Below are 120,254 nucleotides of genomic sequence, written 5' to 3' on the forward strand. Positions count from 1 at the left end.
TTGCCAGGAGAATCCCATGGACAGAGAAGCCCTGCAAACTAAAATCCACAGGGTCACAAAGAGTAGGACACAACCAAGTTACTAAGCGTGCACACACACACGTTTAGCACACTATTCCAAAACATGACATTTGACTTCTAAACAATCCCAAGAACATTCTAAGAATGACTTGGGAAAGCATTATAACCAATACAACAATTTAACTTGAACCTTCTCCATTTTACTAACCCTTACACCAACTGAGCTAAGATTTCCAGGCCATGAAAAGTAATTTGAAAGAACTGCGACATTTTCAGAACACAGGAAAACCCGTGCTCTGGAGATCACACTCTACAAGTTGGTTCAAGCAAATTTCAATATGCAAATGCATGTTTTTAAATTAAGCTTCATTAAAATGCACTTACTAGTTTAAGTGGAGGCTGATTTTGTAACCACATTTGGAATTTAGATTCTTACTACTTTAAAACAAATGCTATGTAAACATGAAAATTAGATAAATGATTCTTTGCCCTCCTTCTACAACACTTTTCACTTGAAATGTTTGATGTACTTTAAGATACAAATCCTCAAAATATCCCAGTGAGGAAATGGAGTCCCTAGGCTTTGGAAATAAACTTAAACCAAGTCACAAGCAGACTGAGGTCATGTAGAGTCATGGAGACCATTGGTGCAGGGTTTGCTTGAAGCTACTGACTTTGGGGGCAGGTTATGACAGCAATAGGTAACTGATAGAGATACCTCAAACTTACTATGTTTAAAACTAAACTCAAAAAAAAAAAAAAAACTAAACTCAAAGCTGATAATTATGCAATGTGATAGAAGTGCTAATGATCACTACAATGGCAATCACATTGCAATATTAATATTTAATGTATCAGATAAACATGTTGTATACCTTAAATTTATACAATGTTTTATGTCAAATATATTTCAATTTTCAAAAATGAGCATGACTATAGTCCAATAAAACTGTATCTAAAAAAACCAACTAAACTCATAGTGTTCTCCTCAATTTAAGCCTCCTCCAATATTCTGTCTTGATAAATAGTAATACCATCCAACCAGTTATTCATGCCAAAGACCTGGGAGTCAGCCTTGATGCTTCCCTCATCTTTGACCTCACCAAATTTCATTAATTCTACTTCCTAAATATTTCTGGAATTCACTCATTTCTAACATTTTCTCTCTGTCCACTTAGTTTAGAAACTAAACTACAGGGGAAAAAAATACTTGATTGGTCTTCTCATATCCATTCTTGTCCCTTCTATATCCATTCTCCAGACAATAAAGTGTTCTTTAAAAAAGAAACAGAAGACAAGAAAAATTCTGAAACAGAGCCTATTAAGAGGATGATAAGACAAACTACAGGGTGGGAGAAAATACCAGCAAACAACATATCCAACAAAGACTGGAATACATAAACTTTCAAAACACAGTAATAAATATGCAAATAATCCAACTGGGCAAAAGACATGAAGAAACATTTCACAGAAAAAGAAAAGATATACATTTGACAAATAAGCACATTAAAAGATGCCCAACATCATTATCTATTAGAGGAATGGGAATTAAAGCCACATGAGATACCATCACACACCTATCAGAATTGCTAAAATAAAAAACAGTGGCACTACCAAATGGTCATGAGTAGGTGGAGAAACTAGATTCATACAGTGCTGGTGAGAATATGAAATGGTACAGCCACTCTGTTCAACAATTCGGCAGTGTATTAATTTGTCAGGGCCACCATAACCAAGAACCAGAGATTGGTTATACATTCCAGTCTTTGTTGGATATGTTATTTGCAGATATTTTCTCCCACCGTGTAGCTTGTCTTATCACCCTCTTAACAGGCTCTGTTGCAGAGTTTTTCTTGTCTTCTCTTTCTTTTTTAAAGAACACTTTAAACAACAGGCATTTGTTTTCTTATAATTCTAGAGGCTAGGAATCGCAGATCAAAGTGTCAGTAGTGTCAGCTGCTTCTTTTTTCATTCCAGGTTTCTTGAGCTATATTTCACATATAACATTGTGTAATTTAAGATATACAATTTCATTTGATACACTTGCATACTGCAAAATGATTATCACTCTGCTTTTGCTAACATCTCCAACAGAGGGTTGATTTCTTCTGCGGCCTCTCCCCTTGGCTTATAGAGGGCTGTCTTCATCCTGTGTCTTCACATGGTCTTCCCTCTGTGTGTGTCTGTGTCCTAATCTCTTCTTTTTACAAAGACACAGTCATATTGGATTAGTACTCCTGACCATATATATCAGAGAAACAAAGACCTTGTTAACATAAAAACATATACACATGTATTCATAGCGGCTTCATTCATAATAACCAAATCTGACAACAATCAGGTGTCTTAAAGGCAGTGAATGGTTAAACTAGTAGTACACCAGTTTACTAAACAAGTTTTTATTTTTTATTTTTTTCTAAACAAGTTTTTAAAATTATAAAATATTGATACATACAATCTGGATGAATCTCCAGAGAATTATGCTGATAATAAAAGCCAAACCCAAAGGTTTCATATGATTCCATTTATAAAACATTATTGAAATGACAAAAATTATAGGAACGGAGAACAGGTTAGTCATTGTGAGGGGTCAAGAAGCAGGTGGGAGTGGTTGTGATTTATACTATAACTTTGTAAGACAGTGCCATTGGAAGAAAACTGAGTAAAGAGTACAGAAGATGTCTATTATTTCTTACAACTGCATGTGAAGCTACAATTAAATCAAAATAAGTTTAATTTATTAAATCCTTTGAACCTTTAGCTTTCCCAGTGTTCCTAGGTCAAAAATCTATTAGGTCCTATATGATCAAGCTCCTTCCTACCTTGCCAGCTTCATCTTGCACACTCTTCTCAGGCTCCATGGTCCAACCCAACTGACCTTCTTCCATACCCCTTTCAGACTCTGAAATTTGCACATGTTATTCTTTCTTCCTATATTATTCTCAACTTTTTACCTTGCTAAGTCTAATTTACCCTTCAAGTCTCTGATGTGTCACTTTTTTCATTCAGTCACTCACTAGGTGATGGGATCCTGCATATAAGATACAGATGGTCCAAACCAACAAAGAGTTTACAGCATTTGGCCATCTGGGTCCAGGGTACTTTTGGTGTTTATTTTCCCCTATTATCCCAAGACTTAAGTAAAACCTTGTTTAAACATCTCAGGATTCCCCCAGCTATGCTTTGGATTAGGATAAGAAGACCAGATGGTCAGAGTATCAAAAGTGTAATGGAAAAAAAGAGTGTTATGGAATCCTCCATAGAGTGAGACACGCCCAGGGAGAAACTATTAGGGTACAAGAGTCAGGGCTTGGGTCTTCCCTGGCGGTCCAGTGGTTAGGACTCTGCAGGGGCCACGGGTTTCATCCCTGGTCAGAGAACTAAGATCCTACATGCCCCACAATTGCGGCTGTAAAGTTCAGCTGCCACTTCCTTTACAAGATGTGAAGAGTCTGGGGCATTACTGATGTTATGGGTAAATGATTACATTTTCTTTTGTTTAAAAAAAAAGCAAACAGCACTTTCCTTATAGTAAAACATACAATTTATTGGTTCTATTACTAATTGGGCTGATGTAGATGAAGACACTATGTTAAATGATCTCTGGGTGTCATCAAAGTCTTAGGTGTGGCAGCAGTCCATGTGACTCCTTAGTGGTCAAACTTTTCTGGAGAAAATAAATTTTGCTCAGTTCTGGATGAAATCAAAGCATATTATCTATCTAAAACTTAATTATGTAGTTTGACATAGGCAAGGAGAACACTGCTGAGAACCAGGCAATAAGCAAAAATACTATCTTGAAATGGTCTAAAACAACATCTCAAAGTCCTTTCATTTAGGTTTGTATATACTTTCCTTAAAGGAAAGCCTTTAGGGCCCTTTTAGTGGGACGTTTCCTGCCATGTTTCCTTTCTTTTTTTAATTAATTTATATAAATTTTAATTGTAGGATAATTATTTTACAATATGTGGTGAGTTTTGCCATACATCAACATGAATGTGTTTCCTATTTTAAGTTATTTCATTACCAGTACCTCTTGCCTTTGTACTGCTTTTATTTTGGCCCATCCCATTAGCTTAGACCCCCTTCACAGATCACTGCCTTGTTGTGGTGAAAGGACTTGCATAACTCAATGAAGTTATGAGCCATGTAGCTACGTAGCCATGTTGTGTTGTTGTGTATGACCCAAGACAGATGGGTCATAGCGGAGAGTTCTGGCAAAATGTGATCCACCGGAGGAGGAAATGGCAAACCACCCCAGTATATTTGCTGTGAGACCTCAGGAACTGTATAAAAGGACAAAAAGATATGACACGGAAAGATGAGTCCCCCAGGTCTGAAGGTGTCCAATATGCTACAGTGGAAGAGCGGAAGAGAACTACTAATAGCCTCAGAAAGAATGAAGCAGCTGGGCCAAACTGCAAACGATGCTCAGTTGTGGTGTCTGGTGATGAAAGCAAAATCTGATGCTGCAAAGAACAGTATTGCATAAGAACCTGGAATATTAGGTCCATGAATCAAAGTAAATCGGATGTGGTCAAGCAGGAGATGCTAAGAATAAACATCGACATCTTAGGAATCAGTGGACTAAATGGACCAGAATGGGTGAATTTAATTCAGATGACCATTATATCTACTACTGTGGGCAAGAATCCCATAGATGAAATGGAATAGCCCTCATAATCAACAAAAGAGTCAGAAAGGCAGTACTTTGCACAACCTCAAAAATGACAGAATGATCTCAGTTCATTTCCAAGGCAAGCCATTCAACATCACAGTAATCCAAGTCTATATCCCTACCATCTATGCCAAAAAGCTGAAGTTGATCAGTTCTACAAAGACCTAGGAGACCTCCTAAAACACCAAAAAAAAAAAAAGATGTTCTATTCATCATTGGGTATTGGAATGCAAAAGTAGGAAGTCAAGAGATACCTGGAGTAACAGGCAAATTTGGCCTTGGAGACAAAATGAAGCAGGGCAAAGGCTAACTGAATTCTGCCAAGAGAATGCAATACTGTGGATCCAAAATAGACTGCAATAGGAAGTGGACTTATTGCCTCATGACAGCTCCTAAGAGTAATAAGCATGTGCCGAAAGCAAGATTGACAATGACATGAAGAGGAGGGCCACACGTAGCAGGGTGACAAAACTTCTGTAACCTGTCACCTTTAAAAAGAAACACATATGATTTAGACTTAGACTTGCCAGACCCGCAACAATTATCATCTTAAGACTTAAGTTCCTAATGAGAACAATGAGCTGTGCTGACCTATTTCTATTCATGGACTGAATGCACCAAGGAATCAAATGGTTTGAGTTCTACACTTGGCTTCTAAAGCCATCTCTAGCTTTCTCAGATAAAATATGTCCTGGGTTTTTTTTTGTTTTTTTTTTTTTCTTTCTGTAACTTGCTGACAAAGTCATCATATCCTGACTCCAAGGTCATATTAGTTACAGTAGTTAGGCTGCTATAAATATATTTTTTAAATCCCAAAAGTCAGTAGCTTAAAATATGAGAAGTTTATTTCTTGGCCAGGTAACCATTCAAGGCAAGTACTGAAGATTCCTTAGGAGAGATTCCTCTGAGTGATTACCCTAGGGCCATGTCCTCTGCATAGTTGATTCTGGTTCCAACCAGTGGAAGAGGAGCAGGGTAGAGTCAACTCTGTCTTCAGTGTCGCATCCTAGGAGGGGCACGAGTGGCTCTCCCTCTATTCCATTGATTGCCTAAAATCGAATTACATCTTTAATCTAACTGCAAGGGTCATGTGGAAATGGTGGTCTAGCTATGTTTCTCAAAAAAATCAGATTTGGAGAGACAGCACTTGGTCTATTCCACAATTTTCCATCACTATCCCAAATGACGAGGTTTTATTCTGATTAAACACCTAATTGACGCACAGCATAGTTAAGTCATTTTCCCAAGGTCACACAATTAGCAAATGGCCAAGTTAGAAATTGAGCCCAGGGGACTTCCCTAGTGGTCCAGGAGCTGAGATTCTGAGGGTCCCAATGCAGGGGACCTGAATCCAATCCCTGGTCAGGGAACTAGATCCCATATGCCACAACTAAGACCCAGAGCAGCCAAATAAATAAAAAAAATTTTAAAAAGAAAGAAAGATAGCCTGGGGATATGGTCTTTGAAAAAAAGAAAGAAACTGGGAGCCCAGAGTCTATACTTTAAACCACTCCAATATATTTCTAATACGTTTGATTCTCTTACAAATTACTTTGCAATTTTTAAAATAACAATGTTTCCTCTTATTTCAAAAGGATGCAAGTAGCTGGGCATAGCTATAGAGGGTTTCTTATGAACAAACTGCAGGGCTCCTCTTCATCCCCCTCTTCAGTTTCAGAGAGGTGTAGAAGCAGCCTGGGTATGCCACACATGGAAAGTACTTCAGGCTCTGCACAGTGGGGCTCTGCCCAGGGGATTCAATAAGGGTAGTGCAATGCCACGTGGGTTAGGAACAGCCTTCAGAGCCTTTCCTAAATTCAGTGCTGCAGGCAGCCCTGCACTCCCCACATCCCAGCTCCTGACCTCTCCTGAAGACACATGGGCTAAGCACTGCAGATTGGGAGGCTGATGCCTATATCCCCAGACTGCTCTGGTCCACTGGAGGCAGCAGGCCTCCTCTGCTGTCAGCCCTCTGCCTGGAGAAGGCGTCCTTACGCACTGGATAAGAAAACCGGGCAACACCCTTGCCTTGGCCTCTTAGAACCTGCAGTGCCTAGACCAGAGAATGCCCAGTTCTTCAGATGCATGGGCAGCAGACAAGAAAACATGTGTTATTCCCAGGCAATAATCCTAGGAGGAAGGTACTGGGTTGTTTGTTTGCTTGTTTTTGCTTTTTATTTAAGTATAGCTGACTTACAATATTATGTCAGTTTCAGGTTTACAACAAATGACTCAGCATTTTTATAGATTATACTCCCTATATACTTATTATAACATATTGGCTATATTCCCTGTGCTATGCATTACATCCCTGTAACTTATTTTATACCCCTTAATCCTCTTCACCTGTTTTGCCCCTCCCCCTCGGAAGGTATTATTACTCGCATTCTACAGATGCAAACAGTGAAGCACAGAAAAATGAAGTCCTTGCCCCAAGGTCACACAGTAACAGGAGCGGTTCAGCCCAACAAAGTCTGGCTCCAGAGACAAAGAGTCTGCAAGCACATCCGCTTTGCATCCGCAGGAGGTGTGTGATGAGGGATGGGTGTGGGCAGGGGTGGAGAAAAAGGAATCCGAGTACCCAAAAGGATACTTTAAGTTTCAAAGGTCCCTTCCAAGTTGTTTTCCTATTTGGTGCTGGTGGGGGAACAGGGGGACGCTTTAACCACTGAATAGACAATAAAGTGAATCGAAACAATTAAAGTCTCAGATCAGTAAGGCAGAAGGCGAAATTGGCTCTGTAAGTTTGAGAAGAAAGCCATAACTGACAACCCCCGCATGAGCTTCGGGGTGGGGGGGGGGGGGGACCATCGAGTTTGGGCGTGCGCATAGGAAGGGGTTCACCTCCGCCCCTCTTATGGGAAGAGTTGCCCTTTCAACCAGACAGGCAGCAGCCAAACGTGGCTGGGCACCGCAGAGGGCAGAAAGTTCTAGAATGAAAGTAGCTCTCCCGGGCCAGCCCCGCATGCAGCCCGCGAGCGCCCGCACCTGAGCTCGCCCGGCTCTAACATTCCCTGCGGCGTCCGCGGTACCGAGCCCCGGGCAGAGGGCAGGGCATGTCAGAGACTGTTTTCCTTTCAGCTTCAAGACTAACCCTTGTTGAAGACCATCTGTTTGCACAGCTCTTATCATGCCACGCGGCTGCAGCTGAAAGTGAAGGTCCCAGTGTTCTGAGCTGGGGATGGGAGTTGGGGAGGGCGGTGGGGATGAGGGATGACTTACTCCATCAGCGCGCCGGGCCTGAGATCTGAAGCGTGTAGCCGCGGAAGGAGGACGCGTCTCTCTCGCCCACTGACATTTGCCCGCCTTGCCGAGTGTCCGGGCCTGGCTGCGCCTCCGAGCCCGGGGAACCCTTCGCCCATTGTGGGCGCCCTGGTCTGGTCAGGAAACCCCGCTTTCTCTCTCTTTGCCTTAACCGCCGAATAGGCAATAAAGCGACAGGGGCTTGGATCTGGCTCACGAAGACCTAGAAGGTAGTCCGGGAAATTGGTCTGAAAGTTCTAGAAAGAAGCACGCTGAACTGAGCACCCGGCGCCAGGGCGCAGCGGGTCGCGGCCGCGAACGCCAAGCATCCGCTCGCTGTCGCCAGGCCCTTCGGGTTTACACACTAGAGCAGGGGGCTCAGGTGCGCAAACTCGGCGGCGAGGAGCTGGGGTTCGCGGGCGAGGCGGGAGGGGGCGCCCGCCTTCCCCTGGCGCCCCCTATGGGGACCCTCGAGTGTGTTCCGGGGGGGTCTCCCTAGTCCGCTGGGGCCCCTCCGGGCAGGGCCGGCGCAGGCTAGGCTCCCGGAGAAGCTCCGGCCAGTCCACCCCTGGCGCCGCCGCCTCGGAGCCCCTGCCCGGGACCCCCAGGCCTGAAACTCGGCCTCGGGTGACAGCGGCCTTGCCTCTGTGGCCCGGACCTGCAGTTCGAGTCCCGACGCCGCTACGTCTCCTGAAGCAGAAAAAACCCAAAAAGTCTCTCTAAGCCTTGGTTTCCGCGATGTGGATAATTGTGTCCCGACCTTATAAGACGGTTCCCAGGGCTCAGTCCTTGGCAGAACTCTTGGCGATCCCGAAACGCACAAGAACTGGCCATCACTACTAGTCATGGCAATACGTAGTTTTTTTGTTTGTTTGTTTTTTTCCCACGAGACTGTAAGGTCCTGGGGGACAGGCACTCCCAACAGCTGGCAAGGTAGCCGGCACGGTAAGCGGTCAGCGGGGCTGGCTGGCTCGTGGGGAAGGCCGGGGAGGGAGACGTGAGGCGAGGGGCCGCCAAAGGTGCGGAAACGCCAGAGTCCGTGGGTGAAGACTGGGGAGGCGAGGGGAGTGTGCGGCTGGGGGCTGCCAGGGCAGGCGACCCGAAGGCCATCTACTCTCTGCACGGACCCTGGGCCCCACGCGCCGTCCCCGAAGAATTTTCCAGAGGGTTTTTTCCTTCCCGTCAGAGTGTGTCTGCTATGTCCTCTCCTCGAGTCTATGCAAGGGAGACGAAAAATGTGGGGATTCAAGAACTCTGACCCCTGCTGCCTACAGACCGGAGGGGCTGGGAGGGGCTGGCCACACCACGAGTCCCTCGAGGCCTCACTACGGGCTGGGGGCGGGGGTGGGGGTGGAACCAGGTTGAGGACACTAGTGAAGTGCAAAGACTGAGCGAGGCTTGTGCCCCAGAAGATGCAACGGCCAGTGGGGCAAGGATGAGAGCACGGCCAGGCTGGTCCTGGAAAGATGGAGATGAGAGGTTCCCATGAACCAAACCCTCTCCCCAGGTCTGTGACTTCTAGAACGAATTCCCAAAAGACCTGAAATTGCAGGACCCTAGAGGTAATGCTTTGGGAACAAAAACACGAAAGAATGCCTCTCGGACCAACGGCCCGGAAATCCGTGTCCCTGGGACCCTCGATGGCAGAGTGGGGACAGGGGGCAGTCTAGCAGCAGCGCGTGTGACCCCGAGCGAGGTAGGCGAATGACAATGAGACCGTCCTGGCTGCGCACGAACGGCCCTCTGGCTCCCACCCTCTGCCGGCAGGGGGCATCCTCTCCCCCAGGGCACCCCTCGGAGCTGGCTTTCTGTGTAGTGGCGGAGGCCCAGTGGTCCCGCAGACACGATGCGCCGAACTTGGGGACGCCCTGGACTCCTGACCCAGGCTGGCGGCGGGGCAGGAACTGAAAGCTAGGCTCGGCGGACCTGTTCAAAGAGCCGCTCGCTGTCTTCCGGAGATCGGCAGCTGTTCAACAGAGGCTTACAGTAAATACCCTGCGGTTTACACTATGGCAACAGAGAAAGGAGGTGTACTTAACTCAAAGGAAGTTGTTTCTACCCTGGAGCCTCAGTGTTCCTGTGTACAATGGGAACGATGATTACGTCCTTGTCTGCAAGGGTTGTCACAAGGCTCCCAAGGAAGGAGACGGTGAGACTCCGTAACCAGATAAAGTGCCGTGGGGACACCCTGGTAGGCCTGGAATCCAAAGCAGGACGGTCTCAGCGATGATGTGGAACATACAAGACCAGAACAGAGACACTGAGTCCCCTCCTTCCCCCATGCTTCTCTAGAAAACTGAAAGCAGAAAACGGGAAGGAGGGTGCCTTGAGGTGGAGGAGGAATTTTGGCCGCAAGAAAACATGTCTAATTACTCCAAACTCAGTCTGAGCCCCACTAAACTCCTCTCCAGTCATTATGGAGAGAGGCATGCCCCTACTCTGAACTGCTGAAGAAAGTGTCAGTTCTCTACTGTACTGCCTCCCTGACTTTAGACCAAAGGGAAGAAATCATTTGCATATTGTGGTGCAGGGATCAGATAATTTAGGTAAACCCAGATTTGTGCCTGGATTATCAGAATTAACATCTCAGGTCTTTACTTGATTCTCCAAATGCAGTTTTAAATTCTGAGTCAGTCTCCCTCTCTCTCTTTGCTCATTGCCTCTGGTCTTTTCTCCCACACACACAAGTCCCTTGTTTTCCAGTTAAAGGGGAACTGGGGTCATATTTCCTTCCAGGAAGATGCCATTTTCCAGATCTCAGCTGACCTAGACTTCATGCCATTAATGCAGGTTCTCACGGGTAATAAAATTCCACACACTTACCACCATGAAAAAGTCTGGTGGGAACAAAGAAACAGAGAGAGTCAAGACTATGGAAACTGGATCTTTTGTGTTTCATTTTCAATAGGAAAACAAGTTTCTACCTTGGGTCAAAACAGCTACCACTGTGATGACAGAAAGATTCGTCATGTGGTATGAAGACACCAAAAAGCAATCTTCATTACCTATCAAGAGGTTAAGTTTGTGACTGGAGCCCCCAAAGCAGCAAGCTGCGCCCCAGTGGTGAGCCCCATCTCCCAGGGCTTTCTAAACCTTCTCACCCTTCTCCATCTAGGGGCCTTTTGTAACCAAAAGGATGGCTGGGAATTAAATCCAGGCAGATTTGAAGGCGGATTACCTTCCTCACTATTCCGCGGAGAGTGAGCTCTGTGGATGCTGGAGTTTTAATTACACACTTGCTTTTTCTGAGGAAGAAAACCAAAGATATTTTTCAAAGTATCAACTTGTTTTCCATTAGGCAGTTGTTGTAACAAGTTCTTTCAGCGACCTGTTATGTCTTTAGGACGGGGTGCTTCAGATGGCACGCACTAGCACAATTTTGTGGCTTTTAATTACTATTTTGTTCTTTTGGGGGGTTTCAGAGGCTGGCGCCTCGGCGTCATTAGACTGTCTACTGGGTGCGCCGCAATCACGATCACCTCCACCAGGTGGCGCCACAAGGCAGGAACTGCGGAGTTCAGTGCAGGCGAGTGTCCCTCAACACCGGGCCATGGTTTCCAACCACGAGGAAACAGATACGGAAGAAGTCGCTACCAGATTTAAAAGAAAAATAAATTGCAACGATAGGATCAAATAGGATCCTGAACTGAAAATAACTTTAAAAAGTCCTAAGTACATGAGATAAAACTTTTGTTTCCGTAAGTTTACCAAGATTTGTAATATCAAGACAACACTCTCACCAAAGTATTATCCCATTTCTTTTTTCGTAAAAATATGGAATTTAGAATTACAATGAACTTGAAAGGCCATGTGATCAGTCTGGTCTAGCTTTCCAACCTAGAGAGGAAATCACCGGGATCATGTTTTGGTTGTCAATTAGCCATCAAATACACGTAATTACTCAGAGTCTCGCTGTGTCAGAAAAGTATAAAGGGAAAATGGTTTCAAATATATCATTAGCAATAATATCTTTGAATTTATATAGCTTTTCTCTCAAGGAACAAAGAAAATAGTTCACTAAATATTACCGTATTAATTGTCTTAATATCCCTCTGGGTTGGTTAGGAAGCAGGTATTATGGTTAATTTAAATCAGTTGGCTATGTCAAGTGCCTAGGGGCTGACAACCGTAAATGTGAGACCCTTCGAGGAAAAGCGGAGCTGGAACTGGCCGAGGTCTCAGGATCGCTTTATTTCGATTAATATTTGAATGCTGACCTCGGACATGAAAGTAGGAGTCACTGGCATTGGTCGACACTTGTACACAGAATGCGAGGGAAGACCCCATTTCTTCTTCCTCAGAGGCGAAATGACCGTCTCCGCCTTCACGCCCTCTGTTCTCCACCTCGACTCCCCACCGTCCCCCGCCCTCCAGCCTCTCCGCTCACTTTAGGCAGCAGCCAGTCTGCACCCACGACCGCAGGAGCCGCAGCGCCCGCCCTGCGACACCGCCCCCCAACCCCCCACCCCGGTCCGGCGTTCCAGGGCGCCAGAAGCCGTGCGGCCGGGAGCCTCGGATTGGCCGTTGCTAGGTGACGTCGCCTGAGCTCACGTGATGAGTGTTAAATGCCCACCCTGCAGGAGCCCGCCCCACAGACAATCGTAAAGCCGCTCAGGGCTGCTCACCTGCTCCCACCTCCTCCCGGAGCCCAGGCCAGGCCCCGCCACCCCTGCCCCCTCCGCTGCCCGCCCCCCGCCCGAGCCCGCGCTGGGCAAGGAGCCGAGCAGCCCGAGAGGCGGAGAGAGGATGCGGCCGGCGGCAGCTGTCCCGAGCAGTGCACGGTGATCGCCTCCCCCGGAGGAGGAGTTGCCTAGACCGTTGCTACATTTCTTGTTTTCCTCCACCCTCCCCCTCTGTAATTACATTGGCTGCTGGAGGGGACGGGGAGAGACGGAGGAGGCGCCTCGCTACCCCCCTCGGGCCCGCCACCCCTGCTCTTTGCCGTCCCGGGCCAGGATGACTGGAGTCTTTGACAGTCTGGTGGCTGATATGCACTCGACCCAGATCACGGCCTCCAGCACGTACCACCAGCACCAGCAGCCCCCGAGCGGCGGCGGCGCTGGCCCCGGCGGCAGCAACGGCAGCAGCCTCCACAAGCCTCAGGAGTCGCCCACTCTCCCAGTGTCCACAGCTACCGACAGCAGCTACTACACCAACCAGCAACACCCGGCGGGCGGCGGCGGCGGCGGCTCGCCCTACGCGCACATGGGTTCCTACCAGTACCACGCCAGCGGCCTCAACAACGTCCCGTATTCAGCCAAGAGCGGCTACGATCTGGGCTACACCGCCGCCTACACCTCTTACGCGCCCTACGGGACCAGTTCGTCCCCGGCCAACAACGAACCTGGTAGTTTAAAGTTGGCATCACGGGTGCCAAATCGGTCTAGTTACTGGGGGGAGAGGGGCGGATAAAAATGTTTGGGGCGGGATCCATCTGGAGCCCTGGCCTTTCACATTGCTTGCTCCCTGCTCGCCTCGCGCCCTTTACCCTCCTAAATCTTCAATCGGCCGAGGGTCACCGGATACGTCCCTCAGGTGGTGGGACCTCAGGTGGTGGCACCAGGCGTCCTCGTCAGCCGATGTGCTTGCCTCACGGTAGCCTCATTTCCCTACTGCCTGCTGCTTCTCTCTCCAAGGTTTGCGCCGGTCTTCCTTCCCAGGAGGGGCCAGCTCCCGGGTTCGTTGGCGGCGTGGGTCCGCGCGTTGCAAAGTTGCGCCAGAGCGCAGAGCAGCGTCTCCAATAACCCGCCTCCCGGCTTAGGCAAAGCTCCACTTTACTCTCCCTGCGGGCGGGCACTCGTGGGCTCCTACGGTTGCATATTTCTCACGATTCCATTTCATTGCAGAGAAGGAAGACCTCGAGCCTGAAATCCGGATAGTAAACGGGAAGCCAAAGAAAGTCCGGAAACCTCGAACGATCTACTCCAGTTTCCAGCTGGCGGCTCTTCAGCGGCGTTTCCAAAAGACTCAATACCTGGCACTTCCCGAGAGAGCTGAGCTGGCGGCGTCCCTGGGCCTCACCCAGACTCAGGTGAGGGTTCACGGCCTGGGAGGCATGAGGAGGGCACTGGCCTGGGATGGCCGGGAAGCAGGCAGGTTGAGGACTATGGTTTTTTTTTAAGTAATTTTAAGGATTTCGAGGCCGCGCCTTGGACAGCCTAACCTTTTACGCCCGAAGCTGAAATCCCCCAGGTGATGTGATGGAAGTGCCAGTGTGGGCAGAAATCCCGTGCCAAGTTGTCCTTCTGCGCACTGCTGATTAAGCGGGTACAACATTTGGCCCTCCTGACCCCCTCCGCGGTCACCATCAGTCTCAATGCACACACATCGGCTGTCTCGGTTTGTTGTTATTGTCGTTGTTGTTTTGAGAATACCGCTCCTAGGAACTGACAGAGCCTCCGAGGCCGCAGCACGTGATCCCGTTACCTGCCCAGGCTGACAACCCACCCCACCCCCACCCCGCGCCCCTTAGCGACGGTCTTCCTAAGTTTCCTCTCTTCCCCTATCCCAGGCCGAGTTTCCTCCACTAATGCTCAGGTCCCTTTTCCACAAAGGTCAAAATCTGGTTCCAGAACCGCCGATCCAAGTTCAAGAAGATGTGGAAAAGCGGTGAGATCCCTTCGGAGCAGCACCCGGGGGCCAGCGCCTCGCCACCTTGTGCTTCGCCGCCGGCCTCGGCGCCGGCCTCCTGGGACTTCGGCGCGCCGCAGCGGATGGGGGGCGGCGGCGGCGGCCCGGGCAGCGGCGGCAGCGGGGCGGGCAGCTCCGGCTCCAGCCCGAGCAGCGCGGCCTCGGCGTTCCTGGGCAACTACCCGTGGTACCACCAGGCCTCCGGCTCCGCTTCGCACCTGCAGGCCGCCGCGCCGCTGCTGCACCCGACGCAAACCCCGCAACCTCACCACCACCATCATCACCACCACGGTGGCGGCGGGGGCGCCCCGGTGAGCGCCGGGACGATCTTCTAACCCCTGGAGACCGCGCCAGAGACTGAGTGCAGAGACCAGTTATCCTCATTGCTCGTCCCCAGAGCCAGAGGGTCCTTCCGTCCGGCCCGAGGATGCCACCCGCCGCTCGCGGAGGTGGCGGCCCGAGATGGCCTGCCCCCAGGCCCTGCTACCCTCGGGGACTGGAAGGCGTGTTCTCGCGCGCCGGGCTCCTCGCCGAGAAACCCGGCATCCGCGAGAGAAACCCTGCCTCGGCGGCCTCGCCGACCCGAGCCCCGCCTCAGACTAGCTTCCCCTCCCCTCCCCGCCCGGCGAGGCAGCCCGGCGCCGTTTTCGCCGCGGGCCGCGAGCTGAGTCCCGGAGAGGGACGCCTCCCCCGCCCGAGAGGCTGCCCCGGCCCTCTGAGGCTCCTTTCTCCTCGCCCGCCCCCAGGCTCAGCTCCTGTCCTCTGGGGTTATTGACCTCCCGGGTCCTGCCTGCCCAACCCCCCCCCCGCCCCGCCCCAAGCCCCCTTGACCCCGACGGCCCGCCGCTTTTTTTTTCTGCCCGGCTGTTGCCAGCACTTGGAGCCCGAGTCCCTCCCCCGACTTAGTTCTCCTCCCAGGAACGCTCCCCTCCCTCCCTTAGCTCTCTCCTCATCCTTCACCAGTGGAGTTTTTTTATTTTTATTTTTTTAAAAGTTTAGGTGCCTTTGCGGATGACCTCATTTTGATGTTGGGGAAAAACGATTTTTTAATATGTGGACACTGCAAAAAAAAAAAAAAAATGTGTTTAAATTATCTTTTTTAAAACCTATTCAGGATTATTAGCCTGGACTTGGACATAGCGTTTGTAAATAAACGTGTCTGTGCAGATTTTCCCACTGATTTATTCGTATAAACATACTCATCTTTTCAGACATTTTTTTGTAAACCCCCACTTGTGAAAACTGCGGTTTAGCAGTGACCTCAGCACCCCTCCGTTTTCTTTTTCCCTTGAAAGATTTTCTCAGTTTAAGCTACTGATTTGGATTTATCTTCTCCTAAAGTCTTTGTCCTTGAAATGAAAGGTATTTTGGGGTTATTTATTATGAAAACAACATGCTCTTAATGTTGATTTTACAATATGAAGAGATTATTTAAATAAATTATTGTTTTCATTGGATGTGTGCACTTTTTCCTTGGTGTCACAACCTGGAAGCTCGAGCTGCCGCCGGGGGGGAACTGGGTGGGTCAAGAGTGACAGTGTCATTGACATCCATCCGAGGCTGCGAGCTGCGGTGAGGGGCGGCGGGGCGAGGACAGGCGCACTCAGCGCAGGGCCGCCGCGAGGGCTCCCGCTCTGCCCGCATGCGAGTCCCGGCTCGAGGTTCGCCAGCTCTCGGCGCGGTGAGTCACTCAGCGCCGCCCGGCCCCTCCGGCGCCGGCGCCAGCGCCACAGCCCCGCGTCTGGGCGGTCTCAGCCGCCCCCGCGCCCGCGGTGCTGGCCGGGCGCTACACTCAGGCCGCCGCCGCGGGGAACCTGCCGAAGCCGAGTCAGACCCCTACTTCGGACCCTCCCGTCCGTTTGCCCTGCAGCTCTTCTGGGGCTGACCGACTGCAGAACTGAGTGAGTCACCCAGGCTCTCAGGAGACTGGGAATGCGGGGCCACCACGGGCACCCAGGGCTGCGCTAGCACACACGCAGTCACACACTGTGACTCTCACAAGCACATCCATACTATCACATACGAATCACGCCGACACAAATTCATGCACGTTCCCACGGAGACCCGATGCAAATTGCTGTGTAATCGCCACCATCCACAGATGCTCCACCTCACCATCTCGGACAGGTAAGGTCCAAACGTGATTCAGCTCTGCTTTCCACCTTGGGTCCCACACAGCTACTGTCCAGCTTTGGAAGTGACCCTAATTCCTGGCATTCCCTTCAACGGCCAGGGGTAAGTGTGTAATGCAGACCTAAAAATTTGCAGAACTACAAGTTTGTTTTGTTTTTCCTTGAAAGCACTAAGGCCTACACTTGGAAACTTCTTGACTTCAATCACTGGGTGACTTTAGGCTACCCACTTAAACTTCCGTGCTTTTTGGAGATCTATAAGATGAAATAGATAATAGCTATGTCAGAGTTGTGAGCATTTAACCAGGCAATGATGTAACAGTGTGTGGCACATGGTCAACGCTCAGTAAAATTTTGCTTAGCAGTATAGTAGTATATGGGCTTCCCAGGTGGCGCCAGTGGTAAAGAATCCACCTGCCAATGCAGGAGTCGTAATAGAGGTGAGTTCAATCTCTGGGTCGGGAAGATCCCCTGGAGGAGGGCATGGCAACCCACTCCCGTATTCTTGCCTGGAGAATCCCATGGAGAGAGGAGCCTGGCAGGCTGCAGTCCATAGGGTTGCAGAGAGTCAGACACGACTGAAACGACTTAGCATACCACAGCATAGTTTTACCCCAATGCCTCCAAACTGTGAGGTTTTACTTTTGCCTGCAATTATGAGGTCCAGAGTTTTACCCAGAGTCCTTTCCAACTTCACCTTGTGTGGGAGAACTGCATTCTAGGGCTGCGAGAGCACTGGCCCCTTCCTATATGAGAACCTGAACCTTCGCCACCCCCTCTGAAGCGGTCAGTGTCTACTGGCGAGGAGGCTGGGGGCAAATCAGACAGCCCTCCTTGCCAGATTCAGGCCTCCTCTCTGCTAGGCCATCCTTGTTGTGTGTCCCCAACTAATCTCTGCCAAAAAAAACAAACGTGGGACAAGGGTGACCTTCTAGGCATCCCTGAGAAGAATCTTGACTTTTCTGACCAGATTGATTTGAGGCCTGTATCGAATCTGATTTACAACAGAGCATGGTCCACGGAGCTGGGGCTCTGGGGAAGGCGGGGAGGCTACTCAGTCAAGTGTCCGTTTGCATTTCTGCATTGTTTTTCTGGGCTGGGAAGGCCCGAGATGAAGCTCATTGACCCCACGATTCTGACTTCCCTAAGCAGTCGGCGCCTAGCAGACCCCCATTCCTGCTACCCTCCCTCCCCCCGCCCCCCACCGCCACATTCTGTGGCTTTCTTTGAGTGCCAGTAGCTGGTGCCAGCCTTCTTTCTGCGGTTGACTATGCCCTCCCCTCCTTTGCGCGCACTCTCCTCCCCCTCCTGAAACCAGCGAGGAGAGACGGGGCAGTAAATTGGCTGGTGTCGAGGATCTGCAGCAGACAAGATGATTAAGAGGCCTACGCCGGAGCGCCCGGGGCAGGGAATGTCAGCCCAAGTTGGAATCACGCAACAGGCCTTGGCATGAGCGAGCCTGGGAGCCGGGAGGGCGGGCGGCCCCAGCTCTGGGGTGGGCCGCGGCTCCGCAGACTCGCCGGAGTCACCGAACCTGGCACCCGGCGGCGGCGGGGTCGGGCCGGGCCACGGCGTGCCTTTCCCCGGGAAGCCCTTGAAGCAGAGAGCAGAAGGGTGCAGGGGCCAGAGGAAGGGGGCGTTTCCGCAGACCAGGAGAAGGGCAAAGAGAAGGGAAAGCAAAGGATGCACCGGGGTCCCAGAAGTAAGGGGGCGGGGAGGAGGAGGAGTGAGTGGAGGGAGAAACAAAGCCGGGTTGGGGGAGGCGGGGGCCGGCTCCAGCCCCGCCGGGGGCGACGCGCTGGCGAGGCCTTCTCCCAGTCTCGCGGCCCGCCAGGAGACGCGGAGCCCTGTGATCAGCCCGCCGCCGCGCAGACAGCCTCCCCCCCCGCGCCCGACTGCGCTCCCCAAAGCGCGAATGAAAAATGGAAATGGGAAGTGGCGATCCCGGCTCCCTACACTGGGAAACCAGCCCCGCTCGAAACACACATAAATCTTCATTGTAATCTCCTTCCATTTGCTCTCGTGAAATATCAGGCCAGAGACAGGATATGACAAGCGCTGGGAAGCAGGGGGAGGGAAGCCCAAGAGTGAGGAGTGCCCGACGCCCTCCGCTACACACACACACACCCGGCAGGGTCGCTCGGAACTCCGGCCGAGCACCGGCACTGCGTTCCAACTCCCACTGCAGGCACTCCGGGCGCTCCTGAGTCCCCTGCTCCTCGCATCCCCCCGCCACCTCTGCCAACAGCCCCCGCCAACCCGTGCCCTGCACGCGCCCCGCCGCGGGCCACCCAGCCCCGGGTGCTTCTCGGGTGTAGACACACACCCCACCCACTGCCCCAAATTCCCGCCGCTCCCAGGCTGTTATGGGGGGAGAGGGGGGAGAGAGAAAGGGAACGGATCCCAGGCCTAATCAGCGCGGCTGCAATGTGGGATCGTTTAGGAGGCTTCCCCTCCGCCTTCTTTCAGGATTACTTGTGAAAATTGTGAATATCCGTCCTGTGTAAGGATTTCCGAGACTTGTGGGGCGAGTTTGGGGGAAGTATCAGGTTTGGCGGGGGCGGAGAGAGTGCTGGAAGACTAGAGTTTTGTTTACAAACAGTTCTTTCCTAGAAGTGGGGGGAAGCAGGCGGAAAAGAGGGGGTAAAGAGAGGAGTTAGGAAGTGGTCCGATGGTTTCCCCACTGTTAATAGGTCCCAGGAAGGAGAATGATGTCCAGGAGCAGGAAGCCCCCTCTGAGAGATGTCCTCACTGACGTCCTTCTGTAAAAACCCAGAAGCAACTCAGCCCTCCCCAAAACACCCCCTGCCCCGTCCCCGTCCCACGCACTCGCTGAAACGTTTCACACGCCGGGTCTTTTCCCGTTAGGGGACAGCGACCACCAGTGCCTTGAGCCTATTTAGGGTCAGAAACCTCTTCAAGCATGAAACCACAGAATCGCTCTTCCTCCTTAAATAGTGGTCCCTTTGCATTTGACTTTGGTGTCCCCGTAAGCCGGTGGGTAGGATGCGATCCTGCAGTCTTTTTTTTTTTTTCCCCCCAATAAACTCTTCACTGCAGTCCCTGACTAGGGGTCGAACCCGGCCCCCTGCATTGGGAGCCGGGAATCTTAGCCACTAGACCACCAAGGAAGCCCGCTGCTGCAGTCTTGATTACTCGGGCCCCTGGCCGGGTCTAACCAGGATCGCCCGAGACTGTGGCTCTCACAGGGTCGAGATCCCCAAAACCGCCCCAGGGGTGCCTCCTTCCCCTTCTGGGATCTGCCCCCGCCGCCCCTACACAAGCCTAACCCGCTGCCCAGCCTCCCATCCGCCCCCCGCAAACTCAACTGCGTGGGCGGATGCAGAGGCCCCACAACCCTCCGAGGCCCCCCTGCCGGGAGTTCCCCTGGAGGGGACGGGTTTGGCAGTGATTGCCACATTACAAGATGTTACATTCCACCCCGGGGCCTGGGCCCCGGCGGGGCGGGGGGAAAAGCTGTGTTTCTCGAAAAGAAAGGCGCAGGCAGGCAGGTCTCGGAGGAGCAGCCACTCCGCCTGCACGTGAGAACGCAGGCAGAATCTCTCAATAGACCTTTCTTTCCCCGGCCGCCTTGGCTCCTCTCGGTCCTCCGGGTCGGGCCAGACCGCCAACACTGCAGCCTCTTAGCCGTGGGCTGGCTGCGCAGCACTGCCGGGAGTCCCCGAAGGCCCTTTTTTGGGAAGGGGGCGGTGGTTGGGGGGGAATCCTCAGGAGTCCTGGTGCCCCTGTCTGCGTCCCGGGTCGGGTTCCGCCAGCGCTGAGAGCTGGAGGGCGGAAGCAGGGGAATTGAAGGCTGGGCGCGGAGCCCGAGAAGGTGGAGAAAGGCTCTCCGTGGCGGGCCAGGGCTGCGGGCCAAAGGGTTAGGACTCCCGGGAAGGAGAAAAGGCGAGGGAGAGGGCGGGATAGAAGCCGGAGTGCGCCAGGGTGATCGCAGCGGGCCGACTGGGGCCCGCACGGAACAAACATGGCGGGCTTTGCGTACTCGCGCTCCTACCCTCCTTTTGTCGTCCAGGAGGCTCAGATACCCTAGACACGAAATCGTCGCTCACGGAACAATGGCGACTTCTGGCCCTGGAACCCGACGGAGTGCGGGCTGCTCCGAGCGGCGTCCGGGTTCCCGGGTGGCCTCTCTCCCGGCGGGAGCCGCCGCAACCCCCGCCCCCGCCCCGCCCCGTCTCCTGGCAGCACTGCCCTTGGCTTCTTAAAGTCGCAGGCTGTCTCAGTGCCCGAGAGGAGCGCCGCCCGAACGGGAACGAGTGCTGGGGTGGGGGTGGGGGGGGTCTATCTCCGCCGTGGAGATCAAAGGAACGCCGAGGAAGTCGCGGGGCGGGCCCCGAGGATCCTCAGAGCCTTCCCTTGCCCCGTCCTAGACCTTCCAAAACAGGCTCGTGCCCGCCGGCACCGGGCGGCACTCTGTCCTGGGGTGATGATCGCCTCACATCAGTTCCTCAGCCAGCTACCCCCGCAACCCACCTCCCGCCCCCTGGACTCGGCCTGCAGATTTCCAGGGCCCTACCTGGCTGCGCTCTGGAGGGGGTTTGCAAGAATCTGGGAAAGGGGCCTAAGGAAAGAAGAGAGAACTGGAAAGAAAAAACGAATAAATGTTGGGAGGAGGTGGGCATCCGGCTCAGGCACTTTCTTGCCCAGTTACCACATTTAGGGTCGGGGACCCCGGCCTCACGAGCATCTCAGCTAGGGCCAGCAAGCACGCGGGAAAAGGGAGTCTCTTCGCGGCGCGTCCAGGGGAAAACAGTGAAAATTTGCCTTGGGTGGCCAATTTTCTCATTTGCCCCTATTAAAAGAAAAAGCCCAAGAAATTCAATTAAAGCCACCCTGGCCAAGGCGCTATTTGAGGCATGAATGTTTCCCCTAAAGCTGCAGCAATCATGTGGCATTAGACACTTCCGGAATCCTATAGCCAACCTGAAAAATCCCAGACCCCCTTTTTCCCTAATTTTTGCTCTGATCTGTAATTTTATCCACATTTGCACTAGTTTGAGCATTCTGGCTCTCCCATCTGAAAGCCTGCAATTACTATATAATTCTTCGCAATTTCAGATGTCCTAATATGGACTGTAATTTTTGCGCAAGACAATTTCCTGCTATTTCAAGCATCAACATTGTCAAAGTTGTATGTACATAATAAATGGGAATATCAATGCATAGTTTTTAGCATAACATCTTGACTCCTCGATAATTATATCCGTTCGGAGCCTACGCAGAATTAGCCTGAATTGCATGGTAACTGCTGCTGCTTTAAAATTTTTAAAAATTACTCATAATTTTCCCAAAGATTACCAAGATCTCGAGTGCACAATGTCATCAGCGTAATGAAGAGTAAACATTTATGCTAATAATCTGCAATTTTTTTCATCAGCTATAAAGACAGAGGCTATATAGCCGAAATTTTCAGTCCTATTCTGCAAGCGCAGCGCTGCAAAAAGCCTCCAGCGCTCGCAGGCTCCTGGTCCTGGGGACCTCTTTCCACTCTTTACCTCAGGATAGGAGGATGGGGCTGGGGGATTCTTTTTGGTTTTCTGGTTTTGTTTTGCTCTGCTTTGGTCGGTTTTGTATTTCCTGTTTTTCTTTTTTGTTGGTTTTTTTTTTTTTCATTTTTGCCTTTTCTTTCCTGTCATTCTCCCAGCCAAAAGCCGCCTTCGACCCTTTTGATTTGATGTAGCAAAGATTGTGTCCAGATTGTCTGAAATTGACACTGAAGAAGGTAAGGGTGGAAACCGGTTTCATTTTTCAGAGGGTTGGAAGGCTGAGCTGCACCCGCCGCAGCGGCTCCCACTCCGGGAGTAGGAGGGTGGGGGAGTGATTATGTATGCACCAGCTAATTCTTCCATCAAAACTTCTTGTCAGCTTTGTCAGGATTATTTTTTTTCCTTTTTATAAAAACACTTGATGTTTCAGGAAGTGTTAATCCCTGAAGGTTGGGGAATGAGGGCGGGGGTAAGGAAAGAAGTGGGTGGGGGGTGACAGTTTCTTGAGCCTGGGTAAAATACCCTTTAGAACCGTTTGCCAGCCAACACGGAATTGGGGTTTGTTGTGGAGCTGGGACGGAAGGAGGGTTTCTTCGAGTCATGAGAGAGAGAGACCCTTACTCTCTGCATTTGATAGAGATTTCTATGGCCATGAGGGATGAAGAGCAGAAAAGTTCGCTTTAGCCTCTGATTTAGGGATGTTTAACCCAGGCAGTGAGATGACAAAAGACGGAGAATTTTGAAATCTTTTTTTTAAAGATATAGACTGCAAGTCATGGGTAGCAAGATAAAAATATGTAACTAGGGGCCGGGATTGCTTCTTTCCTCCCACTTTTTCTTGGGATCGCGTATCTCGGGTTTTACATCCAGCTCCCAGACCTGCCTTTCCTTAGGTGACAGAAATGGATGATTTCTTCAAGGGGAGAGATTTGGTTATTTTCTACATCAGATGACTCTAAGAATAAACTCATACTTCTCCGCATGCAGGTAGAGGAAATTCCAAAACTTTTTTGTGGCTCTTAAAACTAGTGCAGAATAGAGAAAGGTGGAGCGCCATCTGACCCAGCCTGCTGCATAGCGCAAAAAGAAACAAAGAAAGAAAAATGAAACATACTAAGCAATGAAGGAAAGTTGTGAATTATAAACATATTTTCAATTTTGTATTTAAAAATATTGCTTAGATTTAGGAGAATGTTTCTTCCACAATTAGACCACAACTTGTGGGACCACAAAGTCCCAGGCTTATGAAACCCAAGACCAGGGAGGAGGGGGCTGGGGATTGTTGCTTCTGCCCCTCCACCCCACCCTTACCCATTTTAGAGCGAGTATGTGAGAGAAGATATTAAAGAGGTATCTGTTGTTTGGCAATTTTGCTAAGTCTGTCTTCATTACTTCGATGCTGTGCATTTGCTAATTTGGAGGCCCGGCCATTGACAAGCTTGTTCCATACACCTGCAAGCAATTTGCCGGCTCCGGTACCGGAGAATTGCAGAGATGGCAGCTCGCACCTATTTGATTTTTTTTTTTTTTTCCTTTTCTCAATGCACAGCAAATTTGGCTTTCAGTGCGTTATCTCTTTTGTTAATGCAAAAAGATTCCCTGGGCGAAAAAATTGCTCATAATTACCAGAGAGATGGGGAAACTGCATTAGAATAAATAAACCTGAAATTACTGTAATTATGTTGTGTTTGATGGGCCCGGCTTGTAATCAAGAAGAGAATACAGTGAAATGATGCTGACCCTCTTGGGTTTGCAGCTGTACGCGCACTTTGGGGTCTTTTTTTGCAGAAAAGAGTCATTTTGATAATCATTAAGCTGTGTGTAACCTATTTCAGAAGTGTTTTAAAATGAGGTTCACATTTTTTGAACAAGGGGAAAAAAATCCCAAAATTGCATTTTGCCATTACAGACTCATACATAAGGAAAGGTTGTGTTTTCTAAGTGACAATTGTTAAGACATAATATTCAAAATCAGTATTTAATCATTATAATGAGGTATTGTTTAAATATAACCACCTTTAGATTATTCATAGTTTAATTAATGTACTCATTATGAAAATCTTTGAATCAGATATTTGATGAACTACTTGTCAGTAACAAGGCAGCATTAATTAGGCCTATATTGAGATTAACATTTTTTAAAAGTACAACCGCTTATAATTATAATAGAGCCTAACTAAAGACCGCCTTCGTTGAGCTAAAACTAATAATTTCTCTATTTGAACTGTTAGCAAGAGATTATTAAATTAGTATAAGCTAATATCTCAAAGTATTAAAATCCGCTTGACCAAACAGATTTTGTCTGTGGCTTCAGGCATTGGGCACTGTCTGTCGTCTGAGGTACCAGAGTTGGATGCATGGAGGAAATCTGCCAAAACCTCCCCTCTAGCAAAGTCACATCTTGCAAGGGAAACCAAATCTAGAAAGGTCCCTGCCTCCCCGCGGGATCCCACCCAGGGAAACCAGTTCTCTCTCCTTAGCTTCTGCCGTCGTCTGCCCAGCCAGCATCCAGGTCTCCGAGGTCCCATCGCCCCCATTAGCGCTCCAGGTTCTGGGGGCCTATAGAAGAGGAAAAGCTCCAATCTCAGGCCCTGAAGGAGCCTCGAGGTAACGGGCTCCATCCCCTACTACCTCCCTGCTCCCTCCATCACTAACCACCCCCCCAACTTACCCTCCCTCTCCTAAAGGGCGTCGGAAAGCCTGGCGTATCTGATCTTTCACCAGCACCAATTGAAAAATGGGTGCTTGTCACAACACAGATCACTGCCTTCCTCTCTGCTCCCCACCGCGTGCTGCAAAGGCCCCCCAAAGGCAGAGGGCCAGCCCCCTCGGGAAGCAAGTCGAAGGGCGAGTTTGAGGGAAGCGGGAATCCTTCAAAGCAGCCCGTCGGGCCCGCAGCTTTCCTGAGCTCTTTCAGCTCGCTGTGGGGTCTGGGGCTGAGGTTGGTCTGAGGCCCAGGAGGAGGGTGCCAAACTGATATTAGCGGCTCAGAGCCCACCTTCTTCTGAAGTGAACTGATCAAAATGGTCACTGGAGGTGCCCCTTAATCGCCTGGCCTTGGGACTTTGGGGATGGTGGTGGGATAGGGGTTTGACTTGAGAAGCTCTCAGGTTCCAATGAGTCAGCGGAGCCCACCTGCCCCTCCCTCAGCACCTCAGCACCTCCTAGTCGCAGAGAAAAGCCTGGGGTCATTAGGCAGGCAGGGGCCTCACGTTTTGGATGGGCCTGGGTGGGAGTGGCTCTGGAGGGGCCCAGCGGCGCCTTGGGACTGTCCCCCGGAGCTTGCTGATTGATTGGGGGGTAGCCTGACAGACGTGTCCTTCCGGCCCCTTTCCGGGCATCTGGCCTCCTCTTTTCTGCGTCGGGATCCAGCGCCCTATGGGCCAGAAAAAGCCGGGAGGTCAGATCCCGGCAGAGGCAAGGGGCAAAGGGTGTCTCTACTTTCAGGCTTCCAGGCCTCACGGGGTGGCTGGGCACAGGGGACACACACGTCTCACAGGGGGGCTACTTGTGAGCTCTGCTTCCGTCTCACCTCAGACGGCCTTCGCAGTCCCTTTGGTTCCTGAGCCCTGGCTCTGCCAGGCTGCACCTCTTCCTGACTCCCCTTCCGGGGGACACTTGCCACTACCCTCTCACTCAAGCGGGGGTCAGACCCTTGATGGGCAGGAGCTCAGCCTGAGGAATGGTTCTAGCAGGGGCTTCACAGGCCTCTGCTGTTATCCTGCTATGCCTGGAGCCAGGAGGGGCTGCCCCTGTCTTCTCTGTCCCCAGAGGTGGGAGCCTGCTGGTGGGGCCCCAGCACCCCCTCACACAGCACACCAGACAGCCAACTCTTTCTTGAAACCATAATTTTACTGTCTCAAAGAAACTTTATAACTTATTTACAAAGTTCTTTCCCCCCCCAGGTACAAAGCAATAAGTTAACATTCTCAATATAAAACTAAACTTTGACATAGAGAACACAAAACACGGTTGATTTCAATTGATCACATTTTCCAAATTTCACAAGTAAAATGTCAAGATTCTCATTTCACAAAGCATTGGGTTTTACAGCCACACACAACAGAACGGAAAAAAGCTAAGTTTGTGCAACATGTTTACAGAACAATAATAATAACAATAATAATATGTACAGCAAATAGATCCTGCACCAGAGACTGTGCATTCAAGGTGGTGCTCTGTGGTCGAGCCTCTGGGGATTGTTGTAAAGCTGCTTTCATCTTACTTTACCCCTGGCATTAGGGCATTGGCGCACCCTGCCTGTTTTTTTTTCTCTCCCTGCCCATCAGTTCGCGCGCGCTCTCTCCCCACGAGGAAAGAATTAGGATCTTTCTCCTTAACCAGGTAAAGTGATCAAACGTTCTTCTCGAGATGAGGAAATTTTGTTGGCTTCATTTCTTTCTCTATTTTCTTCTTTTTTTAAAATAATACGGGACATGTAAAAAATGCAAATCATTCGGCTCCAACCTCTCCATACCAGCGAAGTACAAAAGTTACTGTATAAGTTAAAAATCACCAGGTCCTCCTCATTCGTTTTTCCGAGTGCGTTTAAAGGAATGGGTACGTTTGGACCCTGCTCTCCTCGCGCCCCGCAAAATCGTGAATGGGCCGAACCTTCCTTCGGCCTCAGGAGAAGTCCATTTCTCAATAAATAAAAACCCCCTCCCCTCGTTTCCCCCAATCCCCGAACGAGCCACGCCGATGGTTAGGCAGGCCCAGGAAAAGGTCCGAAAAGACAAAACGATCCAGTATCCGGAACTGGGTGGCCCGGTGGACCAAGCCTCCTCCGACCTGATGACTTGTTTCAGAGGCCGAAGAACTAGGACAGCGGACGGACGAGAATCTCGACTTCGTCAGCGCACAGATACAGAGCGAAAGGAGACAAGAGACGGACAGGACAGAAAAGAGCTTTTGCTTTTTCTACATGGTTTTGTTTTCCTGATAGCCCCACACAGCTGAGGGTCGGCGGTCGGGTCCGGCGGGCTCTGGCTGCCTTGCCCGCTGGCTCGGACCGCTGTACCTGCGCTTCCAGGCCGCTTTCTGCTGTCACTGCGCGGCCGAGGTCGGGCGTGGGCACCGGGGAAGTCGCCGGGCCAGAACGCGCGAGACTCCGAGGAGGCGGCGGGCGTCCTGCCTTCATTGTTCCTTCTTCTTCCCCTCTGGGCCCTTCTCCTCCAGCCCCAGGGCACGCGGACAGGGTGGATGGACCGGGAGGCGGGAGGGGCCCGGGCCGTGGGAGACGGGAAGGAGGCGGCCGGGTGCGGGCGCGCCACCTCACATGAGTTGGGGTTGCTGCAGAGCTTCTTGGTGCGCCGAGGGGTACCACGACGTGTAACTGGGGATGTAGGAGCCCGCGCTGCCGCCCGAGCCCTTCCCGGAAGAGGAGTTGGGGTTCCAGCCGGGAGGCACCGGCGGGGAACCGGCAGACAGGGCCCGGCCGTTGGCCAGCGCGCTACCCTCCAGAGCCGCCCCGCCCTGCTTCATCAGCTTCTTGAACTTGGAGCGCTTGTTCTGGAACCAGATCTTGACCTGCAAGAGCGGACAACAACGTGACTCGGTCTAGGTCCACTGTGCCTACCTTGGTCCTGGGGAGATAAGGGAGCCGTGCGACAGCGTGAGAGGATATGAGGATACCAGCCCCCACACTCACACACCGGCCCCCTGCTCTGCGCAACCCGGAGGCTCCCTGCTGGAGAAGCAAACACGTCGTCCTTCCCGCCTAAGAACCAAAGGCTGGGAGGCCTCACCGCCAGCCCGGGAGGCCGACTGGAGCGGCTCTCTGAGAGCCAGGGGGCGTGGTGGTGAGCGGCGCCCGGATCCAGGCCTTCAGCCCGAGGCCGGCAATCGTCTGGGTAAGACACAGAGCCCACAAAACACCGAGCCTTCAATTCCAGTGTGAACATCAATAAAAGAGTGGAGAAAAGAAGTGGAGGAAATTTATTTGCAATGAGACCCGCCTTCTCTTTGCTTCATCATCTCTGCCCTTGAGTGAGCTGCGGGCTGACTGAGGAGGCCACCGGGTTTTGTTAAACTTTTCGTTTGGACTCAAATCAACCTTTCCTTAGTTAGCATCTCCCAACTCTGCTCCTAATCCCGGCCTGGACGTTGGAAACCCGCGGCAGTCGTGATCAGAACGTCCAAGGGGTCCCCAAAATCTTAAAGAAAACAGGGAAGGAAGGGTCCGTTTCTCTTCCAGGCTCTGGGACTTGGTAGGTGAGAGGGCGGAGGAAAGGATCTCCCCCCAGCCCCAACCAAACTCGGTAAGGAGGAGGGAGACAGAGGCTTGGGCCCAGGCCCCGAGTGATTAGTCATACACTTTAAAGGCAAAGAAGGGATTAACCCCCGAGTCTATTGTTCCAGTTGTTCGGGCACGTGTGACCTCAGAGTCCCCAAACAAAACGCCTAGGGAAATCCTTCTTGCGCCCCTAATCAGATTGTCCAGGGACGGAGGGCCGCGCGGCTGGCAGCGCGGAGTACAGAATGCAGCAACAGAGCCAGGGCAGAGAAAACTAGGGAGGAAGGAGAGATGTTGTGAGAGCGAGGGACAGGACACACAAACACACACGCATACAGACCCCCGAGGCCCAGAGAGCAAGAAATGAAGCTCCAGGGGGCAGGTGGGCCGCGGGAGGCCTGCACGGCGCCACGGTGGGGCAGCGGCGAGGTACCTGCGTCTGCGTGAGTCCCAAAGAGGCCGCGAGCTCCGCCCTCTCGGGCAGAGCTAGGTACTGAGTTTGCTGGAACCTCCGGTTCAAAGCCTGCAACTGCAAACTGGAATAAATCGTCCTGGGTTTGCGAATCTTTTTCCCCTTGCCATTGAAGCGCACTTCACCGCCTTCCACCACCGTGCTCTTCTCCGAGTCAGCCCCTGGAGGGACAGCAGAAGTGGGGGCCGTTGTTAAGGCGAGGGACTGCCTTGAGTGTGGGGAGCCGAGAGCAACCTCAGAGGGGTGACAGAGGAAGGAGCAGGAGGGAGATCACTCAAGAAGCTCCGAAAGCCGGGGAAGGGTCCGGCCAAGTCCAAAGGGCCCGACCCCGGGCGCTGCAGGCGGACTGGGGCAGTTGGCAGGCGCGCAGCTCCTGCCTTTGCAGGAAAAGTTTGCTATTTTTGCAGGCGGTAGTTGAGGTTTAATTACCCTTAATTGCATACATTGTTTATAGCGCTACGCAATAAATAATTACCGAGACTAATACGTGCACATGTGGGTTTCTGTTTTCCAGCAGGGCATTGTGTGCTTGGCGCACGGAGCCGCCCAGAGGCCCAGCCAATGCCAGGGGACGCTCTTGGATTTATCCTTTGCTGGATAGTTGCAAATTAGGTGGATATATATTTTTTTAATTTCTTTCCTATGACAAGGATGCAGAGATTGATACCCGAAACCTTTCACTGCTCCGGCGCCCTCCCCACCCCCATCCCACCTCTCTCTCCTCCTCTCCTCTCCCTCCTTTCTCTCTCTCTCCCCCCCTCCCTCTCTCCCTCCCTCCGTACCTCTTCCTCTCCCTGGCAGGCGCACGTACCTGGGTCCTCCAGGCGGCTCTGGGTGAGGCTGGCGCTGCCCGGGTAGGACTGCACCGAACTGATGTAGGGGCTGGACGCGTGGCTGCTGACCGAGTTGACGTAGGGGTAGCCCAGCGGTCGGGAGAAGGACGAGGCCGAGCTGTAAGCGCCGTCGGGCTGCGAATGGCCCGCCGAGTGTAAACAGTGCATGGAGTAGTGCCCGTGGGACATGGGAGAAGGAGACATTTGCTGGTTGGGCGGCCCAAACTCCATAAACACCGCCTTGCCCGACACGGGGCTGTTGAGACTTTCTGGCATGGTGGTCATGGTCATCTCTTCTCGCGGGGTCTGGGTGTGGGTCTCTCTCTCCTCTGCTTCCCTTTTGGGGGTCTCTGTGTTTCTCAGGACAAGAAGGAACCCAATTTAAGCGGAACAGGGGTTTTCACTTTCCATTCATAAGAAAATGGAGTTTGTCTCTTTGAAAAGTCTAAGCATGATGCTGCCGAGCTCCCCAAACTCGCTTCAAAGCTTTGACTCAGCCAAGGTCATAAATATTCATGAGCTGGCGGAGCTGATTGGTCCGCTGTCTTGCATAATCACCGGGGATTGGTCCGAGGCGCTCCGGCTCCGCTGGACTAGAGCGGGCGAGGCTGCCGGGCCTCCGGAGAGACGCATCCACACTTCCAGGCCGGGGCTCCTCTGCAACAGAGCGCGCAGCGTGAGGCGCACAATGGGCTGCGGCGCCCGCGCGGGGCCCTCCGCGGCCCGCGGCTCTTCAGCCTCCCGTCTCTCCGGCGCGCTTTGCTTCCCAGGAACCAACTAGCGGGTTGGCACCGCCGCCCACCACCTCCTACAGTCCCCACCCTCCGCCCGCCCCCAACACCGGGGCCCAGGGCACCGCTTCTTCTAACCATCGCTACTCGTCCGGTGCAGAACTAGGGCGTCTCTGGAGCCCGGCCACGGCCTCCCGTACGCTGAGTCGCGCAGTTCGGGCGCTGGAGGAGGGCAACAGAGCGCTATCCTCCGGAGAGTCTTGTGCCTAACGCAGCGCTCTCCTGGCCGCGCCTCCCTGGCCTGGGTCCCCTCTGCCACATCCCTGGGGGCGGGTTTGGGGCCCTCCGGACGAACTCACTCACTCGGCCGCCGCGCCGCCGCCGCTCTCTGGGGCCCGCTCGCATTGCTCCAGGCCAAGCTGGCTACTCCAGCTCGAGGCTGCACCGGTCTGATTAAAACAGTGCGAGCAGAGAGCCAGGAACCCGCACTTCTCCTCCCAGGAAAGGCTGCCGCACCGCCCCCCTCCCCGCAACACCCACCCCCTCTTTCCCTCCCAACCTTCCTCCGCCTCCCCCTCCCTCTGCATTCCCTCTGCGCGGAGCGCCCCGGCTCACTCGCCCCAAGGGCGCGGCAGAGTGAAGCCTAGGAGCTGGCGGGCTCCGTTCGGCTTGAGCCGCGGGTGCCGGGTGGTCATTTTCCGGCCTCCTGGGGTCTGGCGATAGTACCCGAGGTGCAGGAGTCCTGAGAGACACCAAAACCCGCGGCAAAACCAGGCCAGACGTAGGCTCGCGTGTCTCTCGGTGGACACGTCTCTCATGGTCGCCCAGGATTCTCATCTCCAGGGCCAAAGCGGGCGCCACCGAGCCCAGGGCAGGGCTAGTGGGGGCAAAAGCTGCCAAGGCGCCTTCTATCTTCTGGAGCGCTAGGTACAGAAAAGCCCACAAAAGCTGCCCCCCCCCTCACCCCGCAGCCACCACCACACAGCCACCACCCCCCGTGAGGCGTGGCGCGCACCACGCTGGCTGCGAAGGGGCTGTTGGTTTCCTATCCCGCCAACCCCACGGTGAATCCCAAATTACTTTGTTAGGTAATTAGAAAGTGTTGATAATTATTTCTTTCATAATTTAGCGGTGTGACGGGAACGGGGAAATGATCTTGTGAAAGTTCACACGTGCAGATGTATTAGTTACTGATTCATTTGATTAAATGGTAGTCTCAAGTGCTCGGATCCGCAGCTGAAGGCGCCCCATTAGCATAACACTGATGTTTAATTTTCATACGCATAATTAGCCATATATTTAACACTAATAGCAACATGCAGCCTTTCAGCGTTAAACAGCCCGGGATTTGATCTGGCCTGAGCTGAACCTTCGCCGATGCACCTTCCCCTGTCTAGAGTGCGCAATGATCACAGGACAAACCTCTGTAATCAAGCACATTTTGGCAGAGGGAACACCAATAAAAATGAACATTCAAAACAAATTACATCGGTGCTGTCGTTACAGATATTAGCGGAAGGGGCTTCTCTTTTTTAACTTCTGTAGCAGCAGCTGCTGCCCCGCGGAATTCCTCTCCTTTGGTTTAAGGGTGCGATGTTGGGGGTAGAGATATTTCAGGCAGCGTGGTTGCAGCAAAAAGAAAAACAAAAGCCAAACAAAACAAAACAACCAATCCTCCAAACCAATAACGGGTTTGCCAGCGTTTAAAATTATTTTTCTTTCTTTTTCTTTCTTACTTTCTCCTCCCCCCCCCCCCCTTTTCCCCCTTAATCATCGAAGCACACGGCGAGGCTTTGTAGCAACAACCAGCTAATGACTCCGCCACCAGACAACTCCCGCAGCCGTTACACTTCTCTTGATTTCCGTGTTGCACTTGTGATTTTAATTGCTCTTTCCTAGTGCCTGTTTTGGGGTGTGGAGTGAGGTACGCCCTGCACAGCAGCGGATGCCGCCCTGGCCCCTTGTCTCCCGCGCGCCTCGCGGGCCCTGCCCACGTAAGTGATCTCCGCGGCTGGCGCGAGGTCGGGATTGGGAAGGAGGGAAGCAGGGCTGGCGATTCCCGGTACTCGGGGCAACGGGCGAGGAAACCCGACGGCTGGGCTGCCCCGGGCCAGCTTCTTCCAGAGAACTGAAGGGTGGGGGAAGGGGAGAGAGGCGGCCGCAGGTCGCGACGGTCTCTAGGGCTCTCTGGTTCACATCTGGAGGAGGGATCCAAGTGTCGCAGCGCAGGGGACCGGGTTGGATCCGGGGAACAAAGGACCCGCACGGGAAACGGTTTCAGAGCCTGGCTTATTTTTTAAAATTGATTATATCTGGGCGAAGGAGTGTCTACACTCCGGAATTATTTCTTAGCCCCAGAGAAGCAGGTTCGGGGAAGGGTGGCTGAACCCGGGCCCTCGGGCTCCGAGACGCCCGGCCTTGACTAGCTGCTCAGTGTGTGATCTTACGCCTAAGAGCCCAGGGTGTCTCCCTTCCAACCCCCACCGCGGAGGCGACACCTGTTCTGAAACGCCGCTTTGCTTAGATCTTGGCCTGTCCCATCTCGGAGAGGAAACAAAACTCTCCCATTTCTCCTGAGCGCCCCGGATTCCGAGTAGAACCTATTGGAGACTCCACGGACCGGGCGCCTGGTGGTGTTAGCAGTAGTCACGCATGGCTGGAAACCCTGCAACCCGGGGTGAGGTTTGGGGCCAGTTCAGTTGTCGGAGTTGAGGGTGGGGGCTTGGACAAGGTATTCTAAAATCTGCTTCTTAACTTCAACTTCAAAGCGTGTTTAATGGAATTCGATCTAATTCAAGTTTGTTTCCTACAGAGCTGCTGACTATTGGCTGGTGCTAGTATATATGCATATATAATAAACTTTACTCACTTTAATAAGTAGGATTATAAATCTGTCCCACAAATACCTCCACCTCGGAAAAACTACTGCATAAGCAGCGAGTTATCCCAGTGGCTGGTAAAATTCTGTATTCCTAATGAAATTATTCTTGGGGAATCTTGGGGTAAATGGATCTGTGGATAAGATATTGGCTACTCATTGCAATCTGCCTAATCTAGGAAAGAAGTGAAATCAATCTCTGGCAGAACTCTCCTAAGGTGATCTGGGTCTTGTTCCTCTCTAGAAAATTCGGGTTGTTCTGGGGACAGCAGCCTCAGTCTCTAGGCCTTTGCTTGGCTAAATCTTCAGCACCCCTAAAGTTTCTCCGTGGATCCTGTAAATCTTCAACCCCTCCCTCATCTTTTCCAGTTCTCAGATCTGCTAGAATTGGAATTACCTCTGTCCAAGTTCTGCCTGGATGAGAGGAAGAAAGCCCAAGAGAATCCCAAATTCAGGGAAAAGCTCAAACTAGTCACTTTTCCAAGCTTGCTCATTGGCCTCAGTTTCCTATGACTTTCCCCACACTCTTGAGTGTCACGAAGATGAACTGGCTCTCCAGTCCTATCACAGAGGCCACCTGTCATGGCAGTGACAGGTGTCCACATTTCCTTGGTGCTCTGGAGCTGAGCCCAATCTATATTTAGTGGATGGCAGCTTTGTATAACCCGTTACAGTAGAAACAACCACTGACCGGTGGAATACCCCAAAATCATGGCCAGGGGGACACTACTTTGTACGTGGCTTGCTAGAAATCCAACCCTCTCCACCTCTGAGCCCAGGTGTGAAGAGGTCCCCAGGAGCTCGGGTAAGGGAAGACAGAGTACCCAGGATGGGGATGAGCCTTGGGAGACTCAGAGTGTGGACCCTTGGATTTCGCGCTTCTAAAGCAGGAGGAGCTGCTGGCAGGCTGAATTAAACTCATCAGCTCTAATCCTGACTAACTGACTAGGCCCTTGCCCTCAAAAATACCCGTGTCTCCTCTGGAAGGGATGTGCTGGGTCTCCAGTGCATTAGTGCCGGTCTGAAGAAAGCCAGTGTTGGGAGAGATCAATTTAGGGAGGATACCCGCCTGACACTGCTCACATCTGGGCAGGTGGGGCTGAAGCTCCAACTCCCAGAGCAGAAAAATCCTTAGCTTGCCTCTGTATGTTGGTGAGAGGGTCTCTCAAAAGTAACCTTTGGGATGGCCCCACGGAGCAGTTTGAGGGCAGGGAGAAGGAACCACAGGGGACCAGAAAAGGCAAGTTTTTGGACTGATAACCCCAGGCCCCTGGTCTAGAGGCAAGGAAATGTTTGTAACTAACTCCTCCATTCGCCGGCTAATCTTTTCATCGCAAAGCAGCTATGAAGGGGAAAGAACCGGAAGGGCTGAGGGGCAGCTGACCCCGCCAGCGCCCCCGGGGCGGCCAATGTGGAACCCACAAGGGGGGCGGAAAAAGAGACCAAAAAAAAGAAAAAAAAAAAAATCGTAACAGCTAGGCTCAGGTTTTTATTCCTGCGCGAGAGTGAAAAGTTCAGAGACTCAAAAATTAACGTAAGACACAGTGGTTTTAAGGAGTGAACGCTTTCTATTCGGGCAGAATCAAGGATAGGGAAAGGGGAAAGTATGCATTGCTAGGACTTCCTAGTCTTCCAAATGAGGGCGTCCCCATTCCTTTCCAGATGCGTTTCCCGCGTTGGGAAACAGAGACTGGCTCCAGGATCCGTCTCTCCGAAAGCGCACGGCCACTTCGGGGCTTCAGATTTGTGTTCGGAACGGCTCCCAAGCCCTACCGCATTTTCCCTAGCCGGCGATGCTAGGTGCTAGGTAGGTTACTCTAGGGCCTGCCGTTAGCCAGTTTCTTCTAAAAGTTCTCCAGCTGGATTTCAGCAATTTTAGAAAAAGGGCCCCGGGTCTCTTGCGACCTTCGTGTTGCTCCTCAGGCCTCGTGGGGCAGTTTGGTCAGGATCTGCGCGCCCCTCGACGTGATGAGAACTGTGTGCTCGAATTGGGCAGACCTGAAACACACAAGACAGAGATGAGCGAGCTCAAGCGCCGGCGGGGCAGGGATCAGCAGCTCGCCCGTGTCGTGGGACGAACCTGCCCTTCCAATACAATTTAAAAGCAACCAGGGCAGAAAGCAAGCACCTTTGATTGTCCACGGAGACCACAGTCCATGAGTCCTCCAGTACTTTAAATTCAGGGGATCCCTCGGTTACAATTGGCTCTGTAAGAAGGAAAATATTTACTGCAGTGATCTAATCAGATTCTTGTCAAACATTGTTTTGACTGATTATTTAAAAAAAAGAATAAGAAGGTTCTCCCCCCCTCCCTCCCAGTGCTTCCCCCCACCAGTTCATGTTGTCATCTCGCAAGCGCTGATAATTGATGTTGCTTACATAGTATGCTACAAACTGAACAGTAGGAAGAGGAAACGCTATGGCATTCAAAAATGTATGAAGTTGCCTAGTTCGTAATTTTTTTAGAGAAAAAAGGGCATTTTAATCAAGACTTAATTAGGACCCTGTGGATAATAACCACCCAAACACCAGTCCCTCTTATAAATATCAGTCGGTTTTTTAAAATATTTGAATTTTTAAAACATGCTCAAAATGTTCATTAATCAGCAAATAACAATTTTCTTATTTCACTCTAATTGCTTCTCCATTAAGCCCCACAGTCAGAAATATGATGCCTTCGGGGCTTTAGGTGATTGGAATTTGGTGGTGACACCAATCACATGATCAGCCAGGAATGGGTCAACAGAGAGTATATGCCACTTGCTGACAGGGAGCAAGGGACATAATCGCCTCTAGTTACTGGGTGTTAATGAAAGAAGAAAAAAAAAAACCCACAAAAAAGCAACACAAAAAACCAAACACCACATTATGTTGGTAACAGAATTAAAGGTTGGACGGCTGCCGTCTCCTAAATGTGTCGGTAAGTATCTGATTTAGGAAGATGGGGCTAGAGGATATTATTTAATCAGATTTACTATGCATCTGAATTATTTCATTACACTGATTGGCTTTATTAGTCCTTCACCGACTGCCTGGCCTAGGCCAGCGCGGCTGCACTGCGCCAGGGAGCCCCTGCTCTCTGAAGAGGAACTTAGCACTAACCTATGGTGAACGCCATGCCCTCCTCCATGAGTAGATCACTGTCATTCGCTGTAAGACAAAAATACGAGTGTGGGGCGTGGGGATGGGATATGGAAAGAACAGAGAGAAATGGGATTAGAAGGGTTAGGCTGCACAAAAAAGTGGTCATTTTATTTTTCTTTTAGGAAGAGGTTCTAGAATCTTGAGTGGTAGCTACCCAGGGATTAAGCACAGGGCCCCTAGGCCCTCAGCCTCTGCATTTTCTGAGCTTGGGGTCAGGGCCCCTAGGAAGGGTGCACCAAGGCTGAGCAGCCCAGGTGCTTGAGACACGTTTTGGGCTCCCCTCTCCACTGTCCCCTTGCTGTGGCCACTTGCTCCGAGGTTTGCTGGCTCCCACCTCCCAACGGAAAGGGGAAGACATCTTGAGAACTGAGACAAAGGGAAGGCAGGTTGGTAGGAGGGAAGAACAGGGGTGACCTGAAATACTTCCAGGGCTTGGCACTGGGGGGGCACTCACCTGAGAGGCCCTTTCTGCACTCCAGCCTGGGCCTCTTACAGCTGCCTCAGGTGAAGTTCTTTGGCCTAAAGGAAGTTCTGACCTGCTGAGTGTCTAGGGATCTTTCAGGGGGTGGATTCCAGCTAGTAGTTCCTCTATGGGGCTGTTCCCACCCCGAAGGACACAGGTCAAAGCGCCAGGATCAACTTTCCTTTGGTGCTTGTCCAGGTATGCATGCCTCTTGGGGACACTCCACAGAACTGCTTCATAGCCTAACCCAAGTCCCCCACCTCTTCTGGCCCACCCTTGCCTTCTCACTGTAGGGAGAACATCCAGGCAGTGAAAAAATGGGAGACTCTGGGTATAATCTAGGAATCACTAAAGAGTACACGCTGCTAAATACATCAGCTGTCAACGCTGTGTAGGATGTAATGAAGTTTAACCACAACAGTCAGCAGTTAGAGAAGGGGGTAGAAAAAGAAAAACAGAAAACAGTCATATGTGCATGCTGCTGGGACATTGATGCAGTGGTGTTTTGTTTTCAGTAACTTTTTCTAGACAAATATCCCTTGCGCCTTCCAGCCATCACCCTTCAGGAGAAGACAAAAAGCAAAACAAACCTTATTTGGGGATTGAAATGGCTGGGCTCTAATTCAGTAACATAGTAACATGCTGGTTAGGATTAAATAGGACCACCCCCCAACACACACACACCCTCATAGGGAAGGATGACAATGTGAATTCCAAGTTCCAGCAAGAGATTCAGGAGCAAAACTGCTTTATCTTGATTCCTTTCAACAAGCAGCACCCAAACTAACTTTCTTACCATGATGCCAAATTTCTGGATGTCCATGAAAGTAAGATCCTATCCCATGTCCCACAAAATGTGGACAGACTTGCAAACCATTCTGATGAGTTATCTGGCTTTAAAAGTGACCAAACAAAATACTGAATTAAATTGGATCATTTTAAGTGCATATATAGATAAGACAAAGTCCCTTCAAAGTATTCTCTGAAAAAGAAAAAAAAAAATCAGTTCTATTTAGAGTCATATGGTAACAATTTGTTTTCATTATTCTGGAAAAATTTTATATTTTGTCACAGCTTGCAACAACTCCCTTTGGATACATGAAGAAAAAAGATATGTAGCTAACACAATAGTTTGCTTCAATTACTTTAGTACAGCACTCAAACAAGGTCACTTTTAGATAATGAGTATGCATACACACATATACAGTGCAATATAACCAAGATGTATGTGCAGGTAATGCAGGTCATACAAACCTGCCTGATTTGTATGGAGTTTCACTAAAAGACTGTACAAATTATTACTGACTTGGAACCAAACAAAAAAAATTTACGATCTGAAATGTGACTTCTATAATTGCTTATTCTGGTCTATTTCAGAACATCAAACATTTTACAGACACATTTATACAAAAGGTCACATCTGCTTTGTCAATATTCTTGAAGCACTCCAAAACTTTGTGATTATTTGAGATTTCTACTGAAGACCTATACCATTAACAGAATTCATAAAAGATGCTTTTTAATTGCTATGATGCTTAGAAGAAGCTAGTATTGTGATTCCTAATTCTTAATGCTACATTAGTTACTTCTACATGCAAATCTTTTGGATTCCATTTATTCCATATAAGTGAAATCTTAGAATCCAACCCTAAAATCTTCACCTACAAGATTAAGAAGTTGTTTTTGAAACCAGGTGGACATGTTCATTTCTGGGAGCACCAGAAAGACAAGAATGTACATACCATGAACAATTTATATTTTCATGCGGATGAAGAGCAAAGTGCCTTAACCCTAACCATAATAATGGATTGGGATTTATAGGACTACTATTTAAATTCTTAACCAAACCAAAGTTCTTGGATCCCAAGCTAGTTTTCAGCAGCCCTTTGGTTTGGTTTACCACAAACTCAAAGGCATTTAGTCAGCATCTTTATGAGCATTCCTGTCAAAATACTTTTCTCTAGACATTTTTAACCTTCATCTCCAGACCTGTAAAATGTCTTCACTTAGGCCAGGATGTCACCATAAATATCAGATGGGCAGTCTCTCATTCAGATTTAATTTCCATGTAACAGTAATAGGTGAGCTATACATGTGTTGAGAGGAACGGTAAGTGAATGCTTTTATCTCTTAATTTGTTCTTTATGGTTATACTTATTTCTGTGTGTCTTTTCACTCTGGACAGGAGGTATAACAACTTTTCCAAGTTGTTTCTATTTGTCCCACACAATTCCTGAATAAAAGCTTAGGATGGAGAGTAGATAGAGGCTGGAAGAGAGATTATTCAGTAAGATATGCTGATCTAGATTTTTTTTTTTTCAGTTAGAATAGGTCTTATCTACCCATCTACCCATTATAGCTATGTCCCAACAAACCTTAATAATTCTAAGAGGATTCATTATAAACTGTTCTTCTATTTTCTTTTCTTAAAAAAAAAATGAGCTATTTTTAAGGCTCTAACTGATTGGCAAGCATCACAGCTACATTGTGAATGTGTGTTACAGTGGCAATCTTCATTTTAATTTCTGATGAGAGGACAGGAAGAAAGCCCACTATGAAAAAACACTTGGGGTCCCTCCCCCCTCATATCTCTCATTCCTCTTCATAAAAGAAGCTGTGCAATTACTAGGTGGCTAAAGATAACTAAGTGCATTCTACAACAATTTACTGCCTGGATCCTGCTGAAACTTTTGGTTATAGGAGGATCATAGAATATATGTGTCATGGATGCCAAGGTCAGAGGATTTCACAGCTGTGTGGAAAGAGGAAAAGATCAGAACAAATTTCCCTCAGTTCCTTGGTCGAGTACCTGTCTCAATGGTTGATTCTCAGGAACTAAATAAAAACTCCTGTCTGCTTTTTAGGGTATTTTCCTTTTGGATTGGTAGTTAGCTGTTTTAACACATACTTCCTGGGACTGAAGGGAATAAAATCTCATTAATGTTTCTAATTACTGATGAAAAGCATGCCCCTTCTCCTATTCTACTGTGTACTGTTCTTCTATTTTGGAATATAAGGGAAGCCCAAGATTAATTTACATGATTCTAAGACTTAAATCTAACTTCATGGAGACAATCCAAGTGATCTATAGGAGCAAATGTCTGCTCTAAAGTGAAATCAAGTACTAGAAACCCTAGTTATGGCACAGGAAAGTGGAGCATGCAGGCTTCTGACTAGTGTGTTGGGGAAAGTGGAAGTGTTGGGTGGGCAGGGGTGCCCACAAAGCATACGGTTGCTCCTTAAAACCAGCCATCACGGGTTGTGACCTATTTCTGAGCATGAAGGTCTTCTTGCCTTGGATATTACACAGATGAAATCTGCCTTCTTTTTGTTGAAATCTGCTAAAAAGAACTCTCTGAGTATTAGCTCTTCTGTTCTGATTTTTTTAACTAAAAACTCTCTAAGACAGCAGCTCACTTTATTTAAGTCTGAGCACATTTGGGATTTGAAGCCCTTCATATGGAATATTTGGGGAGGAGGAGAGAGATGTGTAAAAGTAGTTTATCAACTTACTTGAAAATTATTCCGTGTTACAGTTCATGTTTCAGGTGTGGTTTAGAGTTAAAAGATAAATCTCTCTTAAGGAATTTCATCCTGTGACTGTTCTCTTAATTGAATCCCCTTTCATGGGATAGTTTTCCTCAATAAAAGTTTTGTCTAGATAAATTAAAATTCTTGATACATTTAAACTATATTTTATGACTAAGAATACATTCCCCAAGAGGGCAGAGGAGTACTATTTTTAAGTACACACTCTTCTAAAGGAATAAAAATGCACATGGAAATAGTTTTATTACTATTTCTACATGAATTCTATCAACAGAACTGATTTCCATATGGTCACATCTCTAATTAAAGGACCTCAAATGGCACCTGATTTTCTAAGTCATGGAATTTTACTTTATTTTTTTCAGATTTTTATTTTAACAGTAGTCTTTGGATGCAGGAATGCACAAATTCAAGGATTCCCTCTAATTGAAAAGGAATGTTTAAGTACAATTAGTAATATTTTTGAAAGCCAACAACTGTTTTCCAAAAGAGGAGTACATTTTTTTTTTGTTTCAAACTGGATCACAAATTACTGTATTTTTCTTACAATAGTGCTGAACTTTTATTTGAGGTTTTCTGTTTCTGAAAAGCAGACATGATGGATTGAAATAAAAGATAATTTATTGCAATGCTTACTTTCATGTGCAGAGAGAAGTAGTGTAATTGTAATTTACAGTAGCTGTCAAGAAAAAATCCATCACAGATGACATTAAAATGACTTATTTTGCCTGAGCCACTTATTGTTTAAATGTGCATAATCTAATGGAAAGAGATTATTTTTAAAAATCTGCTTTATATTCTTCTAAATTAATATCAAAACATATACTTATGAATTAAACATTAAAAACCATTCATTGATACTTTCATCATGACATTTACAAGGATAAGTTTAAATTATTTTTGATTGAACTGTCACATATTTGTGATGCATGAATCTACACATTCACAGTATTCTCATATGTACAGCTCATATCATCTAAGGATAATTACAAAAATACAGATTTAGAAATATTTTAATGCAAATGGAGGTACAGTGAGCATAATAACGCTGTAACCTAAAGATCACTAGACATCCCTCATAAAAAAGAAGGGCACAGAGAGAACTCTTTTAGCCAATACTTCTTCGGAGATATCCTATTCTTCAGGTTTCAGAGAATTTCAAAATTTCCTATAAAGATCACCAGGCTTTTGACATGATACTACTGAAAGAGTAGAGAGAGGCTATGCAAACGATGGTGAATATCTTAAAGGAGGCTGAGTTGAAAGATGTTTGTAAACCTTTGGTCTATAATGATTCAGAGTACTTCTGGCTTAAAGGTGGAGACTGTTTATTTACTCCCTTGAGAGTTTGCCTGAATAAGAAAAGGCGAAATAACAGATGTCCAGAAACACTGCCTTAACACATTAGAACAAATATTTGTTAGACTCAGGGCCAGTTTCCTCCTCAGAGGCAGACACAAACCATCTAAATAATGAAATGCATTAGAGTAACGGAAAAAGTTCATTGTCTATGTTATTTTTCACATAGTTTTGTAAGTGCGGTTGTCGGCACTGATCTGGTTTTCAAAGGAGTTTGTACATGCAAATTCATTCTCTACGAAAACTGACCTTTGCATCCAGATAGCTAAAATTCAATGTCACTTTCAATTTTACTCTTCTTCTTCTTTTTTTTTTTATGTAGCTAGAATTAATGTAGTGAATATGTAATGAAATGCATTATCCTGCATGGAGATTTATCAGATTTTCCGACTGAATGCTATGCTTTGCTAGTACTAGCTGGAGTTCACCTGCATGTTGGTGTGGCGTGTGGCTCTTTTTTGTAAAGAGTTAAGTCGTACACAAAAAAAGGGAACAAAGGTCAGCACCCAGCCGCCACTTGAATGTGAGATTTTTCTTTTTATTCCCCTTGATGTATACTAGGCTCTATGTTATTAGTCTTAATGATGGAAAATTGTAGTGTTGATACAAATCTTTTTTTCAAAGTAGTAGGCGGGAGCTCCATTTGTTAGTAAGTTTTTTTGTGACTAAAAGCCACGGACAGTACATTTATGTAGCAGTAAAAGGCCTAGATGCTCTTTCCATAGCAGAGCTAATTATTCCTACTGTGACCTTACTGATCTAGCCTGTTCCTAGTACGTCTCATCTGCACGCCTGTTCCTCTGTGTAGATGGTGTCAGAGAATATGAAAAACCCTATAATGAAACCATTTTCATGATGGAGAAAGGCTACTGGAGTTGCACTTGCTACAAAGAGGCTCAATTATATGAGTAATTGTGATAATTTTCTACATTCATAGCCTTCAATGGGGAAAAAAGAATGAGAGCCACAAAGGAAAATTACTTTAACAAGAAAGTACAGAGAGTAAAAATGGAAGAAGAGACAAAAAAAGGGGAAAAAAAACAGAAAAAAAAAGTTTAAAAAATAGATCTGGAGGGAGGAATAGCGAGACAGGGAGAACAACAGAAATGCTCAAAAGCCCATGTGCAGCTGTGTTGCACAATTAAATTGAATTTTTTTTTTCTGCAGTTGATGAATGTGACTACTGCAAATGTGCCTCTGTAGTTAGCTATCATTTGTTGTTCCGTGACAGGAAAAGGATAATTACCTCTCAGAGAGAATCAAAGGCTGACATGCCCTTTAGACACAGCCATGAATGCAGAGCTCGATAGAATGCTTGAATAAGAATCTAGTGTTCTCTGCCCCCTTCTACTGAAGAATAAATTTTGTTAAAATGCAAGAGCACCACCAGTAAATTTGTTGAACCCTAGGTGTTCAAAAATATGAGGTACATCTATCGACTCATCCCATTTGCAAAAATAAAACTGCATTTTGAATTCATTTCTATTATATTCATGGACAGTAAGATAGTGAGATATGCATTAAATTTCTTTTCCCAGTAGGGGTCTGATTCAACATTTCCTATGAAAGAACAGAGAGACACTATCCTTTTTTCCCAGGCTAGTTAGCCTATAATTTAAAACTGTCAAAAACACAATTTTGTTCAAAGTCTTCAATAAAAGCTTCTCCGATATAACCCAAAGAGATTTTACTAAAGTTTGATTCAGGCACTGTTACAATATTTTTAAAGCCATAAATACATTTAACTGATATTTTACTGCCTTTTTTCTTAAAGTATTCGAAGGCTTACGAAGAAAAAAGGCAGCATCTTTTCAAGGTGACTAAGCCTTCCATCCTTCAGACAAATGGGAAGTATTCAATGGTTCATATTAATGAGAGCAGTACTTTAAAAGGTACCAATGTAACCATCTTTATTAAAATATGTTACTTTTAAATGAAAACACATATCCTGCACATCTACTTCAAAACAGTTAGGGGAAAAAAAAGAGATCTAAAGTAGGTAACAGATTACAAAGAAAAGTCTTGAATTCAGAAAATACACATACTCTCAAAAAGCAAGCACAGAAGGCTGTATGGAAAGTAAACAGTGGTTTACAGGAAAAATGAACCAGACCAAAAAAAAAGATCACCCTTTCAGGCTGTTTGCTAATGCACTAATTTGAAAGGTAAGCCTTGCTTGAGCTAATGCTTTTTATCTTTCTGTCACAGGAATAATTTCACTTCACGCCTTTATAAAATCTAGCTTTTCTCCAGTCTCCTATTCAAGATTTGAGATACTTACCTCTTCTTAGCTACTCTTCCATGTTTGGTATGAGTTTGAATATAGGAACACTACAGACCAACACGCTGAGCTAAAATTAAAGCAGTCATATAAATATTGCTTGCTGCTTCTATAAGTTTCTTTGTTGACCTGATATAATTCACTTTTTTGAAATCTTTCTTTTTTTTAAACTCAGGGAACAGCACTGCACGCTGGCAGTTCACATACTGATATCAGACTGAAATGATGGTTCTAAATCACAAAACATGTCATCAACTTTACACTAAGCCACCAATAACCTTTGTACCATCTGCCAACCCTCCCTTTATTTGTCACTGCAAGGCTTACCTGATTGTGTTTCCAATGACAGAGAAGGGAGCCCCCGCTCTGCAAGCCACAATTGCTTCATCTCTACACCTCCTGGCAACCTCCACTAACTTTTTACCACATTCATCCACATTGCCCACCAAAAATGTTTCAGAGGTGTCTCCATGGTAGCCATTGTAGTAAACCTAAACACAGGCAGAAATGTACAAATATGTCCTTGTTTAAAAATCTATTCTCCTACGTTGCATTCCTTTATATATTTAGTAGATTCATGTGTTTCACCCTTCCGGAATTATTAAGTTTACCTACAAAAAAAGAAGAAATAACCTTACAGAAACATGAAAAAGGTACACAATGATATTACAAAAGTTTAAATAAATACATGACTAGCATGGCTCTTTCAGCACTATGATTATCAATATTCTTTAACATTTTGAGTCCTCATTTTATTTCTGAGGCAAAATTATATATGCAAAAATAGTGACCAAAGACATTGACCCATGATTACTACAATAGGTTTAGAGAATTCAGAAGTATTTAACACAGTGAAAAGTTTCTTCAAGTGTCATAAAAATACTTATCTTTTATTTACCAGCCCCACACTTGGAAGTGATAGATAATGACAACAAGAAATAAGATAGATGTATCAGTGTTATAACAGACAGAAGAAGAATTCAGTTCCAAGAACTGACATGGCTCAATATTGGAATGAAATAAGTTATAGAAAAATCCTGTATGGAAGTGAAATCTTAATCAAATGTTCCAGATAGCAGAATGTTAACAGAAAACACTATACATGGATTTTTAAAGAATCAGAATATAACAAAACAGGTTTAAGAATAAAATTACAGAAAATAGCATTTTATCTGTCTTCAATGACTCAGAAGGCCCTGCAGGATCTTGAAAGACACCATATTCATTATAAAAATCAATAATTACCAAACACTGTAATAAATACAGAAGGTAGAGGAGACTGGTTGAATATTGATCCTTTGATATAGCATGGAATTTGCTATTTTGCATAAATTTGTCCTATGTAATTATTTTTCACATTTCTCTTTCTCATGAAGTAGAATGCAGAAACTATAATAAAAAAGATGTTTATCTGAGCTTTCTGTTTTAATATGGAATTAATCTGTATACTCTTCTTCATTAAAAATACTTTTATATGCTCTGTAAGGGAGGCAGGAGAAGTCTTTATCTTCCCTTTTCAAGTCAGGAAATGGAGGCACAGACAAGTGACTTGTCTAAGGTTAGTGGCAGAAAACAAGAGGCAGATCCAGGTCAATATGATGGATTCTTGGCTTCTAATCAAGTGTTTTTCCTACTATATCAAGTGACCTTGCAATACAACAGTGTTTTATATATTTATTCCCATTTGTAACCCAAGAGAGTACAAATTTTTACTTTATACACAAGAAGATAACATTTATTAATAAAGAGTAATTATTAAGACAAAATCGTAACTCTGAATGCTTCTATAGTTGCTATTCAAGTAAAAATATATTTAAAAAATCATTATTTGCCTTTTCATATTACTTTTCACTAGTCTAAAAATGACTACTTGAAAGATTCAATATATAAGGAAATAATACTTTTGAAAGTCTGTGGCAATTATCTACAATTACTGTTTTTATCCACAAACTATTCTTGTTTTATACTTCATTTATTTAATTCTTCACTTATTAATAATTTAATAACATTTAACATGTTTACTGAGCAACTATTATGGGGTATCACATCACCTTTTTTTTTAAACATTCAACTTTCAAGGGGAAGTCTATTTTCTTGTGATATATACTAGATGTAAGCAATTATAAAATGTAATGAGTATTTTCTGATAAGTAATGAAGCCTTTCATTTAATAAAATATTTCATGAGAAATATAATTGAAGTTACTGACCTATATGTTTCCTTGTTCCCTTCACATTTCCCTGTGCACGTGCTTAGCTGCATCCAACTCTTTGCAACCCCATGGACTGTAGCCTACCAGGCTCCTCTGTCCACAGAATTTCCCAGGCAAGAACACTGGAGTGGATTGTCATTCCCTTCTCCAGGGAATCTTCCTGACCCAGGGATCGAACCCACATCTCTTGTGTCTCCTGCATTGGCAGGCAGATTCTTTACCACTGTGCCATGTGAAAAGTCCTCACATTTTGAGACACTTGAAAACATTTCACTTTGATCATTTGAATGTTAAAAATGAAATTGTTTACTGAAAGTCTTCAGGAAACTTAGGAAAGGCAGAGACTATTCTCTTTGGGCACATTGGAAACAGGCGGGAAGGGTGTGCTGATTTCATTGAAAGCAGCAATTTTTATTAGGGGTGATTAGGTGAGATAATAAATGGATAGCCTCTAAGTCAGGTATAATCCAAAAGAAAAATGCATCATGAAAAATACTTTATTTCATGTATACTTCATAAAATACCTCCTTCTACATATTCTGAGCTGGAGAGAGAGCAACAATATATGTGGAACAAATGTTCAAATATTCTAAGTAGGACAAAATGATATAGAGAGTATTCACCATAAAAGAATTTTTGGCTATATACTAAGACAAATTGATATGAAGAGAAAAGGTTGAACTAATTTAAACAACTAAAAACAGACTGAACTAAACTACTGCATGCCAACCTCTACCACATTCCCACTCCCATCCAAGTTTCATGACCTGGACATGAAATCACTATTATTAAGAATATTTTCTCACTAATAGAAATGCTGTCTGTCTCAACTAGCTCTCAGCAGATGTTTACTTTATATTTATTTATTTAAAATATACTTATTAATCGTCAGATGTATAGAATTTATTTACAATCTCCATTATCCTAAGGTACCATTTCATAATTTTTTAGTAAAACGAACTGCCAAAGCACAAGTAACCTAAGTCTGAGAACTATGAAAGGCTAAGAAAATTAGAAAAGGTTAGAGCTTGTACAGTGTGAAGTTCCTGTGTTAAATTACCTGGGGCTGTTATTTGAAAGAAAGGCTGTTAACCATTTGGTGAAAACTTAAGTTCAAGAGAGAAAAGCACTCTGCGTGTATGCTTCGAGTTCAAGGCTGTCTATACCAGAAATGGAACACAACGTTACCTTCAGGGATTTTAATAAATCTAAGGAACACTGCTAGCAAAAGAGTTTCTGTCCAAATAGACTGACACACACAGGCCAATGTAGCCCCTAATGACAGAGTAAGATAATGACAGGCCCCACTCAAAATCAGCAGGAAGAGGAAGATCAATCTTGGCAGAGTGAAGGAAAAATGCTGGCTTTCTTCGCCTTAGCTCATCTCATATATATCTAGCTTCAGCAGCTGCCCAGTGCTGTAGGGCTCTGCATTAACTACACAGTGGATCAATAACAATTACACCTTCTCAAAAACATGACACATAGCAGGATTGGGTTGACATTTCACTTAGGCCAACATTGATCTCAGTGCATCTGATTCCAGCCCTAAATTCAAGTCAGGCCTGGGTTTACTTGGAATAAACACAGCGTTAAAGACAAAAAAGGAAACCAGCTGCTTGTGTCTGGGTCTGGAAGTAAACAGCACTTCCATTGGCGCATTTCACGTTTTCAATCCACTCTTCTTCCTGTTGCTACCAGCAATTCCGAAGTTGATCAAAGACTGTTTTTTATATGATTTACTCACCGTGACATCAATGTTGATAATATCTCCATCCTGAAGAGGTCGACTGAAACATAAACAGAAAAAAAAAAAATGATGATAGATCCCAATAAAAGGAATATAAAAATAAATACCTAATGACTACCATCAGAAGCCCAATGAATAGTGATGATAATTCAGAGTGGAGAAGGATTGAGTGGAATAACTGTATCTAATCTTTAACTTAAATTAGTCATATCATTTTTACTAGAAATACATAATATGAACATGTATCATCACTGTTTAAAAATCTACTTATTCTCTTTTCCATTGTATATCCTTGCCTCCTTTGTCACAAAATATACTTATTATTACCTTAATTTTGCAAAGAGCCAAAACAATAGTAGATGGTTAAAAATTTGAGATGGTAAAAGAAATATTTAATGTACAACCACCTTTTCAGATTACGTATTGCTTTAACAAACATTAAATGGTGGTATTATGTCCATTTAGAAACAAAATACTTCAGAATTGTTGCTTTACCATAATCGGTTTCAAAAGTTTGCAAGCAGGTTTCAATTAAACTATAGTGTCTTTCAACATACATTATAGATCTTACTTTCATGTTTCAGTTTCCAAAGGAAGAATATGTTATTAAGCAATGAATACCTGTCAGGAATACCATGACAAAGCACGTTGTTTACAGAGGTACAAACGGATTTTGGAAAACCTCCATAGCCTAGAGGTGAGGGGTAGGCATCATGACTGATTATTTCCTGATGAACAAGAGCATCTATCTCTTCAGTTGTCATGTCAACCTGAAATATTAAATAAAGAAATTGTGAAGTGACAGTTGGAGATATCTCCTATATTTATTGACTATGCCTACAACCCTTCCAGAAGAGGTTGTACAAATTTACTGTGATAAACTTGTGATACAACATTTTAATTAATTATGATTAACACCAAAATCCTAAACTGTGCCTTTCTGACAATTGTTTGGGTACATGGCGGTGTTATGGGCTATTAGGAAATGGCCATTTTAAACTCTAAGATCCTTTCAATCACTTGTGAATCATTAAATGACAGGATTCCTTTTTAGCCTGAAGATTTAAAATACACAGTTCTGAGGCAATTCCTTCCTCTTCTTCAGTGGTTAGTGGCCTCGGCTGATCAAAGCATATAAATTCTCAAAAGGATCTTCAGTTGAGGTGACAAAGCTTGAAAAGTAGGTCAACCCATGCCTTTTTATCCCAGCAAAACATTACATGGGTTTTGCAGTGATGGCATGGAAGTTACGGATCATCATCTGAAAAAATTAGTTTGATAAATTTTGTAGAAATTCTGTTTCACTAATCTTGATTTCTTTCATATCAAAACAAATCAATGTGTTTTTAAAAATATTTTTCCCTTACTAGAAGATATCCAATTGCTCCCCAACTAAAAGAAAACTAAAATAAAAAAAAAAAAAAAAAGAAAACTAAAATCAAGTTTTGTGGGCACATAAAGACTGTCTCCATGAACTCACATATCATAAGTCTAAAACAAGATCTTTTATTGAAAATTAACATTCCTTCAACTGTTTTATGTTATTTTATATTCACATTATGGTTAATTGTGTTCCTATAATAAGTCTATCACACAGATGTTACACTAAGTGTTTCATATTTGAGTCTCATTTCCTAAATGCTGCCCACCTTTTGGAAACTATAGGCCAGTATTTTCTTTTATGATCCTTACAGAGCAGGATTCAGATTCAGTTTCAGATTATTCTGAAAGACCTAAATCTTATAGTAAGATAGTTGCATACAATTACATTGCTGAATTACCTACAGCTTAGTGTGTCTGGTCTGATCTTTCTTTGCAGAACCAATGCAAGAAAATAGGAGACAAAGTATGAGGCAAAGCAACTCTTCAGGCACAAGAAATAATGTGGGGAATAAAAGCAGAAATTATAGGCAGGAGTAACAAGGCAGAAGTCAAAGCTGTCTGTCATGCAGCTACTTGGATAGGCTGACTGAGCCCAAGCTGTCTTCTGAATTCTGTTCCTTAACAGTGAATTTGGATTTTAAATTATCTTTTGAATAAACAGAAAATATACAATTCTTGTCCCCTATCCCAAGGTTTTACTTAATTTTTAACAAATTAGATGTGTACAAAAGAAGAGGTAAAGGAAACAGGGAAAATGGGGGGAAGGTTTGCTGCCCTTTAGGCAAGTCTTGCGAGGTTTCATGAGACGCCACCTTTAAACTCTTCCCGGCCAAGAGGAGGACATGTCGGGCCAGCTGACAAGCCTGGCGAAGCCCTTGAATCTGATCTTCATTCTTAACTTCTATGCTGTCTCCCCAGTCGGGTACAATTCCTGTCGTCACATAGTCTGGCTTCTTTATGTGCTTGAGGAAAAAGGATTGAAAACGAAGATCAGAACCCAGCGCACGACAATGGGATCATTTTTTCCGCACACAGCCTCCTGCTTCATGGAGCTCTGCCCTTCCTGCCGGAGCACCGACCTCCGAAGCCAGCACAACAGACCCTCCAGGCTGCCCCCGGTTCCTTCCCCTGCCCTTTTGAACTTAACGTGGCCTGTTAGTGCTGCCTCTGGATGGTCTGTTAACCTTACTGGTGCTTTGAGTCACGCTGGACTGAAGGAGACTTCTGGTCAAAACAAACAGAAGTTTTCTTTTCTTCCTCCTCCAACCCTGTTAGAATTGCCATTGATGACAAATAGCACCAAGTTCCCCAACCGCCAAATGGTTAATTAAGAGTGCTTTCATCTCCTCGACACAAAGATAAAATTTATGCAAAGGGTAGCCCACAACACCCTCTCCCAATGAATGTATGTAAAAGGCAGACTGTCAAGTTCATGGATGTCTATCAAATACACACTTCCCCTACATGTTGTAACTGTACCCAAACTAAGAAGGAACTAGAGGACAAAACAAAACAGCTCTTTTGCCTTTTCCTTTCTTTTCCCCCAAGTACATAAAAAATACTTGGAACACTTTCATAATTTGTCAAAAACAAACTCCTCCCTCCTCTGAAACTCAAAATGTTCAACTCTGACCACCCTTGGAGAACCTTCTCCCCTACTAACTGAAATTCATGGGCAATATTCAGAAAATAAATACTGTCTCACACACAGAGCTCCTTTCAGACCCAGGTTGTGCATAGCTCTTTACCAACTATTTATGGCAACTGCCACATGAGTTTTGTTGAACAGCACCCAGTAAGGCTACACAGACGTTGGGGACAGGAAGCTGAGGGCGATAACACTATTCAGTGAACATCACAGCAACTGTGGAAGGGTGAAGGTTAGGGCTCCGTGCTTTGTGAACGGCATCACACAGGATTTAAGGACCTTCACTTACTCCTGTGTTCAGATGGGCCTTTCTGACACAGGTAACACCACGGCTTGGGCTGCTGCAGCCAAGTATAGAATGAGCATCTTCCCTCCTATGGCTGCGGTGCCGGCGCCCACAAAGCGCTCCGTCTCCACCGCCCCGCCTCCTCCCGGCTATGCAATCTGGCCAGGTTACAACCACAGGCAGAAGGGCTGTTGGCTTGTCACTGAAATTCTAGAACAATACATTCACCTCTCTGGAGACTTCTTTTTTGTTTTCAACGAAGGAAACACCAGAGACATACTCTGGGCTCTGGTGGCCTGTCTTGTCATCTCTTGTCACAAAAATGGGCCACTCACCTTCAGGGAGTATGATGTACTTAATGTGGATTTACTATCCCGCAAAAAAAGTCATAGAAAGCGGGAAAGCAGGTGATTTTCAAGGCAAATCTTTCTTTCTTTCAGCTATTCTCACTCTTCCTAAATGATCCCCACACCTCCTTTACATTGCATTTGGAAAAATGGATAGATTGTCTTTCACAGAATTATACTCTCTGAAAAAAATCAAGAATGCTTTGAGACAAGATGTTTTATCTAATTTACTCTAAAGGACAACTGAAAGACAGCATTAATAGTAACACAGAAAATGTAAAAGCAAGCTTTAGGAAAAAAACGCCTAGTGTATTGGTTTCAAGGAATCTTTCTTAAATGATTCCAACTGTCGGCAAAAAAATTTTTTTTAAAAGTTAAGAAACTACATACATAGAATCTTATCTTCATGGTAGAAATTTAATATGGAAAATTTCATGATAGGAATTTAAATTCTACAAGAATTAAGCAGTTAGAAGCCCAGTGCCTTATTTTAAAAAGTGAATATTATAGAACTGCAGGATGTTAACACTTCCCAAATCACAGTTTTATATCACAGACCAAGTTTAAAAATTATAATTCAGACGGCTCAGAAATCAAAGGTGCAAAAACACCCCATCGCTTCTGTAGTTAACCTTTTTCTTGGCTGGAAAAAGCAACAGATAATAGGCAGTGCAGTACCTTAGGGACTGGATGAGCTGGAGAAACTGCAGCCGGGAAAACTATACTGTGGGAAATCTCTCTTTGTCTCCGGAAAAAGAAATTTCTTCTTTGTTGACGGCTTGACTGCTTGTGTAAGTAGATATGATTGAGTGGTGACGAGAAAATCCTATGACAACCTGGGAGCAGAAATAGACGTATGTTAAGTAAAAAAAAAACAAAACCAAAAACCTACTTAGTGCTACATTTTCAGTTGTGTCGTTGTCTATTAAATCATTATAATAATCCTTTATTGGTTCAAAAAAGAAAAAGCTCCAAACAGAAAGGAAAGCAGTGATATTCTGAGCTCTACTACAATAGTAGTACAGCATATTTATTAGCTAATGCTATGTTTACTTAAATGTTTGACAATGGAAAACTCTACCCTAGTGGGAAACAAACATATAGAAATATCTGCAAAACACCAGGTCTATAATAAGAGCAATTTGTGCTGTGGTACCTTAAACGCAGCCATGTCCAGGATGACCCTAGATTCAGGGCACTGTTTGGGTGGCTTTATATTCTTTAAGGTCGTTTTCCTTTCACGAATCCTGGACAAATTGCCAGCTGCACTTTTTTGCCCTCGATAGGATTACTACTCTGTGTTAAATTCATGTGCAGCGAGACATTATACTGAAATTCATTGTAATGAAAGCTCAAGTCAGATAAAGACTAAATAGTAAAAATGTAGGGTGCAACCCTGAAAGAAAATGAATGTAGGCTCCAAAAGTACCCACAATTGGAATTTAGAAATATCTATCAAAATTTTAAATGCACATATCCTTTGACTTTTCGGCTCATCTCCTAGGGCTCTACCATATGCAGTGATGGAAGTGTGACGATGAACTGCAGCACTGTTTGTGGTAGAAAAAAATGAGCAATAATCCAGATGTCCATCCATAGGGGACTGGTTAAATATATTATGGTAAATCTACACAACAGAAGACAGAAAAGTAGAGAGGTATTAAAGAGAAAAAGCTAAATCATCTCTGCATATTGATATAGGAAGAAGTCACAATAGATTGCTAGGAAATGCTGAGCAGTACGTATGAAAAACTCATTAAGGTAAAAAGAGCTTATGCATTTATATAAGTTTGTATATGCCTATAAAATTTCTGAAGATTGATATTCATCAATAGTGGTTATTTCTGGGGCATCTGATTGGGGCTGGGGTGGGAAGGAAGACTTCCTGATTCATTCTATTTTCTCTAAACTAATAGACTTTTAGGAACATTCACTTGCATTATTTTTATAATTAAAACAGTAGTTTAAATCTCCCTTACATGCCATAATTGCGTGTCAGGGGCTGGCAAACTACAACCCAAAGGGCAAATCCAGCCTGCTTCCTGTTTTCATAGAGCCAACAAATTGAAAATGATTTTTATGTTTATGAATGGTTGAAAAAAATCATAAGAAAAATCCCATTTTATAACATGAAATTATGCAAAATTCAAACTTCAGTGCCCATAAATCCATAAATAAAGAGTTATTGGAACATAGTTATACTCATTCACTTATAATTAGTCATGGCTGCTTTTGCACGACAGTAGCAAAGTTGAATAGCTGTGACAGAGAACATGTGGCTCACAAGGCCTAACATATTTACTACCTGCCCCTTAGAGAAGTTTGTCAACTCCCGATCTAGAGAACTCGTTCTCAAAATGTGATGCCCAGACCAGCATCTGAGTATCACATGGGGAAAAGATGCAAATTCTTGGGCCCCTCCTCAATTTACTGACCCAAACTGTGGGATGAATTCAGGGATCTGTGTTTAACAAACCCTCACCCAGGGTGATTCTCATGCACACTAAAGTTTCAGAATTACTGGCCTAGAGTAATGGAAACACAACTTGCAGGCGAGTATTGGCCCCAAAACTCAAGATCTCTAAGTGAACTGGAAAAAGGCACTGATGCAAACAGACTCCAATGGTCATTGATTCAGTGTCATAGTAGAAAGTTAGTCACTCAGTGATGTCTGACTGTTTTGTGACCCCTTGAACTGCAGCCCACCAGGCTCCTCTGTCCATGGAGTTCTCTAGGGAAGATTACTGGAGTGTGTAGCCATTTCCTTCTTTAGGGGCTCTTCCCCACCCAGGGATTGAACCCAGGTCTCCTGTATTGCAGGAAGATTCTTTACCATCTGAGCCACCAGGGAAGCCTGTCAGGGTCATAAGTTTCACTCAATTACGTTCTTCCAGAAAGTTGAATATAATATTGTTGAATAAAACCTACAGAGCTATTTCAGGTATTATTTTAAACAATTCCAAATACCAGACAAAATACTGCCAGGAATATCACCTTTGTTTGATAGAGGCAGATACATATTCCCTAAAGTTTGTAAAGTACAATATTTCCCTAAAGACACCACCACCATCCCCAGGGGTGTTACCTGGTCTGAGAAGGGCAGGGCAGTTTCCTAGTGAAAGTGGCAGCTAGAAATCAGAAGCCTGGGCTTTCGTCTCAGCTCTACTACTTCTCAGCTGTGTGGGCCCGAGCAAGAATCTTGTTTTCAGTCTCAAGTGAGAATTAATTGGGATAAAGTATGTGAAAGTGCCTTACATTTAGTAGATGCTCAAAAAACAGTAGTTCCTTCAAGAATACTTAAAAAAGCAAAATGAGAAAGAAACTATGGGCTTCACTATAGCTTCCAGTACTGAGAACTTATGGTTGCTGTTCAGTTGCTAAGTGGTGTCTGAGATGACTGTTTGTAACCCCATGAACCACAGCATGCCAGGCTTCCCTGTCCTTCACTATTCCCAGTTTGCTCAAATTGATATCCATCAAGTCAGCGATGCCATCCAACCATCTCACCCTCTGCCACCCTCATATCCTTCTGCCCTCAATCATTCCCAGCATTGCGGTCCCCTCCAATGCTCTTCACATCGGGTAGCCAAAGTATTGGAGCTTTAGCTTCACTATTAGTCCTTCCAAAGAATATTCAGCGTTGATTTCCTTTGGATGGACAGGTTGGATCTCCTTGCTGTTCAAGGGACTCTCAAGAGTCTTCTCCCAACACCACAGTTCAAAAGCATCAATTCTTCAGTGCTCAGCTTTCTTTACGGTCCAACTCTTACATTCATACATGACTGCTGGAAAAACCATAGCTTTGACTAGACGGACCTTTGTCAGCAAAATGATGTCTCTGCTTTTTAATATGCTGTCTAGGTTTGTCATAGCTTTTTCACTGAGAACTTATTATGTATCAATTACTGCTCTAGGCCCTTTACATATGTTAGCTCATTAACCTTCATGAGAGCCATGTAAGTTGTGACCTGTTATCACTCCGCTCCACAGTTGAAGTTGCAGAGGTACACAAAGGTAAGTAACTCCCCCCAGAGTGCAAAGCTGAGGGGACACAGGTCAGTTTGCCGTCATAAAGTATATTCCTCTTCCACGCATTAGAAACATGAGCTAACAACACACAAGGAAACACTCTGAAAATGTAAAAGTCATCCGAAAGCTATTAAAAGTTACTATTTTTTTTTTCCAAAAGTGGTGATGGGTTGGCCTAATCTGTCCTCTTTCTCAAGCCAAACTCCCTTTGCTGACCAGATACATGCTGCAGGGAGGTGACTGACAGAGGTTTGGCTGGACAGTCTGTCAATTGTTGTCATTGTTGTTCAGTTGCTCAATCATGTCCAACTTTTGTGACCCCATGGACTGCAGCATGCAAGGCTTCCCTGTCCTTCGCCATCTCCCAGAACTTGCTCAAACTCATGTCCATTGAGTTGGTGATGCCATCCAACCATCTCATCCTCTGTCATCCGCTTCTCTTCCTGCCTTCAATCTATCCCAGCATCAGGGTCTTTTCCAGTGAGTCAGCTCTTCCCATCAGGTGGCCAAAGTATTGCAGCTTTAGCATCAGTTCTTCTAATGAATACCCAGGACTGATCTTTAGGATTGACTGGTTGGATCTCCTTGCAGTCCAAGGGACTCTCAACAGTCTTCTCCAACACCGCAGTTCAAAAGCATCAGTTCTTCAGCACTCAGTCTTCTTTATGGTCCAACTCTCACATCCATACATGACTACTGAAAAAACCATAGTTTGACTATACTGATCTTTGCCAGCAAAGTAATGTCTCTGCTTTTTAATATGCTGTCTAGGTTGGTCATAGCTTTTCTTCCAAGGAGCAAGCATCTTAATTTCAAGGCTGCAGTCATCATCTGCAGTGATTCTGGAGCCTAAGAAAACAAAATCTGTCACTGTTTCCATTGTTTCCCCATCTGTTTGCCATGAAGTGATGGGACCAGATGCCATGATCTTTGTTTTCTGAATGCTGAGCTTTAAGCCATCTTTTTCACTCTCCTCTTTTACTTTCATCAAGAGGCTCTTTAGTCTGTGGATACAGAATGGAAAATCTGGATCCCAGCTATGACCAAGGAAAGGCTCAGGTGGAATCAATCCATGATTCTGAGCTCCCTAACTGCATACCTGCTGCTGCTGCTGCTGCTGCTAAGTCGCTTCAGTCGCGTCCGACTCTGCAACCCCATAGACGGCAGCCCACCGGGCTCCCCCGTCCCTGGGATTCTCCAGGCAAGAACACTGGAGTGGGTTGCCATTTCCTTCTCCAATGCATTAAAGTGAAAAGTGAAAGTGAAGTCACTCAGTCGTGTCCGACTCTTCACGACCCCATGGACTGCAGCCTACCAGGCTCCTCTGTCCATGGGATTTTCTAGGCAAGAGTACTGGAGTGGGGTGCCATTGCCTTCTCCGAACTGCATCCCTAGGTGGGACCAAAGTCAAGCTCCCAAATGTTTCCCTTCTGAGAAAATCATGTATTATGATGACTATTAATGACGATAAGACTAATAAAAGTAGTAACAGTGATAGTGGTTAACACTTCATAGCCAGTTTCTATAATTAAGCAGAGTTCTGGGTGATCCACACACATGAGCCCTTGCCAATGCTGTTAGGGACTGGGACAGCTGTTGATGTCACTACTTCATGGATGAGGAACCAAGACACACCTCTGGTGGCCCCAGCAAGAGTCCTGGAAGTCCCAATCCAGGGCTGGGTCTGCTGCTCCAAGCTGCCTTTCAACATTGTGCACGGGCTCTAGTAGCTGGCATGCTTGGCTAGAAAGTGTGTTTTTTCAGGGATTCAATTTCAAAGAAATTTTTTTTTTAATCATGAAAAAAATAAACATCATGAGACCAGCCAACATTTAGAAAGAATGTATTTTTCATGAAAAGTTTTAGAATTGATCTAACTGGGAGGCATTGCAGTAGTGAGAATAATACTAGCTTTGAAGTCAGACAGATCTTGAGTTACCAAAACTTCTGAGCCCCACTTTCCTCACCACTAAATGGGAACAGTAGTGCTTTCCTCACCACAAGGCTGTTGTGAGAATTGGCAGAAGTAACATTATCCTCAAACCATCTTTAAAAAGTAGGCGCTCTATGGAGGAATTCCCTGGTGACCTAGTAGTTAGAATTCTAGGCTTTCACTGTTGTGGCCTGGGTTCAACCCCTGGTGGGGGGACTGAGATCCCACAAGCCATATCGTGTGGCCCAAAAAAAAAAAGGAGGTGCTCCATAAAAGTTTCTGTCTCTTCCTTTCCCCTCTCAACACTGAACATGTTTACCTTAGGCCTCAAAATGTGTTTATTCTTTTATTTGACAATTCTTACTGAGCTCCTCCTGGGCTTCCCCAGCGGCTCAGCTGGTAAAGAATCCGCCTACAGTGCGGGAGACCTGGCTTCCATCCCTGGGTTGGGAAGATCCCCTGGAGAAGGGAAAGACTTCCCACTCCAGTATTCTGGCTTGGAGAGTTCCATGGGGGTCGCAAAGGGTCAGACACGACAATGTGACTTTCACTACTGAGCTCCTCCTATATACCATGCTTTAGACATGCGGTAAACGAAGTGACAAAGTCCCTCTCTGGGTGCTCACATTCCATGGTGAGACATGGGCAAGAAGCAAGCCAACAAATACATTCAATTATATCAGATGGTGATATTCTTGATGAAAAATCGGCCTAAGTGACACAGCATTGGAGCTAGAGATTCTGCTCCTGGACCTGCCAGGAACTAAGTGTGTGACCCTGAGCAGTAACCACAGTGGACACGGCTGAGATCTTACTGGAGCCAAGCTCTGCGCTGAGCACTTCACAGACACTACCCACTGCTACAGAAGACGAGCTTCCCAGATTGCTCATCGGTAAAGAATCTGCCTGCCAATGCAGGAGACGTCAGAGACGCAGTTTGATCTCTGGGTGGATAAGATCCCCTGGAGAAAGAAATGGCAACCCACTCCAGTACGCTTGCTTGGGAAATCCCATGGATAGAGGAGCCTGGGGTGGGGGTGGGGGGTGGGGGGCTACAGTCCATGCGGTCGCAAAAAGGCGAAAATGACTGACCACTGAGCACGCATGCGCAGAAAACATTAAAGGGAGGGAGATGAGCTTCATAATCTTTGAGGTCTCTTTCAGCTCTGACAGTTGTGCCCTCATTCAGCGGCTTCTGACTTCTGTCATGCTACAACCCAGGCCCTGGGATGATGTGGAATCTGATAAACTTTATGACTCATGAAGGTTTTTTTCAATGCAGCTGATAACACGAAAGAGACAGAACCTTTATCAGTATTATCAAGTTCAAGGAGACAGTCATTACAGGGGGAATCTTTCCTATGTCCTTAAACTCAAGGCATGAAGTCATCAGGACTCTACTAGGGTATCTGAATGAGGCTTTTGAGACATTCATTTCTAAAATGAACAGTGTTGCCAACATACCTGTTCTGCTAAATAATGAGCTCGCTGCCAAAAAAGAGGCAGGCACCCCCACACACACACACACAAATGACTTAAACATTGGGAACATAGCCTGAATATATTCAATCTGTTGACAATTATGGTTTTGCAAAGTGCTCGGCAACTCTACTTTCATAAGATATTTTTTATTGGAAGCAAAATATTTTCTTTTAATCTGATAAAAGATACCCTATAAATGTTGTCACAAAGTAACAGGATAATAAGGTACCATACTGTGTTTATTCCACTAACTATTCATTACAAACCAAAAAAAATAACAATTTAGTGTTTTTACAGGTGAAATGAAGAAATGGTCTTACATCAATATGTGCCTTTAGAAGATAATGGCTCTCCAATTAAATGTGGCATAAAAATGTGTGTGTGGGGGGGAAATCCTTAACTTTGCTTATCATAGTGTAATTAATAAATAACAATTGGGCTTCCCTGGTGACTCAGCGGTGAAGAATCCGCCTGCCAACGCAGGAGACACAGGTTCAATCCCTGATCCAGGAAGATCCTACATGCCGGGGAGCAACTAAGCCCATGGGCCACAACTACTGAAGCCTGCTTGCCCCAGAGCCTGTGCTCTGAAGCAGGGGAAGCCACCACAACTAGAGAGTAACCCCCACTCACCACATCTAGACAAAAGCCCACACAGCAACAAAGATACAGCACAGTTATAAATAAATAAATAAATAATTTTTTAAATAAATAAACAGCAATTAGCAAATTTTCTAAATGCAGAGTGAGCAAAATTAAAATCTATCCCAATTACATTCAGGGTCACAAACTACATTATCTATTAGAGATTATTCTAGAAAAGGTTTGTTGAATTTCCTATATATTTCCTTTCTTTGTAAAAGCACTGCTTTGTACATCCAAAATGAATACATATGAGACACATCAGCTATATGTCAATTTTAAAACATAATTAAATAGAAAAACAGCTAATACAGTTATAAGAAGAACAATATAAGAATAATACAATATTGTAAGAACAATACAAGAAGAACAGATACAGTTGTAAGAAGAACTTTTTATAACTATATCTAATTTCCAACTTGCTACTGTCAATGTTACAGTCAATTTGATGCATGGATGTCAATCATCAGAGGCAGGGACACCAGGTAGGTTTCCATCAGCCTCAGGACTGGCCCCTTGGTCTTCTGGGAACCATCATTCACCCAAGACACACAGCAAATCCTCTTTTGTTAAAAGTTATTTTCAGGAAAGAAGGGGCATGTTGACTACTCTGAAGTTTAGGACACACCAGTGGGAAATCATCAGAAACCTTAGAAGACAGCCCTGATCAGCAAGGAGCTGCTTTGGACTAATTTGATCTTAAAACACATGATCATAGTGAGTGTTGTCACTGTCAATTATGGAACAGAAACTCTATATAGTTTCCTTAGGCAGTAAATCTATACGTTGTTATGAATACTAGAATACTTAGTTATCACAGGTAATAATAAGAATTTATTTTCAGTGTCATAAAAACTCTATCAGCTCCTAGTTTAAGCTGAACGTCTCTTGAAATTGCTGTATGTCCTTTGGATCCTGCGGCACATTTTTCATATCCTAAATTTGCATTTGCAATGTACATCTACATTATGGTTTTAAATATTTTCATGTTCAGTAATAACGTCAATTTCTAAAAGCTGCATTTTATTTCCCTTTACCAATTAAGTCTGAAAGGTGAGACTGCTGAATTCAAGTATGATGGGGGAGGAATGCATTCAAAATAACTAATATTGCTGCACACTACATGCCCTATATTCATTGGCCTCTTACTCAGGGTCCATTTTAATTGTTATCTGCGCATGCATTCTATACCACATAATGAAATGCTTCCATTTCACCCACTGAGCCCTGGGTTTTTATGTGCACCTCTTCTAATGACCCTTAATTAAACCGATTTTACCCTTGGAAATGCAAGTTTTCTTTTGGTCAACAAGTATTTTTAAGGGAGGTTCTGAATGAACTTTCAAAGAGACATTTAAAATGCTTATTATCTTAAACAAAGTACGTTTGTACTCAAGTGTGGGCTACCAATACCTCTGTTTCATTGTACATTTCCAGGGAAGCACTTTTACCCTGCACAGTGCCATCAATTCAAAGTTATGGTATATTTCAGAGGCTTCAAGTATCTGGGCAGAAAACAACACAATAAAGTGGCCTGTGTAACTTTACATTAGCCAACAATGTCAACCAGAGATAATATGCAATTTAAAAGACACCCTGTAAAATGTCTTGCTGAACGTATTTGTTCATAATGATGAGCAAATGCCAAAGTCTAGTAACAAAACTATTATTTATAGCGTATCAACATCTAATTGATTTTACAAATGGAGGCAATTATTTTGGATGGAGGGAGGGATGCCTGCCAGATTTAAATGATTTATGATTACTAAGAGAGAAAACAACAATGCTTCACTAATTCATTTTCAAATATGGCTCTTACACTTATTGATGATTTTAATTTTAAATCAAATTATTTCCTAAAATAATATATTCATGTTAAAAAAAAAAAGCAACTTTGTGACAGCAATCTGAGATATTTTGAACTGTTTAGAAATACTGGTTCCTACAGTAGGCTCAGGAGGGACTGTCCCACAGAAAGACATTTTCAACGTGCTGATTTAGAACCATAGAAAGATCGCACTTCATGAACGCCAACCAATTACCCAGGGAAGAAGCACAGGCTCTCATAGCATGGGGAATGCAGCCATGCATATTTCCTGACCTAAAACACTGATTGTCCGCTTGATAGATTTGATAACTTGCACAAATGTCGTGAAAGGAAAATTAAATAGTCTGCCTCACTCGCTGTAGCTCCCATTGATTTTTATAATCCAGTACTAAGAGGTACATGTTTCAAAAGTAAATGAGAAAGATTGAAAGTTTCTTCCCATTTCAAGGAGACTACAGAGGAGAGAAGCTCACATTTCACAAGAAATAACCTGTGCATCTGTTGAAGAAGAAGCTGGTGGAGGGGGCGGGGAGCGGGAATCCAAACAGCTAGGGGAATGCCCCAGGCTGAAGCAGATACTGATTGGGGCAAAGCTAAAGGACAAGGGCCCTTGGAACTAAACAAAAGCAAATTCATTCTGTTGACAGATGTTGATTACATCAAAGCAACAAGGAACTCCCCCCAACTCATAACTTTTTTAAAAAACAATTAATACCTCTCTACAATCAACACAATAAGGACAAAGTATGTTTTTAACCCAATCATAACAAACATTATTAAACTTGTTTTTTAAAAGTTTCAGTTGAGTTCTGGTGTGTTTTTAGCCATGGGCTTCTCCAAACAGTGCTTTATTCATTCCCATGGACATGTCTGGAGAGCTAAGCTGGCCATACCATCAGCCCCTTCCTTCCAGGGGTTAACTGCTCTGGCTGCCAAATAAAATACAGAGCAAGCCATGTAATTATGGAGACAGTCAAAGGGCAGGCTCTATTTTGAAATCTATTTGCACAGACAAGGTCTTCCAATTGAGCTTACAGGAAACAAGCTGGTAAAGAGCCTCCTTTTCCCCAGATGCGTTCCACACTTTTTCTCCAACTCAGGAAATCATGGATATGGACACCATACACCATTACTTCCTGGATTTCAACCTAAGATGCCATTACAAGGAGAAGAGTGGATCTGTTTCACAAACCTGTAAAAAAAAAAACCTTTTTTTTTTTTTTTTTTTTGCTTAATTAACAGCATTTGGCAACAGCCTCTGGATGATAAAGCTCCAGCGTTTATTAAACATTTCTCAAGAGGATGCAGGCCAATTGTTATGCAGGTACTGGAAAACAGATCACTTTCTTTAATGCTCAAAATAAAGCACACAGTCTAGAGTATACTGGCATAAATACTTGTCTGAAATAAAGGTTCTACTTGACATCCAATACTGTTGTCCTTGAAGTTATTTATAGCTAAGACTGCTAAAACAGAAACAAAGATTCCATGGAAATAAAAAAAGAAATAGGCAAAGTATTTTAAGTGATGAAAAAAAAAGTCACAAGTCACTTTTATGCTAAAACATAAAAATCTGTCCTAGATGCTAAGAGGTCTAAGTTTGCAAATTTTATGAGACTTTATCATTCTCATATTAAGATAGAATTGGGCCACTACAACAAATAAAACTAACTAGCCAGGGCTTCCCTGGTGGCTCAGTGATAAAGAACCTGCCTGCCTGTGCAGGAGACACAGGTTCGACCCCTGATCCAGGAAGATCCCCATGCCAGGGAACAACTAAGCCCATGTACAACTATTGAGTCTGTGCTCTACAGCCTGGGAGCCACAACGACCGAGCCCATGTGCTGCAACTACTGAAGCCGTCACGCCCTAGACCTCAAACTGCACAAGAGAGGTGACTGCCATTAGAAACCCACACACTGCAACGAAGAGTAGCCCCCGCTGGCCACAACTAGAGAAAAGCCTGCGCAGCCATGAAGACGCAGAGCAGCTATAAAGAAATAAATATAATAGTAATAAAAAAACAATTAAATAGTCAAATGAAGGTGAGATAGTAGTCTTCATCGCACATACGAGGCTATGGATTTCAGAACTCACCATCAAGCCCCCAAACCAAAGCCTGGGAATCCTGGTTCTAGAGAAGATGAGCTGGAAAGCCAGCCACAGAGCACTTCTGGGAAGAGGAATGGGCAGCGCCTGAGGGCACCCTCCACCAATAATAACAACATTCAGGAAAGATGCCTGGGTCAAGGCAAAACATGACCTTCCCTGCGGCTCCATCAGGAAGTTGGCTTCCCTTTTCCTTTTAAAAAATGTATCAATACTAACTGATAGAGTATAACGTCAATGACAAGTTCAGGAATGGGTTGAGGAAAAATATTTCGTTTCTTGACAAGAGAGAATTGGATAATATGTGATTATTCATTAATTTACACCACCAGCAACTAGGGATCTGTGATTTAAACAAAAAGCATTCCTCTCTTTTTGGGCCACAAAAACAACCCAACCCATTCTGGAAACACAGATCCATAAGTATACCTATTTAATAAAGTAGAGTCATATTTGTGAAGCTAGAAAAAAGTTCCTTTAGGCTGGCCCAACTCTAGCCTGGGGAAGAATGTCAAAGATTATAGTAAGACACAAAATCTAAAACTAAAAGCAGATCATTTAAGTGGATAAGTGGAAGTTACATAGAAATGATTAATCTGTAAAAGGAACTAAGGCTATTATATGAAATTTCTCCATTTAAGGTAAAAAATGTTTAGTTCAAAATTTGAATTTAAATTCATTTTTATAATCATAAAATATTGAGTCACACTGAAGTAGTATATACTTAGAAAATCCCATTGTGTCTCGGCTAAAGTTTAGAGAAAAGCAGCTTTTTAACACTTCAACAATACATATACTCAGGCAACTTCTTGGACAAAGAAATACTGTATCCTTTCATGGGAAATAAAGGAGCTGTTTATTAGGGCTGTGGTTAAAATGTAATAATTCATTCTAGTTGAGCCCTGTGGAAAATGTCATCAAAATATCATTTTCTTTGCCAGATTTTCTGCATGCCGTGATATCATTTAAATACAGAATAAAAGACAAGCTCTGATCAGAGTAGAAGTACGACACCAAAATGACCCAAAAGCAAACATTCATTCTGTCAAAGTAACAGGAAAGAATTTCACACAGTCCTGATACCCAGAAAATGCACACTTCTAGGTTAGCACAGAACATCTGGCAAACTTCAACTTTCCAACGTCTCTCAAAAAAAAAAAAAAAAAAAAAATTCCTGTCACCTCACATAGTTGGGTTAGAGGAAAAAATAGGAAAAAAATTATATTAGAGAACACAAGAAAGCATTAGAAAGAGCAATTTCACAGAAATGACACATGGAATTCAATTTTAGAGAAAGTCTATATAAAAATATAATCAGCTTAAGAATTCACATACTAAGAAAGTTCTTTAATTCTTTAAAAAAGACTGTTCTTAAATACTACTGTCATGTAAAATACTGCTCAAAATATTAGCTATTTGGATAAAAATATCAAGTAACAGAAGATATTGGAACTTATATTTTATGATCTAAGGTACAGCTTTAGTATAAATATTTTCAATTGTATTAAAGCATTGAAAAGTGCAATTTTAGTCTCTCACAACAGGGTCAACTGAATTCTACATGCAACATGATATAGTTATATTGTTGGATGTATTTCTTTTCCTCTTTTCCTTTCTTTCTTTCTTTCTATGAGCCCTTTAAAGTTATTTATGCAAACAACTGATATAAAATAGCTAAGAGCTTTCACCCAAACTTCAGTATCATTAGCTTCCCTGGTGGCACAGATAGTAAAGAATCTGCCTGCAATGCAGGAGACCTGGGTTTGAACCCTGGGTTGGGAAGATCCCCTGAAGGAGGGCATGGCAATCCACTCCAGTACTCTTGTCTGGAGAATCCCCATGGACAGAAGAACCTGGCAGGCTACAGTCCATGGGGTTACAAAGAGTTGGACACAACTGAGTGACTGAGCACATAGCACCTCCCACAAAACCCCATAAAACTACATCTTAATATTTTCCTGAGAATGTTTTCAATGTACAACTCCAAGTGAAAGGCATGAAATAAAAAGAAACCACTTGAATATAAATACTACAGTGGTGTTTTGACAATTATAGGAGCTTTGTCTTTGCCCTGTAACCAGGCAATAGAAGTGGGAGTTAGGTAGGTCAATAATCACAACTGAAAATGAAAGCTAAACTCTAGGAAAACAATGTATTTCCAGCCTTCTGCAGTTAAGACTGCACAGATTCAAGACAATAGAAGCCAAGATCACTCATCAAGGACTCCTTTTCACACAAAAAAAAAAGAGAGAGAGAGAGAAAATACACAGTCGCCTTTTTAGCAAAAGAAAAGGTTCCAAATTATCTGAAAGCAGCTTTTTGAAGTTATGTAGTTATGTTGCCACAAATAACTTTATATTCAATGCAACTGTGTAACTTTGGTTGACCATATGACTAAATAACCACTCCATTGCTTTCAGAATTAATGCAAAAAGTACAATGTATTAAAGTACAAAAGGTTTAAAAGACTGCTTACAAACTCTCCTTTTTTTTTCTTTTTCAGATATAGATGCTCAGCTATAAAATCATTATTTTCTGTACAAAAAGATTAAAAATGAAAACCACCACCACTACCCAAATGTGTTCTCTTTATCTGTATAAAGCAGACTGCCTCTCATATTTGAAAATATAATATTACTTAAAAATCTTAGCTGACAGAGGTCATTCACACTTGATAGAATAACAAATTTGTCATCTCATTTTTAGATTAAAGTCTTCAATAGAGCCACAGTCCTGAAATATTTGATGGATACAATATTTGAAGCATGCTATTGCCTAATGTGAACATTTTTTGAACTATACTTCTATGAGAATGTTACAAAAGAAAAAAATACCAACCCCAAAATGCCTCAATAAAATATAGCCCAATTGGAGGTAAAAAAAAAAGAAACAGTGGAATTTCAAACACTTTACATTTTGTTTCTGAGTGTGACATGGATTTCCCTCCCAAAGGTGTGCCTTCCTAATTATACTCACTTGAGTTCTTGTTTAAGTTGGTTTCTCTTCTCCAAGCATTAGTTGGTTTGCTTCAGCAAGTTCTCCTAAGCCTTAGTTCACTCCAATGTTAACAGGAATAGTAATACCTTCCTCACAGGGTTGCTTTGACAATTGTATGACACAAGGTGTGGAAAGAGGCACCAGATAAGCACATAAAAGGTCATTATGATCACTGGTTCCCTGGCTGTGGGAGGAGGCCACTCTATAATGAACTAATCAGTAGGCAGAAACCAGACTGAATGCTGAAATGTGTTTTGGATAACTGTAAAATAAGTAACTCAAAAAACAGTCATGAGATCCTAGGTTGAGTTCCAGAACTACCACTTAAACACCACTCTACCCAAAGCACTAGTCCTCTCCTGCCTTTATCACAGGAATACTCTGACCATCAAAGGAGACTGCAGATGTATAAATACAAACTGGACAGCATCTGATTGCAGCGTATTGAGAGAAGGCTTAAATTCAGGAGGATGAATTATGCACAGCCTAATTTTCCTAATTTTGATGTTTTTCTGAGAGTTCTCGGTGGGGCCTTGCTAGAAAGCTGACAGTAAAGTCTAAGGAAAATACCTCCTTCCATTTAGAAGCATAAAAGATCCTAGCTTTTTCAAGAATCATATCCTTCCAAACACATTAGTATATAGAATAGACTTTATATTTGTGCAAGGGGTGGACTGAAAGAAATTGTGTTCTAGAAATATTCTAATCAGTTATGAAGACGTTTTCTGTAAAGTTGCCTATCACAAATAGTTTTGAGATATCAGAATGTTGCTATTTCTATTCTGTTACTAAATGATGTTTAGTCAATGTTTTGCTTATCCATAAACTGTTACATTGTCCTTGGTAACCTTAGTACCTCAAAGTCTGTAAAAGTTTAAACATATTTGTTTTGGCGGGAGATTATTTAATAGAAATATTCTAGAGCTCACCGAACCTTATTGTTTAAATGTACTAAAAAGTCTTCTTTGCATAAAAATTCCTGTTTATTAAACAGTAATACAAGAAGAACTTATTTACATTTCAAGCACTACCAACATACATCATTTATGACAAAAAAGGCAAGCACTCCATAAGAAATGCTCAATCACTGTCAATCACAAACACTAAAATATACATAAACCAAAGCAAGCTGTGTGAACTGTATTAAATTCAGCTAAACACAGAATTACCAACAGAACAAACAAAAAAACAAATAATTATCAGTGACTCACAGACCTATTTACACGAGATACACAAAATAACATGGAAAGGTGTAACCATGGTAACTTGATAGCCTAAATTGAGTGCCTTTAAAATTTGCATTTATTTAAATACTATGCCAACTGATGTCCTTATAAAATTTAAATATTTCAAAAGTAGTCAAAGCTTATCCTTGTTATTTGATCACGGATCAAAATAGTTTCAACTATAAATCAGCTGTCTTTAAAGGTATTCAGGGACCAATTTAATGAAACCATGATAAAAATGTCTAACAATCTTTTCTAATTTTTCAGCGAACTGTTATTTTCACAACCACTGATTAACAACTGAAAACTCAACTATATACAATAAATCTCATAGTAGTCAAGTAATATTAAAACATGCTTTGACATAAAGATTTATCTAAACCTCACCCTGTTGCATGTAACCACCCCATTTCTAATTAGCTACTAAAGCAGAAATGGCATTAGCTGTTTCACTTTACAGGTGATTTTCACTGACAATTACCATTTGAATGGTTTAATATTTAATGCTACAGTTAGTCCTAATGTCTTTTATTTTATTTCATAAGCTACAGGAGTAAAACATTATTTTGTAGTTCACTGGTTCCCACACTTAAGATGTAATATTCAGTGTGTATTTCATTATGTAGATGAGCAATAGATGTTGTTTGACATGATTTAAATGGGTCAACAGTATTTTCCTAGTCACATTAATCATCCAGACAGCTAGAATAAAAAAAGAAGGCCTTGAAAACTAAAGCTGGAGAATCTATTCACACAAATGACACTTACCATGGCAGATTATCTAGGATGTGGTTAAGGAGAAGGAAGAGTTACAGACTTTGAACACATGTTTCATTATTTGTTCAGAAACCATTTCAAGACCCTAGCTCTATTTTCAGAATCCAAGTGAACACTCACAGGGACAGATTTCTGAGATACCAAACTGTAGTTAAAAAGAAAAAAAAAAGCATCAGATGGAAATCTATGAAAACTTTTCCACTTGAGAAGAAAGAATAAAATCTGAGGAACCCCGATGCAAAGGGACCGAGGCCCCAAGGACACAATCAGACCCATATTATCTATACAAATATACAGCAGTATAAATGAGGACACGAGATTCCCAGGTTGTGCCAGTGGTAAAAGAACCCGCCTGCCAATGCAGGACACAAAAGAGATGCGGGTTTGATCCCTGGGTTGGGAAGATTCTCTAGAGGAGGGCATGGCAATCCACTCTCGTATTCTCACTTGGAGATTCCCATGGACAGAGGAGCCTGGTGGGCTACAGTCCACAGGGTTGCCAAGAGTTAGACATGACTAAAACAACAGCACCCATAGACGAGGATACAGCATTATGTCCTCACACACTGAAGGCTCCTAAGAAGTGAAGATGGGAAGAAGAAAAAGAAAAAGCAGAACTGGCCTTTAGAAATAGCTACGAATCACCTAGCTCCAGCTCTGCATGAAAAGAATCTGATAAAGAACATGGAAATCCACAGATGTGAAGCTCTGAACAGCAACTCTCCTTTCCTCCTCCCTTCATCGTCATGACTGACCTCTCCACTGAATCTGACCAAGGAATGCAGCTCTGATCTACACGGCTAGGCAACATGCTGGAAGACGATTCTGCAGAACCATCCCACCACTTTGTTCCACATGAATCAGGCCCTTTCTAATAAATGGATGGATGCCACACGCATCACTTTCCGCCCACTGGAAACTCCTGAGCCGGTCATTGGCAGCTGTGAAGAGGCCAGTGTCTGACGTTAACTTTTTCTTTCTGAATCTACTTCTCAAGGGTCATTTTCCTGAGTAGATGCACTCTGTCCTGGCCTGAAACCACACAGAATGAGCCAGGGTTCATGGGAACCCTTTTTCCCCCCTGATTATGAAATGGTATACGGATGATATTAAACACTTTAATGACAATATTGGGGGCTTCCCAAAGGCTCAGCAGGTAAATAATCTGCCTGCAATGTAGGAGATGCAGGAGATGCGGGTTTGATCCCTGGATCAGGAAGATCCCCTGGAGAAGGAAATGGCAACCCACTCCAGTATTCTTGCAGGGAAAATCCCATGAACAGAGGAGCCTATTGGGCTACAGTCCATGGGGTCGCAGAGTCAGACATGACTGAAGCGATTTAGCATGCACACACACATAACAACACTGACAAAGCATAACCAGTATAAAGAAAAAAACGGTAAAGAGCTTCCTCAAATGACCACTGTTAACATTCAGCAAACATACTTTACACCATTTCTCTGTGTGTGTGTGTGTTAAGTTGCTTCAGTCTACATGAAACTTTTTATCCTCTTGGGTTACTGGTTTCACAGTATTCCTTTATATGATGAGTAAAATAGCCCTTTATTGAACCAATGATGAGCATTTAGGTGAGTTCTTTTCTTTTTTACCCTGCAAAATACAGTTTTTACAAATATATGTATTTGTAATTAATCTCTTTCGCTTAAATGCCCAGAAGTAGAATTCTTGAGTTAAAAAATATACAAAATTCTGACATATCTGCACAACTGCTTTCCACAAAAGAGAAATTTATATTCCCAAAGGTGTCAACTTCCCTACACCCTCACCAATATTATTAGTGTTGAAATATTTGTCAGTCTGATAAATGAAAAATGGCATCTAGCTTTTACTTATTTTTTTCAAATACTCCTGAGATTGAAGATTTCTTTATGTACTTTATTCTTTTATGAATTCCCCATTTAGGCCTCTTATAGGTTGATTTTTATTGGATTTACTTTTAAGTGTGCTCTGTGAATTAGAAACATTAACCGTTTGTGTAGTATATTGTTTCAATTTTTGTTTTCAGTTTTCCATTTGCATTTCAACCTTGTTTTAAAGTGTGTTCAGCCATACCACTGGGTTTATATTGAATTTATAGATTAATCTAGGAAGACTATGACTCTCTAAAATATCCAGTTGTTTTATTTAAGAAATGTCCTTGTATTTACTGCATGCATGCGTGCTAAGTCGCTTCAGTCATGTCTGACTCTTTGTGACTTGTGTATGCCTGAGACCTGAAGTGGTTGATGTTAGTCGCTCAGTCGTGTCTGACTCTTTGCGACCACATAGACTGTAGCCCGCCAGGCTCCTCTGTCCATGGGATTCTCCAGGCAAGAATACTGGAGTGGGTTGCCATGTCCCTCTCCAAGGGATCTTCCAACACAGAGATTGAACCCACGTCTCTTATATCTCCTGCACTGGCAGGTGGGTTCTTTACCACAGTCTTCTTTAATATATCTCAGCAGACCTCTAATGTCTTCACATAGGCCTGTGTATTCCTTATTATTTGTTTACTCCAGAATATTTTATACTTTGGGTTGCTATTATAAATGGAATTTTTCCATTATATCTTCTGCCTAAATAATCGGACATGACTGGTGACTAAGCACAGCACAGCACACAGGACAATAACTTAAAAAAGAAAAACAACAACAACTTAAGTTTAAAAGTTGATTTAACACTCCAGTGTCACACATTTATGTGCCTTAATATAAAGACTCACATACTTTTTACAATGGAAAGAAGTGTGTTGGGGCTGAGTGGGGTTAATTGGACTTTGCTTTCCATCACTGCCAACTTACCCCCTTACCTCGTCTCTCCCAGTGTTACCCTCCCTCTTCTCATATATGAAGTGTTGAACCTGATAGGTTTAACAGGTGCTAAAAGTGCCAGTAAATTCAAAGCACCAAAAAAGGACAGATTTTTAGAAAAGGTTTGATATTTAAAATATTTTCCCTTGGGACTTTCCTGGTGGCCCAGTGGCTAAGACTCTGTGGTCCCAATGCAGGGGGCCTGGGTTTGAACCCTGGTCAGAGAACTAGATCACACATTACAACTAAGAGTTTGCCTGCCGCAACCAGAAACTGATGCAGACCAATAAATAAATTAGAATATTTTAAAAAAATAAAAATACTTTAAAAGATTATTTGCCCTCAAAAGCAATGACCTAATTATGAGGGGTTGGGGGAGAACGTTAAAACTTTTTAAGACTTATTATTCTACACTTACCTAATTTTACACCTTAGTCTTGCTTTTGTGTTGAGTTATATCTGACTCTCTGCGACCCCATGGGTTGTAGCCTACCACGCTTCTCCATCCATGGGATTTTCCAGGTAAGAGTACTGGAGTGGGTTGCCATTTCCTTCTCCAGGGAATCTTCCCGACCCAGGGACCAAACCTGGGTCTCCTGTATTGTAGGCAGATGCTTTTACCGTCTGAGCCACCAGGGAAGATGTGTCTGGAGTAGGTTGGGACAACTCTAATCTTTTCAGTGGTTGGGTTCCTGTCTCCATTCAGCCCTTCTGCATTCTGCAGCTGTAACTGTGGCTCATGGAATCTTTAGTTGTGGAATGCAAACTCTCAGCTGCGGTATGTGGGATCTAGTTCCCTGACCAGGGGCCTGGGCATTGGGAGCATGGAGTCTTAGCCACTGGAACACCAGGGAAGATGCAGATCCAGAACTTTAACTAAATATAAATTTAAAAGTAATCTGCCAGTTTCCTGAACAAGGTCGCTGCATAGCTTTAGTTTCCAGGAACCTTTTGTATTCAGTTTGACCTTGGGAAGACAAATATGTCTTGAAGTTGTAAAAAAGGGAGCCAAGGTGTATGGGGCCAAATCCTCTTTTGAGGATTTGCTCTCCTCAGAGCAAATGCTCTCCTGATATATTCTCTTCCATGAGTTTTAGAATGCTAATTCCAACTCTACCTGCAAGTATGTGAAATCCCTATGACATACTCTTGGCAGAAAAAAAAAAAAGACTAATTTTTTTCATTATAAATATCTTATCCACAGGTAATGGCATGGGGGATTATACCCTTTTCTCTACTTTTACCTATATTTGAAATTCCAATAATAAAACATTCAAAGAGCATTTGATTTAGCACTGAAAAACATAAATTTTTTTTTTATGAATTCAAAGAAGTATAGGGAATTGAAAGATTACTTTAAATCTAGGATGCTGTTTACACATGAGAAAACAAAGCATTTTAAATGAGCATCAACTTGCAGTTGCTCCTGTTAGGAACAGCCCCAGGGTTGATTGCTTCTTGATGGCGGAAACTGTACAGTTATCCATACATTTCGAATCTTCAGTTCACAACATGTGCTTCTTGGGAGTCATCCTGGGGTGAGTTTTAGCTGCTCATATACTATGTAAGTAACAGGTTTGGACATCAAACTGTTTCTGAGCACAGGATGATATAAAGTGCTGTCTGGGGCTTGACCACTCTGATGATGTACAGAGAGGCAGGAAGTCTTCACAGAAGTTCAACACTGGAAGTGCTGCAGAAATTATACTGCAGCGAGGAAGCTTCCACTTCCACCTTTGTGTCATAAAACCTTAGGCAACAAGCAGATGTTTTTCCTGAGGGGGCCCCTCAGGAAAGTATCTTGGGGATAATAGATAAAATTGGAAGGCTATAAATCCTGTAAAGGAGGTAGCAGTGGACTGACATGGACAGAATTTATACTTAGAAGTAATGTTTCATCATTACCAAATACACTCAGCTCTGAACTACATTGCCATGACTAGATGATGCTGACCTCACTGACCAATCTGAAAGCTGGCAATATTTGGGTTTGGTGATTGCTAACTTCAGACCTCATAAATATTATGTAACTCTAGTCTTTTTGCCTCTAGCCAACCAGCCTGACTCCAATTTTCAGCCACAAGTGGCAAACTGACACTGAGATTTTATGAGCTCTGCCATATTAGTAATGCACATTTCCTTTTGAATTATTCTAGCCTGAAGCAGATTATAATTATTGTTCCTTTTCCCACACAGATCTGAAGATCTATAAGTGGTTCAGGTGGCGACACCAATGTTTCAATGTTCAATATTCTACGTAGGCTGGTAAATAAAAGCCCGTATATGACAAATAAAAAGCAGATGGATTTTTGTATTGCTAAAATTTTAAATATCTTAGCTAATTAAAGCTTGGTCCCTGTCAGAATGTGTCCATAGAAACTGATTTCCCCCCCCCCCAAAAAAAAGAAAATGATTCCCTATCTTATTAGAGGTGTTTTTCATCTTACTATCAAATAAATGTATGCTGTGCAGTTTGCTTGGAGCAGAATTCTCAGGTAGTCAGTGATCCATACTATGGATAAAGTTAGTTCTACACCAAGATAAATATGTGATCTTGGCTGCTGGAAAACATTTTCCGACATAAACAATGTGGCTAAGTTCTAGGCTAACCCATTTGCCCAAAATGTAACTAAAATACTACACGTTTGCAATGAAAACAAAAAGTTAGGAAACAATTCAGCTGCAAACACCTAATATTTTAGCTACATTATGGGTTTTCTGGGCTAGCCTGGGAATGTTGCTCCCATTTACAGTGTGGTTTCTAGAGGAAAAGATGTTCTATCTGGACAATGAGGGAAGGTGAAATGTCTATGGCCTCTTATTCCCCCTTCTCAGCCTCTTCCTCTCCAGCTCCCACTCGAAAGGGGATGCAGGCTGAGTGGCCCTGAAAATACTAGAGAGGCGAGAAAGCCAAGCCTCATTCCTTCTCATAAGAGCTGTACCAGCCCCAGAGGCAGGATCCTCATGTTGCTTCAGCTTATTCCAACTTGTAGAGCAAGTGAAAGGAAGCAAGTCTGCTTTGAAGTTCAAGCAATACCCTCTCACGACCCTTAGCACTGGAATGAACATTTCAAGCCCCAGTACAGCCACCCTGACAGGAAACATGGTGGTTCTCCCCGACTACTGTCACTCTGCCCAGAGTTCACCAGTACGGGCCGGAGGTCCATTCATAACTTAGATGGAGCCAGTGGAGCTGGACTGTCTCACTTCAGTTCTGGCTCTGAGATTTACTAGCTACCAACCTTCAGCAAGTTACATAAACATTCTGTGCCTCAGTTTCCTCATCTGTTAAAAAAAGGGGAAATAAAACATCATGAGGATTAAAATAAGTTCATATGTATTAAGTACTTATCAGTACGGCACCTGTCACACAGAGGTCAAGAAGCTGAGCATGGCACCTGGCACTCAAATACCGCTGCAGAGTGCTGGTTGGTTCAACCACATTGCAAAATCATCAGGAGGAAGTCACTAGTTCACTCCTAGAAACACACATAACAAAAATGCAGAGAGCTTACAGAGAAGCACCAAAAGCCATCTACAAGAACGTCTGTAATAGAAAACAGTGGAACTAGACCAAATGGCCATCAACAATAGCATGGGTAAATTATGATAAATTCATAAAATGGAAGACTATACAGGAATCGAAACAAATGTAGCTACAGACAATAATATGGATGGATCTTCAAAATATAAAATCGTCAGTCAGAAACAAGAAAAGAGAATCTGTGGCTTTATTTATATAAATAAAAAAAACAAGCAAAATTGTATCATACTCTTCAGGAATCTACACATGGGGGTAAAACTATAGACAAAAGCAAGAAAGTGAATACTATTAAAGTCAAGACTGATTAGCTGGGAGATGATAAAGAGATGTAGACTGGGAAAGACAATGAGCGCTCTACTGAGGTATAGGCAATGTTCTGATTTTTTTTTTAACTGGCACAGTAGTAATATATGTGTTTTATAATCACTCATTAAATTACTCATTTGTTTTGCATACGGTTCTCTCTGTATATTATACATCACAATAAAGTGCTAGAGAGGAAAGAGAAAGAAGGCAGGAAAAGAAGAAAGGAAAGAAAGAGGGAGGGAGGGTAAAACCAGAATTAGAAAACAAAATAAGCCAAAACAATATGAGAAAGATTCTAACAATTTGGTTTCTGTATATTATAATGCAAGTAATTCAAAATATTTCTTAATATGTTAAATTCAAGCAATTTTTAAAAATCAAGGAAAATAGAAAATCAAATAATTCACAATTCTTACTATACAGTGAAAATATTAATAGCATAGTTATCTATATTATGCTTCCCTGATGGTTCAGATGGTAAAGAATCTGCCTGCAATGAGGGATTCCTGGGTTCTATCCCTGGGTTGGGAAGAGCCCCTGGAGAAGGGAACAGCTACCCACTCCAGTATTCTGGCCTGGAGAATTCCAAGGACAGAGGAGCCTGGTGGGCTACAGTCCATGTGGGTTGCAAAGAGTTGGACATGCCTGAGGGACTTTCATACAGTCTATGTTATAGTTAATCGATTAAGCTATGATAAATTTGCATTTGAAAAAAATTAAAATGAATTCTCATAATTACTCTATTGCTATAAACTAGTTAATAAATATACTTGATGGCCACGTAACTATTCTTATTTTATGACTTTTTGGCTACTATAATATACATGGAACAACTATATTGCTTGAGGAAGCAGGAAAAAGCTACCAAATTTTCTTAGTGGGAAAACCATATGCTTTCAGAAGCTTTATAATAACTATGGTAAAACAACTGACATGTTTGTAGCAATTTAAAAAACAACCTCATACAGATTATTTAATTTGGTCCAACAACCTGTGTAAAGTAAACTGCGAAGATATTTCTGCATGTGTTTTACAAGCAAAAAACCCCTGAGACTCAAGGGGGTTAAGGGATTTCCACAAGATCACAAAAGTTACAAGTGGCAGATCTGAGTTTCAAACCTAAACCTACTTTTTTAAAAACTTTTTAAAAATTGAAAATTAGAAACATATGCAAGTATAGACAGATTACTACAACAAACTCCCATGTACCCGTCATCTAGCTTTAACAATTATCCACTCATGCTGATCTTGTTTAACCTACAACCATCTTCCCTTCCCACTGAACTATTTGGAAACCAATCCTAGACACCATATCTATAAATACTTCAGTATGTATATCCAAAAGATAAGGACACTTTATAATGAATAAACAATCTAACCTTATTATATCTAAAAACTTAATAGTAATTCTTTAATATATAAAATAGCTGTAGTCTTAAGGTACTCTCCTTTTGTTAAATATATGTGACAATTATATATATAATTATATAAATTTTTTATTAAACAAATGGTTTTTTAAAACAGGATCCAAAGAAGAGCTACACATTGCATTTGATTGACATGTCTCTTTTGCCTGTTTAATCAATTCTCCGTTTTTCTTCCACATAATTTATTTGTTAAAAAAAATTCATTTCTTTGTCCTTAGCATCGCCCTTATACTGGAATTCACTAGTTATATCTAGTGGTATTTCCTTTCCATATATTTCCTATGGACTAATATTAAACCCTGGGGAAGGAAATGGCAACCCACTCCAGTGTTCTTGCCTGGAGAATCCCAGGGACAGGGGAGCCTGGTGGGCTGCCGTCTATGGGGTCGCACAGAGTCGGACACGACTGAAGCGACTTAGCAGCGGCAGCAGCAGCAATATTAAACCCAGGGACTTGTTTTGATTCAAGTTCATTTTTTTTTTTAAATTGGCAAGAATATTTAAGGGGTGGTGGTGCTCTGACAGTTGTCTCTCTTATTGAGATACTAGCAGCCCCTGACAGTAAGTGCCTAGATCCATTGATTCCTTAGGAGTTTGCCAAGTGGTAATATTTCATTAGTCCTTCTTAATTTGTTGGCAGGAATATTTCTGTAAAGAAATTTTTTCTTTTTCCAGATTACTGTCTGGTCGGCCTGAGGTTTAGTTCATACAGAGAATCAAGCTAAAGGCTTGATCCTTTCTCCCTACTTCACCAGTTTTCAGGATAGCTAGTTTAAAATGCAGAGCTTTGAACAATAAATTAGTGTTCTTAATCAGAGATTAGATAAAACTTGTATCTAAAAGATTCTAATCTAACATATTATTTATTTCTATGTAAATGGTTTCTATACGAAAGACTGAGTCAGTGAAATTTAATTGCACTTGGGAAGTAAAAATGCTGGTCAGACTCAGAAACATTTCATTAATTTTTATCGTAAAGTAAAAACATTAGTCACTCGGGCTTAATATATCATATATCTTCTCCATCCTTTTCTTCTCACACTTTCACTTGTGGGGGAGGCAGGTGGGGCTAGAAGATTAGAGGTAAAAAGACAAGACTGCAATTTAAAGGAGGGGGGAACCCAACTCCAAATGGATTTTTCTTTAAGAAAGAAATCCAAAACCAAAAGAAAACAGGTAAAATTAGCTATTGGAAATTATGGCCATGTGAATCAACCCTTTCTCCCCACATCTGGCAGCACTTAGCTCCCCGAGGGCACACTTGGTGCCCTAGGGCACCGTTACATATGTTTGACCAGCCAGGCAACAACAAAGGACACGGAGGCTATAAAAAGAGGCAGCAGGTAACCATCAGGCTGGCCAAATGGCTGAGGCACTTTGACAAAACACACAATGAAGCAACTGGTTATTCCCATGGCTGAAAAGTCAACAAGGGAGGGCTGTACTTTAGGATTCAAATTCCACAGCGTGCCTCTCTAAGTCACTGGGTTACTTCCTTGTTTTAATCAGGTCCACAAATCCTCCCTTTTCTTTCAGACACTCGGGGAAAAATATCGGAGACAGGCTGTATAAAGCAACCTTGTGTGCTTGCCAAAAGCCCATCTAAGAATTCAACTAGACTGTTTTCTGGACTCTCCCCCAGACTCTCCCCCAACCAGTGAAGGTGCCAAGTCATTCTGCACACCCTGTGGCATTCTGCTCAAAAATGAGACAGAAGCGTCTGTGAGTGACACGGTCCGTCTGCTTATACCCATTCTACAACTCAGAGGAGTCCAGTACAGTCAGTCTTAAACACGGCTCCCGCATGAGCAGTCATTTCATAATTAGCAAGTAGAGGCTCTGCCTTTCCCACAGCCTAAAGGCCTCTTTTGGAGCCCTTGGTACTGGAGTATCTCCCTTCTCTCCCACCAAGAATGCCCATCCTCCTCTCTACCTCTTCGCTAAGACTATTAAAAACACACCAACTCATTTCTTCTAATCCAGTCTTAGACAAACACAGGAATGATAATGACTATTAAACAAAGGCTTTGTGTGGATGTTCCCTTAACCCAAAGGAATGATTCTAACTGTTGGAAATTTTTGGTTTTACAGGCTGTAGAGTGGAGATATTTGGAGGCCAGCGGACCTTTCCAATGTTTTCAGTTATACCATTGTTAATAAGTTGGTTCATAAACATGAAGCTGTGAGGGGAAAAAAACTATACACGTCTTTAGCCTCCCTTTCCAGTGAAATATTTCTGAATTACGAGTTTTGGAAAATGAGAAGAACTTACAATGAAATATTTCTAAATTATACTTACTATTTACTACATAAAACAAATTCTTAAAACTAAGCAACAGAAATATTTTTTGATGTATCTTTCATACATACATATATACATACATAGCAGTGTTAAATTGTAGAATTAAGATATCTTTTAGTAAATGCATCACTTTCAATTAAATATTTGGAGAAGTTAAATATATTTCCATTTTTAAGTAGAGAAGAAAATTACATGAAAGATATTATTATGAAACTAATTGATGCTGTTCTAGGGTCTCCAACTTGACATAAAAAAGGCAGAAAGGTAACAGATGACTGCATTACCATTGCGTGTGACTTTATTAAAAAACCAGAAGTATATCAAGACTTTTAATTTTAAAAGATACTTTCAAATACTGAAGGCTGGGGCCAGGGTTCATGGGTTAAGAATGCAGACAGAGGTTTTTCCAGGATATCTCTCCTGTAATGTGATAGCAATGTTGCGTCACACATCCTCAGCCCCCTTATTTCTTGCCTGCTTCTGTTCATTTCCACCTCTGCAATATGGTTTGCTGTTTTTTTGTTTTGTAATGTAGGCTTAAAAATGAACTAAGTCAGGTTGCATGAGTGTGAGGCAGTTACTTTTGTAGACTATAATTGTTCATTCACCTGCTATTTTGGAAAATGTTTGCCATAAAGCTCATACTACCATGGACTCGAAGACCACGAAACATAATCCCTGTCTTTGCTTCACCGTAATATAGACAGTTTCTTCTATTCAACCTTTTGCTTAGATTTTACAAATGGGCAAAAACTAAATGATGCTGGAGTTTCTACAGTTCAAGGAGTTTTAGTTCTATTTTTAACAAAAATGAGATATCCTAAACGTGAATAAATAAGTACATTTATAATTATTGACAAAAGTAAACTGCACTTTGAAAGGTGACACATTCTCTGCAGAGTTTATTGATCATTTCTTCGTTTGTTATGGTTTGACCACATACTTCCTACTGAATTCTTATTCTTCTGTTTTCCTTCTTTATTCAAATTGTGTTGTATCAAGAAGACTAAAAATGGCCTATAAGCCTATAATGTTTATATAGACTATAATGGCCTATAAGGTTGGGCTTCCTTGTGGCTCAGCTGGTAAAGAATCCGCCTGCAATGTGGGAGACCTGGGTTCAATCCCTGGGTTGGAAAAATTCCCTGGAGAAGGGAAAGGCTACCCACTCCAGTATTCTGGCCTGGGGAATTCCATGAATTGTATAGTCCATGAGGTTGCAAAGAGTTGGACACGACTGAGTGACTTTCCCTATTATAAGGCTGCTTTAACAATAAATACATGGTTAAAGTAGCATACTAATCATGATAAGCTGATGAGAAAAGCAAGGACCAAGTTAGAACATGTTTCTAATGTTCTTAAATTATTTAAGTGAATTTATATCTATAATGGACACTAAAAACAAGCATTGTCCTTCATTTATTACCTCTAAGAAACTGATTTTTAGTCATAGTTTCAAGTTCTTACATATCTATATATATTTGTCATGTTGATCATAGCAAATTAAACTTATTTTTCCTTATAAATCTTCCTTTCATAATGCCCATGATGTTATTGGTAAATGAAAAACTAAGTTAAAGATCACATACAGCATGCTACCATTAGAAACACACATACAGAGAGGTTTGCACATGCATAGAAAAACAAAGCGTAGGTGAAGATAATTACTAAGTTTTCCTGCTTAAAATTCTTCAATGTTCATCAACTGCTTTTAGAACAGAATTCGTTTCTCAGGGTTGATGAGGTCCTGCGTGGTCTGGTCTGCCTTCTTCTCTCCCTGTCACTCACAGCCAGCCAGCTACCAGGCCCCCTTTCCGCTTCTCAGACACACTAAGTCCTTTCTCGTCTCTGCATCTGCTCTTTCACCAGCTCCTCACGTCACTGGCTCATTCACATCCTTCAGGCCTCAGCTCAAATGTCGCTTCATCAGAGAGGCCTTCTGGGACCACTCTCTCTAAAGTGGTCTCCCCGGTTACTCACTCCCTCTTAACTTTGTTTATTTCCTTCCAAGCACTTTCCCACTGCAGAGTTATCGTGTCTAATTGTGTCTTCTCGTCTCCCCTAGCAGGATACCAGCTCCACCAGGCCTAACCCACAGCACCTACCCTCTCCTGCTGTGGGAAATCTTTAGTACTCTGCACTTCTGGGGAAATTTTTCTCTTGGGGAAATCTTTAGTACTCTGCACTGGAATTTTATTCTCAGAGTCTAATTTTCACAATTTGGATTTCACTCTCTTATCAAAAGAACTAGTCACATGAGCAAACTCTGGAGTGGGTATAAAGTAACTAACTTGCTACCTGAAAAGCTAGAGATGAGAAAACTTCATGAAAATGTCAGTGCAAATGACATTTGTAGATAAATTAAAAGTGAGGAAAATTATTATTTTTTTTGGCCACTTCAAGTGAGTTGGTTTAATTCCAGGTAGTACACAGTCAGGATAGAACAAAGACTTAGGAACACACTTTAGAAAGATTCTGGCCTGGATTTATGTGGATCTCATAGCTCAAGCAGAAATGGCTGTTGAGCCTCCATATAATTTAAGAAAATGATTTTTGAAATTACAATGTAAGTCAGAGGGAAAAATCAAATAACACATCTATATGTGCTTATATGTGTATAAAATTATATATACATATATAAAAGCAAATAAATACATGTGTGCCTATATATATAAAATTATACACATATATATAAAATCAAATACACACCGGTAAATATATAAATATATATATTTGATTACCTATAAGATGACACAACGGCTAATTCTAGACAAAGAGGTCTACAGTTTGATGTGTTAGGTTGGGAGTGCTCTAGTATTTATCATCCTCCCCAGTGTGGACTCACTGTCTGCATACATGTAACCATCAGTATGTGGTTGTTGAATGAAGAAATGAACCCATCTATTCCCGGTAACTAGAGTGATCTTGGCATATCCAACATCATTTTTCTAGACCCCTTCACATAGCTCTGAAAGTGAAAACTGGGGTCTAGAGAACCAATGCGGTTATCACTGTAAATAAGAACTGTCTGCCCCTGATTCAGAAACCTCATGTTTGCTTTTAGGAGAAAATAAATAAATACGGGTATTAAAAACGCATTGTCTTCCCCTCAGGATGGGATGATGGTACAGAATTGGATGCTCTGACTCACTAGTACTTATGTCAGGTCACCTTGCCTGCAACTGTGGTTTCATTATAGGGCCCCCAAATTTCTGCTCAATTGTGTGGGCATCCATTCATCTTAAGATGTTTCAGAAATTGAAAAAAATGTTGAAGGCACTAGGAAAAATTTTACAGATTACTATATTGTGAAAATGAGACTAAGTGTGAAAGCAAGAAAGCTTTTCTGCTTTCTGTAGCAAACACAATGTCTAAGTAGGCAGCTATGGATTTACTGTGAAAGCTTTAAAAGCCTAACTTAGAAAAGGAAAAATCCATGATGAGAAGGAGAAAGTTCTTCCATGAACTACTTACTAAGTCAAAATACAGGGCTCTCCCTAGGTAAGAATAGCTCTCAGCTGCTAACACGACATAAAGAGAGATAAACAGACATGTGCCTTCTGATGGAAGGATATGACATTACCAATGGTGTATTTTAGTCCCCAAATTGAACTTTAATCTGATCAAACTTCAGGATGGAAGTGATGGAATTTGTAGGATATACAGGGGAAAGAAAAATGATAAATGACATCATGGGGATAAAATCAGAAAATCTAGACTGAGAAAACCTATGGAATAAATGACCTAGTTTCTTCAACAAATAAATCACAAGGGAAAAAAAAGAAAGAAAGGGAAAGGAAATCTCTAGATTAAAAGATTAAAGGGATACATCAATCATATGCAATGTGGAAACTGTGTTTGGTTCCTGATTCCAACAAATCAACCTTGGAAAAAAAAAGAGAGAGAGAGAATCAAAGAAATCCAGACACAAGATATATTTGATACTAGGGAATCATGCTCAAATTTTGTAATGTTTAATATGGTATTTTGTTTACAGTACTTTCAACATTTAAAGTTGCATACGAAATATGTCCAAGATTTGTTTCTCAAGTAATCTGTGGAGGAAGGGTATAGGGAGTAGATAGGGGTAGGAGTGAATGAACCAAGATCGCTGAAGCTGGGTGACAGGTCTATGGAATGACCATTGTGCCATTCTCTGTACTTTAGCACATGTTTAAAATTTTCCCTAAGAAAAAGCTAAAATAATCTGTCAGTTAACACAGTACCATCAAAACACACCTACACCAGTTCTCATGTGGTCCAATAACTACATCAGTATCACACCAGCCATTTATTAAAATGCAAATTTCTGAGCTCTGCCCCAGAACTATTAGTTCAGAAAACCCAAGTGTTGGAAGCTGGGATCTCTACTTTAACAAACTAAATGATTTTTATACACACTGAAGTTTCTTACAGAAGTGATTCTTATAAACAATAAAGTCAGAGAACCCCTGACTGGTCATTTTGTGTCAGGCTTCACTTCTCATTTTCCAAGTGAGAAAACAAAGAAGAGAGGTAAATTAACTGGCCAGAGTTTACTTTGAGACCCTGAAAGAGTTGAGATCTTTGAGGCTCTCAAATCTTGACTTTCCGGTTTATTGTTTAAGCTCCGAGCAACATGGCCTCATTTAAAATATATTATCATTTGCTTTTAAAAGTTTGGTTCAAATTCCACCACAAGCAATTAAGCCTTTTAGCCCTTCGAGATTAAAACACACACAACACAAGTACCACAGGGGTCCCATATACCTGTAAAAAGAGACCTCTATCAGGATAGAAGAGATAGCTTGGCATTCTGATAAAAGTAGAGGTGTTTGTGGCCAAACCCCTGACATACGGCTAAAAACCAAAAGCCCCTTTTCATTTGATAGGGTCTTAGTGTAAGGCATACAGCAGGCAGTTTCCCTGCTTCCCATTAGTGAAGACTGTGTGTCAGGAGGTCATGTCCTTTTCCGTGGGTAGGGGTGTGGAGGCAACTTCTATCTGCCCAGAGAGGTCACTGGTTGAGGGCATGATGTGGGTTTCTTGGAACTCTTCTTACTTGTAAAGACACTCTTGGCTTCCATGCTTGGTAATGGCCTTTCAAAAGATACTAGAGTATGAGGTGGGTACATTTTTCTATTTACCTAAAGGGCTCACATTCACATCCCTCCCCACTTCACATTCACATCCCTCCCCCCTTCTGATATTAATCCAAATGGCTTCATTTCAAACTAACAGGGGATAGAATTAAAAATGGAGGTACACAAATCCTCTAATAAGCATAATCAGTACCTTCACTTTTTCTCCAACATTTTATGAACAAAGAATTTTATAGTAAACACATTACCTAGATTCTACAATGAACACTCTATTTGCTCTTTGTCATATTTCTAAATATTCTACTACCCACCTTTTTTATTTTTTGGAAGCATTTCAAAGTAAAGTTTCAAAGACAGTAACCTTCTCCCCCATATTTCAACATGTATAAAACCAAACTGGAGTATGTGTTTAGAGTTCCTTTTTTTCTGTATTTTGAGGTAAAGTATACATATGCACAAAACTTCGAATCTTAAGTATATCATCTGATGAGTTCTGACAAATGTATACACCTCTGTAACCAAATACCTATTAAGATATAGACCATCTCCAACATTGCAGAAGCGCTTTCTCTGCTCTTTCCAGCAAACCCCACTCTCACCCAGTACCTATGGAAATCCATCCCATCAGGGGCTGAAATTATTCAACACTTCTCAAACAGAATAACAGCCCAGAGAGAGGGTTAATCTTTTCTTAGATCATGTGAACATGACATGAGAACCAACACCTCAAACCCTGAAGAGTTTTATGCTTTTCCTACTTGATTATATCTCCAAATTTCACTTCAAAAATTCTAAATTGAATTCAAATCTAATTTGTGACTTCTGACTGTTTTCCAAGAAAATAGACAATTTGTCTATAATGTTTTATCAGGGCAAACCTCCAGGAATAGTTAGTATAGAGGAAAAAAATCATAAATGCATTTTAAAAAGAGACTAAAAATAATTCACATAGGAAATGCAATTAAGTTTAATTACATTGAATGCTAATACTCCCCCTGCAATCATAAAAACAAATGTTTGAAATATACTCTAATGAAAGGAAAAGCCCCTCATATATTACACAACTAAAAATAATACATTTGCTTAATATTTGAATTTTTATTATTATTCTAAATCTCATACAACCCAGATCACAAAAATTAATGATTCTGTTCATTCTACTATTTTCCACTCATGCAAGCAAAAGCAGTAATGTTCCAAGGATATTCTTAGGGTATCTGCAAACGACCCATAAACAGCAGCTTTTTTCTTATTTGTTTAATAACTGCTGTCATTCTTTTTTGTAAACAGCAATCACAAGATGTCAAACAAATTCTGCCTTGACTGTGGGTACTGATAGATGTCGCTGCTTGTTTTTATTAAAAACAAAAAAATTTTCCCTGCATTAATTACCAACACTGGAGAAGCAAGGGCATGGCTGGGATGTTCACCAGCCTCTGGGCAAGCAGAGATGCAGCACAGAAAACCACAGAGCAAGCTCACTACCCAGACAGAATACCGGAACACATTTTTCTTTAACTCCCTTGGGGACCCTGGGACTCAGTCTTAGATTCCCTTAAAGGGAAAAGCAAGAGCCTGCATGGGGGCAGGGCGTATCATGTTTATCAGTCACAAACAGTTCCTTTGGGCCTGGATCCAGGTAGTCGGTACTTCTAAAGTCAAAGTCAATGAAGTATAGGCGCCATCAGGTAACAGTAGTGGTCAGAGAGCTTGCCAGAAACCTGTAACTCAAAACTGAAAAATGAAATTAAAAGGCTACTTTGGCCAGGCAATTTCTTTCTGCAGGATGCAATAACTGCAAACTACAAAGCTGAAGGAACAGACAATTCTTTGTATGTTTTAAAATTTCTTTCTTCCTAATGTGACACAATGTCTGCCAGAAAAAATAGAAACGAATGTTTTCAAATTTGTATCTCACGACTGACCTGTACTGTTTCGGCAGAACTTCGCCTGTTCTTCCTCCTTTCTTCTTTTCCCTCCCGAATTGTACGGGGTGGGAGGGTGGTGGGGGACGGGGGTTGCTTATGGCAGGGAGCCCAGGCCGGCTGGCTGGCGGAGGTCTTGGGTGTATCCGGAGGGCAGGTACCAGGGGCAGGAGTGGCGGAGCAGACGCCTGACCCTGTCCTGTCAATAAACCTTAACCCCGACCTGCCAGGCCCCGAGCTGGGCTAGTCTCTGTCTAGCCTCTGTCTCTAATTGCTCTAAAAATGACTCTTCATTTAAAAGTATCTTTGTGTAAATACCCCACAGGAACTGACAGTCATCAGAATTGCCACAGAGTTGTAGTTTTTTAAGCAGTGCGAGAAATGTCATTTTCTGCCTCATTGTGGAAGGACTCAGAAAACAATTTCAACTGCTGTGCAAGACAATACTCATCACTCTTTTAGCTGACTCTGCAGGCAACATTAGTTTGACTTTTAAGACTGTTAACAGTGAAATGTTTGATCTTTTGATGAAGTTATTTGAAAGTAAAGATGGATATGTGATTTACTCCACAGAACCAGCTTACTCCTGAGCACCCAAAGAGGTAAAGCTAAAGTCCTGTGCTTCTCATTCATACAATGAGGCTTCCTTATAAATTCTAAAAGGACCCAAACTTTTTACCTAAACGTGAAAATCCAAACTTAAAATTAAAAAGAGGAAGTGGAGAGATAAGGAAAGAGGCTTTGGAATGACGTGTTTTTTTTTTTTAATTAAAAAAATTAAATCAGCCTTTGCAGATGAGTATAAAACACAAACTTCTTTTTACTGCTTTGTGGCTTAATTCTCTGTTTCCTTTTACTTTATAGTGGTAAAAAAATTATATCATATAATTTACCAGGACTCCTTGAGAGCAATTCCTTAAATTATTTCTCTACTAACATATAATAACGTAATGGGAAAGACAGTTATTGTCTATTCTATAAAAGGAAACCAGACTTGAATTTTGCAAATCCCAGGTTCTCTTCCGATTGGGTGCAGGTTAAATTCTGCCTTTTAAAGTATGGCTTATTTAAACAACTCAAATTAAATAAACTATTCTTTCTAGTAATTTATTACTAAGTCCTGACAAAGTAAAAGAAAGTTATCCCTCTCTATTCCATTATCCCCTCAATTTTTATCACCTTCTAAAATACCCTGCAATTTACTTAATATATTTATTGCCTAACAGAGCAAGCTCCTTGAGGGTAGGGATTTTTGTTTGTTTTGTTCATTGATGTGCTTCAAATGACTAGAAAAGCAGTTCATAGCAAGCCCTCAATAAACAGTCTCAGAATTAATAAAAAGTTGAACAGATTAAGCAAAGGAAAGGTGGGCATGGAAGAAGACTGCCTATGCTTTTCTTTGTCTTTAATCAACTACCCGAACGCCTTTCCCCCCTCTTCAACGCCAGTTAAAATGCCAGGAGGAACAGTCTTGACATCTGAATTGAAAGATCTTAGAAACCAACTAAAACTGAGGTCTGAGTCTTCAGAATTTTCCAAGAAGCTTGTTGAACACACAAAGTCCCAGGCCCTGCTCCATGTCTACTACAGAATCCCAATGTTCAGGCAATTTACTGCCTAGAAGGGAAAAAAAGATAAATTAATTAACCCAGGGTGGTTGTTGTTTATTTGCTCAGTGTCAGATTCTTTGAGATCCTAAGGACTATAGCCCACCAGGCTCCTCTGTCCATGGGATTTTCTGGGCAAGAATACTGGAGTGGGTTGCCATTTCCTTCTCCAGGGGGTCTTCCTGTCCAGACCCAGGGATGGAACCCGAATCTCCAAACCCAAGTCTCCTGCACTGTAGGCAGATTCTTTACCACTGAGCCACTGTGGTCACAAAGAGTCCAGCATGACTAAGCAACTGAGCGCACACACATGCATGCAACCCAGTTACAAAATAGCACTGCTGCTGCTGCTGCTGCTAAGTCCCGTCAGTCATGTCCGACTCTGTGTGACCCCATAGACGGCAGCCCACCAGGCTCCCGTCCCTGGGATTCTCCAGGCAAGAATACTGGAGTGGGCTGCCATTTCCTTCTCCAGTGCATGAAAGTGAAAAGTGAAAGTGAAGACATTCAGTCGTGTCCGACTCTTCGAAACCCCATGGACTGTAGCCCACCAGGCTCCTCCGTCCGTGGGATTTTCCAAGCAAGAGTACTGGAGTGGGGTGCCATTGCCTTCTCCAGAAAATAGCACTAGAGGTACCAAAAGGATGCTGCTGGAACCAAGAGATGGTGCATTATCAATCAAAGTGTATTTGTACTGAGTTTTAAAAAATGAGCATAAACTTAATACCTGATGAAAACTAGTGGTGATATATGCATTTCACACAGAGAGTAGTCTTTGTAAAACCTCTAGGTGTCATGGTCTGAGGGAAGAGTGCCCATCACAAGAACAGAGATGCCAGCTGAGGGTCAAAATATGGAGAGCTTTGTGTTCTAAAATAAGGAGTGTAAAAAACTGTGGGAAGACATTAAAGACTTGTGATTCTAAATGCATAATACAGTTTAGAACTGGGATAGCCTATATCTGACTCTAGAGGACAGTTAGCTCTGGAGAATGAATAGATAGATGGGTCAGCAAAGGAGTGGCAGCTGAAGCCATAGGCTGCCAACTAAGGGACCTGCCTAAGGTCACATGGCAAGTTACACCGAGAGCTGAAGTTACCACTCCTCCTTCAGTCTTATGTTCCAACTTCTGTACTACTTAGGGAAATATTTCTTAAGCAAGCCTCTTATCACAGATAAAGAAAACATTTCTAATTATGTTTTATCTTATTTGTTATATCCAACAGAATAAGTTATCCTTCACATCTTGACTGCAATTTATTAGAGTCCTTACTGTCTCATTAATTTGTCAATGGCCATGAAGTCAAGTTGATCACCTTAGTGATCTATGGCATGAAAGTCCTGTTTATTTTCCAGATGCATCTATTTTCTAATAACTTATTTTTTACTTCTCTGCTTTTTTATTTTAATCATTATAGTAAGTCATCTATCTCTGTTCTTAATAAGCAGACACAAGTTTACAGGACTCAATTCCATCGACTACCCTGAGTTTTCTCATTTCAAACACCAATGGCAGTTGCACCTCTCTGATAGGGCTGTTCTTATTCAATGTCATTAGCATCATCTAGATGCTGTCTTCAACATTAGAAAAAAGAAGTTATTTGTAGCTACAATCTCAATTAAACTTCCATTTTTTTACATAAACTGAAATTTCCCCTGGAGTTTTAAAGATTTTCTTTTAATTACTACCTTGTCTAATTTTGGGTTAAAAGGTTTTCCCTTATATCCAAATAAAGATGCTACTCTTGGAAAGATGACTACATTTCACTCATATAGTTATTTAGTTCTTACCCTCTATAGAATCTTGTGTATTTACTGTGACCGGGTATAGGAATTACTCATACTCCTGCCTTAGAAGACTTGGTAATCCACTGATGTGACAAGGTGAGCGTGAAAACGATTACCAATATAACAGCCCATGGCTCACAGTAAGTGATCGTGGAAAAAATGATCGTCTCAGCATCCATTCCAACCTCCTCTTCACTCATCTTCTGTACAGCAGAGACTCAAGAACTAAGTTTCCCAGACTCCCCTACATGGAGGTTCTACATCTGAATTTCACTCTACCAATTAGAAACATTCGTGGGAGATCTGAAGCAGGGAATGTGATAGAGGCATCGCTTCGGCTGAGTCTGCCATTCTTTCTTTGGCTAGTGAGCACAATGTGGAAATGTTAGGGTTTTCTGAGCAGCGTCCTTGATTGGCTTCCCGCATTGGCTTTGTGAGTATCCAGAAGATGTTGGAGGTGGTGGCAGCTTAACTCCCCTGGGGGCCAGTACAGAACTGTCCTGGATGTTGTCCCTGCATGCTCAGGGGTAGTAGAGAGGGTCAGTAAATCCCTTTGATGAAGCTAAGGCCTCAAGTACAAGCAGGACTTAGCCAGATAAGAACTGGGAAGAAGCAGTTCCTGTGCAAAGGTCCTGAGGAGGAAAGGGTTTAGGGAATGAGAGCCCCTGAAAGACAGGACAGTAGACAGGAGTGGAAGGACTGGAGAGTTGGGGTGCTAAGCCTTGGAGGTTAGGATTTTCATGGTTAGTGCAATGGAAAGCCAAGGAAAGGTTTTAAGGGGGAGTGAACTGATTCAATGTGCTATTTAAAATGCCACCTGTGTATAGCGTGGAGATAAATTGGAAGAAGTAATTTAGTGACTATATAATAGTCTCTCTCATCTTATGGATGTATCATAATTTAGCCATCTATTTTATTAGACATTTAAAGAATTTCTAGTACTTTGCTAATATAGATTAACACCATAATAGATATCCTTGAAACAAAATCTTTGCCAACATCTCTAGTTATTTTCTGAATACAGACTTTTCAAAGTGGAATTAAATAATTGAGTTCAAAGGTATGAAATTTGGGGGACTTCCCTGGTGGACCAGTGGTTAAGACCATGTGCTTCCAATGCATGGGATTCTGGTTCAATCCCTGGTCAGGGAACTAAGATTCCACATGCTACATAGCACGGTCAAAAAAAATTTTTTTAATCTTTAAATTTTTAAAAATAGGTATGAAATTTTCTGACTCTTTTTAAAAAGTTTTTTTTAAGGGATAAAGATTTTGATCATTAAATATGAAAACCTACTTCACAAAAAGGATATCTTCCCACTAATCCAGTTAAATGATATCAACAGAAGATTATTTAAAAAGATGAAAAACTTCCATTTGTATGTAAAAAGTACTCCAATTATTTGTTTTTAAAAAATGGTAAGCACGTCATCAAAATTGATACTGTTCAACTTCTCAGTTAGGATGAGCCACATTTAAAACAATCATCACAGTCAGAATTTGGGACATCCTAAAAGAACCTCAATGTAATCTATGCTTCTAAGGGTCCATCTAGTTGTGATTTAACTTTTTTATAACAGTATTTTTGTTATAAATATATTCACAAAACTGAAAAAAAAAAATGCTTTGTCAGACTGTGTTTCCCAGTGATGCGGCTGGTCAGGTTCAGCGGAGCAGAGCCGTTTTGCTCTCTCCATTTTCTCTTCTGACCTTTCACAGGTGGCCTCTTTCACACGCAAATTTACCTCTTTTGTTCTTCATCTCAGTGACTGGCATCGAGACACACAAGCTTTCACCTCTTTACCTACTCCTTCCTACTCATTGTCTCACATGCAGACCCGCCTCACACTCGAGTCTGACATATTTATTTTCTCTTCAGTTGATGTGATCCTTTCTCCCCCTCTCCCACACTCCTCTGCTCTCGCTTGCATCCTTCCTCAGAATCCTCAGGCCGCCCCTCTCTCACAAGCTCCTGTCCTGGGTCCTTGTTCAGGGAAGGACTGTTGGTCAGAAAATCTGCCAAGGTGGCTGGGGGGATAATTGGGGCGAGGGTGGGGGTGCAGACGCACGGATGCTGGGCGTGAGGAGACCAGGTGGCCAGCCAGGGTTTCCCAGGCCCCCGTGGCAGGAGGGGGTGGGCCTGAACTAAAGGCTGGGGCCGCCAGAACAGGGGACAAAGGCCGAGTCCTGCTGCTCGCCAGCCGGAGCGCACACACTTCAGACACCCAGAAACGCTCTGTGGCCTGGATGGGGTCTGAGAGTTGCCAGTTGGACATCCTGACCTAGACAACCAATTAAGGCATGTTCAAGGTCTGCTGAACAGAACAATCTTCTAAACTAGGCTAAACCCCCTGTTCAGAGTTGCTGATTTTTCTGCCCTTAAATTTTCCAGATTTATCATCATATTAATGGTAAGAACTAGAAGACAAAGCAGGCAAGGGTACTGAAAAATCTGATGCACACTGAACATCAGAGTTAACGTACTTTCGGAAACAAACCAGGCGTCGGGCGAACACTGTGGGATCCACTAGGCATGCTTGACGAGAATCTGTTCTGGGAAGGAACTGAAGATCAAGGTCAGGAATGATTAATATGGATGCAGGAAGTCATCAACATTTGAGGACAAGCAATACGAATCTCATTAAATCTTCAATCACTTCCTATTGCCTGAAGGAATTGGTGGTAGTCTAATGATTAAAGCAATAACATTAAAGTAGAAGACAATATTAGAAAGTTAATCTGACCCTTATAAAAGAAGCTAGCACAAGGTACCAATCCACCTAAGAGACTTTACAAGACTCTCCTCGCCAGCTGTGGTTTTTCTCTGCTGGTGAAAGAGACTTCCTTTTTTTTAAAAAAAAAGGATCAGGTAACTGATCATCCTTCACATGCTTCCCCATGGGCCATCGTGCTGCTATCTGTCTGCCGTGTCTCCCACTTACTCGCTGGATCAGCAGATCACACCTCCCTCCGCCCCAGCCTTCTCCTGCTGTGTCGCTCCCTCGCATTTCTGATTGCAACACCCCTGTGCTCGCCTGGCAATGCCCTGAACAGCTGCTATTCACAGAGCATAAAGTAGAAGAGAAACGACAGAGACGACAGAGAGGAGCTGGCTTTTGTAACATCAATTCTTAGAGGGGCTGGTTTTCAGCTGCATGCACCAGCCAGTTGGCGGGGAGTGCGGTGAGGGTGTTCTTTTCATCCGTGACCTATTTCTACTTGGTCTTATAGGAAAATCATAATCTTACTGATGACAGAGACAGGGTATGTGATGCCCCAAATTCAGAATCATCACAAGGCTGAGCAGAAGGATAAACAAGTGTGATAAATAGAATCCAAATGTGAGAGACAAAAGGACCTCAAAAGTTAATTTTCCTAAATTAATGTTTCAGTAATTAATAAGCTTTCTCTTGGATGTGGATGGAATTTTTAGAAATCATGGTTCTATTACTAGTACCCCTCCTTAGGGGGGAAAAACCCTTTAGAAATGCCAATTCTAGCTAAACAGTGGACTGGATTGACTTTTTACTTTCTTCTTTATACTTTTTGGATTTTGGCCATGCCACACAGCTTGTGGGATCTTAGTTCCCCAACCAGGGATTGATTCCAGGCCTCTCAGGTGAAAACAATGAGTCCTTACCACAGAACTGCCAGGGAATTCCCTCTTCTTTATACATTTTTATAGTAGCTTAATACTTCCACTATGAATACAGTTGACCGTTGAACAACCTGGATTCAGGGTGCTGATCCTCCTCGCAGGAGAACATCTGTGAATAAATAGTATCTGCAGACTGTGTAGCTCTGTGGTACCTACTATCAAAAAAAAAAAATTCATGTATAAGTGGACTTGTGCAGTTCAAATCTGTGTGGCTCAAGAGCCAACTGTAGTTATGAAGGGCTTACTATTAAGAACTGTGTGGTAGACAAGATGGTCACTAACTAGTAAGTAGCAGCAGCAGGATTCGAACCTAAGGAGCCTGATTTGACACCCCATGTTCTTGGCCTCTGTTTATACAGCCTTCTTTGTATTACTTTTATAATTGGAAAGTATATTTTCAAAGTATTTTTATTCCTAGAAAAAGTAATCCCCACTTGTTCCTCACTCCTGCTGTAGAAATAGAGACACTCTCACCACTTCCAAGGGGACATTTCCCCCTTCTCTTCTTTCCATTCCTTTCCACCTCTTTCAGGTCCTCCCTCTCTCTAGGAAGCCCCCTGCTCTCCAGGATTTCCAGTGGTCCTTATGCCTTACCATTTGCCGCCCTTCCCACTGCTTCTAAACATAGACAGGGCCTCTATGTCAAAAACAAAATGTATGTCCACACAAAACTTGCACACCAATGTCCACAGAAGCACCATTTGCAAGAGTCAAAAAATGGATGTAACCCAGATGTCCAGCAAGTAAAGGAAATGTGATACCCTACTGAAGGGGATATTATTTGGCGAAAAAAAGGGATGAAGTACTGACATACTTTAACATGGATAAACCTTGAAAATATAGTCCTAAGTGAAAGAAGCCAGTCATAGAAGACCACACATTGTGTGGTTCCACTTACTTGAAATGTCCAGAACAGAATATCTATAGAGCCAGAAAGCAGATGAGTCGTTACCTAGGGCTGGTGAGGATAGGGGGCCTGGGGAGTAACTGTTGATGGGTAAGAAGTTTGTTTCACAGCTGTCCAGGTGGTGCTAGTGGAAAAGAACTCGCCTGCCAACGCAGGAGATCTAAGAGACATCCTCGATCCCTTAGGTCAGGAAGATCCCCTGGAGGAGGGCGAGGCAACCCACTCTGGCATGCTTGCCTGGAGAATCCTATGGACAGAGGAGCCTGGTGGGCTACTGTCTGCAGGGTCGCAAAGAGTTGGACACAACTGAAGCAACTTAGCACACACGCAAAAGGTTTGTTTCAGGGGTGATGAAAATGTAAAATTGATGGTGGCAGTGGCTACACGGCTCTTTGAGTACACTAAATACCACTGAATTGTACACTTTAAGTAGGTGTGAACTGTATAATCTGTGAATTCAGTTCAGTTCAGTTCAGTCGCTCAGTCGTGTCCGACTTTTTGCCACCCCATGAACTGCACCATGCCAGGCCTCCCTGTCCATCACCGAATCCCGGAGTTTACTCAAACTCATGTCCATTGAGTTGGTGATGCCATCCAACCATCTCGTCCTCTGTCATCCCCTTCTCCTCCTGCCTTCAATCTTTCCCAGCATCAGGGTCTTTTCCAACAAGTCAGTTCTTCACATCAGGTGGTCAAAGTATTGGAGTTTCAGCTTCAGCATCAGTCCTTCCAATGAAAATTCAAGACTGATCTCCTTTAGGATGGACTGGTTGGATGTCCTTGCAGTCCAAGGGACTCTCAAGAGTCTTCTCCAACACCACAGTTCAAAAGCATCAATTCTTCGGCGCTCAGTTTTCGTTATAGTCCAACTCTCACATCTATACATGACTACTGGAAGAATCATAGCTTTGACTAGACGGACCTTTGTTGGCAAAGTAATGTCTCTACTTTTTAATATGCTGTCTAGGTTGGTCATAACTTTTCCTCCAAGGAGCAAGCATCTTTTAAGTTCAAAATCTGTGAATTATACTGCGATAAAGATGTTATTTTAAAAAAGAACCCAAGAATCCCCACCCTTGTTTGCAGCCACTTCCATCACTTTTCATCTCTCCTTCCACTGCTAAAATTTTGGTCTGTGTCACTAAGACTTCCAAGTGGTCAATTTCACTGACCCTTACTGAGTCATCCTGAAATTTCCTCCTGAGCCTCTTTTCCTCACTAGGTTCTCTGTTTGCACCAACTCCTTCTTTAATGCTTTGACAGCTCCTCTCCTTCCTCAGGTCCCCTTTCCAACCACCAGGTCCTGATTCCTCCTTCTCTGTACCATTTCTCTTGCATCCATCTCTTCCTTTCCATCCTGCATCAATGCACAAATTCAGGCCCCGTCACTTTGTTTCTGCCAATATCTCCCAACTGATGCAATAGTTTTTGCTCATCAGTGCATTCAGGGTACCACCTGAATTAAACAGGTGTTAAACAGTGTTAAACAGAATTAAACAGTGTCAGGTTAAAACAGAGACACCATTTCACTTATTTGTCAAAAACTTTCATCAGTCTCTGTTGCCTATAAGATAAACCCTAAGCTGACCTTCAGGGTCTCCATCATCTGGTCCTAACTTCTGTTATCAATCTGCCTCTCCTATAACTCTCTTATGCAAACTCTCAGCTCCAGACAAACCCTCCATTCCAGAACCCTCTGAATACGTTTTGACTTTCCTGTATTCACATGCTTTCTCCATCAATGCTCTGTCTTACCCGCTTAGGAATGACCCTCCCCTACCCCTCCACCTTTCTGCCAACCACCTTACTCATCCTTCAAGGCCCAGTTCTGTGAAGAGATCACTCCAGCCCTTAATTATCTTTCTTCTCTCTTAGTCCCAGAGCACTCTCATACTGGTTTGTTTTTTTCTTTTTTTTCACCAAAACTTCATTGAACAAATTCACCGTTTTGTTCCACTATCTTCTGCCATTTCATAGGCAACTTCATAATTCTATCTTCCCCCAATTTTTTATCTTTTTGAGCAATCTTTTCTAGGTGCCCTTTACAATATTCCAGGGAGCTGAAATTTTTTCCATTAAGAGAATTTTGTAAAGACTGAAAAAATAAAACTATCATTCTGTTTTGGTTGTCATATGTATTAGACTTCCTTTTCCAATTAAATTAAAAACCATCTGACCCAGTTCAGAAGACTACTACCACCGAACTTTCTGGTTCCCTCACTTCTCATTCTACTATCTGTTCCTTACTCTTGCAGGAAATTCTCACCTTAGGATAACTCCTTTCCCCCCTCCTCCCCCAATTATCAGCCTCTTCCCTTTTTACTTCTATACTCTATAGATTATTCACTGTATAATAATGAGCCCCAAAACAAACAAAATAGACAAGGTCCTTGCCCTTGGGAAATATCCAGCTTAGACTAGACTCTAGGATTCACTGATTCAATACCCCTCTTGCTAATCCCCCATTCCCCTTTTCTCTTACTCCCTAGTCCTTCCAGTGCAGCCATCTGGAAAATTCCATCAATCCAACTATCTACTTTCACTCTTTTATACACACAGGATGATGCCCATTGGGAGAAAATCACACAGTGACAATGAATGGGGCCACTGCAGATACACGGTCTCTAATTTCACTTGGATCTCAACACTGCTGGGCAATCCTTCTATTATCTCTTGTTATTTTTCTCCTCCTATTTCCCAATCCCCTACCTCATTTCATCTCTAATCTCAGCAAAAATGTACAGAAAGAAACTGAAGTAATTGAGGGACAAGGAGCTTCTTCAATTTTCTGTCCCCTCTTCTAGATGAACATCTATCTACCTGTTCATCCATCATCCCTCCAACACTAAGGGAGCAGGAGTCTGGGATCTCTCTCCCTTTTCACACACACACCTCAGCTGTCCTGTTCGGATGGCCCCCCAGTCCTGTACACGCTACTGCCAAAAGGAGCAGCGCCAGCTGGCTGCTCCCCAGCTCTCACCCTGCCTGCCTGCTGCATTAGAGCAGCAGAGCTCCCCAGAGTTAGACAGGCTCTCACTCCACCTCTGCCTTGGGACGAGGGGCCTCCCTGTTTCGTGACTCCTTCCTCTGACCAGGCCCTCCTGGCTCAGCAGGACTCAGCCTGGTCCTTACCTTCTCTGTGAAGGTGAAGGTTCCTTAGTCACTACTGGATGATCCCATTGCACCATTTGCTCACCTCTATCTGTGTATTCTTCTTACTCTGTTGTAAAATTTATTTCCATTTATTTACACCAAGGACTGTGAACTCATGGAGGACAAGAACTGTGTATCCCAAGGCCAGTACACTGTAAAGGACATATCCCCCGCTACCTAGGTTCCTTCTGTGTTTCCACAACACTTGAGGCAATTCTCTTTCTTCGTTAATCTGTGCATTACTGCTTCATGATCAGAGAATGCAGAATGTACAATTTTTCTTTCTAGCACTTGTTAAGGTTTTTAGTGGCATAACTTACTATCCTTCGCCCTATTTCATGTATATTTGTAAAAAGAATCCTAATCAAAGTATCAAATTTCATATTAAATCAAATTTACTAGTAATAGCATTCTGAAATCCAACCTTATTATGTCTACTTAAATTGTCAAATTAGAGGCATGTTAAAGTTTCCTATTATGATTGTGGTTTTTATCCATTTTTCCTTTTATTTTTAACAGCTCTTGCTTTATGTATTTTAACATGTTATTTGACTCAAAGATTCATTATTAATAATTTTATTGTATCACTATTAACCAGACACTTTTCTCTGATTCATTCAAGAAATCTTTACTGAATGCTTATTATGTGCCAGGCATTGTTCTAGGTACTTGGGCTACACCAGGAACAAAACAAAAACTCTTTTCCTGAACTTATGTTCTAGTTGAGGAGGTAGGCAAAAAATAACATGACAAATAAGTAAGCCATATAAGTAAGTAAGTGTTAGAAAGTGTTAAGTAGTATGTGTAGGGCCTTATAGGACATTATAAGGACTGTGGCTTTTACTCTGAGGGAAATAGTCTGGTTTCAGATGTATAGCAAGGCATGCGGGCTCTTAGTTCCCTGACCAGGAGTCAAATCAATCCACAGTCTGCATTGCAAGTGTGGAGTCTTAACCACTGGACCACCAGGGAAGCCCCTAGAGGAACATTTTAAATGACCCCACTGGATATATTCATACAATCAGCAAAATACAGAATGTGGAAAGCCCCATTAGGGCAGACAGATTAACCAGTTGCTTCAACAAATAAATTTCATGAAAAAAAAAAAAAAAAGGGAAAATAAACTTACTGAATAAAACAAAGTGACATCCTCTTCAAGCCATGTGGCATAACTGGTACTAGAATTTCTTCCTGCCTTAAACAACTAGACAAAATGTGAAGGGGCTATTTTTTTGGCACTGGCTGTTGAACAATGTAAGACAGAGAACCTTGAGGGTAAACAAATACACAAGGTGAGTCCAGCTGGGCTGCAGTGTTCTGCCTGGGGAAACCATCCCAAATATGGCACTGGGAGATGGAGCCCTAGCCAAGCACAGCACCTTGCTGCTTCATTAGAGAGCAGAGGGTTGGTTGTGAAGCAGCTGGAATTTGCGAGGCAGGGTACTGAGGGTTCTGGAAAACAGAGAGGCACAGGGTCTACCAGCCAGTAAGGCTGCTGCAGGCTGAGAGCTGAATAAAAGTTCCAGAGGTTGCAGGCCTGGAAGAAGTTGAAGTCTTAGCCCAACCAGAGTAGAAAGACCTCACTAAGGCCCACAGGCATTCAACTGGAACCAGAAAGATCAGCTGAGACCTCGGGAGTAAGAACCACGCAGAAGCAGAGCAAAGGTGAGTGAATTAAAACCTGGGAGCCAACCCAACTCACTGTCTTTTTTTGTAAGTAAAATTTTAATGGAACATAAGCTATGTTCATTTGTTTACACACTGTCTAGGCTGCCTTTGTACTATATTAGCAGACTTGAGTTGTTGCAATAAGAGACCACAGGGTCCACAAAAGTCTAAGATATTTACTACCTAGTCCTTTATAGAAAAACTCTATTGAACTCTGCAAAGTCCTAGAGTAAGGGCCACACTCTAGGACTTAGAGGAAAACAAAACAGATCCACTCAACCAAAGAAGAAAACCAAGCCTGGAAGAGCAACATAATCTCCACAATGTTATTATTCATTATGTCATATATATAATTATATATTAGATAACATACAAAGAATAGAAAAATGTGACCCACGGCCAAGGAAAAAAAGCAGTCAATAAAACAGAACAGATCCTGAGATTGTCCAGATGACAGATTGACAGATAAGGACTTTAAAACAGCCATTATAAATATGTATGTACAAGTACTTAAAGGAAAAGATAGACATGAGTAAACAGCTGGGAAACCTCAACCAAGAAATGTAAAGTATAAGCAAAGAACCAAATGTAAATTCTAGAACTGTTAAGTACAATATACGAAGAAAATTTTAAAGATTCCTGGCTTTTAGAGTTACATAATGAAGAATCTACAGATGAAATTATATATCTGAAATGTGCTTCAAAATAACCCAGCTTGGGGAAGCAAAGTGGTTGGGGAAAAAGATGAAACAAGCGCCATAAACTGATGACTATTGTAACTAGGTGATGGGTATGTATGGATTTCTCTACTTTTCTGTATGTTTAAAATTCTGCACATTCAAAAGCTAAAAAAGAAAACCAATCTCTACAAGAAAAAACTGTTTTAACTGCAAAAAAGATGATGTTCAAATGAAACTGTGCATATATATTACCCTCCTCCCATCTTTGCCAAATTCATGGAGATATATAGCATCCACTCTGCATTTTCAAAGATTCCCAGTGCTTGGAGAAAGTGAGCATTTCATAAACTGTGAATATTTATTTAGGTGAATTCCACCTTCCTCACCCCACCTCTCTCTCTCTCTGTGTTATACACTTTGACACACATGGGAATATCAGTATTTGATTTCACAAAATGAGATTGCATTAAAATACTCTATAACTTGTATTCTCCAAATAACATATGTTATGAATATTGTTATTGTCCACAATACAGGTCAACATCTTTTTCTGGTTAATGACGTCACAGTAAGTATCATTGAGAGTCTACGTGTTCTATACTATGTATTATAATTCATAATTTCAACAGGAGACAGGAACTTTGTGAAAGAAAGCTATCTCAGGCAGAGGGAAGACATAAGAGCATATATGACTTGAGGGACAAGTCTGACTTTAGGGACTTTGGGGCCATGATTTGATTGTTAATTAAGCATGCTTTAATTTATGTAGTAACAAGCCATAACAGAGTTGAAAGCTATTTGTTAAAAAACATCATATAGCAAAAACCCATCTCCATTCTCTGGTTATCCACATAGAGTTTAAGTCACAGGAAGCTCCTTATTAATAATTTAATGTATTTAAATTAATGTATTTTCCAAATCACCCATGGGCTACATCCCAAAAGTTTAATTCTAAGTTGGTTTGGTGAAACTAAGGATACATTTTAATGCAGTAGCTATACAAAATGGTAAGGATCTCAGGTCGTTGACAAAAGTTTAAAGTACCTAATTTCTGAGGTAAAATAGCCCTCTGCTATCTGGGGGCTAAATTTTTGAAAAATCACTATCATAAGAAAATTCTTAATGAAAGAAATCTATGGCCTTAGAGTCACAAATAAACAAAAGCACTTGTAACTATTTTGCATATTTGTTTAAAAAAGCATGATAAAATATTAATAGCTTTAAATGTATCTTAAACTATAATATATATAAGTAATTACCAGTTATCATTCTTTGATCATGGAAATTGTAAAGGTGTTCCTTTTCTATATTATAATTTACATAGACATTTTGCTTTGTTGCAGAGAATATGCACAGTAAAAGACATTTTCCCCTTGGATCTGGTCCCATTCAAACATTTGCTATCTTCTGTATTTGTTTGGTTTTTTTCTTTTATACAGTTTAAACAACAGCTTTGGAAAATAAAAATGTTATCTTTTCAATATGTAAAATTCAAACACATCAAGCATAAAGTAAAAATCAGTCCAATCTCACCATTTGGAAATAACTGCTATGAACACTTGGGTGAACATCATCCTAGATATCTCTTTGGGCACGTATATATATAAGGAAGGGAAAATACAAACTCGATGTAAGTAGGATTTACTGTTCTATACCCAGGCTTTTCTCCTCCATATATACCCATGAATATTTCAGTCTACAGTACATCTACATCATCTTTTTTAATGACTGCATAGCACCCCATTGCATGCATGAACCATAATTTATTTGGTCATTCTCTTACCAAGCCATTTCAGATTCAGATTCTGGTGAATATTTCCCAATCACTATTAATATAAAGTTACATTCTTATTCATCCATGTTGGTACACTCATCCTATTGTTCTCTCAAGATAAACTCCTAAAAGCAGAATTGTTAGCTAAAAAGTATGCATACCTTACACCTCGATACACATCGCCACACAGCCAAACTATTTCACATACCCACTAACTGTGCCTCTCTTAGACTTTCTGCTGGACTTACAGTCTGTCCCCTCTCGTCTCACTGGCTTCAGCTTGCTCCACGGGTTTACTTCCATAAGCTTTCTTCATCTCTCCTCTGACTACACTGCTTACACCTCAAGCACTTCTCTTTCAGATGTCTTCCCTTCCCCTTTCCCAACTTCTTTTTTCTTTTTTTTAGCTGTTACAAGTAGAGCTGCGGTGTATAATTGTGTGATAGGTTGTCTGGACACGTTTTCAAAGCTGTTTTCTAAGTGCTAGACATGTAGTGTTCAGGTCACAGGTGAGCCTTGTTTAGCTGTGGAAAAATCCAGCTAAGTTTCTTTGGCATGTGGGATCTTCCTGGGAAAGGGATCGAACTTGACCTGCATTGTCAGGCAGATTCTTTACCACTGAGCCACCAGAGAAGCCCCCCAACTTCTTTTTTCTAATCATCTCTAATAAGTTTGACTCACAACTCAAATTCCATGGAACAAAATTCTCACAGCTGCCCAAAAAGGTATACAGAAGTAAAACTGCCTTAAAATAATCTTGGAGGGAGATGGAACATCAAAGGGGTGGGCAGGGAACAAAGTCACAATCTACACCAGTCATATGACAAAAACTGACGTTTTCAGATAAATTAATCTTTAGGCCTACCATATAACTTTTGTGCATAAATATTTCTACAGGAGGTTGCATTCTGAAAGGTCTTTCATTCAGTTATGGAACTGTGTACTTACTATGTACATATATTGTATGCCACATTTTGGGAATACAGAGATGAAGAAGATAAGATTCTTGTCACTAAGAAGCTCCCATTCTAGCAGGAGAGATGGAGGTGTAAAACACTTTTCAGATAAGTGTACATACTCTGATTGAGGGTAATAAGTGTTGTGATAAAGGCATACCCTGAGTGCTATTGAAGCAGACTGGGTTAGCTCAGCCTGGGCAGAAGCAAAGACAGCTTCAAAGGAGAGATGGCATTTAAGTGTGGCCTTGAAGGATGAATGATTTGCTGGGTGAATAAAGGACACTGCAGGCAAAGCAATTAAGGAGGTACACAATGGCAAACTTTAGCAGATATGAGTTTAGGAAACTGGCAGGAGATGAGGCTGAAAAGGTAAACTGAGGCCAGGCTGAGATGGAGTTATCCTTTGATCCTAAGAGATTCAGACTTTAGACCAGCAATGAAGAGTTCTCAGGGGTTTTTTGTTTATTTTTGTTTTTTTTAAGTAGGGAAGCATCATAATCAGACCTGAATTCTAGAAAGACAGTGTAGGGAAGAAGACAGACTAAGGTGGAAACTAATTACAAGGGACGGTAAAGACTTGTACCCAGACCGTGAAAAAGCTGGAGGCATCCAAGAAATGGTATTTACTGACTCACTGAACATAGATGCTGAAGGCAGTGGCAAGGACCAAAAGAACTTAAATGCTTATACTTAGGTAGTGCCTGGATGGTGATGTCATTAATGGAGATAGAGCATATATATGGAGGAGCAGAAGATGTGGAGAAAAATATTCACTTCCATGTTGAACCTGTTGAACTTAAGGGACCTGTGAGACATCGGGAAAAGATGCCTAACAGAGAGTGGGCATTAAGGCCTGGTGTTCGGTTCTAGGGGATATTCTGCTGATTTTTTTTTTTTAATTGTATAGATTTGGCAGTCATTTGAGGTGGGTAAACATGATTGCTGACAACCAGGAGAGGAAACAGGGATGAGGGCTTAGAACAGAATCTTAGAGAACACTATATTTATACACCTAGAAGTAGAAGAAAAGCCTAGTGAAAGTCCGGGAAAATCAGAGAAACAGGGTGCAAGCCAGGAGAGACTGGCTCATAAAAGGAACACGAGTGTAAAAGAGAGAATATGCCTCCTTCTTTGCCTGCCCCATACTTTTCCTTCCCATACTCACTGTGCAATGTAAGACTCTTATGTAGAAGCTTTGGGAGCTGGAACAAAGATTCTAATAAAGTGGGAGGTGGGAGTGAGATTAAACAGAAAGTTCCTGGGACCCAGGGATTCTGCACTGTGATCTGGGATTTATTGATAGTGTTAATATCAGGAACAGTTCCATCCCTAAAGGGCCTGTTACCTTCTCTCTATGTTCCAAGACATTAATATGTCCTTTCCCCTTCCAATGTCACTACTCATAGTTTTAATCCATCCCTTAGCTCATGACGGAAGAGAACCAGTGTGGGCAAGCCTCGGGCCTTGAGCCCTTATGCCCTTCTTATGCGGTTAAAAAGTCTCTTCTTCCCACTTTCCAGGAGGGAAATGTACACACAGATGCTGATGATAAATTCTGGCACAAAGACTTAGAGTGGATTAATTTACATCAATCTAAAGGGCTGAAAAGGAGAAAGAAAGAGGAGAGAGGACTCAATAAATTTACCCTTCATTTTCAACCCTGAGGGGTGGAGAGTAGGTGGTACAGGACAACCTGTCTGCAACGTAAATCTAGTTATGAATAGTCCATAAAGGGGCCTCTCCCTATCACCAGACTTCTTCCTGATGACATATTTTCCTCCCTCTTCTAATCAGAAGATCCCCCACTTCTAGTCAGAAGATAACCCTCTTGTGGGGTGTAGTGGGAAGCATTACTACAGTTTTTTCTGTAAGAGCTTTTCCCAAGACTGTCTGAACCATCATTTGTCAAAATCATAAGTGAGAAAAACAATGAATATCTTATTTCTATAATCTGCAAAGAGATTCTGTAAACATGCATACATATATGTGTGTGCATATAATACACGTGTGTGCATGTGTGTGTTCTGGCTCTTCCTCTACCTTGACTATCTGCCCAGATCCTCTTCACCATTACCTGCAGTTCCTAAAAAAGGTCTAAACACCATTAGTTCTTGTCAAAAGAGGAAACAAAAAGTAACTTGATTAGTAAATAGAGTTTGGATTGGAGCCCAGATCTTAAGAGGTGTAAATTGGTGCTCTTTTCACAAGGCTGTACTCTCACATAGGTTTCCACTCTCCCATCCAACTGGTCCAAATCACGACCTACATCACCATCCCTTTACACATCTCTCACCTCCAATCTCCCTGTGGTTCCTTACTCCACTAACACACAAAAGAGACAGGTCTATCCTCCTACCAACCTCCTTCTTCTCTAAAAACATGTTTCTCTTTACTTTTCACACACACTCATCATATTTGCCCTGTCTCTGATTTTCTACTTTGCACACTGATTTCTGTGAAGAGACGATGCCATGCAGGGAAGAGGAATGAACCCTTTAAACAAAAATCAGAGTCATAATAAAGAAAAAAATCAGTCATTCAAAAAAAAAATCAGAGTCATATTCGAATACCCATTTTGCCTCTTACAATCTGTGCAATCATGGTCTTATTACTTAACCTCTTTGTCTCACTTTTCTCATCAGCAAACATAATGCCTAACTCATTGAGTTCAGTAGTTAACACTCCCAATGCCAGGGACTGGAGTTCTCCTCCTCTCCGCCGCGGTGCAGAAACTAACATCCCACAAGCGGCACCCCGCCCCTCCCCCCCCCCCCCCCCCCCCCGCAAAAAGTAGTTAGCACATGTAAGGTGCTTAACACGGTATTACGTATTAACATATAAAAGACACTTAAAAATGGTAGCTATTTGCCGTGAAAGTAATATTTGCCTCACAAGACTGTTGTTCCTACATACCTGACACCTAAATTGTTCTTCAAAATATTCTAATTTCCTTCCTCCCCCAGTTTTGAAAAAACTTTCCAATTCTTTCCAACAAAGATTCAGAAACCAGTTCAAATCCAACAAAGATTTATCTGCAAAACTACCTGCACATTTACTAAAATTTCACCACTTTACACAAGGGCTTCCCGGGTGGCTCAGTCAGTAAAGTATCCGCCTGCAGTGCAGGAGACCCAGGTTCGATCCCTGGATCGGAAAGATCCCCTAGAGAAGGACATGGCAACGCACTCCAGTATTCTTGCCTGGAGAATCCCTTGAATAGAAGAGCCTGGCGCGCTAAAGTCAATGGGGTCGCCCAGAATCGGACATGACTAAGCGACCAAACCACCACACAAGAATAACAGAATGACACCTATTTGACATAATTTCTCCTCTTCTTATGACAGTGGAAGAGAATAATCACATTTTGCAAGTTTCCCCCAAAGACGTGTTGGATAATGCCAATAGATACAAGTTGCTTTCTCTGCGGCAACTGGGTGTCTAAGAGCATTTCCGTTACTGTAGAGCCGGAATAAATAAGTTTGCTGCATCAATCACACAGCTGACGTGAGCGAAGAAAACTTCAGATAATGTCCCATAAATCTCAATGAGGGACTGCAAATAGATGCCACGCAGTGACGTGATCTAGGCAAGTGACGAACACACGCGGATCTGTTTCTGTGACAAGTGGTAACATGTGCCTGCATATGTCCGCAGGACCGAAAGCACAATCTGGTACGCCGAGATGTCTGATCGCGGACGTGTATCCCTTTGAACCCGACTGCGTAGCAAGTGAGTGACGAAGAGAACCCTCGCGTACCTCTAGGAACTTACCTCTGCGGACGAACAGGTGGAAGCCGCTGGGCGCCGCCATGTTGGCGTCGGTCACGTGGCCACAAACTCTCGCACCTCGCCCCGCCCCGCCCCGCCCCGCCCGTCAGAGCCTTCCACTCGCCGCCCTGCCAAAAACCAGAGGCGCCGAGGCCGCCGGAGGGGAGCGCGCGTGCGCGCCGGGGGCTGACTGCGGGAGCTCTGGCGGCGGAGCGGCTCGGGCACCCGGGCCAGTAGGGGATCCCGCGGCCGGCCGAGCCCGCTCCCGCCACGAGAGGCGGGCTGCAGCAGCGGTTCGCGCACTCTCTCTGAGCCCCCGCGCCCAGGTGGGATGGAAGAAGCCTGTCAGGTAAGCGTGGTATCCAATATTTGTAGCATCAACATTTTGGTGCATGGAAACGTGAAGTTGGGAGGAAAAAAATAAAGCACAATCTAGCGTTCAACATAGCACTTTGCATCGTCTGCCACTTTGTTGCATATTTTTCCCTGGATTCAGCTGAAAGGTAAAATTTGGTTCAAAGTCACCAGCTGCCTGCCCCCTTGGCTGTCCCAGAATCTACATTACTCAGCAGAGACAACAGACAAGACAGGATCTGTGTGCAGCTGCAAAATCTATTCTGGGTTCCACAGTGGGTATATTCAGGGGACTTCTCTTTCCCCGAGGACACCTCCAGCTCAGTGGTATTAACTGGAGTCTTAATCCTAAATGTGACTTTTAAGAATGAGAGGATGATGTCTGCTAATTGTGCTGCCAAAAGATGAAGCCTTCGGAAGGCCAATTATGAACCAAGTGAGGGAGCTGATGGATCCCTAGTGATGACGGTGTCCATTTTTGACAAATTCACTATTCTTATCTGCATTCTGGGGCAGATTTCCATGCTGTCGCAGAGCAGGTATTACTCATCTTGGCACCCAGCGAAGAACCTGATATTCAAGGAATAAAGGAATGTCTGGTGAAGAAATTGAACTCTGCATGAACACAGTCAAACCAAGAATGTAACAGTTTCCAAATGCAGTGAAGACTGATAAGGATTCTTGGTGAACGTGCGTGATGTCACCTAATTAACGTTTAAGAATGTAATTTAACTACACAGTGAAAAACCCAGACAGTTCAAAAATGATTTTTTTTTTTTAAAGCGTAAATCCCCTTCCTCACCCTGTCTGCACACCACAATCCCACTCTTCAGTCAGCCACTGTGCGTCATCCCATGCCTTTTACAGGCAAATATGTGTAAATATTTTAAATAGAATCACATACTTATTGTTACAGAATTGCTTTTCCACTCATCCGAAACATCAAATCTTAGAATACTTAGTTAGAGCTCATTCTTTTTAATGCCTCCATAGTCCTGATAATTTTACTTTTAAGGAGAGTGAATTTGGGTAGTTCATTAGAGGACATACCTATACTTCTTGGAGACCCAGTTTTGTATGCTTTTGAGTCACCTTGAAAGATAAAGGGGAAAAAAAATGTTTTCCACTGAGGTAGATAAGATGCACAAGGATGAGAATGAAAAATACTCTTCCAGGTGACTTCAAGTCCCACCTTTTTCAAATGCAGATCAGTTCCAAGGAGAGTTTTTTAATGTGGGAATCTGAAGCCAACAACCTGAGTGCAGGAAAGGAACATGACAGTTAGCAGAGCACCGAGTCTCAAGAAGTGTGCAGAAAAAAGAAACCTAGAAGTCCCTAGAGAAATGTCAGAGGGCATTAAGCCCAATTTGAAACACAGCTGAAATGGAGCACATGTTTATGTGATTCAGCTCAGCCAATCCTTGGGCATCCCTGGTGGTTCAGTCAGTAAAGAATCTGCCTGTAGTGCAGGAGACCCAGGTTAGATCCCCGGGTCAGGAAGATCCCCTGGGGAAGGAAATGGCAACCCACTCCAGTATTCTTGCCTGGAGAATCCCATGGATAGAAGAGCCTGGCAGTCTACAGTCCTTGGGGTCATACAGAGTCGGACATGACTGAGCGACTAAACTACCACCAATCCTTGAAAAACAAATGCATGATTTATCCCCCTTCAACTAGAAGGCTAAAGGAAACATTATGAGAATCAGGTGGCACCACCATAGTGTAATCCAGTGAGGAAGTCGCCAGTAAATTCAGTGTAGCATGTGGACATCCAGGATGAGCTAGAAATGAAGCAGATAAGAACTTGCACAGGTAATAACTTGCCCACTGATTATTGATTTAGCTTCTTTCATAACATGCTTCTGACATTAGAAAGATTAAGAACTGCCAGCATGTGTCCTCCAAAATCATCAATTTATATAAGATACATGCATACTGATCAACCATATAAAGGGCTAGACTCCTGGCATCTAAGTAAAAGTGTTAGTCGTACAGTCATGTTCAACTCCTTGCGATCACTCCTCTGTCCATGGAATTCTCTAGGAGAGAATAATGGAGTGGGTAGCCAGTACCTTCTCCTGGGGAATCTTCCCAGCTCAGGGATTGAACCCAGGTCTCCTGCATGGTAGGTGAATTCTTTACTGTCTGAGCCATCAGGGAAGCCCTTTAAAAGACCCCTAGTAGTTCTAACATCTGTGATCCTAGGTATAAGGGCATTAGATTGCTTTCATTTAGATGAGTAACTACTACTGACTCACTTCTCTTCTCTGTTTCTGCCCATCTTTTCTGTGGAATGAAGGTTATGTTGTGGCACTTCATTGATTTGAACTTCCTCCATTTTTTGGATTTTGTATTTCTTGAAAAAAATTGTTGAATAATTTTTCAAAACCAGAGTTCAAGAAATAAAGGGTAACTTCTTAATACCTTCAGTTTCTATATACAGAAGTTCATTCTCCGATGTTAAAATATTTTTATTGTGATTAATGATTGTTTTATAGGGTTTTGACCTTGTTATTTTTAATTAATTATTTGGCTGCATCCAGTCTTAGTTGCCACAGGCCAGATCCTCATTGCATCATGCAGGACTTCTCATTGTGTCACGTGGACTCTCTAGCTGTGTCTCAGAGGCTTAGTTGCTCCATGGCATATGGGATCTTAGTTCCTTTCCCTACTAGGGATTGAACCCACATCCCCGGCACTGCAAGGCAGATGGATTTTTAACCACTGGACTACCAGGGAAGTACCATTCCTCGGTTTTTAAAAGGTTATATTATTAGCATCTTTTTATATCTTTTAATCTTCTTTTATTAAATAAATCAGAAATAAATTCTGATATTCTCATTTTTTTAAAGTCATTTTTTCCTTCCTCCTTCTTCTACTTAATGATATTTTATTATAGACTTATACTGTATAACTTTTTCAAATACTGTATATAGTCTGTAGTAAAATTGAAATTATTTTGGTTTCCATAATGAAGATACTGAATTTGTGATTCAAATTCGCAATTTAAAAGCTCTAGAGATTTCGCTACCTGAAGTAAATTCCTTTAAAAATAACTTTTGCTTTGTAAAGACATCATCCTGTAACCGGAGAAGCCAATGGCAGCCCACTCCAGTACTCTTGCCTGGAAAATCCCAGGGACGGGGGAGCCTGGTGGGCTGCAGTCCATGGGGTTGCTAAAAGTCAGACACGACTGAAGCAATTAGCAGCAGCAGCATCCTGTAACTTGTCTCACTAGGTTTTTAAATACTTATGAAGATTACCTATAATGCAACATAAAGACTATGGTGTAGAAGCCCTTAGCCCTTACACTAAGGTATATATCTGTAGAGGAAGCTTGTTACATACAAACACCTAAGACTAACTGAGACAGTGTGCTGTGTCCTACCCCGCACTACAGTGGCTGCTGGGGGGAGCTGGTGTCCCGGGACCCGCATAGCTTCAGTGGGGCTGTCAACCCCAGGTGCCTCCATTCTCCCTGAACTTACTTCCCAGTTTGCCATCTGAACCAGAAAAATTAGCCTTTTGGTTTTATATCAGGATCGTTTCTTAGCATTTTACTGTATGGCTTAGGAAGAATATTTCCCATCCTGCCCTACAGTGTGTTCAGTTTTAGTGTGAGGAAATGCTTTTATTCATTTACATTTTTTTAAAAGTCAAATGAACATTCTTTCTAAGAACTTGGAGTCCTGCATAAGCATAAGTTGCATATTTAACAGGGACCTGTCTCCGTAGCTGACTGGACCCCCTAAGGTTAAGGTCCAGCTTCAAACGATTATATATGTTCAGGCAGAAAGTTGCTAGGGCACTCTCTTAGCCAACTTGTTGGCAGAATATTGTTTCCTGGACCACTTGAGACAATGGTAAACATGTTTACTGGGTAATCTATGGGGCTTCCCAGGTGATGCCTATCAATGCAGGAGACCTAAGAGATGTGGGTTTGAGCCCTGGGTCGGGAAGATCCCCTCGAGGAAGACATGGCAACCCTCTCCAGTATTCTTGCCTGGAGAATTCCATGGACAGGGAAGCCTGATGGGCTGTGGTCCACAGGGTCACAAAGAATTGGACACAATGGAAGCAACTTAGCACCAATCTAGGGGGACCCTTAGAGAAAATGTATAAATGCTCCCTGTTTTTTTGAGGACAGGTAATGTCACATGCAAGACAGTTACAGGAAATCAAGGGGGTTTCTCCTTGCTGTCTGTGCCTTGCTTCCCTGTCTCTGGCAATGTCTAGAGGAAGCCAGGAGGCAGGGGAGGGGGCTTTAATTGTATGTGACCCTCCTGCCCCTCCCATTTTTGATTTGTATAATGACATTTTCTGGATCATATAGTTCCTGGGCAAATGAAACTTTACGTTCCACTCCCTTCCAAGGAGATTGCCTGTGACCCTCCTACATAGAAATTCTGAAGATTTTGTGAATCTGTAGCCATTTATAGGCATCATCCAAGTGGGCTCAGAGAAGAGCACCGTTGCACCCTGCTAAGCAGCCTATCAGTGTGATTAAGCAGAGAAGAATGGGACCAGAGAGGGCTAACTTAGCTGTAGGGTAAGACCAAACTTTGTCCTCAGGGAGTTGCTCTCAGGCACAGTCTGGCCTACATTCATTTCAAGCTGCTCCAACCTCTTGGCTTGAAAGATATTACGGGAGACTTGTAAGCAGAAATAGTGCTTCAGCATAACAGCCGATCCATCATTGGAGCAGCAGCCTACCTGGACTGGTGGCGGGGGCCACGAGAGGGAAGGGATGGGAAGGCTGAGGATGAGGGTGGTCCCAGACCTCACTCACTGATGCATTTGAGTTTTATCTTTTTTTCTTCAAATTGAGTTATAGTTGATTTACAATATTACATTAATTGCAAAATGATTCAAACATTTTATAGATTATATCCCATTTACGGGCTTCCCAGGTGGTGCTAGTGCTAAAGGATACACCTGCCAATACAGCAGATGCAAGAAACTTGGTTTCCATCTCTGGGTCAGGAAGATCCCCTGGAGGAGGGCATAGCAACCCACTCCAGTATTCTTGCCTGGAGAATCCCATGGACAGAGGAGCCTGGGGGTGGGGTGGGGCTACAGTCCATAGCGCCACAAAGAGTCGAACACAGCTGAAGTGACTTAGTACGCATGCAAGCACACATGTTCCATTTATAGTTATTATAAAATGTTGGCTGTATTCTCTGCATTGTACACTATATCCTTGTAACTTATTTACTTTATGCATAGTCCTGTGTCCTTCTTAATCCCCACCCCTTTTGTGCCCTTCTCCCCTTGCTGCTCCCCATCAATAACTACTAGTTTGTTCTCTGTGAGTTTGTGTTATACTCACTAGTTTATCTTTTAGAATCCACATATAAGTGATAACGTATGTATTTGTCTTTCTCTGTCTGACTTATTTCAATAAGCATCCTACCCTCCAGGTCAATCCATGTTGTTGCAACAACATTTCATTATTTTCAAATAATGAAAATTTTATTTTTTTTTATGACTGAGTAGTATTCCACTGTACATACGTGCTTAGTTGCTCAGTTGTGGCTGACTTTTGGCGATTCCATGGACTGTAGCCCACCAGGCTCCTCTGTCCATGGGGATTCTCCAGGCAAGAATACTGGAGTGGGCTGCCATGACCTCCTCCAGGGCATCTTCCCAACCCAGGGATCGAACTCAGGTCTCCCACATTGCAAGCACATTCTTTACCATCTGAGCCACCAGGGAAGCCCAAGAATATTGGAGTGAGTAGCCTGTCCCTTCTTCAGGGGATCTTCCTGACCCAGGAATCAAACTAGGGTCTCCTGCTTTGCAGGTGGCTTCTTTACCAGCTGAGCTACCTTGGAAGCCCCAGTGTACATATACTGCATCTTTTTTATTCATTCATCTGTTCATGGACACTTAGTTATTTCTTGGCCATTGTAAATAATGCTGCTATGAACACTGAGGCACATGTACCTTTTCAAGTTACAGTTGTCTTTCGATATATACCCAGGAAGTGGAATTGCTGGGTCATATGGTAGTTCTATTTTTAGTTTTTTGAGGAGCCTCCAAAATGTATTTCACAGTGGCTGCTGAGTTTTATCTTAAGCAACAGGGCTTCCCTGACCTCATTTCTTGGCACTGGCTCTAAGGAAAGTTGGTTTATCTAAATAAAAATATATACCATTATCAACTAGTATCTATTCTCAATTAGTAAGCTTTGAAAAGTAGCACCTTATAGGCTTCTGGAGAATGAAGAATCCATGCAGATTAAGGCAGAAAGGCAAAAAGTTTCCAAGAGAATTTAGTGATCAGTCAGTCAGCCAATCAATAAATACTTAAGTGCATACTTGGCTCCAAGGAGATTATGATGTTATTTTGGTTCTTAGGAAATTATTTGGAAAGCTGAGACTAACATGCTCACAAAATTGTCCATAAAGAAAGAACATGTAACCTTGAGACTCTAATCCTTACATGAGCAACACCAGGTGTGAGGAGTCACAGATTTTCACTATCCCTGGCTGCCAAGAACTGAGAAAAATGCTGAACACTAATAAATTCTCAGCAAACTTGCACCTGTTTAAAATCCTTCCTGCAGAGATGATGGTAAAAGGGAAATACTGCTTCCTTTGGCATCTTGAATCCACATTTATAAAAGAAGAGAAAGGAAAATGCTCTTGATCTCATTGTTAGAATTTTTTAAAGTCTGGGGTTTTTTTGTTTGTTTGTTTACACATGTTTGTAACATGTGCTCCTTAAAAACATTTTAAAAACACAGAAATGGAAAATACAGAAAGTAGAAGTCCCCCGGAAAAGCTGTCTCTGGGTAATCACTGTTACTGAGTTGATGTATATTCATCCAGAGGGCTTCCCAGGTAGCACTGTTGGTAAAGAACTTGTCTGCCAGTGCAGGAGACATAAGAGATGCGGGTTCAATCCCTGGGTTGGGAAGATCCCCTGGAAGGGCATGGTAACTCACTCCAATATTCTTGCCTAGAGAATCCCATGGACAGAGAAGCCTGGTGGGCTATAGCCCATCAGGTCACAAAAAATTGGACATGACTAAAAGCAACTTAGCACACAGCACACCTATTTGTCCAGATTTCCTTCTGTGCATATACCATTTGCTGAACTTTCTAAGGGAAGATATCTATTTTTACTGTGACTAGTCACACATCTGCATACAATAAAAAGCAGACTATTGAAACCATATTCAAGAGGACAGGAATACACAGTATTCATTACCTGTCTCTGTTGCTGTCTACTGTACATTCTTTTTTCCTTTGGCCTTCACTCTGCCTTTGTTTCTCTCCTCCCAATATTTACACCCTTCTGTATGATGACTCCTTTTACTGTTTTTCCTTTTCCTTCCTGAAATAACGGTACATTCCTGGTCACCTTCTCATATTTTTTCATCTTATTCTTCTGTTGGTTTTATGGTTCTGTTTGCTGTAGTGTGTTTCAGTAAAATATGGTCCTGTAGGATTTTGTGAGACCAGTTCTTAGAGAAAGCAGTTGGACCACTAAGATCAGAGGTTGAAAATATTTACAGTTTTGGTATTTCCTGTCTAGAAGCCTGAAACAGTACTCCTTGGTTAGTCAACAGTTACACTGAATACACTGCAGTAAGAATCTTCGAGGTGGAGATTATGAAATAACAAGGAATTTAATAATAGAAACAACTAGCTGTGCGTCCCTTTCTTGTCCCCCACTCTCCGCCCCCATGCCCCGCACTGGCTGACAAACTAGGCAGAAACGTACCACCGCTTAAACTGCATTTCTCAACTTCTGCTCGCCTCTCACTCAACAAATTCTATATTCAAGACGGAAGCTGTTGAAACAAACAAGGGGGCAGATGCTGCCTCGACCTCTCTTCCCATTGAGTGGCGCTCCCCCATCCACTTTAAGCCGGAGAATAACCTGTCTGAAGAGCATTCTCCTCATCTGAAGCACACACAAACATCACCGCGTTTTCCTTTGCTGGAGAAAGGATAAAGGAAGAAAGGCGGCAGCTGCTCTAGTTGCAGACAGCAAACAGGCCTCACTGTGGTGGCCCCGCAGCCTTCACAAAGGGGGATTCAGGGAGCCAGGCAAGCACGCTGCACAGCCCGAGACTTCCGTGCAGATTCACCTGCCAATATCATTCATGAAAAATCTATAAAGAACTGTCCAGGTGAACACCAAAGCACATTTTCCAACTGGTCTTTTATGAAGCTGGAAGAGGAAAAATACAGTTGAAGAACTGGAAAGGGCTTCACAGATCACCTAATTTCTCTGCCTCTTCTAGTTTTAAGGTGAAGCTAGTGGAGCCCTTTCAGTGGAAGAAGATTCATCCCTTCTCCAGCCTGGGTACACTTTAACAATGGAGGTCTTTAAAAAAAATTTTTTTATAAGAAACTTATAAGTTATTTCTTGTAGCATTTTACACACAACAGCTCTTCAGATATTCATGTGATACACTTTTATGGCATTAAATTTCTCCACAGGGTAATGAAAAGCCCCCCAAATTATGACATGAAAAATTTCAAAGCTTTGCTTTTACATTTAGTGTGTGTTGATTCACAGGGCTGGTGTGTCAGAGGTGGGGACTGTTTGCTTTTGAAATAGCCAAATAAAGTACCTGGTAAACTTTGCTTCCTTTTAGCATCAGTTTCCAAAAAAAGAACTAAGTATAGTTGTGTTGTTATTAGTTTGTTTTTTTAAAGAAACTTCTTCACTGTCTTTCGGCAATTTCTGCTTTGTGAAAGTCCTGAGCACAGTCTATTTAAAGGTGCTACTTATCTGCTTCAGATAAATTTATTTTTAAAATTTCCTTAGTTTACAGTTCTATTTTATTTGAACAATATAGTAATATTAAACAAAATGTTATATCAGAGTAACACATGGTTTTTAAAAACATGAAATTATAATAAAGTTTACAACAAAAAGCAATAGTCTCCCATCCTGCTGTCTCCCAATCTGACCCGATTCAACCAATTTGAACTGTTTTTGTTTCTAGTTACTGCTCAGAGCCATGCCAATTATACTTTATTATATTTAGACTCTCATTTTCTTTACACTTTTTTCTGGAGTTCATAATTTCCTATTCTAATTTGGACCAATTACTTTTGTAGGCATGTAATTCAGTTGCCATCCTCAGATTTCGTTTTATTGGGATCGGATATGTTTTACTGTTTCTTGTCCTCCACATCTTACATGCTCTTTGATTTCATCTTCATGGCGTTTAAATAGATCAACTGGTAACTTCATTATAAAGTTTATGAAGCAAGTTTTCTGGCTTCATAGATTTCTAAAACCACCTTTCTTTTGCTTTCACACCTGCGTATAGGATTCTATATGGAAAATAACTTTCTGTCAGAATTTTGAATTCATCGTTCCATTGTCTTTCAGCATGAAGTATAACTGATAGGCTGGTGCTATTTAAATTCTGACTTCTCTCCCAAATTTCCTGTTTTCCCTCGGAAAGAATCTAGAACTTTTATGCTCTATGTTTTGAAATAATTTAGCATACATGTATATCCTGTTAGGTAAGTGGTATAGTGGTTAAAAAAGAAAGTGAAGTATACTGCCGGGACCCAAATGCTGTCTGTCCCCTCCCAGCTGTGTGACTTTGGGTGAAATAATCTCCCTAGTCCTCACTCAAGGAGGTGTGCCTCTGAGGACTGTGAGAACTGAGATTCTCACTGTTGCAGGTGGTTGGCAAATAGTCGACTTTCCATCAACGTTAGTGATCATTCTGCTCAACTTTCAGTAAAGTCTTCTAATTTGAAGATTCATGACTGCAACTCTAAGGAACTATCTTCCCTTTCTTTGATAATGTCCTTCTGTTTGCTTTTCCTCTCTGAAAATAAGCCAGCCATCAGATTTCCTACATTGATTTCTCTTTTCTCTATTTTCTCTTTATGATGTTCTGGGAAATTTCTTCAACTTTATATCCCAAGTTTCCATTGCCTTAATTATATAACACACTCATTTTAAACTTCTGAGAACTCTTCCTTATTCACTGATTGTTCCTACTTTATAGTATTGTTTTTACTTCATATATGGAATATCTTTCCCAAGTCTTATTTTGAAAACTTGAAAACATACAGGTTGAAAGAATCACAATGGTGAACACCTGTATATTCCCCCCCACCTAAATTCAATAATTTAAGACTTTCATCATATTTGCTTTATTTATGTACAAATACCTGTGTGTGTGTGTCTGTCATCTACACATACTTTTTTTCTGGACCATGTGAATGTCAGTTGCATGTGACTAAATAGTTTTGCATGTGACTTCTAGGAATAAAGACATTTGCCTACCTCATCACAATACCATGATCACAACTAATAAAATTAACAAAATCTCATATCATCTAATATAGAGTCCATATTCATATTTCTCTATTGTCTCAAATGTATGCAAAATCTACCAAATATAAAATGTCCATGCCTTTCCACTCAGCGATTCCAACACTATGTTGCATATATACCCCCACCACATGTACAAAATGAAGTACACACAAGAACCATTCACTGCAACACTGCCTATGAGAGCAGAAGATAAGAAACAACCTAAATGTCCGTTAATATGGGATTGGGTTAAACAAACTGAAACCAAACTATGGAATAAATATCAAATAGCTGACTCTGAAACCAAACTATGGAATAAGTATCAAACAACTGTTTAGAATTAGCATGTTTAGAATTGAAGTATTCTGATATGTACTAATAAAGATGTTAAATTTAACTGAAAGAGATTCCAGTTAAATATACTACTACTGCATGTAGTATATCACCATTTGTATTGAAACAAAGTGATGGATATTTGCAAACTGATAATTAACTCTGAGGGGCAAAAGAGAAACTGGGAAAAGTAATTGCCTCTGGAGAAGTGACTTAGGTGACTGGGTGGAAGGGAGGGCAGTTTAACTTATCAAATACTGTTACTTATTTTGAATTGTGTTCATGTTACATTATTAAAAAGTCACTGCTTAATGTCAATGAATATTTAATCCCATATAGCAGTGGTTCTCAACCAAGGGTGATTTTGCTGCTCTGGGGTCCATGTGGCAGCATCTGGAGACATGCGTGGTTGTTACAGCTGGAGGTGGGTATAGTCCTACTGGCATCTAGCCGGTAGAAGCCACAGGTGCTCTTAACTAGCCCGTACACGGGTCAGCGGGCTTCCCTGGTGGCTCAGCAGTAAAGAATTTGCCTGCAGTGCAGGAGATGTGGGTTCGATTACTGGTAGGGAAGATTCCCCTAGACAAGGAAATAGCAACCCACTTCAGTATCCTTGCCTGGGAAAGCCCATGGACAGAGGATCCTGGAGGGCTACAGTTCATGGTGGTCACAACTTAGAGACTGAACAACATGAGTCAGCACAACAGTGATCTGGCCCAAAATGCCAACAGTCCTGAGGATGAGAAACCCTGCTGGAGAGCAGTTCTTCTGGATGATAAGGTTTGAGAAGAGCTAAGCAAGACTAAAGGAAGAGACAAAAAGAAAGTCATGGGCTTATGCCTAAGTGTTCAAATCATTGTGCCTTTAAGATAATTCATATTTCTAGCTGTGTAGGAGGATGGTTGGAGAGGTCCAAAATGCTCTTGTTTACACAGCTAATTCTAGACTGGTACAGGATCAAGCATCTGTAACCTTAGTTGGTGTTAATAATTTTAACTGCTGTAAACAGTAGTATTGTCACTGTAAAAAATGAGGTCAGACTAAAGGTCATGATTTCTAGGACTTTAATCTCTACACACAGCACATGTACAAGAACGTGCATGCATGGCAGCATTGTTTGTAATGGAAAATACTGGAAACAACCTAAATAATAGGGAACTGGTAGAGTAACTTACAGTATATCTGTACAATGGCTACCATGCAGCCATAGCTCTAATGATATCCAAGATACCATTAACTTTAGGGACTTCCCGGGTGGTCCAGTGGTTAGGACTTTGTGCTTCCACTGTAGGGGGCATGGGTTCAATCCCTGTTGGGGAACTAAGATCTAGGCAGTGCTGCACAGCCAAAAAAAAAAAACACCAAACCCCAAAACAGCAGTTGTTTCTGAAGGTTTGGGGCAAGGAACTTTTCACAGTATGCACTTTTACATTTTTGTACTATGTGCATACTGCTTTTTATATAGATAGCTCTGCCTAAGTCAAGGAGTAAATTCAAAGTGCTGTGTGACTCTACTGCAATGCATAATACAAGGAGAATGAAATATGTATTACAATAAAGATGTAAAGGCATATGGAAACATAAAAGTTGTAGATGTTGAATAACTGAAAATGTTGAGAGGAAATGAGGAACTTCAAGCCATGCTTCAAATAAGGCACCAATAATCTCAGTCATTATAAATAAACATCCTTTTTCCCGATATTTAAGGTTTTGAACAGAGGACAGTTGGGTTATTTGTCCTGTGACTAGGTCAAACATGCAACTGAGGTATTTCCCAGATGGCAATAAAAGAAAGCACCGCTTATGAAGAGCCTAGTAGGGGTTGGCATGCTTACAACTTGGTCAGCCTACTTGATAGAAGATGAAATGGAGGAGTGGAAGCCAGGTATTATAGTCCTGGCTTTGCCACTAATTCAGTGTGACCTTAGGCAAGTGAACTTCTGGAACTGTTGTCTATCTATAAAAACGAGAGTGTAGCCCCTAAAAGTCAAATTTGAAAAATGAAATGGATAATTCCTATTCCTAAGGGAAAAAATGTCACAAAAATATGGAAAAGTATTCAGCTCTCCCATTAAGCAAAAGGAATACAAATTTGAGATTTTATACCTGTGGAGACAACAACAAAATCAACATACCATACCACTGAAATTCTGTTAAAATCAGTACAAACATTAATATCTGTAATTTACAAAGCATTCTGGAAAATATGGCATGTTTACATAACTGAACCATGGAGATAGTCCTACCCTTTGACTCAGTAACTGTACTTCCCAGGAACTGGGATACTTAATGGATACAAATATATATATATGTATGTGTGTGTATATATATATACACACACACGAATATATTAATTCATTTGGATGTTGTAATAATAAAAGAAAAAAATCTAGGCAAATGGTTTAATATGGGAACCTCAACTTGAAATATTGTACATCTTTGAGAACCATTTTAAACACTAGAAATGTTGAAAAGAAAATGCTACTCTGTTCAATGTATACAGAGATAAATACAAAATAATTGCACTTGGAAGAAGTATGGGTATCTTATTTAATCAGCATTTAATATTTTTAAACTGGCTTATAAATTCTAATAAAAAGAACTTAAGAATGAATTTGAGGAATTCAGTCATTTGACCTCTGAGGTCTGTGATTCTTTATTTCTTTGATACAGCATTGAAGGCTTTGCTGTGAGGAAACTCTAGTGGACAAGATAATGGTGGATCAGATAAATCTTCAGAGTAGACAAGACTCTGGTACAGCAAGCTGAGGCCCCTGCAATTTGGAGACAGGGACATATAGGGGGTTTTTCTCTTCCTCTTATACAGTAACTCAGGTATGAACTGAATTTTGTGTGATTTATTTAAAAAAATTATTTTAGATATATACTACATCTATATCCACATCTGAGTAGAAAAGCTCAAGAGTGATGAGAAAAGATGTAAAAAGGATAAGCACAGATACTAAAACAGGGAGGAAGCCTGGAGACAAGTCTAGTACAACCTCATTTTACATCAGTGTTTTTCACTGATGTTTTGAAAGGAAACATGATATTATATGTAGAGAAAATGCAACTTGGAGAAGAAACGGGAAAAAATAGT

General features: G+C 42.9%; 3 protein-coding genes across 4 annotated transcripts; 1 reads left to right on the forward strand and 2 right to left on the reverse strand.

Annotated features, from left to right (window-relative positions):
• The first annotated feature begins 12,699 nt into the window (after window positions 1-12,699).
• On the forward strand, window positions 12,700-15,174 carry DLX2 (distal-less homeobox 2). Its single transcript, XM_061135454.1, has 3 exons — window positions 12,700-13,288; window positions 13,788-13,972; window positions 14,496-15,174. The coding sequence occupies exons 1-3, from the start codon at window positions 12,898-12,900 to the stop codon at window positions 14,904-14,906; spliced, it is 987 nt and encodes a 328-aa protein (XP_060991437.1). The 5' UTR covers window positions 12,700-12,897; the 3' UTR covers window positions 14,907-15,174.
• A 12,310-nt stretch (window positions 15,175-27,484) lies between these two features.
• DLX1 (distal-less homeobox 1) lies at window positions 27,485-30,147 on the reverse strand. Its single transcript, XM_061135681.1, has 3 exons — window positions 29,729-30,147; window positions 28,879-29,078; window positions 27,485-27,739 (listed from the first exon to the last, which is right to left on the reverse strand). The coding sequence occupies exons 1-3, from the start codon at window positions 30,039-30,041 to the stop codon at window positions 27,485-27,487; spliced, it is 768 nt and encodes a 255-aa protein (XP_060991664.1). The 5' UTR covers window positions 30,042-30,147.
• A 4,681-nt stretch (window positions 30,148-34,828) lies between these two features.
• METAP1D (methionyl aminopeptidase type 1D, mitochondrial) lies at window positions 34,829-106,236 on the reverse strand. 2 transcript variants are annotated; one of them, XM_061135075.1, is made up of 11 exons: window positions 106,166-106,218; window positions 93,236-93,408; window positions 52,460-52,617; window positions 50,313-50,462; window positions 48,739-48,887; window positions 48,115-48,157; window positions 44,483-44,646; window positions 37,763-37,860; window positions 36,462-36,509; window positions 35,488-35,566; window positions 34,829-35,357 (listed from the first exon to the last, which is right to left on the reverse strand). In XM_061135075.1, the coding sequence occupies exons 2-11, from the start codon at window positions 93,270-93,272 to the stop codon at window positions 35,279-35,281; spliced, it is 1,005 nt and encodes a 334-aa protein (XP_060991058.1). In that variant the 5' UTR covers window positions 93,273-93,408; window positions 106,166-106,218; the 3' UTR covers window positions 34,829-35,278. The 2 variants fall into 2 exon arrangements, with proteins under 2 accessions (XP_060991058.1, XP_060991057.1); XM_061135074.1 differs by lacking the exon at window positions 93,236-93,408 and having other exon boundaries at window positions 106,166-106,236.
• Window positions 106,237-120,254: the final 14,018 nt, after the last annotated feature.

The sequence above is a fragment of the Dama dama genome, chromosome 33, assembly GCF_033118175.1.
Source record: "Dama dama isolate Ldn47 chromosome 33, ASM3311817v1, whole genome shotgun sequence".
Classification (NCBI taxonomy): domain Eukaryota; kingdom Metazoa; phylum Chordata; class Mammalia; order Artiodactyla; family Cervidae; genus Dama; species Dama dama.

What these genes read in the sequence shown, in the direction of transcription:
- METAP1D (XM_061135074.1), bottom strand. Translation starts at nt 106,205, where the DNA reads ATGGCGGCGCCCAGCGGCTTCCACCTGTTCGTCCGCAGAG. An exon ending in CCACCTGTTCGTCCGCAGAG is followed by an intron (nt 52,618 to 106,165) that starts GTAAGTTCCTAG and finishes TTCTGCTCCCAG; the next exon opens with GTTGTCATAGGATTTTCTCG. An exon ending in TGTCATGGTATTCCTGACAG is followed by an intron (nt 48,158 to 48,738) that starts GTATTCATTGCT and finishes TTTATGTTTCAG; the next exon opens with TCGACCTCTTCAGGATGGAG.
- DLX2 (XM_061135454.1), top strand. Translation starts at nt 12,898, where the DNA reads ATGACTGGAGTCTTTGACAGTCTGGTGGCTGATATGCACTCGACCCAG. An exon ending in CCCGGCCAACAACGAACCTG is followed by an intron (nt 13,289 to 13,787) that starts GTAGTTTAAAGT and finishes ATTTCATTGCAG; the next exon opens with AGAAGGAAGACCTCGAGCCT. An exon ending in TGGGCCTCACCCAGACTCAG is followed by an intron (nt 13,973 to 14,495) that starts GTGAGGGTTCAC and finishes TTTTCCACAAAG; the next exon opens with GTCAAAATCTGGTTCCAGAA.
- DLX1 (XM_061135681.1), bottom strand. Translation starts at nt 30,041, where the DNA reads ATGACCATGACCACCATGCCAGAAAGTCTCAACAGCCCCGTGTCGGGC. An exon ending in GAGCCGCCTGGAGGACCCAG is followed by an intron (nt 29,079 to 29,728) that starts GTACGTGCGCCT and finishes CTGTCCCTCCAG; the next exon opens with GGGCTGACTCGGAGAAGAGC. An exon ending in TGGGACTCACGCAGACGCAG is followed by an intron (nt 27,740 to 28,878) that starts GTACCTCGCCGC and finishes CCGCTCTTGCAG; the next exon opens with GTCAAGATCTGGTTCCAGAA.